At 34.7% G+C, this 144,179-nt stretch overlaps 1 pseudogene; it reads right to left on the bottom strand.

Annotated features, from left to right (window-relative positions):
* Positions 1-22,895: 22,895 nt before the first annotated feature.
* LOC129085576 (ferritin light chain-like) lies at positions 22,896-23,461 on the bottom strand (annotated as a pseudogene).
* Between the last annotated feature and the right edge of the window lie 120,718 nt (positions 23,462-144,179).

Raw genomic sequence — 144,179 nt, forward strand, 5'->3', positions numbered from 1 at the left:
GCAGTTTTAATGCTGCAAGGTAGATGTTTAGTGGGGAAAACACCTGCTGCTAATGTTTTCAATTAATGTGCCTCTACAGTAGATTTTTATGAGTTCAGACATCACACCTTTACATTGCCCTATGCATCCTTAACACCGCAAAACCAAAGATTATCAACATTAATGATGATTTACAAGTTCTCTTATAATGCTTCAAGTAAACATTTTTCAACTTCTCTTTCCTTACTTATCCTATCCCTAGTCTTCCCTTCTCTCTTCTCCTTGTATATTCTCCTTCTTTCCCACTCTCCATCATTTCTCCTTCTTTTCTTTTTCCTTCATCTTCTTTTTAAGTATACCATCCTGGCAAAGTTAAACTTTTTAGATTCAAATATTAATGGTAAAACAATATTTTGTCCCTTACTACCTCATAAAAAGCGAACTCTTGTCTATGTTTTTATATCAAAAAGAGATTGTTTTGCTTTGATAGATTTATATGTTCCTTATATAGCAGTAACATAAAATTGGCCACACAGAGAACAGTTTAAGAAAAGTGGGATCTTAGAATTTAAATTTTTTATTCATTTTGTTTTCTGTCTTTATTTTTTAAAATATTTTACTGATTTATTTTTAGAGACAGAGGAAGGGAGGGAGAGAAAAAAGCATCACTCTGTGGTTGCCTCTTGTGTGTCCCCCACTGGGGACCTAGCTCAGAAACCCAGGCATGTGCCCAAACCAGAGACCCTTTGGTTTGAAAGGCTGGTGCTCAATCCACTGAACCACATCAGCTGGGCTCTCTATTTTTTGTACTCAGAAACTTAGGACAAAAAGAATATCTGCTGGGTAAGAGTTTTAAAGACATGTTTATCTAGATATTTTAATGTACAGTTGGAAATTTTCCTATAAATAAAAAGAGAAAAAACCTGGAAATAGATTTAATACAATATTTCAACAAAGATTTTGGTACTTTCAAGATTCAGCCTCTAAGGTTAGTAGTGTATTGCCAATGGAAAGTAAAGTAACTATCTCCTCAGTTGCGACAGTACCCTAAACTCAATTTTTTTAGTTTGGTTATTTCAGATCAATTTTATTTTGCTTTTTATGGGCTCTAGCAAAGATCCTGTTACAGTCTTTTACAAAATGGAGGCATTCCTCAACATATTGTCTATTTTATTTTTAATATAATGGCACTGAGATTGTGAGGCTGGTGAATTGCTGTTCTTGACTCATGAATTCTGTGGCATAAACTTTACTGGGTTCTTTTGTGGAGTAGAAAGCCTAATCCCATAACCACAGATGCTGTTCATCTCCCTGTCGTTTCCTTCCAAAGAACAAACCACAACTGCAGTATAGCACTACACAGAAAAATGCACACATTTCATTCAGTTTCAGAAGGAATGCTTTAGGAGGATGTGGTTTAATAAAATGTTGAGAGTCTAAAGAAGAGAAAATGAACAGACTTGAGTGATAGCTAAAATTAAAGATAAAAAATCTAAAAAGTCTCATAATTATTCAAAGTCCAAGGCACAGTTTTATACATATTCACTCTCTGGTAATTAAATACTTAAATGCTTATGTATAAATTATCTACTCCAGTTAATATAAAGTGTAGTGAAAGCTATTTATAAAATCAACTAGATTAGAAACTTGGCTCGAATACCTATGAGAACAGAACAGAATAGCTTCATGATATTCCTTTATTTCCCACTTTAAACCACTAAGAACACTTTAAGAAAGTATGGCTTGTCAAATAGTAAATACTGTCAGGTATGAACTAAAAAGGGGAAAAATAAATACTTACTGGGAAAAAAATGTGGTTAACTGTTTCAGTTATCATTTATTATGTGGTATGGACTGTCATAAAAAATAATTCACTGTTCCATCAATAAATAAATGGACAAAGGACATATGCTACATATATACAATGGTATGTTACTCAGCCATCAAAAAGAATAAAATATTGCCATCTATAATAACATGAATAGATGGACCTAGAGGGTATTATGGTAAATGAAATAAATCAAAGAAAGACAAATACCATATTATTTCACTTATATGTGCAACCTAAAAAAACAAAATAAACAAACAAAACCAAATAGAAATAGACACAAAGATACAAGAAACAAACTGGTGGTTACCAAAAAGAAGAGGAGTTTGGGGGTTGGATGAAACCCATAAACGGAGTTAAAAGATACAAGCTTCCAGTGAATATAGTTATTAATATTGTAATAACTATGAGTGGTGACAAATATTAACTGGAATTATGGGGACCACTTGAAATATACATACATATTGAATTATTATGATTACATATGAAACTATAAGATATTGTATGTCAACTATATGTCAATAAAAAAACCACTGTTTTATAATTTTCATAAGAAATTTAAGGATATGTGTCAATTTATATCTGTTTTCACATCGGTGCTATCCATTGAGAAACCATAACTTGAATGTGGCCATTAGTAGTAGTGTCATCTTAATGAATCATTGAGAAGCAATGGACAGTCCATGTAGTTTATGATTATCATATAATCACGGTATAAAAAGAGATCTAGTGCAAGTTCCTTCCATTAAGCTTCGATGCTCTTTTGGTTTTTTTTTTTTTGAAATACAGACCACATGTTATTTTATGTTTTTAAGTTTTAATGAGATATAACGAGTATACCAAAAATTTGGTGAGCTTAGATATATTTATATACTAATGCTACAATTAACACAAATAAGGTAATAAAAATATCCACTATCTCCAAAAGTTTTGTTTTTTTCTTTTTATTTTTTTTGTTTTTCGCTTGGATTTTCATGGAACAAACATTTAATATGAGGTCTATCTTCAACCCATTTTTTAAGTACACCATACCTTATTGTTAACGATAGGCACTATGTTGTACAGCAGATCTCTACAACTCACTTAGCTTGTATAACTGCAACTTTATTCTCATTGAACAACAGCTCCCCATATCTTTCTCCATTCTCTGATAATGACTATTCTATTTTCTGCTTTTATACATTTAACTATTATAGGTGGCTCATATGAGAGGAATAATACAGTATTTTATATCATTGGTTTGAACAACTACTTTAATTAAATTCAGAGAAAAAAAAAACAAAACCAGAGGTATTAGACTTCTTGACTTTAAATTGTACTACAAAAGTACAATAATCAAAATAGTATAGTATTGCAGAAAAACAGACACACAAACCAATGGAACAGAACTGGGATCTCAGAAATCAACCCACATGTGTATGGGCAATTAGTTTCCCACAAAGGAGCCAAAAACCATACAATGGAGAAAAGAAAGCCTCTTACATAAGTAGTGCTGCAAACTTGAAAAGCCACATGCAACAGATTGAAAGTAGACTGCTATTCTGTACCATGCACTCAAAAGGGATCAAAGACCTAAATATAACACCCAAAACAATAAAATACACAGGAGAAAACATAGGTGCTAAACTTATGGATCTTGATCTCATAGAGGATTTCATAAATTTGACCCCAAGGGCAAAAGAAGTAAAAGTAAAAATAAATGAATGAGACTATCAAACTAAAAAGCTTGTGCACAGCAAAAAAAGAAACTCTTAACAAAGCAGAAAGCTAACTGAATGGGAATTATTTGCAAACAATTCCTCAGATAAGATGCTAATATCCAAAATATGTTGTATAAAGAACTTACACAATTCAACATAAAAACAAAAAATCCAATTAAAAAATTAGCAGAGGAAATTGACACTTCTTCCAAGAAGAAAGTACACATGGCCAATATACCAAAAGATACTCAATTTTACTAGCTATAAGGCAAATTCCAATCAAAATCACAATGAAACAGCACCTTACACCTGATAGAATGACTGTTATGAACAAGACAAGAAATAACAAGTGTGGCAGAGATTGTGAGGAGAAAGGAATTCTCATGCAGTGTTGGTGAGAATGTAAATTGGTACAGCCACTTTGGAGAACAATATAGAGGCTCCTTTAAAACTTAAGAGTAGAATGGCCATATGACCCACCAACCCCAGTTCTGGGTATCTGTCCACCTGCAAAATTTAAAAAATTTATTCACAAATATATATGTACACTGACATTCACTGCAGCATTATTCATAATTGTCAATATGTGGAGACAACCGGTGTCCTTAGGTGGATGATTAGATATAAGAGGTGTGGTACATATATACAATGGAATATTACTCAGCCATAAGAAAAGATGAAATACTGTCACCTGTGACAACATGAATAGATGTTGAGAGTATCATGTAAGCAAAATAAATAAGTAGGAAAAGGACAAAAACCATACGATTTAAGTAATATGTGGGATATAGAACAGAAGCAACAAACAAAAAATGAAAAAACCTCAGAGACAGAAAAAACAGTATAGTGGTTACCAGAGAAAAAGGGAGCTTGGGGATAGTTGAAGAAGGTAAATGGGGTCAAATGCAGGGTGATTGAAGGATACTAACTTTGGGTGATGAGAACACAATGCAGCATACAGATGATGTATTAGTATTGGACACTTGTCCAATATACAAATGCCATCCCAGTAAATTTAATGAAATTTTTAAGAATTAAAGAATTCAACATAATAATGTACTCTAATTTCAGAATGCTCTAATTTGTTAGAAATGAATCTATGACTTCAATCTATTATTTCTTTTAATTTTGCCCAACAAGATGGTCTTATTAACCAATGTCATCCCAATACATTTAATTTAAAAAATAAAATAAAAATTTGATCTTAAGAAATAAAATTCTTCATTAGAAAAGATGTTAAATAAATGGATTCATATAGTATGTCAACTTTTAGGACTGGCTTTTTTCACTCCACATATGTAATTGTCTGGGAGCTAGCCAGCTTTTTGAATCAATCGTTTCTAATAGTAATCAATGAACGGTTATGTTTCATAGTTTGTTTTAATCATGCAGTTCTTGAAGGGCATTTGGGCTGCTTCCAGTTTTGGGCTATTATAAGTAAAGCTGCTATCAACATCATGTACATGTTTTGTGTAAACATAATTTTTTTTTAATTTCTCTGGGATACAAGCTTAACAGTACAATTGGTGAGTCATACAGTTATTGCATGGTTAATTTTTAAGAAAATGTCAAACTTTCTGAGAGTGGCCATTCCATTTTACATTCTCACCAGCAATGCATGGGTGAAAAAATTTCTCATCATCTTCACCAATTTTTGATAATTGTCAATATTTTTTATTTTAGCCAATATGACGATTATGTAATTACATATTATTTTGGTTTTGACTTGCATTTATTCTAATGACTAATATATTGAACATATTTTGATGTGATTATTTGAAATCATCATATGTTTTTGGTGAAATATCTCTTCATCTCTTTTGTACATTTTCTAATTGAATTTTTTAAACTATTGAGTTTGAGAATTTGTTTTATATTCTTGATTGTAGTCCTTTATTGTGTAGAGAGGCAGAATTTTATCTATATTCTCAGGGGTTATTTTACATAAGGCAGATTAACAGGAGAAAGGCATACCAATTTATAAAAATTTTATATTATATGGAGCCCTCATAATGAAATAAAACCCCAAAGAAATGGTAAAATCTATAGAATTTCTAAGTTGAATAAAAAAAGGCAATTATGTGGGGAGGCTAATAGATGATAAGAATTATTTTAATGTCTGTTTGTGTAGAATTCTCTCAGTCTCAACTCTTCACCCTTGATAATAAGAATGTTACTTTCTTTTTGGTACAAGGAGGATATTTTTCAGTGAAAGTTCTTTTCTTTTTGTTCTCTTTTTAGGAAAAAAAATGGAATATTAGAATGCTCATCTAGCATCTGCTGTTTTTCAAAGGCCTAAGTGCCTTTAGCTGAAAATAATCCTATGCCACAATAGCATATTTTAGGGCAACATACTCTGCCACTTTTCAATTACATATGTATCTTAAAAATCTTTTCTCCCAGTTGGAGGCTTGTGTGTTTTTTGTCTGTTTGTTTATTTTATTTTCTCTTCTTTTCATGTGAGCTTTCACAGAGCAAAACTTTTTAAATTTGGAGGAGGTCTAATTGATTTTTTTTTTAATGAATTACACTTTTGTAGTGAAGCTTAAGAACTCTGCTTAGGCTTTACTTCCTAATATTTTCTCCTACTTTTTTTAAGAAGTTTTATAGTTTTACATTAATTTCTGTGATCAATTTTGTAATAATTTTGTGTAAAATGTCATGTTTAGGTTGAAGGTTGTTTGTTAGTTTTTCCTGTAGATGTCTAGTTGCTTCAGTACCATTTTCAAGGCTATTCTTTCTCCTTTGTATTTTTGTCAAAATCAACGGTGCATGTTTATGTAGCTTAATGGTTTATCTATTCTGTTCCATTGATTAATATATATTTTCTTCACCAGTATTAACATTGTTTTGACTGTTGCTACATAGTAAACCTTAATTTCAGCGGAGTAAATTTTTGCATTGTATTCTCATTTATCAAGATCATTTTAACCTATTCTTAGGGCTTGTGCATTCCCAGATAAATTTTAGAATAATCTTGCTTATTCTACAAAATGTCACCTTTGATTTAGATTGAAATTGCATCAAAACTATAGATAAATTTGAGGTGAATTGTTATCTTCACCATGTTGAGTTTTCTAGTCTATGAATACAGCAAACTTCTCCATTTATTAGGTCTTTAATTTATTTTATCCACATTGTATAATATTCATCATGATCATGTACATGCTTTGTTAGATTTATACCTACATTCTTTTCTTTAAGCAATTTTAAGTGATATTCCATTTTTTAAATTTAATCTCTATATATCCTTTGTTAGTATATACAGGGTGTGGCAAAAATAGATTTACAGTTGTTCAGGTGAGAAATAATAATTCAAGAATAAACTCTGTATTTTTCCTACTTGCAACTGTAAACCTACTTTTTCTCCATACTGTGGAAATGCAGCTGATTTTTGAGTGTGGATATTGTATCTCTCAATTTTGCTGAGCTCATATTATTTCTAAGAGGTGTGTGTATATGTGGGTGTGTGTTCCTTCGGATCTTCAGTTTAGACTATCATGCACTGCAAATAGGTTTATTTATTCCCTTCCAATATGCATGCTTGCATTTTATTCCTTCTTATTGCAAGTAATTAGAACTTCTATGTTAAAAAAAAAAGTAGAGTGATATCCTTGCCTTATTCTAGATCTTAGGGAAAAATATTCAATTTTCACCATTAAGTATAATTAAGTATGATGTTACTTGTGTAAGATTTTTTTAAATTAGACTTTATCATGTCAAGGCAATTCTCTTCTATTTCTTACTAGTTGAGAGTTTTTTTTTTTCTTTTTTTCATCATGACTTGGTATGGGATTTGTTCAAATGCTTTCTCTATTTCAATTATTAAGATAACATAATTTTTCTTCTTTAGTCTGTCCATTTGATTAATTTAATAGTTAATTTTTAATTATTAACAAAGTTTGTATAATTGGATTGAATGCAATTTGGTCATGGTATTTATATTTTTAATACATTGTTGAGTTCAGTTTGCTAATATTTTGTTGCTGAGTTATTTTCTTTCTTTTTATTATTTATGCTATTACCATTGCTCTACTTTTTCCCCTTTTGCCACCTCCACCCAGCCTGCCCCCCCCCACTTCCGTAGTCAATCCCCACACCATTGTCCATGTCTATGGGTCTTTCACATGTGTCTTTAACTAATCCCTTCACCTTCTTTCAATTCCTTCCTCCCTCTTCACCTCTTACAGCTATCAGTCTATTCCATGCTTTTATCTCTCTTGTTCTATTTTGCTCATTAGTTTATTTTTTTCATTAGGTTCCTCTTATAAGTGAGATCATATGATATTTATCTTTCACTGATTGGCTTATTTCACCCTGCATAGTAGTCTCTGATTCCATCCATGCTGTAGCAAAAGGCAGGAATTCCTTCTTTTTTCTACTGCATAGTATTCCATTGTATAAATGTACCACAGTTACTTCATCCACTCATCTACTGATGGGCACTTATGCTGTTTCCAATTCTTGGCTATTGTAAGTAGCACTGCTATGAACATGGGGATGCATAAATTCTTTTGAGTTGGTGTTTTGAGGTTCTTTGGGTATATACCTAGCAGTGGAATTGCTGGGTCAAAAAGCAGTTCCAGTTTTAGTTTTTTGAGGAAATTCCATACTGTTTTCCACAGTGGCTGCACCAGTCTGCATTTCCACCAACAGTGACCTAAGGTCGTCTTTTCTCCATAACCTCATCAGCACTTATTGTTTGTTGATTTGTTAATGATAACCATTTTGGCAGGTGTGTGGTAATATGTCATTGTGGTTTTAATTTGCATTTTTAATGGCTAGTGATGTTGAGATATTTTTCATATGTTTATGGGCAATCTTATGTGTTCCTTGGAGAAGGGTCTATTCAGGTCTTTGGCCCATTTTCTATTGGATTATTTATCTTCCTGGTGTTGAGTTGTATGAGTGTTTTATATATTTTGGAATTCAAACCTTGTTGAATGTATCATTGGCAAATACATTCTCCCATGCAGTTGGTTGCCTTTTGTATTTTCATGATGGTTTCTTTAGCTTTGCAGAAGCTTTTTTTTAATGTAGTCCCGTTTGTTTATTTTTCCTTTATTTCCTTTGCCTTAGGAGATAAATTGACAAAAATTGCAGAAACATATCTGAAATTTCACTGTTTATGTTTTCCTCTAAGACGTTTATAACATCACAACTTATACTTAAGCCTTTCATCCATTTCGAGTTTATTCCAATGAATGATATAGCATGGTGGTCTAGTTTCTTTTCTTTTCTTTTCTTTTTCTTTCTTTCTTTCTTTCTTTTTTTCTTTTTTTTTTTTTTGCATATACCAGTCCAGTATTCTCAGGACCATTTATTGAAAAGACTATATTCACCGCATTGTATGCTCTTGCTTCCTTTGTCATATATCAATCAACTGTAGAGACATGGATTTATTTCATGGCTCTCTATTCTATTCCATTGATCTATGTGTCTGTTCTTATGCTAGTACCAGATTACAGTGGCCTTGTAGTATAGTTTTATATCAGGTATTATGATCCCTTATACTTTGTTCTTCTTTTTCAAGACTGCTGAAGCTACTTTTGGTATTTTTTGGTTCCATATAAAGTTTTGGAATATTTGTTTTGGGTCTGTGAATTATGCCATTGGTGTCTTAATAGAAATTGCATTAAATCTATTGATCACTTTGGGTAGTATGGACATTTTAATGATGTTAATTTTTCCCATCCATGAACACATTATATGAGGTCTGTCTAGAAAAAGTCCAGTCGTTAATGTAACAAGAACTGTTTGTGTGGCATCATTGTAACCTGGTAGCCAAAGATAGTGGACTGGAATGTGTATATATGAACAATGACAACTTCACTGTATTAGCCAATGGGAATGGTAGACAACCATTTAGTGAGCAAGTGTACTGTGTGGCCTTCGCATTTAAAGTGACTAAGTGAGTAGACAGACATGAATCTACACCAAATTTTACATTAAGGTTGAACCTTCCTCTGCAGAAACTATCTGGATGAATCAGAAGGCCACAGCTATGGGAAACTGGTAACTGGCAGCTTCTTCACAACAATGCACCCATTCATGCATCATGTCTCATGCAGCTTTTTTTTTTTTTTTGATGAAACATCAAATCACCCAGGTGTCTCAGCCCTGCCAAAGCCCAGATTTGGTGCCCTGTGACTTCTGACTTTTCCCCAAACTAAAATCATATTTGAAAAGGAAGAGATTTCGGGCTATTGATGAGGTTCAGGAAAGCATGACAGGGCAGCTGATGGTGATAGGGAGAACTGTGTTATATCCCAAGGAGCCCACTGGAAAGGGACTGAGGTATCATTGTCCTATGTACAATGTTTCTTGTATCTTGTATTTTCTTCAATAAATGTCTCTTATTTTCATATTACAAGGCTAGATACCTTCTAGACAGACTTTGTATGCTTCCAGTTATTTATATTTTCCTTAATTTGTTTCTTTAGTGTCCTATAGTTTTCCAAATACAGGTCTTTTACCATATTGATTAAATTGTTGCTGAGTTCTTGAGATATTATTCTATAGTTTTGTTTGTCCTGTCATTTTCTGGTTTTGTATACAAGTTATAGTGGCCTCCTAAAACGAGTTAAAAGTATATATTTTATTTTCTGGAGTGTATAAAATTGGCATTAATTTTTCTTTAAATGGTTGGTAGGATTCTCCAAGAAAATTGTGTGTGCCTGAAGATTTGTTTTTAGGTGCTTTTAAATTACAAATTCTTTTTAGTTGATGGTTATAAGCCTATTCAGATTGCCTGTTCAATGTTGGCTAAATTTGGTAGTTCATGGTTTTTGAAAAATTGGTCCATTTCTTCCACATAGATTGAGTTTACTTTCTATCTACATATGTCATTGAATTCAATGCAAGATTCTTGTAAGCACATATAGTGGAATAATGTTTGTTTGTTCATTTGTTTGCAAATATGGTAATATTTGTCTTTTGATTAGTGTTTTTGTGTAATTATTGGTATGTTAGTGGTTACATCTGCCATTTATTATGTGTTTCGTCTTGTTTGTGTTAATCTGTTACTCTTTTTTTGGGTACCTGTGAATTATTTTGTAGGATTTCACCTTGATTTATTTGGAATGTTTTTGGGTGTATATGGTTGTGTAGTTTTCATACTGATTGACTGGATATTACAACATATGACTTTTACGAGTATGTTAGTATCAACATTTTACCAAAGTGAAGTGTGAAAAACTTACTTCTATTTAGGTCCCTTTACCTTCTCCTCTTTTAAATATTCTTGTTTTAGATATCAGGTACTGTAATCCCTCCTTGTTCATGGTTGCCTCGGTGGTTGCCTGGCACCACAATTAGTACTGACCCCTATTTTCACTATAATTTTTCTTATACATATTTTCCTATGATAAAGCTTAATTTATAAATTAAGCACAGTAAAAGAATAACAACATAAAACTAATATTAAAATAGAATAATTATAACGATTAGCTATAATAAAAGTTTTATAAATGTGCTCTTTTTGTCTTTAAAAATATTTTATTGTATGCACTTTTATTCCATAATGACATGAGATGATAATATATCTACATGAGATGAAGTAAGGTTTATGGTGTAGGCATTATGATGTAGCATTAGGTTGCTACTAATCTTCTGACAATATAACAGAAGTAGACAATCAGTTTCATGTATTTTTGGATCATTGAGCCATATGAAGTAAATAGTTAAATGTCAAGAGTAGACAATGTGTATATATTTTTTACCTTGAAACCTTTTGAAAGACATTGTAATCCATAGTTGTGTATTTCTTTTAAACTCATTTAAGTGTTGTTGTAGAGGTTGTGATCACTCAGTGAACATATATGTGATTTTAATGCTATGTTCCATCTAAGGATCATATTCCAGAATTCATTTTGTAAAATAATGGTTACTTGAACACAAACACTGTAATACCAAAACAGTCAATCTGACAACCAAGATAGCTAGTAAGTAATTAACAGAAGGGGAGGGTATGTAGTGTGGAGACTCTGGTCAAAGTTATTGGGTGAGATGGAGCAAGATGGCGTGATATGTCATCACACTATTTAGAAAGGTGGGCACTTTAAAACATATTTAATATTTTTAGACTGCAGTTGACAGTGTGTAAGCAAAACTTCAGATAAAAGGGGATTATTGCAGTGTTAAAAATTTATTTCAATTATCGACCCTTCCATCCTTATTCTTTAAGATTCCTATCTTTCCATCTCTCTTTCTGTTTGTTTTTCCAAAGAACTTACATTAGCCTTTAAAGGTAAGTCTGTTAGAGACAAATTCTTTTTGTTTTGGTCTTTCTTCCTCTTTATTCTTTTTAAAAAGATTTTATTTATTTATTTTTAGACAGAGGGAAAAAGAGGAAAAAGAGAGGGAGAGAAACATCAATGAGTGGTTGCCTCTCATGCACCCCCTGCTGGGGTCCTGGCCCACTACCCAGGCATGTGCTCTGACTGGCAATCGAACCAGCAACACTTTTGTTCTCAGGCTAGCACTCAATCCATTGAGCCACACCAGCAACTGTTCTTCCTCTTTATTCCTGAGCAATAGCTTTCCCAGATATAGAATTCATAGTTGACAGTTATTTTTCCTCCAACACTTGAAAAATATTATGCTACTTTCTTCTGGCCTCTATGGATTTAGATGAGAAATATGACAGATTACATAAATATAATTTTATTCTGGCTGCTTTTAAGCATTTTTCTTTATCTTCAGTCATCAAACTTTAATTACAATGTCTTTGTGTATATTTATTTGGGTTTAATATTTGGAGTTTGCTCAGTTTCTTGGATCTGAATGGTATATCTTTTGCCAGATTTGAGAAATTTTGTCATTATTTCTTCAAATACTCATTTGGCCCTACTCTATTTCTTCCCTCCTTCTAGGACTCTGATAATACAAATGTTACATCTTTCATTATTGTCACACAGGCTCCTGAGGCTCTTTCCATGTCTTTTCAGTCTATTTAATTGCTTTCATTTAAACTGATAAATTCCATTGTTTTGTATTCAAATTTACTGATTCTATCCTCTGTCATCTCCATATACTCTTGATAACATCTAGCGAAGGTTTTGGGGTTTTCTTTATAATTTCTATTATTGTATTTTTTAGTTCTATAGTTTCTATTTTTTTTTTATAATTTTTACTTTTTCACTGAGTTTTTGTTTAATTTTTTTGTTTAAAGGCAATTCATAATTGATTTTTTGAAGATTTTATTTATTTTTAGAAAGGGAAAAATTTATTTATTTATTTATTTATTTAAAAAATTTATTTATTTTTAGAAGGGAAAAAGAGAGGGAAGAAAACATCAATTTGTGAGAGAAATATTGATCAATTGCCTCTCTCAATCCTTCAACCAGGGACCCCAACCAGGGAGGAACCCCAACCAGGGACCAGGACCATAACTCATCATATGCCCAGACAGGGAATTGAACCAGTGATCGTTCATTTTGCAGGATGACACTCAACCATTGAAGCTACGCTGGTCAGGGCTGTAATTGATTGTTGAAGCACTTTTATGCCAACTGCTCTAAAATGCGTCTCAGATACTTCCAACATCTGATTGATATTAGTTGAAAGTCTTGTCACATTCAGGTTGTGATTTTCTTGGGTTTGTATGACAACAATCTGGACATTTTACCTATTACCTGGGAGATTCTGGATCCTGCTTAAATATCCTATTTTAGCAAATGATCACCACATTTACATTTAATACATGGATCTTGCCCTAGTTTTGTAAGCTGTTGTTTGAATGGAAGTTTTCATTTCTGTGTCTTTGTGGGTTTATTTTGGACTGCCTGGTTTATCTGGTACTGTTGGAGGCTCCTGCTAATCCTGGAAAGAGTATTACCTAAACAGACATTTGGCTATTTCTCTGCAGAAAAAGAATGTGTAGAATTTCTATACAGTTGTGCTTCCCTGCTACCATGGTTTGATATTTCTTTGTAGAGGAAGGATGGCCTGAGCCTTCAGTGAGAAGGTTTCCTAGATGAAGCTACCTGTTATAGCTGGGTCATTTGTGCTGTCTCTGCCTCTCATTTTGGCTTGTTATCTTGTAATGGATATAGGTTGACAACAAAGATAGTGCCTCCCCTAGATACTTACTTTATGACAGGACTCCCGGTCAATACTTCTTGCTGGTGGTACGATAAGCCTCATTTGATGTCAGAGTAATATCCATTTGAGTTAGGGAGGAATATGTCTAATTGGAATGCTTTGTGTTGCTAGGTTTGGAGGAGGGAAAAGATATATCTATATATTTCTCTTGGTTGATAGACAAGGACACCCCACTATGCTGCTTTCCCAACTCTGGGGTCCCAAACCAGATTGCCTTTCAGTTTTCCTTTGTTGGTAATTTGTGCCAATGTCAGAGTTCACTGTTGTTTTGTGGGGTGAGGAACAAGAGAAAATGGGTCTATAACATCTTGTCCTTGGTATTATTTTTTCATTTTTTAAAAAATGAACTTTTTAAAAGAAGTATTAAGTTTACAGAAAAATTTAGTCTATAGTACAGAGAGACCCCACATACTCTGCCATTCTCCTTCGCTTTCCTTTATTATTGACATCTTACATTGATGTGGTACATTTGTATAATGGTGAGCCAACACTGATGCACTGTTATTAACTAAATTTGAGAGTTAATATTAGAGTTTATTCTGTGTGGTACGTTTCATAGGTTTTTGACAAATATATAATGATATGTATCTAAATCTTGGGGTTTATACAAAATAACAGTTTCACTGCCCTAAAAGTTCCCTGTGCTCTACTCCACCTATTCATCTCTTCTTCCCTCTAAGCTTTTGGCAACCACTGAGACTTTTACTGCCTCCTTATTTTTTCTCTTCATAATTTCATATAGTTAGAATCATATAGTATATAACTTTTTCAGGTTGACTTTTTTCACTTTCCAATATGCATTTAAGTATCCCCCATGTCTTTTCACAGCTCAATGACTCATTCTTTTTATTACTGAATAGTATTTCACTGTATGAATGTACCACAGTTTGTTACTCTGTTTTTCTATTGAAGGACATCTTGGTTGCTTTCAGGTTTTGGCAATTAATAAAGCACTATGAACATTCATGTATAGGTTTTCCGTGGACATAAGTTTTGGATGAGTACTAAGGAACATGAAGCTGGATCACACAGTAAAAATACGTTTAGTTTTATAAGAAACTTCCTAACTGTAATCGGAAGTAACAGTGCTTTTCTAGTCTTTCTGGCTTTCATATATGAGAGATGAACAGAAAAAATTAACAAAAATTTCTAGGAAATAATAATTATTAAAATTGAAATACACTTTTTTTCTAAACTGTCAATACTATTTAGAATGAGACCCCTCCCTGTCCATGACTAGAAAAATAATTGACTATGGAAGAATACTAGAGGAGTCTGGTAATGATAATAATATTATTGTAGAAGTAAAAAATACATTTCCCTCCATCCTTTTGAGTTCCCAGTAATGAAAAAACAGATTAACAAGAGTGAAACTAACAAAAATTAACATAGATACCTCATGCATGCATGGGAGATACCCAGGGAAAAATGAGTAACTATTTAAGGAGGTTTAGAATTTACAGTCAAAAGTCATCTTAACAGTAAAAGGGGTGGGGACATGTAGTTCTCTCTTATAAAGAGTAAGTGCTTTTTAGGAAGGATGAATGAACCCTTAGAAGAGTAAGTGGGATGTATGATAGTGTGTGGCAAAGTTTGTCTGGGTGTGGTATTGACTTCTGGGCTCCTCTCCTCATTACAAATGTCAGTCTTCTTAGGTGGATTAAACTTCCAGGGAGTTTTTCTGTGACAATTCAGTCACTTTTGGAGGTCCTGTCTTTAGGCAGATAAGGGGAATTCACAGAAAACCACTCCCTGTATTTGCTGTTTTTCAAATTATTTCAGCTCCAAATAATTAATATATCAAAGTGACATATTTTGGGGTGGCATGTCTTGTTATCCTTCATCAGCAATATCATCCATCTCTACCTCAACAATAACCATATACTCAGCACACATTCCATAGTAGAAATTACTAATTGTCTACATCTTGCTTAATCCCCAGCATGCACACTATGTATAATAAACACATCTAATATAATCTATATAAAATGAAATCCTCATAACAAAGGAGGTATTTGTTCATTTTAGTGGTGAACATATTAAGGGAAAGCAGAAAAATGTAGTTAATTTGATCAAATATTTTAGTTACATAGTTTTGGAGCAAGGATTATAAACCTGAACCCTTCCTAGTCAGTAAGTCAGCGACCCACTGAATTGCATTAGTGTGGGTAAGAACTCAAGTCCCAGAGGTGAATATGTACAGGAAATAAACCAGAAGTCTTTTTACCTAGGTTTTACCAAATTGCTGGGGCATAGTAGACTATACATTTTGTTGACATATAAGAACCTGGGCTTGCTGCAACAGGTATATTGGGTATACAAGGTCTGTCTGGAAAAAGTCCAGTAATTGTTAATATAATGAGAATGGTTTGTGTGACATCAATGTAACCTGGCAGCCAAGGAGAGCGGACTGGAGTGCACATGTGTGAACAATGACAACTTCACTACACTAGTCACTGGGGGGCGGTAGATGCTGGTTTGGTTGTACTGTGTGGCCCTCACATTCAATATGACTGAGCAAGCTACGAAATCTGTATCAAATTTTGTATTAAGACTGAACATACCAGTAGTTATATTTTAAAATAATAAGTTTTCAGAATTATGGAAAATAAGCTAAGCCAATATTCCAAGGTAGAGGAAAGTGCTTGATTTCAGGGATTTCATTCTTTTCATGTTGATTCATGAAGTCAACTCACATAGGTAAATTATTGTTCATATAAACTAAAGAGAAAATATTGGAAGTGAGATAAAAAAATAACTAAAAAGTGCATTTGGAACTACCTTACTCAAGACTATTTTTGTTTTGAAAATTTATTAAGACTCCACAATTGTATAAATTTCACAGTTCTTTTTATTTTATAAAATATAAAATGATTACAATTTTGTTTAATGTATTGTACAGGTTTAATAGGATTGTACTGTTGCCAAATACTGTAGTAACAAATAAATGCAATAGGAAATTGCTGACACAATAGGAAACTGCTAGTTCAACAGAAATGCTTTTTGTAAATATATCTAGGATAATTTCCTTATACATCTTGACTACTGCTTTCAGCTCTTCTCACAGGAGAGCAGTTACATGGTGCTGGCAGGAATTCACACTTTTGCCTTTTGTGTGCATTTACGGCACAGCAGCTCAGACATGTTGGCTACAAACACGGCAAAACTCACCAAAGGAAACTGAGACACAATGCTGACTCTGGATGTCTTCCCCCCAAAATTTTTTTGGATGTCTTACCCAAAAAATTATTGCCAGAAAGTTACAGGTACATCAAAGAGAAAAAAACACAGTGCCAGAAATGGACAATGGTCCCCGAGTCCACTTTCTATTCCAGTTGTGGTAAAGACAAGTAGTTTTCAACTTAGCACTCTTTGCCTACATTAATACTTCACCTGTATTCAAACAGTGTTATGTATTCCTCAATATCATAAAAAATAAAAAATAAATAAGTGTAATATTTAACAAAAGTGATAACAAATAACATTATCAATAAAATTATTTTAAATATATTTTTAGTCTATTAAATCATTGATATCAACTGATCTAAGGGAAAGTTTGGAAATTAGAAAAAATAATAATATATATATTCTTTTGTATTGAAACATACATACTTTGGGCAGTTACATGGTACATCTTCCCAGCAGTTTTGGAACAATATTCCTCAGTAATTGAATATGAAAAGAGCAGCGCAAGAATTTAGAAATTTTCTCAGGAAATTACTAAATTCAATACTTGGATAATACTTGGATAATACTCAATACTTGAATTCCAATACTTGGAAATCAAGCATAGAACTAAAGATAATAGTATACAATCATTTATGAAATATCAATCATTAAACACATTTACTGAGTGGTCATTATGTGTTCGATATTGTACTGGTTGCTGGCACACAAAAATGAGTATATCTTGTTTCTGATCTGAAGCTTCATTGCATAAAAGAGATGGGTTTAATAAGAGAGGTGGGAAGTAATTAATGAATAATTACAATATAATGGGTTAACCATTACCATACAAGTATATGAAATATATTGTGGGAAATGTCAACTGGTCTACCTGATTTTCTTGGGAAATAAAGAGAGGGCAAGAAAGATATTCCCAGGGAATGAAGCCAAATAAAAGACACATTTTTTTAAATTTTCACCAATAACTTTATTGATTTAGATATTTTGACTACGTCAGCTATATCCTACCATTGGCTTCTAGTGCATAGAGGCCAGGGGTGCTGCTAAACATCTTCCAATGGAAAAGACAGCCCATGACAAAGAACCATTTGGGAAAAATGTCAATAGTACCACAAAACTTCACAAATGACTTTTGACACATTAGATCAGTCACAGCACATTCTCCATACACTGCATTAATCTTATATTTTTCACTTCAGTTGTGTTCTTGAAATAATAAAGCAAAATATACCAAAAATGTTGTATATCTTCTTCCATCTTCAATATTAAAATGACTGCACAAAAATTAGCCAATTTTGATAAATTTTTTTAAATGAATACTGATGTGACAGCTGTCACAATACAATCTAACAAAAGTGTTTTGAATGAAGTTTAAGACAATGAAGCACTACTAGAGCTGTTGTACAGAAAAAATGTAAAGTACTTTTTGGCCAACCCAATATCTTATGGACATATTGATTGGTTAGAGTATTTCATATAAGTTCTACTTTTCTGATTTTACAGACCAAACGAGTAAATTGTTCAAAAATACTATCTGGTTGAGATTTTATTTATAAGACTGTTATGTTAAGATGTAACTGAGTCAAAACTAGAGGTGAGTATTGTTATTTTGTCCATTAATTTATACATTAAACAAATACTTATTCATGTATTTTGCCCGTTTTAATTGGATTGTTTTTCTTCCTGGTGTGAAGTTGTGTGAGTTCTTTATACATGTTGGAGTTCAAACCTTTCTCTGAGGTATCACTGGCAAATATATTTTCCCATACAGTTAGTTCCCTTTTCATTTTGCTAATGTTTTCTTTAATGGTGCAGAATTGTTGGGAACCAACTCCTCTGGTTTCAGGAATTGTAACTCTGCCGACAGGCAAGAGGGCCCCAAGGCTGTAAATAATCAAGGAGGCCTTGGGAACACAGGCCATTGAGGAGACAAAACCTGTCTTCCTGGCAGGGGCATAGCCCCTGCCTCCCTCACATCACCCTGCTTGGCCCTGTGATGGTTGGTTAGTCAAAGACAGGTAAGATCTCTCATTAAGAGAGACAACCTAAGCCAGACATGGCCAGTATAGGCAGCAGATAAGGACTTGGGGGAAATGGAGAAAGGGCAAAAAGGCTCGCTCCCCTCAGCTTGGCTGGACATGGCCTGAGTCCTCATTATCTCTGAAAGGAAGTCTCCTTACCTCTTGGAGGCTCTGTCCCTCCCACCTGGCTCAGGCTTGAAACAATACTAAAGGCAGGTACAGCCTTAAACTGGAAGGGGCAGTTCCCAGGGACAATCAGGCCTAGAAGTTCTTTGAAGCATGCTTTGTTCTTCTCTCAAAAGCTATGATAACCAGCTCATCCTGGGAAGATTTGCATTATTCAAGGACCCTGACCTGAGGCAGATCTCTTGTGTTCCTTCAAAATGGTTATCTATGATCTCTATCTGTTTTCTGTAAACATAGCCTTTTGACATTAATTGATGAGCTTTGCATCCATACCACTGTGCATTTGGTTCTCAATAAAAGCCTTTGGACATGGGGGCTTGGGGCCTTCTCCACTAGAGGGAAAAGCCATGTCCCTCTCCTGGCAAACAAAAAAGTGTTTGTGGTGACTCATGTTTATTCATTTGTCCCGTAACAACCCCGGGACAAGCTCTGCAGGGTTCAGAGCCCCACTCCCTCCTCAGCTGGCTCCCGACAGTAAGCCTCAGATCCAGGAGTCACTCGCTCCACTGTGGTGTTCCCCACAACACAGAAGCTTTTTAATTTGATGTAGTCCCATTTGTTTCTTCTTTCCTTTATGTCCCTTGCTCTAGGGAACATATCAGTGAAAATATTGCTGCATGGAATATCTGAAATTTTCCTGCTTATGTTGTCTTCTAGGACGTTTATGGTGTCATGGCTTATATTTAAGTCTTTTATCCATCCTGAGTTTATTTTTGTGTATGTTGTAAGTTGGTGGTCAAGTTTCTTTTCTTTTTTCTTTCTTTCTTTCTTTTTCTTTTTTTTTTTTTTTTTGCCTGTATCTGTCCAGATCTCGCAATACCATTTGTAGAAGAGGCTATTCTTACTTCATTTTACACTTCTGCCCTCTTTGTTGAATATTCATTGAGCACAGAGATATGGGTTTATTTCTGGGCTCTCTATTCTGTTCCATTGATCTATGTGTCTGTTCTTATACCAACAAGCAGCAAGTGCTGGAGAGGTTGTAGAGAAAAGAGAACTCTAGTACACTGCTGGTGGAAATGCAGACTGGGGCTGACATTGTAGAAAACACTATGGAATTTCCTCAAAAAACTAAAAATGGAACTTCCTTTTGACCCAGCAATTCCACTACTAGGATTATATACCCTAAAAATCCTGAAGCACCAATTCAAAAGAACCTATACACCCTAATGTTCATAGCAGCATTATTTACAATAGCCAAATGCTGGAAACAGCCTAAGTGGCCATCAGTAAATAAGTGGATCAAAAAACTGTGGAACATTTACACAATGGAATACTACACAGCAGAAAGAAAGAAGGAACCCCTATCCTTTGTTATAGCATGGATCAAACTGGAGAGTATTGTGCTAAGTGAAATAAGCCAGATAGTGAAAGACAAATACTATATGATCTCACCAAAAGTGGAACCTAAGCAACAAAAGAAACAAGTGAGCAAAATAGAACCAGAGATAAGGAAATAAAGAACAAACGAACATCAACAAGAGGGCCAATGAGGGGGATAACAGGGGAAAGAATGGGAAGGGTCCAATCAAGGAACATGTTTAAAGGACCTATGAACAAAGACAACAGAGGGGAGGATTGATTGAATGTGGGAGGTGGGGTGGGTTAGGGGGGAGACTAATGGAGGAAAAATGGGGATAACTCTAATTGAACAATAATAAAAAAAACAAATTAATAAAAAATAAAATTTAAAAAAATTAAGAAACACACTTATTAAATTTTGACGTGACAATTGTGTAGGTTACTGATATTAAGGTATAACCTTGTGTTCAAGAAGTTCTCAACCTAAGATCAAGACAAATACACAAAGAATACATGAGAAAACATAAATATTTTTATTTTCTTGAGGAATCATGCAAACATAAATGAGAAACTTATTCAGTCTAACTGAGTTTGGTAGAATTTCCACAAAATATTCACAGAATATTATGAATTTTCTACCAGACTCCAAGGCAAAAGAATTTGTGGGAAAAACAAGTATTTATATAGAACAGAGTGAATGTCCATGCAGATAACATATTGCAGTGAGGAATGATGTGGCAGTCCTGTCTATGGTTATATAGGATGTGTGCGGCATCACTCTGACATCGCCATTCATGTAGGAAGCCCCTCCCTAGAATTGTGCAGTACACACACAACCTGCACAACTGTACGTGACAATTGTGCTCTGACAAGATGATCTCAGAGACAAAGTTTGGTCTCTGATGAAGAAGAGCTGCCATTCTGTTCCTTTGGTACCCACAAAATTGTTACCTTCTGGCACTGTTGATTCTGCCTCCACTTGTTGGCCCATTTTGTGGACTCCACTTTTTTCACTGCTACTTAACTGTTAATGATCTTCAAGGTCCTCTATTTGGTAGACTATTCTGTTTTACTGTCTGCCTTCTTCTAGGATAATACCATCTACTCTCATGTTACCAACCAGCCCGATACCCCAACCAGCTTCATATTCATAATTCTAAGGAAGTGCACATACGTAAGTAGTTACAAAAAAACCATCCTAACACTAGGTTGGCCAAAATTTTGTGGGGTTTTTTTCCCCCATTAGATGGCTGTAGTAGCACTTAGTTGTCTTTAACTTCATTAGGAACAATTTTGTTCTCTGTTATATCAGTGTGCATTTAAAAAAATCAAAATTGGCAAATTTTTGTGCAACCATTTTACTATTGAAGAAGGAAGAAGTACACAACATTTTCAGCATATTGTGCTTTATTATTTAAAAAATGGTAAAAACACAACTGAAAAGCAAAAAAAAAAAAAAGATTTGTGCAGTGTATGGAGAAGGTGCTGTAATTGATTGAACTTTCAAAAGTGATTTATGAAGTTTCATGCTAGAGATTTCTCGCTGGGTGGTGCTCCATGATCAGGTAGACCAGTTGAAATTGATAGCAATCAAATTGAGATATTAATAGAGAACAATCAATTTTATACCATGCAGGAGATAGCTGACATACTCAAAATACCCAAATCAATAAAGTTATTGGTGAAAATGAAAAATGTGTCCTTTATTTTATGGAAAAAACTAAACAGGATTTTTGGCCAATCCAATACTTATTAAATACTAGTAATGTGTCACAAGCTGTGTAAGAATATTATATATACTATTTAATTCTCCTGGAAATCTATTAGAATATTATCATTTCTAATATATAATTAAGAACACTGCAACTATGAAATTAATTATGCCAAATCACACATGTAGAAAGTGAGCAGATTAGGATTCAAATCCATGACTGGCTGACTTCAAGGGCCACTTTTTGGATAGATGGTGTTGCCTCCAAGTGCCTACTTCTCTTCCAAACTGAAACTACTTTCTTGCTATCCATCTTATTCTTTCCCCACCTCAGAAAATAACCACACCATTTACTATGTTATGGTTACTCCGATGTAGCCAAATAATCACTATGGCTAGCAGAATTTACTCTATTTGAGATTTAAAATATTTTTATTGGTAAACATAACTCAAGTACTGAAAACTGCATAAAACAAATGTACAACTTTCCAAGTCATTATAGGGTAAATACCCTTGTAATAATCCCAAGTAATGAGAAAATGATACTGCCAGCCACCCCAGTGCCTGTCATGTACTGCCACCCAATCACAACCTTGTCTCTCCCCATAAAAGTAACAACTTTCTGACTTTTGTTGTTCAATTTCTTATTTTCCTTTGTAATTTTATCACCAGTATGTTTTTAAATACTGCTGTATTTTTCTCCTAATTTCTTCTTTGAAATAGTTTTTTTTTGTTGTTTTTGTGTTTGTTTTTCCTGCAAAAAGCTTTATTATTTCTATTTGGTCCAATGCATGGGAGAGAGTTTCAGGATGGGGTGGGGTGGTTTCAGAGAGAGACTCAGGGAAAAGCCACACACCAAGGAAATGCAGAGGGGCCCCTTAAAGACCTCTGAGCTCCAAAGGCTTCCTAGTTGTGCTTGAAGGTAAGCCTTTGAAGAAATTCTTGCCCACCCTAGGCTGGGAGCCAGATAGCCTGTGGATGTTAGTCAGGTGTTCACCCACCTTCTTGATGAGTTTCACTTCCTCATCCAGGAGTGGTTCTCCAGGAAGTTACAGAGATGAGGGTCTGTGCGGGTAGAACCCAGGACATGCACATCCAAAAGGGCCTGGTTCATGTCCTTGTCCAAGGCCAATACTGCTTCCAGGGTGTCCTGAGTTTTACACCACTCATCTTTGAAAGGTTTTGCCACGTCCTGGAGAAGAATGTGGCCGCCATGCTGGTTTTGCAGCTTTAAGAGATGCTCAGAGCACTCATGCTTCTCCTTGGCCAACTCTGGGGAGCAGGGGCCCACGCTCTGCAGAGCCACACCCTCACGGTCAGAAAAGAAACCCAGAGAGAGGTAGGTGTAGGAGGTCCGCAGATGCAGATGCAGATGCAGATTGCCCAGACAGTTGATGGAAGCCTCCAGCTTGGTGGAATAATTCTAACAAATTTGGGAGCTCATGGTTGTTCAGCAATAAAAATTAAGGTAAAAAAAAAAATGGTGTCAGCTGGTCTTGGAGGCTGAGGATGGTTGAGGCATTTTCCAAGGTGGTGAATATAAAAGAGTTTGGAGGGTAGTTGGAAAGAAGGGGCATCCCTATTTCTATTTCATCCAAACTCTGTTGAAGCAAGAGACAGATCCCAGGACCTCCGAGGGCACTGTTTTTTGTTTGTTTGTTTTTTTAATAATTATTGTTCAGTAGCATGATGCAAAAAAAAAAAAAATAGTACAGAGAAGTCCCATGTAGATAGTTTTTATCCAGTTTCCTCCAATGGTAACATCTTACTTAAGTTCAGTACAATATGAAACTAGAAAATTGACATCGGTCTAATCTACAGAATTTGTTTTATTTTACATACACTGCTTTATTTGTGTGTATTTGTTCATTGGCTGCATACAATTTTATCACATGTGTGGATATTTGTGAGCATCACCACAGTCAAAATACAGACATGTTTTGGCCCCTAAATATTCCACAAATTACGCATATTGCACTCAGATAGACTACTTCTTCCCCCTATCATTAAGTCCTGACACTCATTAACCTGTTCTCTTTAATTTGTAATGCTGAGAATGATGTATAAAGAGTATTTTACAATGTCTAACCTTTTAAGATTGGATTTTTAAAATGCAGCTTATTTCCTTAGAAATCTAGCCAAGTTGTTGCATACATCAATATTTTGCTCCTTTGTATTCCTTAGTAGTATTACATGGTATGGATGTACCAAAGAGCTAAGTCCCATTACAAAACATTTGGGTAGCTTTCATTTTGTGGTTATTATAAACAGAGTTGCTATGAACATTTTTGTAAATGTTTCTTTATGAACATAATGCAACTTTAGTTCTCTAGGATAAATGTCAACAGTGTACTTGATGAATGTATAAGTATATATCTATAATTTACATATATAGTTATATATATAACATACATACACATGTATAGTTATATATGACATTAAATTTTATTCTACCTTTTTAATGTAGTTATTTAAGAAATGATTATTTTTCTTGTAGAATTTTTAAGCCTGTATTTTGCTAGTTACATTCTGACAATGTAGTTTAACATGTTCCTCTTCATTCTACATTTCCTATAAATTAGTTATTATATCCAGAGTTAATCCTATACAATTTAATTGATTGGTGGGAAAGGCAAGGGGATGTTGTCTTCTTCAACAAGAGCTGTGTAATATCTGACTGTCTGTTGCTAGTATTGACATCTATGCCTAGATCTTTAATTCATTAATGGCTGCAAATGATAATATTCTACTTAATATCTAAGAAAGATTAAATATCTGTCCCAATTTGTCACCATTCCCTGTATCCACGCATTACCCTTGCCTTGACATCTCAAAGGCTAATTATATTTCCTGTCTCTTGATCTTGACCTTGTTATTTGCTTTGGCCAAAAGTATGTGATTGGCCTTGACAGTATGCCAATTCCATGCCTAGGTTTTAAGAGCCTCCTGTGTTCCCATTTTCCATCTTGTGCTTCTGTCATGAGAAGAGCTTCCCCTGAAGGCACACCTGTGGAGCAGCTCTGGCCAGCAGCTCTAGACCTGGGCTGCTGAAGATGAGCTGAGCTAAGCCCAACCTAGGTCAGCCATCACTTAGCAGACCCACAGGTTCATGAGAATAAATGACTGTTATTTTATGACTTGGGAGATTTGAGGAGGTGCTTTATTATGCTTTATGTTTATGGTGATATTTAACTGATAACACTTTCTTTGCTGGGGGACTTTTACAATGAGAAATTTGTAGCCATCTTTTATTTGGTTTCCAAGTGGATATACTTGGTAAAGGAAATGCAGAGTAAATTTTTGATCCTATCTCTTTATTTACTCTTTTTGTAATAATAGGTTTTTTAGTATCTTCCAAAGTGACACATTAGTATTTTTGTTCGTTTTGTGTGTGTGTGTGCGTGTATATCCTCATGAATGTGTGTGATTATAAACTCATATATATATATTTAATATATAATGTGTTTATAGCTCCTGCTGTTATTATCCTGATTAGTACTTAATTTGTCTAATATTTGGCCAGTAAGAGCTTTTTCAAGTAGACTCCCACATCCTTTTCATAATCTCTGAAGACTTTCTTGTTAAATGGAATGAAAGCATGCCCCAGGCTCCTTAACTTGCACATTTTCTACTCCAGACTTGCAATTAATCATTTTTTTCAAGAAACCTATGTGAAATGGGCACTGGGGATGAGATGCTGATCACTACTGAATTGGGCAGTCAGTATTACTAGCCCTTTTAAGTGAAGGAAATGCCTTGAAATCTGAATTTAAATTTTTATTTGAAAACATGTGTGTAAATATACACACATATATACACTTTGAATGCTAAATTACAATTTTTTCCTTACTTTTAAGAGAAATATTATGTTTTTATATTCATGTTTCCATTTAGAATTCAGGACGGTAGCACATTTTATAAACTATTCTCTGTAACTGTAGCTCCTTGTTCCCTCACCATATTGATTCTTAATATGCCAGAGATGGCAGAATTATATTATTACATAAAACATTCTCAAAATAAGATGCCAGTGCTACCACCACAATATGATTATTAAAAACACTAAAATAAGTTTGCATATAACACTCCCATTATCCCCATATTGTTTATGATTAAGCTGTATATACATATAGCTCGTAGTTATAATCTCTATCTTATAAATGTTAAAACTTTAGTCTCAATTCTATAAATAAAGATCTACTTAAATTTACAGCTAGTTTTTATGTTCATATCTCTACATTCATTTTGGTTTGCTGAAATTTATTTTCTAATTTGTTCCTGAGGAATAGCTCATGAAAACAATATTGTTTGATGTTTTTCATGTGATGTCAATTTGTCTTATGGTCTGTACATATCTGAACACTAAACCCTTTATTCACATTTTCTATTGTTGGTTATTTTATAATTCATATCATTTTGTCTTTTCTTATAAACTGATGTTAGAAAGTATGATAATAATCTGATTTTCTTTATCTTATTAGTTACTGGACACTTAAGTTATTTTCTTTTTCTTTAATGTCTGATGGTTTTATAAATATAATAATTTTACTAAACTACATGTCAGTTATGGTTATTATCAATTTATTTTTCCAGGAATGGATTATACCTTTTCAATATGTTTTTTTGAATCTTTTATTTTCAAAAAAGCTTTTCTAGATTTATGATTTTTATAATTGTTATATTTCCTGGTTTTTGTATCTTTTTTTAGGGACTTCCATTACCTGTGTGTTGGGATTTTTGATTGCCTAGTTTCTATATGCCACTTCTTCAGTCTTTTTAATCTTTGTTCTTTTTTATTTTATATATTTTTCTTCTTTCATCCTCTATATCTTGAGACATTATCTATTAAGTTTGTTCATTTTGTAAACTCTTTAGTTAGTGTTCATTTCTGAAACAACATTTATTTTATTTTTTATGCTTTCTGGAGATCTGTCACCTCATATCAGAGCTTTTTAAAAATTCTTATTTGTAATATTATTTCATAGTTTCTCTCTCTTAAAGATTTTGTTTTTAGTTCTTTTAAAAATATTTGGTAATAGTTTTTTTTATGTTTTTATGGACATACCTTTCAAGGAGACTTTCATTGTCTATGAGAATTTCATTCTTATTTAGGGTCCCAAATAATTCAATGCAATATTTTAGAAAAAACTTTGGTAAGTATTTAAAAATTCATTCTCTATCTAATATCTTTTTCCCTAAGGCAATATTGTACTGGTTGATCTTAATTATTTATATTGCTTATTTTTAAATAAAATTAATTCTCCTTAACTTTTATAAGAAAAGCTTGTTTTAAGATACTTTTCTTAACTTCTAGGAAACTTATATGTATTCTAGAATTCTCTCTTCTTCTGTTTTTGTGAAATGTTTAAAAATATCACACTTAACTTTTTAAGATCTCCTTAGCCTATTCTTAAACATGTACAATTTTATTTAAATATTTTTTCTTTTATTTCTGTTGTCATTGGCCTGTCATAGTTCAGTTTCATTTCTAGCAGTTTTCCTTCATGTGAAATACATTTCCAGGAAGGAAATTTTGGCTGGTTAATAGTGAGGTTTCCCATTCTCAGAGTCCGTTCAGCCCAATGTGCTCATGCCACTTCAGATCAACCATATTCATTCTCGGTGGAGTGAATGCTCATCCCCATGCTAGCAGCTATTCTCACATTGCTTCACTGAGATTTTTCATGAGTATCTATAGTTTCTTCTTAGTTCCTGAAGACATTCTACTGTTTTCTTCAGCTTCTTTTGCATGGATAATGAAAACACAGACGTTATAACTGTCTGTTGTTTTTTCAGCACATACTTGTATATTAGTGTTAACGAAAAATTGAAATCACAAAATAAAAAGTGACTGAGCCTTCGGTTGATGAAACAGTAATGTCAGAAAAGCATTAACAATGACTCACTGTAAGGACACATTGGACTTGAGACTCCCCCAAATCCACAAAGCCACTTAATTATGTATTTTGTTTGTGTTTTAAAACCAAATTCTTACTTTCAGATGACATTGGGACCAAATTTAGAGTAAATTCCTCAGCAATTTTTCTTAGATTATTACACATTATACAGTTAACAGTTTTACCAAATGATAATTATCTCTTTTTAATGTTTACATTTTCAGGATTGTGTTTATAATAATTCTCAAAGGTCATACCATTCATTGCTTTTTATATCAATATGCATTCTGAAAATCTATTAAATCATTCATGATTATATTCTCAATGCAAATAATTGCCTTTTGTGGTAGAAACATATCTGAAAGTTAGTTTTTTCCCTTTTTTGCATAAATGGCACTGTTTCTCAACTTAATAGCTGGATAATACTGGGGGAAAAGTTCTCTTATAATTAATTTCTACATTTATATTGCTTTACCTTAGTATAAATTGTCATTTTGGTCTTGTTTAAAAGAGTTTAGGAATATTGGAAATCCATGATAAAACCTACTGCATCATACTATTGTTTATGAGTACCTGATAAGGATTACTAAACTGAATTTTAATTTGAGCCTCTTTCAGCTATGTATGTATGAAATTATTTGCAATATTATCTTGAGACCATGGAATATATGAACCTACCTATTTCAGACATCTAGGACTACAATGAAGAAATGACAACTCCCTGCTGTGTCCAAATAGCAGACAGTGCTATTTTTTTCATTGTTTTCTGCTACATCTAGACATAAACTCAAAATCTTTCTTAATGCCATGCTGTAAACACCATGAATTAGAGTTAACCCAGCAATTTCAATCTATTTGTTATTCCTGGGACAGAAGAAAGGAATGACAGTTCAGAGGTATATTCTTATGCTGGCTATGTAGCTGGTGGGCCAGCCGAGCCCAGTGGAAGCTTTTTCAGCAGCAGGCCTATGCTCCCTGGCACCTGCGGGCTTGTTAAACAGCCCAGCCTGATATCTTCACCTATTACTCTGAGAGAGCACTTGAATGACAGGCACCGAGCCAGTGTTTACCCTGTGGGGCTCGTGACACACACAATGTCTGTCAACACTCCCTATCACCGACCTGCTTATGCAGACTTTTTTTTTTGCCTGATGTATTCATCACCAGACTGCAGACACCTAGTTAATCCATTTAGAACCTATCAGCTCTGTTCATCGGCTCATAAACCTATTACCTTGGAGGCTCAGTGCTGAGGGACACAGGTGCCAGACCAGTGCACAAAACCCAATTGAGTTATGTAGCAGGCAGTGAGGGGCTCCTAATCATGATTCTGACTGCATGGGGAATTGCCCGTGTTATGTGGTAGCAGCCACTTTATTAAATATCGATTTAAATCACAGCCTTTAATCAAATCTGATAGAGGACCTTTTTCACCTTCGTCCCTCTTCAGCTCCTCCTCTCCCCCTCCCTTTCCAATCAGCCTGTCTAGTGACATCGGAGCTGAGGAATGAATAGTTAGCGAGTAGTTCACCAGAAAACCCTTTCCAACAGTAATGAGGCATTTGTGATAATCGAGTGATGAAATGTAAATGGGCAGTAATGAGCACAATTACGTCCACTGGGGAACCATCAACGTGGCTTCTTTCCTCACAGATAGATGAGCTCTTGCTCTGTCACTGTGCATTGCTGACTTCACAGGGAGCAGAAAGCCTAGCCCAAGCTGGGGCAAAAGCCTTGGGAAGTCGGACGAGGGGGGAGGGTGCGGGAGAGAGACAGTGGCTGAAAAATAGCAGATATAACGCGAGGCTCTCGGTGGTCAGCTGCAGAGCATGAACCACTTTGGCCTTTAACAACCTAGCCTTGACATTTATCTGTCAGTTTCCCACACCCTCCCCTCCTCTCCTTCCCTTGCATCCTTGGAGGATGCTAGGATTCTATTGGCAGCAATGCTTGAAAGCTGCCTCCCGCTAATGAGCTTGCAAGAACCTCAGCCTGTTTGTTACACTGGAAAACTGGGTGGCGGGACTGAGGCCGAATAGATGTGAGCAGAGACTACAGCCAAGAATGGGACACTTGCCAGAAACACCAGTGCGCACTGTTGTGTCATCTTTGTAGTCAGGGAACTAGCAGGGAGAAAGACGCTGGCACTTTCAGGAAACAGGACAGCTCAGCACATCTGTTCTGGCTCCACTCAGAGTTCACACAACCTGGCACTACTTGGCAGGATGTTTTCACAACAAAACCAGAATGCTCTACCCATTGCAGAACAAATCCTAGAGTAGAGAAAATGGTTTGTGATTTTCAAAATTCAACACTAATTGGAGAAAAAAAATAGCCTACACTTGACATGGGAAATATATTATTGATATGTTCTAAGAACTCATATTACATGAACTACTGGTTCACTAATGTGACTATATAATGTACATATAGTCACATTAAAATTATATACACGTGTAATTTCTTTTAAAATAACTTTACTATGTAAATGACTTAAGAGTAGATGTACAGATGGAAGGGGTCACAATTAAATTATGAAAACTGGTTTCATGAATTTTTATTAATTAAAAGACTGCTAACATTATTATCTATTAGAAGTTTCCAAACGCACAGGGTGTTAATATTTTTAAGGTTGTATTCCTGCCTTTGTAGTAGAGAATTTACATGTTTCTTTGGTTTTGTTCTTTGAAATTTGCATCATTAACAGGTATTTAACCAAACTTGCTAAATTTTAATAAAATATTAGACCAAATTCTGGCAATAGGCTTAACTATTAAGTACACATGCCTATTGATCAATTGATCAGTATGAGAAATAAATATGTGATTTAATAATTTCTATTTGCTCAAAGACAATATGACAACATTAGCCACTTTTTTTCCCAATTTTTCAGATACTTAAGAACTTTTTTTGGAATATTGATTTTAAAGAGTGCACAATTTTTGAAAAGCTAAGGTTGATGGGTGATTCATCTTCTTATTCTTAAGTACATATGGGAAGTTTGGCAAATTGGTTCACTCAGGAAAATTGATAAATTGCCATTTGGTGAGCTGGTCATTTGGTTTACCACTTATTTAGTAAATAATCTAGAGTCAAGCTGACTTTTGTTAAATAGACTTTCAAAATTTTGAATGCACCTAAGGAAGAAGCCAAAGTCATTATTGAAAACTGCCAATCTGCCCTATTTAAAAAGAATGTCATCTACTAACTTACTACAGAAAGGCTATTCTCCGATTATGACCCTGGGACACTCAAGAATCTTAATCTTATGACTAAGATGTGTACCTGAAATTTACTGAGGCAACGATTATGGAAGGAATAAAAAATTTTAAAGCATCAGTATGGAATAAAACATTCTCTGTATGCCTTAAAATAATCCTCTCTTCCTTTCTGGTATAATAAAGTCTGATCTGCCCAGTATAATTGTTTTCCTGAGCATCTGACATAAACATAGGTCTAACTCAGTCAAAGAATGCATTATTTGTGGCAATTTTTCCAAATATAAAAGATGCAAAACATGCAAATATTAACACAAGGAGAATAGCTGACCTACTTAGGAGAGCAAACTGTTTTAAACAATATGGAGCCATGTATTTGAATTTAAAATTGCATGATAATAAATACTTTTACATATATTAATTGAAATAGATCCTCCATTTAGCAAGAAAAAGATGACTACTTTGGTAAGACTTTTTTAAGCTGGTTAAAAAGCCCATAATAGATGTTACTCCAATTCAGACTTCTGTTGCCCACAATTCTTTCTTTTCTAGAGGGATGGAAGGTATTAGTGTTAACTATTTCTTTCTTCATCTTTCAGGGCTTTTACTTTCACACTGACTTGTATTTTGTTTCACTAATGTTTAGCAGGTCTACTACAAGAAAAAAATGAAAACTTAAACCAGTCAATTCTATTAATCTAGGGCTGGGAGGAAAGAAAAAATGCTTAATTTAAAAAAAAAAGGTTGGGAGAATTAGATGGAAATTTTGAAATTATAACTTTCAGTCAACCCATTATTTTGAGCTTGCTGTACTATATATATAATTCTGAAGCATTCTTAATTTTAAGTGGACATATACCATTTTATTCATTTTTATTCACTATTTTGTAAAAAGCTGTTAACAGTCAGCCTAAAGGCCATACTTATACTATCACTCTAAAAAATATAGAGAAGATCATTTGAGTCCTTTAGAAAAAACATTGGTCTATTGTAGATGGCACATATCAACAATTCATTTCACTTTTAACCCATCACATAACCCATCCTGAAGTTATTCATGGATGTGGTTAGGAGAGGTTATTTTCCCCCTGACAAAAATGGGCCATTTTTTCCTGTTTAGCGAAATCTGGAACACTGATCATTATAGTGCTTTTGGCAGCTAATTTGAACATCAGTGACTCAACTTGGAGAAGAGTCTTTTTTCTGCCCTAAAGAATCTCTGAGTTTTCAGACTCCAGTAATTGAAAAATCCCCAAACACTCACTCACAGAGGAGATACACATTACTGCAGGAACAGTCTACAAATTGTAAAGTATTCAATTTACATCCCCAGCACCTCAGGGCAGTTCTGAAGAATTTATATCTTTGGGAACCTTTGAACTAACAAAAGATAACATTTCACAGTAAAGTCTACTTGCATAAAAGTTTTTAACTCCCTTCTTTTCTTTTATAAAGGAACTACTTCTGTTGCCCACAATTCTTTCTTATCTAGAGGGAAGATAAGAAAGCTCTTGTCTGGGAAGAGCTTTTATTCATTAAGATGCAACCCATGAAAAAAGTTGGACCAAAAAATAAAAAGAAATTTAAAAAATTTTAAATGGAAAGAAAAACAGGAGCATCTTATTTTGTCAAGAAATGATGCCTGAATTTGTGTTAATTATTCCTGAGCCATTGTGTCAGTTATTATAACTCTCTGTTAAGATAACAGAACCAAGAGTTTTATTTTTTTTTGGCTGTCTTTCCCTTCAAATTTGAGGAAAAAAATGATAAAGGTGTTGAATTTTTCCCCTTTTGAGATTTTTATCTGGGCACATAGTTTTTGATTAATAAATGTATGTTACTTTTGGTATTTTTAAGGAAATTTAAGAAAAATTCTTTGATAGAAACCTTAAAATCTGGAGTATTCATGAAATCAACCCTTTGTCAAAGTTTCAGATTAACAAATAAAATCACTTCTCCTTGTTAATTATCAAGTGTACTTTCACAGCCAATGAACTTTAAATGATTTATTTAATTTAAAAAATATGGCGAATATTTGGTTCCCCTTGTTTTCCAGCTCTGGTAAATGAAGCACTAAGAAATTTGCAATGGGTTAAATAGAACCTATATTTCCTAGGTAGAAAACGATCTTTCTCTGCCCCTTCCTCTGGCTTTATGATCAAAGATAATTTTTTTGTGGAGTAATTATTAATCTTCTGATGTCTGTGGCTCAGATCAATTTTGCATTTGCATCAAAAATAGAAAAAGCAAAGAAAAACTCCTTTATTAAACCTTTCTTGATTATTTAATTCACATATTCATTACCAATATTATGGTAACAATATGAAACATTTTAAAAACAATAATTTGATAAGTTTTCTCTTAGGTTAAAGATTGATCAGTGTTTCTTTTAACTAATAACCTAGGAATCAACAGTCTCATAAAACTGGTTTGCTCAGCCCAGAAAATTAGGCAATCCATCATGACTGATTTGCTCACATTTCCCCCTGCAAGTAAGTGAGACAGAAACTTTAAAACCAATAAGATAATGCACTTTACGAATTCAACTGAGAGAGATGGGTAAACTAAGATGCCACTGGCATCAGTTACAAAAAATCTGTCATGTTTTCAATTATTTGAGCAGATTTTCGTATCCCAATTTGCTGCCAGCCCGGCTGCATCTAGCCCCCTCCTCCTGTTTTTTTCAAACCCAATCATCAGATCTTAAATCAGAACAAGCTCATCATATCATACTATGAAAGGCCAACAGGGGATAAAGGACACCAGATGTTATATGAGTTTTCTTTTAGGCTTTCATTTCAGTCTTCCTGCATTCCCCATGCTGCTTTTTACTTGTCAGAAATGAAAATGTGCTTTGATAGATAACAACCCTGTTTTCTTCACTGACTGAGTTTAGAGAATACCATTAAGTATTGATATCTAGGGTGTTTAACTAGGGAATGCAATCACAGCAGTCCCAAAATTGGGGTTCTGTTGCACTATTTTACATGCCAAGATTTTTGAAAGACTCCAAATTAATTTTGTTTTCCTTAGGAAAAAATGTCATAGAGCTTAGTTGTGAGAGATGACAGGATGGGGAACCAAGGTTTGTCCTTAGCGGTAGCTCTACTTTCTCTTGCAGATCTCAGCTTATGTTCAAGAGTCTAAAGAGCTCTCGGAAGCTGTGCAAAGGTACATTTTTGAGGTGGCATTTTAGCCCCAGCTTGCCCAAGCAAACTATTGAACTGCTTTGTATTTGAGAGCTTAACATTTGTACAAATGTGGTTTTATTAACAAAGAAGAGAGGATATTCAATAATCTGCAGTCACAGAGACTATCTCATCATTCTTGATGATGATAACAACTCTGACACAGGGCAAACTAGAGCAACTGGATTTACTCACAAAGGGGTTCAAGGTCAGCCTATACTAGCCTATACTAACTAAAATAATATAGCCACATTATTTGATTTGATTCAGGAGATGAGATCACTCTACTCTGGCTTCCAATAAAATGATATTTAAAAAATACTTTCATAGCCATTGCAGTATACATGTTATAAAGGATTATGCACTAATTCTGCTTGTAGTGTCCTGGACTATGTGGCTAGCATATGCTTTGTCTGAGAGATAGATGAATACAAGTTAATTTGAATGAGAAGAGGTATTTACCTATAGAATCCTTAGGTCATGTAGATGGAGGAAAACCCTTGAATCATGTTTTATGAGAAAATACCGCTGTGACTAAATCTAAAGTAGTGTTTTTAACTGGAGACAGTAATACAAGTGACATTTAGCAAAATCTGAGGACATTTTGATTGTCATAAGTCAGGGGTTTGAGAACGTTCTTGGCATCTATTCAGTAAAGGCCAGGGATGCTGCTAAATGTTCTGCAAAGCACAGGACAACCCAACAACAATTATCCAGTCCAAAATTCCAATGCTGGCAAGGTTGGAAAACTCTGGTTAAAAGATGAAAATGGTAAAATGAGGATTCATGTCAAAGGCTGGGACAGTGAAAGTGCGGAGGTGGTACCAGAAGTGGCCAGGGCCATCAGTTCAGTAAAACCTGGGAATTTAACAAATTGGGGCCTTCTCATGTGATTCACTTAAGTGAATTGAACCTAAAGGAACTTTCAGGGCTTTTCTATCCAGCTTGGAAAGTATTCAAATTATCTGGTAATAATAAACTGTGATAAAAGAGAACACAGCTGGTTAGATTAAGTCCCTCATTTTATGTGGTTCCACATAAATGAAACAAATTTAAGAGAAATAAGGTAAAATATACACAATGTTTTTGTGTAAACTGTATAGAACAATTTTCCTGATTAGTAATCATGATAATCCACTGTCAGTCTCAGTTGACCCATATGTATACAGGGTGGGGCAAAAGTAGGTTTACAGTTGTGAGTACATGAAACACCAAGTTAATTCTTTTATTACCATTCATTATTATATTATTTTCTATATGAACAACTGTAAACCTACTTTTGCTATACTATTTATATTCTACTATACAGTTGTAAAATAGGTGCTGGGAGACAATAAGGGCTAGGAGAGATAGCAATCTGGAAAAAGAAGTAGAAATTCTAGTCCAAAGAGTAAAACACCCTGATAAGGGCCTGTTGTATTAAGGTCAATTCCAGGCTGTTACATAGATCTGATAAAGTTTGGATCTTATGGTTGGCTAGAAAATCTGGACATTAATAATATTAACTGTAGCCTCAGGTACAGTATTGAGTTTTGTTTGGAGAATCCCACTTGAGAAGCATATGAATAAGTGCTGGGCTCTAGTTTACAGTGAGAGTCCCTAAGGCAGAAACATGCAGTAAAGTAGAACAGACTTCATAAGAAATATTTAGGAAGGTGTAAAAGGTGAGTTCAAATCATCTCTCCAAGACTCTTTTTCTTGAGCTTCAGTGCCAATTCTCACTTCTTTCTTTCTTCTGAGCTCCCTGACCACTACTTTTCCTTACCTACCATATTCTTTAACCTTAGGATTCCTCAGAAAACAATCCTGACAATCTGTATTTCCTGTTATAGTTTTAATAGGACCAGCTCATGCTACATTCATAATTCTATTTTTAAGTGTATGCTGCATACTGATAACTCTTTCTTAAAATGTTTTCTCAAACCTTATGCTTTTTGTTGGCTCCAGGCATGAGCAGCCAATAATATATCTAATTCTTATAATTCAATATATTTTGCAAGTTAACTCAACATCTCTGTCTCTAAGTCCTTTTCTTGCTACCACAAATCCCTCTTTACTTATACCTTTGGGGCAAAATTAAGTTCACAACCTAAATTTTTTAAGCCTGTTCTTGCTCTTCCACTGCCACCACAATTTTTAATTGTGTGACCATGGACTCGTTATTTAACCTCATTAAATCTTTAAATAATTTCACCTAGAGAAGACTCTTACCGCCATTAAATTAATTCTTTGTGTTTTAGCCAGAGCTATAGCCTAGTTATAACACAAATCTAATCAAAGCATATCTGTACCAAGAATATTTATCAAAGCCCCATTGTCTATATGCTAAAGTTCAGTTATTAGTATTGTGTTCAGCACCATCTCTGATCCCAAAATTGCCTTCCTCTGCTCCCTAATTTTTAGCCACTTCCTATTACTTATAATATCTTATAAATTTCCTTTTCCTGCCCCCATGTGTTGTTTTCTACCTCCAAATCTTTCCTCATACTCTTCTCTTGGCCATTAATAACCTTCTTACTACTACTATTCCGGTCAACTCTTACTCATACTCTACTCCAGACATCATCTTCTCCATGTAGCATACGCCATACCCTGTATTTAGACCAAATGCCTTCTTTTTCTTTTCTTCAGTAGCATCCTGCACCTTCATTAAGTGTATGATATTATGGTGATCCTCAAGTTTGCACTAAACTATTATTTTGTTAAAGTTTCATAGTAAGCAAAATGAGGGAGAGAAGAAAATGAGACTGTGAGTTTAGCTTCACCTCAAATATGGAAACTTTGCTTTCATAGGTTTTAAAATTGACCTCCCAAGTAAGATTTCATTTAATGAAAATTCTCTGCAGCAACATCCGCAATAACAATACCCATTGAAAATCATCACTATGTGATACTGAAATTATCTGCCTGTGACACTTTTGTGAAGTCTTTATTGTCATACTCAAAACATAATGCTTAAAAACAAAGGGTAGTCATTGAACAAAACAGATTTGGCCCATAATAAGCATTAAACAAATGGTAGTTGATGGTAGTAATAATACTTTTTATGCTAAATATTTAAAACTTGGTGTTTTCATATTTGGAAAAATTCAACTAAATAATACATGTGTATGCAAATACATAAATTTTTGTATGCAAAATATATATAAAAGACTTCCTTGACCTTACTTTACTCTGGTTCCTTTGAGTCTGCCACTGGACTGGGCCTGACTTTGGCTTTCTACTCTTTCTTTGCAGAATTCAGTTGAATAAGAATTCTGCTAAGGCAGTTCAGGAAAAATCCTATACCCTTGATATCTGATTACTGTTGATATCATATCACCCTGGCCTGCCTTTAGCAAGAATTCTGCTGAGTAGATAGTAAGAATCTCCCTTACTCCTCATGTCTCCTCTTAGTAATTTTTCATCCACTAACTGCCGCCCTGATCTTTCATTGTAAATCCCTACTTGACTTTATTGGAGTTGGAGTTGGGTCCGATCTCTCTTCCACTACAGATGCTACTATAGCGGTCCTACATCCAACAAGATACCAGCCTCATGCAATAAAATCTGCTTTGCTGTTCTTTAACAAATGTAACAGAAAAAAATGTTTTCTTTACCAGTTAGAACAGTATATTTTCTTTAACATGAGCATACATACTTTTAATTCATTTTTTAAAAGATTTTACTTATTTATTTTTAGAGAGAGGGAGAAAGAGATGGAGAGAAACATCAATGTGTGGTTCCCTCTTGCACACCACCTACTGGGAACTTGGCCCACAACTCAGGCATGGGCCCGGCAACCCTTTGGTTCACAGGCCAGCACTCAATCCACTGAGCCACACCAGCCAGGGCTAACATGAGCATACATATTTATACTGATAAGTATACTTATAATCTGCCTATAAAAAAAGGCATCTTTACCTAAAGTTGCATAAAGTAATATGTTTTCCTTATTTATTTGCTTTTGGTATAGGAATTTTGTCACGTGTTTACAAAGCCATGTTCATAAAAGGGCTAAGTGTTGTAGCACTTGGAAATTCAACATAATTATCTATTATCATCAGAATAGATATGAAAAATTATAGACGTTCTTTCTGTCTTTAATCCAATGTAGATCATACCACATGGATATCAATCTACAAATCAGGCACAAAGAGGGGAAAAGGAGATTTATTGATTATACAACCAGAGATGCTCTACATATGCAAGTGTCACCTCTGGAAACAGACTGACTTGGAGGCAACCTGACATCATCATTCAAACAAGTTCTGTGAGTTTTCATAAAGGGAATCTGAGATGACAGCTGATTAATACATAATTAAGTAAGCTGTGGCTCAAATTATGAAAGACTGACAAGTAATTTATAAGTCAAAGTGTAAATATGCAAAGTCCAGGAACTTGTGATTTAAGAGACAAAAATTTGTGACTGTCTAAGCAGAAGATACTGGACAAGAATTTCTGTGATATTGAAACTCATCATCCTAAAATAGAACTCAGGGAAAAATTAAATGGATTTTTAAAAATCAGTTAACATAATGTATTACTTATTAAATTCTTTCATAGAGCAAATAGAAGACTAATTTCTCTGGAGCCATTCATGCCCCCAAAAGTTATAATTAAAGACACAAATTGAATGAATTTAATAATGATGAACGTTCACCTTTTTAGTGCTTAGGTATGGTAATATGAGAGTCACAAAAGGACTCCATCTTTCATTTTCATTTAACTTTCTCTCTTGGGATTTATAAGGGCACTTTTCCTCATTTATTTATTTATGGACATTAAAATAATATCAGGAGTTGAGTGGCTGTTTTTTTTAAAGATAGAATTAGTGTCAACCATGCAAAAAAAAAAAAAAAGAAAGAAAGAAAGAAAGAAAGAAAGCGTAGTGGGGCTCTGCAACTGCAGAAGGATTTCTGAATTTCCCAGTGTGCACTCAATGCCTGTTTACCTCTACATGTCTTTCCAGTTGTCTGGGGGCCTGCCAGGAACAAGGATTTGCACGTATGTTGGCGCACTGCCTCTGTTGTTTTCCTTTTCCCAGAACACAATTAGTGATTATTGACACATTTACAGAAAGCATTCATAATGTAAAAATGAAATAAAACATATTCTTTAAAGATGGTGGCAAATGCAATGTTAATATTTGTTAAATAAATAAGCAACCTCTATAGTCAGGTTGGTCAGAATATTTACATTTTTGTATAATTTAGGAAAATCCTATTATGGTGTAGCCACAGACAGATCCCTAGTGTTCAAGATAGAGACAGTTCATAAAACACACAGAATTTTCAGCCAGAAATAGGACAACCTATTGCTTTCTATAGATGGCTGTTATACTCTCGTTCCCATCAATTGAACATAATCTCATTGCAGCAGGCAATATTTGGTATCAATGAAACATGAGTATTTTATAAATATGTGCTGACTGCTCCTACCTAAAGGACAAAAAAAGATTCTGTGCTTTGCAATGACTAGTGTCTTCAGGACACATTTAAACAACAAGATAATAAAACAGGTACAGTAGTTAAACACTGGAACTCAGATAACTCTATCTCCCTTTTTCCTTTTCTGTTCAATCTTTCTTCCTCTTTCTCTTGCATAAACTGTCAATTCTCCAAATACCATTACAAAATGATTTGAGTATGGTTTCAGATATATAATTAATCCTCCCATCAGTGGGTGCCAATTTAGATGTCTGCTTCTATAATGCCCTCTCCCTGCTAGAGTGGGGAAACGTATGTGCATTCGACCGTTGATCAGGATAATTCCCCAAAAGAGTGCGACAGATGTCAAAACCCCTAAGCCTGTGTGTCTAATATTAGAAAGGCCACACACTCGATTTGGCCCATCTCCACCCCTACAAAATAAAATAAATTTTGCTGTGCTGTTATCACAATGATTAAATATAATAAGCTAATGAGATTACAATAGCTGATTGTGAACAAGACCAATTGTGTTAATTGGAAGCTCCTGAATGGCAATTTTAGCTGCTGCTGAGTTTTGAAATATAATCAGTTTTGCTAATTTTATCTGATTTCTTAATGAAGCTTGCCCTGAGCAATTGTTCTATGTGTTCTTTAGCAAACAGTGTGTGTCATAACTGCTGACATTAATCTCGATTACTTTAGTTAAAATAAATAGTTATACTTGGGTGGCTTTCAGAATATACATAACAGTCGATGTAATGCTGAAAAGCAAGGAGAACTCAATGTTTTGCTTTGTTTGACTACATTTTATATGATGCATTCCAACCATGAAGATAATCTCTTTAGTGTTACCAGATCTTTCCTAGGTCTAAGTGCATAAATCAAGAAGAGCTACCATTTGTTGTTTTGTCATAGTTCTCTTTTATCAGTTGAAGAATGAAGATAAGATTGCAGTGAGGAGAAGGTAACTGATATCAAATGTATCCTATGCACAAGACTAGGAGAAAAAAATAGTTGTTGAAATGTTCCTTTCTGTTTAGGGAGAATTTCCTTCCACAAGTCTTTGCGTTGGCAGCACGCAGATCATACCATCAATACCAACCACCAACGTTAATGGCTGAGACTGCAGGAGAGCAAGCACTCACGTTATTTGTTTTCACAGTAGATTAATATACATTGAATGGCTCCTCTGAGCTTTTTAAGTGCATTGGATGACTGCCATGCCATACAGCCCGTTATAAAAGACTGGAAATTTGAAGGGAAAATAAAGTTTGGGGCAACCAAAAATGCCATTTACACAAACTAAAGAAACATCTTTCATCCTTTTGATTTTTTCATTCACAGTCTTTCAACATCTGCAATTAAGATTGTATATTTAGACTATTTAATGCCTGTGAGCAAAGGTTAAATGGGTTTTTACAGGAACACATGAGGAAATGGGATAAAATATTTTTAAATCCCATGAAACAACTAAAATGAGAAAATGTATATTAAAAAATCATAAAATTAAGTGGTTACACTAGCAAAGGTGTTATACTGCTCACTTCATCCACAGTAACACTGAAAAACTTTTTTATTGAATTACAGTGGTGCATGCAGGTAGATGCATAAATTGCATGAATCTTAAGGATGAAACTGGATGCAATTATATACAGAGCCATGTAATTACCACCCAATGAGGAGATCAAAAGCTAGAACACTTTTAACACCCCACATTCACTTTATAATTATTTTATCGTCATTGTTGTTTAATTTTATCTATGTTTAAAAAGTAAATTAGTGACTGCATTTTTTTGTACTGTCCTTCGCTAGATTTGATACTGAGGATACCTAGGTTCTTGTGTTAAAGATTTCCAAGTTTTTCTGTTCCTATGCTCTGGAAAAGTGTGTCTAAGTTATAGATTATCTGTTTCTTGAATTTGATAAAACCATGCTGGAAAACCATCTGTTCCCACTATTTTATTGCTCTGTATTTCTGTGGTCATTTTTAGTTATTTACTTTTTACTAGAAAATTGGCAGTTTCATCTAATTTTCATATGTATTGTTCTATATTTACTACTCAAAAGATTTTCACATTTATTTACTTTTATAAAACTTTCTGGGTTTATTTTTTGAAAAATTCAATTAAACGTGTCTAAAACTTGAATTTTAGAGTCTGCACGTTTGTTGTTAGTAAAGGTGATAAGATTCGTTTACACATGTAATAAGATATGGATATGGAAAATAAGCCTTTAATCAAATGGTATATTTACCCATAGATAAAAGTAAGAAATGTATTTGATGTTAGGACTGAAGAAAATGAAAACCTCTCAATTCAAATTCTTGAAAAAGAACACTAGTTTAAAAAACAAAAAGAAAATGACTTTGTTACTACTTGCAGGAAAAAAAATGCAACCTGCATTATACAGACAGTTCAAGTAATTGTATATTATTTACATAACCTGTTTTGGTATAATTTCAAACTTAGAGAAAATTTTCAAGATTCTGTAACAGAACTTTCATGCACACTTTACCATTCACTATTACTATTCACTATTGGTTTACATTTTGCCCCATTTGCTTTATCATTCTCTCTCACTCTTCTAATGTCTTTGGATATAAGATAGATGAGATATTAAATATATAGACAAACAGACAGATATATGGATATTTACTTTTCTGAACCAAGTGTGTAAATTGAAAAAATCAAGTCTCTTTTCCTGTAAATTTTTCAGTCTGCATTTCTTACGATGAGCTAGGGTACGTTCAGGGTAGTATGGCCATAGACTACATTTCTTAACAACAAAGAACATTCTACGATATAACCGTGTACAAATATCAGTATCAGGAAATTTAACAATGATGTATAGGGATGGGCAAAAGTGGGTTAAACTACCAGCCACCATTACCTAAAAAATAAAAGTAAAGATATAAATTAATAACAGTAATAATAAGACAAATAATACAAATACAACAATAATAAATGATAATACAAGAATAAACTCTGTTTTGTGAATCCACAACTGTAAATCTACTTTTGCCTACCCTGTTTTACTTTTGTCTAATTTATAGTATATATTCAAATGTTATCAATCATTTATAGCTACTTTTTTTTACCAGTTCAAGGTCAAAGTCATGATTACGCATTTCATTTAGTTTAATAACATCTTTTTAATCACTTTTAATCTGGAGTATTTTCTCTTTGTGTTTCTTATTTTGTAATGTGTACTATGCTTTGGGTTTTCCTAATGTTTCCTCATAATTCAACTCAGATTATTCATTTTTGGGAAAGTTGCAAAGATGCTATTTCCTTCTCAGTTTACTGGAAGGTGCATGCTCTCAGTTTGTCCAAATATTAGCAAAATACTGTTTAAAGACTTGATTAATATAGTGTTCACTAGCTTTCTACATTATAAAGTTGATATTCCCTCCATAATTAATAAATTATTGGGAGACACTATGAGTCTATATAAGCATCTTTTTCCTCATCAAATTTTTTACCACTAATTTTATTATTTATTAACATTTTTAATCACGTATTTGTTATAAATGTATTAGTTAGCATTCTACTTAGGGAATTGATTTTCCTTCTCTTTATTGACTTACTTAGTCATTTACTTAATTTTATTTATGTGAGATAAAGGGTTTAATTTTCTTTAATGATTTATAATCCATTTTTATCATTTATTTTGATGTTAACGTTATCTAGATTTTATTTTTCAGGGCTCTTCAAATTGGTTCTTGTGTCCTTTTAACACAACTTTTAGCATGATTCTTGGAGCTCTGTATTAATTTCTATGGAAACAATAAATTCTAGCCTCCTCTCACATTTTTTACTCCTAATATAGTCTTTAAGATATAAATAATCATTTGAGGTATTCATATAGACTAGTCCTTATGATTGCATTCTTTGATTTTGAGAATAATAAAAATATATATTAATCTCTGAATTTTTTCTTTCCCCATGGACTGAAATTTCATCCTCAGAGCTTCATCTTCATAGTACCCCTAAATGACCATGATCTTCAAAAGCACAGGAACTGTGTCTGGTCTAATTACTAGTATATATGTTCATCTATCACAACAAAGAAATATTTAGTAAATTAATAAATGCATGGAAGAAAAAATGAATAAGAAACCATAGAAGAAGAAAAAACGAGGGAACAGCCAACTCTAATGTTGCCCCTAATTTGTTCTCATTATATCTCTTTGTTAAACATTATTCATTTATTTCAGTGATCTTATGATTAATAAATTTTCTCTCCTGAATCCCGTGTGTTCTAAGGTTTATCTAACAAAATAATGGCATTTCTCAATGATCTGGGGAAGTTTGCCAGCTATCACAAGTCTGTGGCTACAAATGGACCCCTGATATCACTAACCATTCAAATGTCAATGATCCCACATTGCTGATTTTTTTTAGATTTATTTATTTTTGGGGGGGGGTGGGCAAGTATGCTTTATTTTTTTATTTTTATTGTTCAAATACATTTGTCTCCACCACTATCCCCTGCCCCTCCCACCCCCACCTGCCTACCTCAATCCCTCCCCACATTTGGCTCCATTTGTTTATTCTCTCCTTTATGTCCCTTGTTGTATGTGACATATCGGGGAAAATGTTGCTGTGTGGGATATCTGAGAGTTTCCTGCCTATGTTCTCCTTTAGGACTTATATGGTGTTGTGAATTACATTTAAGTATTTTGTCCATCTTGAATTTATGTTTGTGTATGGTGTAAGTTAGTGGTCAAATTTCAATTTTTTGGATGTAGCTGTCTAGCTCTCCCAAAACCATTTGTTGAAGAGGTTAATTTCACTCCATTTTATGCTTCTGCACTCTTTGTTGAAGATTAATTAGCCACACAGACATGGGTTTATTTCTGGGCTCTCTATTCTGTTCCATTGATCCATGTGTCTGTTCTTATGCCAGTACCATACTGTTTTGATTACAGTGGCTTTGTAATATAGTATGATGTCACTTATTGTGATCGTTCCTACTTTGTTCTTCTTTCTCAAAATTGCTGCAGCTACTTAGGGTCATTTATGGTTCCATATAAATAGTTTAAATGTATGTTCTATGTCTGTGAAACATATCATTGGTATTTTAATAGGGATTGAGTTGAATCTATAAATTGCTTTGGGTAGTACGGACATTTAAATATTAATTCCTACAATCCATGAACATGTTAAGTGTTTCCATTTATTTGTGTCTTCCTTAATTTCTTTTTCAGTTCTATAGTTTTCTGTGTACAGGTGTTTTACCTCCTTGTTTTAATTTATTCCTATGTATTTTATTTTTCTTGTTGCTATAACAAATGGGATCTTTTTTCCTGATTTTTGCTTCTGATAATTCATTGCTTATGTACAAAAATGCCTTTGATTTCTGAATATTGACTTTGTATCTTGCCATTTTGCCAAATTCAATTATTAGGTTGTATAGTTTTTTGTTGGAGTCTATGGGGGTTTTTTTTGTACCCTATCATGTCATCTGCAAACAATGACACATTTAATTTCTCCTTTCCAATTTGGATGCCTTTTATGTCTTTTTCTTGTCTGCCCGCTGTGGCTAGGACTTCCAATACTATGTTGAATAGAAGTGGTGAAAGCAGACATCTTTGTCTTGTTCCTGAACTGAGTAGGAAAGCTTTTAGTTTTTACCCATTGAATATGATCTTGACTTATTTTTTCTTATATGTCCTTTATTATATTGAGGTATGCTCCCTTTATTTCCACTTTGCTGAGTGTTCTTATCATAAATGGGTGCTGTACATTATAAAATGCTTTTTCTACACCAATTGATATGATCATGTGGTTTTTGTCTTTCCTTTGGTTTATGTGATGTATTAGGTTTATTGATTTGCGAATATTGAACCATCCTTGCATCCCTGGAATGTATCCCACTTTGATCATGGTGGATGATATTTTTAATGTATTGCTGGATGTGGTTTGCCTATATTTTGTTGAGGATTTTAGTGTCTATGTTCACCAGAGATATTGGCTTGCAGTTTTCTCTCTTTGTTGTGTCTTTATCTGGCTTCTGGATTAGGATGTCGGCCTCATAAAAAAAGAGTTTGGGAGTGTTCCCTCTTCTGGATTTTTTGGACTAGTCTGAGAAGGACAGGGATTATCTCTCCCTTAAATGTTTTGTGAAATCCTACTGTGAAACTTTCCAGTCCAGGGCATTTCTGTGCTGGCAGTTTTTTTATTATTGCTTCACTATCACCAGCTTTTATCGGTCTGTTCAAGCTTTCTGCTTCTTCCTTCATTGTTGAAAGTTTATATTTTTCTAGAAATTTGTAAATTTTATTCAGGTTTTCAAATGTCTTGGTATATAAGTGTTCATAGTAGTTTCTTACCATCCTTTGTATTTCTGTGGTATCAGTTTTAATTTCTCCTCCTTCATTTCTGATATTATTTATTTGCGTTCTCTACCTTTTTTTCTTCATGAGTCTGCTGAAAGGCTGTTGATTTTTTTTATCTTTTCAAAGAACCAGCTCCTGGATTTGTTGATCCTTTGAAGTGTTCTTTTACTCTCTGTGTCATTTAATTCTGCTCTATCTTGATTATTTCCTTCCTTCTACTTGCTCTGGGCTTTGTTTCTTGTTGTTTCTCCAGTTCTTGAAGCTGTAGGGTTAGGTCATTTATTTGAAATGTGTCTGTCTTTTTTAGGTAGGCCTGTATTGCTATGAACTTCCCTCTCAGGACTGTCTTCACTGTGTCCCATAAGTTTTGGAATGTTGTGTGTTCATTTTCATTTGTTTCCAGAAAATTTTTGATTTCTTCTTTCATATCATTATTGAACCATTCATTGTTTAATAGCATGCTATTCAGTCTCCATGAGTTTGAATGTTTTTGAGTTTTTTCCTTGAGGTTGGTTTCTAATTTCAGGCCCTTGTGGTCTGAGAAAATTCTTGTTATGATTTCGATTTTCCTGAGTTCATTGAGGCTTTTTTTTGTGTCCCATCATGCATTCTATATTTGAAAATGTACCTAGTACCTTTGAGAAGAATGTGTACTTTTCTTCTTTGAGATGAAAGGTTCTCTTTATATCAGTTAAGTCCATTTGATCTAATGTGTCATTCAGTTCCACAATATCCTTGTTGATGTTTTGTTTGGAAGATCTATCCTTTTTTGACAACAGGGTGTTAAAATCCCCTACTGTCAATATGTTGTTGTTTATATCTTTCTTGAAGTCCTCCAAGATTTTCCTTATATATTTGGGTTCCCCTATGTTGAGTGCATATAGGTTTAAAATGTTTATGCTTTCCTGATGGATTTTTCCTTTGAGTATTATAAAGTGTCCTTCTGGGTCTTTTTTTATGGACTTTGTTTTGAAATCTATTTTGTGTGATGTAAGTATTGCTACCCCTGCTTTTTTTTCCTGTCCATTTGCTTGGAATATTTTTCTTCATCCATTTACTTACAGTCTGTGTATGTCCTTTGTTCTGAGGTGGGTCTCTTGCAGGCAGCATATGTGTGGCTCATGTTTACTTATCCACTCATCTATCCTATGTCTTTTGACTGGGACATTTAATCCATTTACACTTAAAGTTATTATTGACAGGTACGTATTTATTTTTTCCCTTTGTACCTGTGGTCCTCTCTTTCTCACTCTATTTCTTCATCTTCTTAAAGCAGTCCCTTTAGCATATCTTGTAGTGCTGGTTTGGTGGAGGTGTATTCTTTTATCGTCTTTTGTCTGGGAAACTCTTTGTTTTGACTTCCATTTTCATTGAGAGCCTTGCTGGGTAGAGTATTCTTGGTTGCCAGCCTTTGCTTTTTATGACTTGGAATATTTCTTGCCATTCCCTTCTGGCTTGTAGTGTTTCTCTTGAGAAGTCAGCTTCTAGCCATGCTGGGGCTCCCTTATATGTTACTACCTCTTTCTCCCTTGCTGGCTTTAGGATTCTCTGTTTGTCTTTGATATTTGCCATTTTAATGATGATGTGTCTTGGAGTAGGTCTCATTGGGTTCCTATTGAATGGGATCCTCTGTGCTTCCTGGACTTGTGAGAGTTTTTCTCTCCTCCAATTATGGAAGTTTACCATCATTACTTTTTCAAACAGATTCTCTATCCCTTGCTCCCCTTCTTCTCCTTCTGGTGTCCCTATTATATAGATATTATTATGTTTCAGGTTGTCCTGCATTTCCCTAAACACTTCTTCATTCTTTTTGAGTCTTTTTTAATTTTCTTGCTCTTTCTGGGAGCTTTTTTCTACCTTGTCTTCTAGCTCACTGATTCGATCCTTGCTTCATCGAGTCTGCTTTTGATTCCTTCTACTGTGTTCTTCAATTCAGAAATTGTATTCTTCATTTCCTCTTGCCTTTTATTTATAATTTCTATGTCCTTTTTTATGCTGATACAGTTTTCAGTAAGTTCTTCCTGGTTTCCCTGTAATTTTTGGTAATTAACTTTGAGCTCCCTGAGCTTCCTTAGAACTGCTGTTTTGAACTCAGTACTGGATAGTTTATTTGCCTCTATTTCATTTAGTTCTCCTTGAGGAGATTCCTCCTTTTCCTTCGATTTGGGGGTGTTTCTTTGTCTTCCAATTATTTGTGAGACTCTTCCTTTTTACTTCTGCTTATTAAATTGATGTCTCGATTTCCTGACTTTGTGGTGTAAACTTCTATGGTAGGAGACTGCTTTCTTTCTTTTCTTCTTTATGGATCTTCCTCAGATGATGTCAGCTATTGACCCTGTATCATCTTAGACAGTCTTTAAGAAACTTCCAGGAATCTACTTTTTGTGTCTGCCTCCTCCAGTTGTTAATCTAATCACTCTACCTTATGTGTCAGGCTTAGGCACCACAGGGAGGGGCAGAGTCCCTCTTGTTGGTGGGGTTATTGTTTCTTTTCATGCTGCTGCCACTTAGGGGAGTGGTCAGCCTGAACAAGATGGCTGCTGCCAAATGAGGGAGGAGCCAGCACCAGGATCTCCCCAGCTACTCCCTCAGTTCTCTCCCCAACGCTTCCATCTCCAGGCTCTCCTCAAGAGTCTCTATACCACTCAGCATCCCCTTTAGCTAGGGATTTGCTACCTGTGACTGCCACTCTGTACTCAGCACCCAGGCCTGCGGAACAGGGCAGGGGCAGAGCCTCCTCAGGGCGGGGCTATCTTGCCCTTTCACGCTGCTGCCACTCACAGGAGTGGTGTGCCTGAGCAACATGGAAGCTGTGGAATGGGTGGTGAGTCAGCACAGGGACCCTGTTGGCCATTTTCTCAGTTCTTTCCCCACAGCCTCCTTCCCCAGTCTCTCCTCAGGTGGCTCCAGTCCACTATGTCCCCGCCTTTGCCAGATGCCAGAGTAAGCATTTGCCACTACAAATTTTTGCATTTAAATGACTCTTTGCATCTCCAGCCAGCTGTCTCTGGCAGAGAGCACCCCTATGCTTTTTGCAGCTGGCTGTTGTGTGCGTGCATTTTTGGGGGGCTCTGGTACTGTAGGCTGGAAATCCCTGCTTATGATTTCAACCCAGCTTTTCTCATGGGGATCCAACTGGCTCTTTTAATATCCCTCTGGTGCTGCCACCCATGGACACCCAGCCCACCTTCTCCAGCCTCTACCACAGTCCTTACCAGTTAGGTTGTTCCAAACCCTATTCCTCTGTTTGTCTGAGGTTCCAAGGTTCCTCTCTCGCTATTGTTCCATTGTTTTCCAGGTGATTTCTCCATAATTTATTTGCAGTTCCAGTTGGGTCCTGGGAGGAGCTCCCAGTCCCAATGTGACTTCTACTCATTCCTCCACCATTTTGAAGTCTCCACATTGCTAATTTTTCTTATTGAATCTCAACATCCTTCCAAGTCTCAGATGTGGAATGCATATTAAAGACAGGACACAGAAATTTCCTAGAAGCTTCACTCGAAATTTTCTGTGTGTTGATTAGGATATCTTTTTTTTTTTAAATTTAGGACATCTTTTTAAAATTTAATACCATGCATTATATATTTATACTCTTGTTCAGTTATCTGAATCTGTCATAGAACAAGCATTTAATAGAATTTGTAAGCATCTGTCAAAATCTCCTTTCAGTCAAGAGCTAAACTGTTGGTAATAGACTTATGTACTATATGCAACATATTGAATTGTGTCTTATCTGAAATATTAAAATTTGTATCAATTTGGAGAAAAATATTTTCAAAAAGTTGTCATTTGTTACCTTTTTCAAGTTTAAAATAGTTGTCAAAATTTATTGTATGAAGAACAGATTTATTGAAGGCTCACACTTTTCAGCAGCTTGACTCTTTCAATTTGCCTTTTTTTCTTTTTTGTTTTCAATTAAAGCTTACATTCAATATTAGTTTGCATTAGTTTCAGGCGTATAGCATAAGGGTTAGGCAATCATATACTTTATGAAGTGTTCCCCTTGATAATCTAGTACCTACCTGGCACCATATATAAATATTAAATATTATTGACTATATTTCCTATGCACTTTATATCTCTGTGAGTATTCTGTGATTACTGATTTGTATTTCCTAATCCCTTCACTTTTTTCACCCAGGCCCCCAACTTCCTCCCTCAATTTCTCTTAAAAAAGTATGTCTCGCTTTTTTCCCACACCTGGAGAAAATTAATGGCCTCCAGGATACAGAAATCAACTGAGACCACAGCTGTCCTTATCAACTTTAGTATCCAGTAATGCCAAAGGATTACACCTAGAACTCTCTTTTCCCTGTATGCAGAAATATTCCAGTGTATGAGTGATCTAGGACAGTAAAATAAGCAAGACTCCAAGCACCTGAGTCTCTGCCTGCCTAATCTGGTAGGCATTCCTGCTATGGTCTGAATGTTTGCGTGCCCCCCAAATTCATATATTGAAATCTAATGTGTGATGTGATGGCAATAGAGGGTGAAAGCTTTCCGAAGTCCTAGGTCAGGAGGGTTGCACCCTCATGTGTAAGATTAGTGCCCTTATAAAAAAAGACTCCAGAGTGATCTTTGTCCCCTTTTGCCATATGCAGATACAAAGAGAAGACCCAGGGAAGAGCTGTCATAGCTCACTTACAAAGAATAGACAACAGTAGTACAGAGACCCCCATTTGCTTCCCATGATAAAACAAAATTATTATTGTTGGTGTCAGAGATAGTTTATAAAGGGGTTTTTCCAAAGTCTCCTTTCTTGGACAATGTTTTGCTGCTTCAGTTGACTTCTCTGTATGCTATAGAAATAATAGTGAATTTGTAAATCAGCATGCAGATTAAATGAGATTAAGATTATAATGGATTTAACCTTTCCAGATTGTATACTTAGTACATAATTGAATACACCCACACACATTCATAAGGCTAACATTTCTTCAAGGTTCATCTGTGTGTGTTGTTTTAAGTATATTTTCCAAAATTTGTCTGTCAGTGATTTTCAATCTGTGTCTATGTCATAGATTTTTCTCTTATATCACTCTAGGCAATGAATGCCATGTAATCAATGATCATTTTAAACCTTACCAATTATTTAATAAATACTGCCACACACAGGTAATAAATGATCGATGAGCAGTCATTGTAGGCAATTATATCAGTGCTTTTAAAGTTGTATTTGAAGTTCTAGAATGTGAGTTATTAAACATAGGACATCTTTTTAAATTTAATCCAATACATTATATATTTATATTTGTTCAGTTACCTGAATCTGTCATAGAACAAGCATTTGATAGAATTTGTAAGCGTCTGTCTAAATCCCCTTTCAGTCACAATTGACTCTATATCGCCTGTTAAAAATTCAGTAATTATGCTTATTATGTTTTATTATTGACAATGAATTTGTGATTTTTCCAAATAAATAAAGTTAATAAAATATAGGAGGAACACAAGATCTGCTACAGCATCATCTTTATATTACAAAGAAAACACACAGTTATATTCCACTCAACAAATTTGAATTATTTTTAAAGTTTATAGTAGCATATTACATAGATAGAGTTAAACTTATTTTTCTGAGTTTACCAGGTATGACTTACAGTGTAAATGTTTACTTTGAAAGGTCATTGTCTATTGAAGTTGCACTATCCTCAATATATAATCCAATTATATTTTAAGCTTAGGCCTCCAATGCTGGAATTCTTGGTTTATGTTCTTTTCCAACCATATGTCACCCAGATTGCAAATTATTCAGTATATTTTTGTTAAATGAATAAATTATATTGCATAAATAAATTGAAGCAAGAAGAGATAAAGAATCTGTCAGAATTTCATTTTAAAATAATATTAAATGGAAATGACAGGAAAGTAATAGGAACACGTGGATGTTGTGTGTTCAGCAGTGTCTCAGTGCATGTGATTCCCCTCCCCTTTGACTTAGAAACTTATAGGCATAATTTGAAGTATGAGATGTTATAGATAGGTTTGTTATCTTTAAAATGTATTGACCCTAGATCAGCATACATTATTGCCTTCCTTGCCATTGGTCTTCTCTCAACTGTATTCCTTCTCTGGTAGAATTATCCACAGTTAATGGTGGCACTTAGAATTTATTTCAAAAAAAATATGGAAGGTAAAAAGAAAACTGTATATAGAAACATTTTATAAATGCTTAACATTAAAATCAAACATTTGCCATTCTTTCTGAAGTGCTCTATTCTTCTTTTTCATACTGCTCCTTCTCCTAGTTATCCACTATCCTAAACACCCTCAAGTTACTCAGGAAAGGTCAGCCCTTACCCTCAAAACACCTGCCACTAATAATACAGGGTCAGAACCTAAATGGGTTAAACTCAACCAACCAGCCCTTTTCTCTTTCACCTACTTTCATGTTTTAAAATCAACAACTTTATATTTAGGTTGTTCCAAAACTGTAGCTAAATAGCTAAATGATCTGAACTCTGTTTTTCTCCAAAGCATGTATTAAATTATAAAATATAATTTTGAAGATGTTTTCTTTCTCACAAAATGCCAAAAGGAGTTTAATGAGATCCCACCGATTTCCTTAGCATTTCCCAAGTAGAAATAATGCAATATTGTATCTCTGATTTCAGTCAGTGGGAGAACAGTATTAGTAGCTCTTTTCAACAAGAGAGAGTCACATTTCACACACTAAAATATATTTTCATATTCAGCTCTCAGTTTAGGGGTTGTTAAAGGGAAGTAACAAAGGAAGGAAAAGGAAGTATGTCAAGACCTTTATGTAAAGAGAATTGTACTAAAAATTGAGTTGTGTGATTTGAGGCAAGTCTTTAAGCTTTGTGAAACTCAAGTTTCTCACTACAAAATCGAGTGATATCATCTATGTCTCTCCTTTAAAAATCCATCTTTAACACAAAATCATGTTCTTATCTACCACCAGAATTTCACTACTGAATGTTTAAAGAATCCCCTACTTACATATATGTTAATAGGTTCTGAATATTTCAGCCTTGAAAAATGCCACTCCTTATCATTGTGCTGAGCATATGGACACACTCAGTGGCTCAGGTTGCAGGATTGACTGTACACTGAAGCTGGTCCAGCATTGGAGGGGATGGGCTGCGAGGCACAATGCCTGATGCTTCAGGGATGGCTGGGGACAAAGGCTGTTTTATGGGTACAATGAATAAAAAGAGATCTGGAATAAAATTGATTCTTTTGTTTTGAACCTTGTATGATCTGTTTTTCAGATGTTTTAAATCTGTTTCTCTTTTGCAATAACATTTTAATGCTAAAAATAATAGATGCTCATTTAAAAAAAAAGAAATCCAAAATAGTAAAGAATAAAATATGACAATAATTGGCTCATCTTCCCCAAGTCCCACCACCCAGAGTAGCCATTGTTAAGAAGTTGATGGAGGCTTCCTTCTTCCTATGAAACACATACAGAAAGGACAGAAACAGTTTAATTTTAATGTGATTTATCAAATCACACAATATTTTGCAACTTGCTAATTTTACTTAACAATATATTACCATTTTTCAATGACAGTGCATTTAGACCTCATTCATTTAAAAAAATGTATATTTGTAATATTCTGTTGAATGGATAAATCAATATTTATTAAACCATCACTGTGTTGATGGTCATCTGCTTTGTTTCTAATATAATGTGTTAGCCAACAACACTGGCCTGCGTATTCACTTTTTACAAACTTAAGTACCTATCAGTAGCAGGGTACAGAGTCCTAGAGCAGGACTTACTTGGTTAACATGTAGTCACTTTAAATATCATTATTGCATCTATTTATATTTTGCCCCCTTCAAAGCTGAATGTTAAAGATATAGATATTAAAAAAATTTATTGAGAAGAATATTAGGTTACACTGTTCTCTTATTTTTAGATGTACCTGCATGGATTTTGTAAATTTCTTATTTATTTTACTCCTAAACACTTTGTGCTGATATTATAAAATAAGCCATCTTAGTATTTATTATTAGGATAATTGAATTTTTAAATAAATTATACTATTTTTATATATTTTCCCAAAGCAACAAAATTTTAATATTTTAATGTTATTAATATGTTGAATTTTTAAAAAAATATTAAACAAGTGGGTACATTGAGTGCAATGACACAGGTGGAAAGGTGCTACAATAAATCTAATTGCTGTTAGGATGCCTGGTAAGTTCAGGAGAAAAATAGTAGTATCTGTAACTGTTAAATAATTACTATAATTAAACATATCTTTCTTCCTGTTACAAAACAGCAAAATAGACCACTCTATTATATCAGCCTAGGTTCTGGAAATATGCAGACTTTCTCATGTAGGTGATGCACTTTATTCAAACTGTCCATGAATTTATTCACCAATTCCAAATATTTGGAGTACCTAAATCTAATTGCTATTCTTGCTTTGGTAGATTAGGAAAACAGTAGAACACAATCGCCAATAACAAAAAAATCATAGTTTTTTACATAGCATGCTTACATCAGTCTAAAATAATATAAATGCAAGATTATTTTAAAATAAGTGCCAAAAGATTTCACTTATATGTGGAATCTAAAAATATACAATAAATGAACAAACAAAACAGAAACAAACTCATATATACAGAAAACAGGCTGATGGTTGTCAGATGGGAGGGAGAATGGGTGAAAAAATAAAATTATTAAGAAGTACGAATTGCCAGTTATAAAAATAGTCATGGGATGTAAAGTACACAGCATAGAAAATATACTCAATAATACTGTGATAACTATATATAGGGCTGGAGAGTTTCTAGACATCTAGTGATCATTTTGTAAGGTATATAAATGTCAAATCACAATGTTTTATGCCTCAAAGTAATATAATATTGCATGTGAACTATAGTTGAAATATAAATTTAATTTTTTTAACTTTTAATGAATGAATGAATGTTTAAATTTAATTCTTTTTCTGTGTTAGTAAAATCCACTTTAAAGAATACGATTGTAAAGAAAACATTTTAAAGAATACATGAATTTATTTCCTTAAAAAAAGCCTGAAACCCAGTCCCTCATTCCTATTACGTCCACTTTCCTAAGAGATGTCACTGTTCAAGCTAATACTAAATATTCCTGGAGTGCAGGTAGTTTCTTTCTTCCTGGTGGGATGTCTTTTTGGCTTCCTTCACAAATTTGGTATTGAGAATGATAACCAAGAACACAAGCAATAATGCCCAACCACTACACAGAGCTATGCGGGCTGGTGACAAAGACCTGTTGAGTTGTGGTGATGATAGATCAGATCAGAGGACCAAAGTACACAATTGCCATGAACCGGAATTGAAAACAATTACAGTTCAATGCAGTTCCCACTCAAGTATATGTTCCCTCTATAAATAGGAAATGAGATATAAAATTTAATTTCTCTCTTTTAAGGGAAATACTATTAACAGGGAATTTATCTATGGAAAAAATAAGTTGTCTATTATCTGCTGAAGCAAACAGTTTTTGTACATCAGAGCCTGGCTGATTATTAAGTAAAATTATTTCCCAAGAATGATGCATTGTTCAATTTCATTCTATGAAATCTCTTCATAATACTTGAGTGCCAACTATTCTTATTTATATAGTAAATGCCTCCAGTTTAAAAACTAAAAGGAAATTATATAAATTAAATTTTTCTGCACTTGGTTATGAAGTTTGTATTACCTGTTGATCATAATAAAGAGGTTGCTAAAGCTACCTCTTCATATTCTTCATTCTTTGTAAAAAGTTTCTGAGCTCAGCTTTCTGGAGTATGCTGTATTTGTTTTTGTGTTTATATGTGTTCATGTACATTTGTAATACTAAAATATGTAGATTTTTTTGTATTTATATATAGAAATTGTCCTGAGTGAGACCAGAAGACACAATTAAACTTCATTGCCAGGGTTCTTTCCTTTGTATCACTGATCAATTCTTCCTCACCTCCCATCCATGGCTGTATTGGTAGTGCTGGTGTTGGGAGTGCCTCCTGATGACCATCTGATAGAAGAGGAAAGAGTCTGAACTTGGTTCAAGAATGGGTTGGATTGCTATGTGAGGGAGAGTAAAAAAGTGTATATATTGCTACTGCTTTATTGTTCCATTCAATGGTGGCTATGAAAGACAGAGATGAGGCAAATGCCCCCAGTAGGTAGATCTTCACACAGCATATCTAGGCATCTCCCTTACATGGGAAGAGGACTTACTTGTGGAAAAGATATGTATGAACTCATGGGACTTTGCAAAATATCTGACTGACTGGTTCGGATTTTGGGAGTATTAATATTTGAAGATTTAGGACAAGGAGATCTTAGCTAGAATCATGTGGATAAATATTGGAAATGAAGGCTCAAAGTGAAATAATCTTTGTATGTATCACATGTTAGCTTTCACCAATGGGCAAGGACCATGAAGAGGCACTAAACAGCTACTAGACAGAATATCTCAGCCAGTACAGGTCAGTCATTCTCTGCCACTGGCTATCCCAGTGCATGGGCTTCCATTCAACAAATTTGACCTTGTTTCTGATGCTTCTGAATGACCAAGCTGCCTACTGAACCCCTTAAGTTGCATGGCACCTCCAGGAGACTAATTAGCAACATAGCTGCAAGTTGATTAGTTTGACCCTAGTCTGAAAAGAGCAGAGAGTTATCTTGACTGAAAATGACAGAGATTTCAATTATCAGTTTTTCTTTCTTTCCTGCAGGTATTCAACCACTCCCATTATGTTAGGGCTTACAAGGTATTTGGTCTATTGGAATCCCATGTGAGATGCACAAAAGGACCTTCTTTCTGTAAAAGGAGGTATAACAGTGGGTACATGATCATGGAATCTAGTTTTCTACCCTATACTACCCCATTAAGAATATGCTAGTCTGATAGAAGTGATGAGTTTTAAAAGTATTCTTTTAAGTAAACTTTTAGAAGACAGATGAAAAACCTTTTAGAAATACACCTAAGGTTCAGTTTTGAGATGACACCTAGAAAAGATAAGATGTGATCCTCCAGATGCAGTATGCACCCAAATCAATAATCACTATGTGATACTGTGCCCCAAATTTGGTAGGATACAAAAAAGTCTGAAGGTATGGGCTCTATTTACTTTCACTTCCAAACATCCACTTAAGCAGGTTATGTTTCTTTTCCTTGCAATTTTGGGCTCTATGAGGCTAAGGGTCCTGTTTTCCAGAGAGGAAATTCTCTCACTATGGAAAGGAGCCAAAGTCTCAGAAACTTTACACTATGACTCTCACCCATTTATTTCAGAATCCCCATGCCAAGAGATCATTAGTCAAGTAAAGGAATCTCAATCCCAGCAAAGGTTATTTATTCTCACTGAGAAGTAGTTTTGCTGTTTCACAAGAATGACAAAGAAGAACATGTTGGCCCTCAAATAATCAACTGGCTTGATTCTTGATAGTCTCTTTTTGACAGAGAATAGGCATGTGCAGCACCCTCATGCTAAGATCATGGTGACCAGTGTCTCAGACCCCTTAAAGATCAAGATTCAGGTAATCCTACTAGGTAACTCACCTACTTCAAACAGTTGCTGTCCAAAGGTGATGGGAATCTAAATTGGGTAATAGAAACGAGAGAAGATGAGTATTGATTGTAATCTGTAGACTAACTGCAGCATCAGATCTGAAATTTCTCCCAATAAATTTAGCCATATTATTTTCCTCAGGTAAAAGACCAATCAGAAATTCTAAAAGAGCTGTTGCCACATAGGATGATCTTATCATACAAAACAAGTAGATCCTCTCCATATGCAGTGTAATTCACGGATTGCTTTTTCTCCACCATTCTGCATTCTGAAAATGCATCCATTGTGTTGAACGGTTGCCCCCCACCAAAAATATACCCATTTCTTAACATAAGAACCTGTAAACATTATTGTTTTTATCAATATTTTTTGTCTACTTAGAGAGTGTTTTTGGATGAGATTTATACTTGAAACAGGGGACCTGAGTAAAGCAGATTGTCCTCCCTATGGTGATGAACCTTATCGAATCAGCTGGGGGCCTGAATAAAATATGAAAGATTGACACCTCCAGAATAAAAGAATTCTCCAGAAGACCTCCCTGGTCTTGTGCATCATTAACTACTCCTGGTTCTATAACAGACTGCTAGGTCTCCAGCCTATGGGTTCACCATGCAGATTTTGGACTTACCAGGCCCATAATCATGATCTCTGGAGAATCCTGACTGAGTAATACAATTATGTTTTACAGTGAAATAAGAATGATCACCCTATATGGTAAATGGTATAAGTCAACAATTTTGAGTGGAAGATTTATCCTGGATTCTCTGATGGGTCTATATATTGAATGCCAAGTGTCCTAATAAAAGTGAGACAGAGGAATATTTAACAACAGGAGGAGAAGGAGGCAATTTCAATACAAAGACAGAGATTGGAGTGATGCATCCACAAGTCAAGGAATGCTTACAGCCACCAGAAACCAGAAGAGGCAAAAGAATGTGAAAAAATAACTTTCTGTTGCTTTAAGCTACCCTACGCTAACAATCCACTGAAACATTTCTTTATTGTGTGGTATTATGTACTCTTAATTTTCTTTAAAAATCAAATTCAGCACCTCACTTCCAGAGACCACACAAGCACTGCATCACTGGTTTGGGATAAATTCTAATAAGGGACCTAAAACCACCATGTCTTTATGAAACTCAAGCTCACTTTTCTATACTTCTTAACCCACTACCATGACACAGTGAGCTCTTAACAACCGAAAATATTTCTTCTTATGTTGGTATAATTGAAAGCAGAAACAACAAGCAAGAAACACCATAGAGAAATGGTAAATAAAATAAGCAACTGCAATAGTACCATGTACAACACACTTTACAGATTTGGCTATATTTAAGTTTTAAAGTAGATATAGGGATAACAGTTTCACTGAGTTTGTTCCTATACAACTCCTTTTCAGCACACTTTTTTTCTAAACTTTAATTCCAAATCCAGAAAAAAAACACAATTACTTTTATATGGAAAATAATTGTATGTCAGTGTAGTCACTTGCACTTAGTCTAGCTTCAGATCCCAGACCAACCACCAGCTAAACTACTAATTTCAGTGAAGCTACTTACCAAGACCCAGTTCCTAGAAATAATAAAATGGTGTTAATTATATCCACTTTATTAGGATGTTATAAATCTGTAATAAAAGTATGAATACAAAGCATAAGAAACAATCTATAGCATATAATAAGCATGCAGCTAATAATAGGTGTTATTTATTCTGAACATTAAAACAGCTCCTTTCTTTTTCTTTCTCCATGATCGCTATTTTCTATTAACAATGAAAATATCTCTTATTTAATTCATTATTATGGTTAGATAAGGAGATTGTAGATACATAAGGTTTCTGGGGAGACTTGGCAGATATTTTGGTGTGTTAGGTTCAAATCCAATATTGGAAGGTATCTCTAAGACAATGATTTTTCATCTGAGTAATTCTGTGCCATTGGATCAGAACTGCATAAAGTGCTTCTGTTAGAGCTGGAAACTTTATGGATAATTTAGTTAATTTACTTTTGCTATGGGTCCCATATTTGTCTTTATGTCTGTCATTGTTGTTGTAGTGTGATTGCTAAAATTTTCCTGGTTATACGTGCATTCATTCGGATCCCTTGTTGTATGTTGGGTCCATGCAACCATGTATGATTAAGTATTTACTAAGATGATCAATGTTAGAATGTGAATATGCTAGGAAAAAAGCAAAACAAATGAACAGAATAAAATAAAAATATAATCTATGATAAAGACATAAAGAAAGAACTGGAAAAGATATAAAAATATAAGTGTATTAAAATATTTAGAAATATTAAGAAATACAGGGAATGAAAACTAGCTCTTCCTCATCCATAACACAGTAGAAAAAAGAGAATTTACAGTGTAGCATTAAAAACTGTAGGTGGAATTCCCTGGATAATTGGTTTATTGAAACATTGTAGTGAATAAAATTATAAGGAAAATGATACAGTTAAGTGGGAGAGTTAAGATTTGAACTCAGTTCTACTACACAGTAAAACCCTTGAGTCCATTCATGTCATGCAGTATCATTTTAGAGGAGAGATGAGATATTTTTTCACTTGGAGATCTTTGAAAAATAGAATAAACTAATCTATCTGAGGTCTTACCATTGTGTGAAAAATGAAGGCGCACTGTGTAAAGGAATTTTTATTGAATATTTTGTTGTTCTCTTACAGTTGGCCCAGTTTTCCTCCCTTTGCCCTCATCCACTCACCCCATTCCCCACTCCCATAGTCAATCCTCATGCTGTTGTCCATGTCCATGTGTCATTCATACATGTTCCTTAATTAGCTTCTCCCTTTTCTTTCTACCCTTTCTCCCTCCCTCCCTCCACCCCTCTATTTGCTGTCAGAGTGTTCCTTGTTTCCCTGCCTCTGGTTATATTTTGCTTGTTTGTTTGTTTGTTTTGTTCATTAGGTTCCTCTTATAGGTAAAAACATATGGTATTTGTTTTTCACCACCTGGCTTATTTCATTTAGCATAATGTTCTCCAGTTCCATCCATGCTGTCAAAAAAAGGCAGGAATTCCTTCTTTATTTCTTCTGCATAGTATTCCATTGTATAAATGTACCACAGTTTTCTGATCCACTCAATTTACTGATGGACACTTAGGCTGTTTCTACCACTCAGTTAATGTAAATAATGCTGCCATGAACATAGGGGTACATAAGTTCTTTTGAATAGATGTTTCAGTATTCTTAAGGTATAATCCCAGCAGTGGAATTGCGGAGTCAAAAGGCAGTTCTATTTTTAGATTTTTGAGGAAATTCTGAACTGTTTTCCACAGTGGCTACATCAGTCTGCATTCCCACCAACAGTGCACTAGGGTTCCCTTTTCTCAACGTCCTCGCCAGCATTTGTTGTTTGTTGTTTTGTTAATAATGATGGCCATTCTGACTGGTAGTATCTCATTGTGGTTTTAATTTGCATTTCTCCGATGGCTAGTGATGTTGAGCAACTATCCATATATCTATGGGCCCTCTGAATATCTCCAGTGGAGAAGTGTCTGTTCAGATTCTTTGCCCATTTTTAATTAATTTGACTGGTTGTGTTGAATCATATGAGTTTTTTATATATTTTGGATATCAAACCCTAGTCCCAGGTATCATTGGCAAATATGTTTTCCAATATAGTTGGACCTCTTTTCATTTTGATGATGTTTTCTTTATTCATTTAGAAGCTTTTAATTTGATGTTGTCTTATTTGTTTATTTTTCCTTTATTTCCCATGCCCTAAGAGATATATCAGGAAAAATATTGCTGCATGGGACATCTGAAATTTTACTATTTTCTTCTAGGACTTGTATGGTGTCACAACTTATATTTAAGTTGTTTATCCATATTGGGTTTATTCTGGTGTATGGTGTAAGTTAGTGGCCTAGTTTTATTTTTTTGCATGTATCTGTCCAGATCTCCCCAAGCCATTTATTGGAGAAGTTATTTTTACTCCCTTTTATGCTCCTGCCCCTTTTTTCAAATACTGTTTTACCATGGAGACATAGGTTTATTTCTGGGTTCTCTATTCTGTTCCACTGTTTTATGTGTTTGTTCTTATATCAGTACCAGACTGTTTTGATTATAGTGGCCTTGTACTATAGTTTGATACCAGGTATTTTGATCCTTCTTACTTTGTTCTTTTTCAAGATTATTGAGGCTATTCGGGGTCATTTTGGTTCCACATACAGTTTTGAAATATTTGTTCTAGATCTGTGAAATATGCCACTGGCATTTTATAAGGATTGTGATGAATCTATAGATTGCTTTGGGTAGTACAGATATTGTAATGATATTAATTCTTCTAATCTATGAACAAAGTATATGCTTCTATTTATTTGTGTCCTCCTTAACTTCTTTCTTCAGCATTGTGTAGTTTTCTGAGTACAGGTCTTCTGCTCCCTTAGTTAAATTTTTTCCTAAGTGCTTTATTTTCCTTGTTATTATAGTAAATGGGGTTTTTTCCCCCTAATTTCTATTTCTGATATTTCATCCTTGGTGTACAAAAATGCCTTAGATTTCTGAATATTGACTTTTATCCCACTATTTTGCCAAATTTTTAGGTTGAGTAGTTTTTTGGTGGAGTCTATAGAGTTTTCTATGTACATTATCATGTCATCAGCAAATAATGACAGTTTTACTTCCTCCTTTCCAATTTAGATGTATGTTATTTCTTTTCCTTGTCTGATTGCTTGGGCTAGAACTTCCAGTATTATTTTGAATAAAAATGATGAAAGCAGAACTCTTGTCCCTGATCTTATCGGGAAAGATTTTAGTTTGTCCCCGTTGAGTATGACATTGGCTGTAGGTTTCGCATATACGGCATTTATTATGTTGCGGTATGCTCCCCCTGCTCCTACATTGCTGAGTGTTATATTATAAATGGTTGCTGTAGTTTATCACATGCTTTTTTAGTATCTATTGATATGATCATGTGATTTTTGTCTTTCATTCTGTTTATGTGATGTATTACGTTTTTTGATTTGTGAATCTTATACCATCCTTGCATTCCTGGGATGAATCCCACTTGATCTGGTATATGATCTTTTAATATATTGCTGGATCTAGATTGCCAGTGTTTTGTTGAGGGTTTTACATCTATGTTCTTCAGAGATACTGGCCTGTAGTTTTCTTTCTTTATTGTATCTTTACCTGGTTTAGGATAATACTGGCCTTGTGAAAAGAGTTTGGGAGTCTTCCATCTTTTTGAATTTTGGGGAATATTTTGAGAAGGATAGGAGTTAGGTCTACTTTAAATATTTGGTAAACGTTTCCTGTGAAGTTATCCATTCCAGAGCTCTTGTTTGCCAAGAGTTTTTTGATTACTGCTTCAATTTTTCTAGTGGTTATTGATATATTCAGGCTTTTTGCTTCTTCTTGATTCGGTTTGGAAAATTTTATGTTTCTACAAATTTGTCCATTTTACTCAGGTTGTACAATTTCTTGACATATAGTTCTTCATGGTACTTTCTGACAATCCTTTATATTTCTGTGGTATTGGTTGTAACTTCTCCTATTTCATTTCTGATTTTATTTATTTGAGTCTGCTCTCTCTTTTTCTTTATGAGTCTGCTTAAAAGCTTGTTGATTTGGTTTAGCTTTTAAAAGAATCAGCTTCTGGATATATTTGATCCTTTGAATTATTTTTTTAGTCTCTACATCATTTAATTCTGCTTTGATCTTGATTATTTCCTTCCTTCTACTTGCTCTGGGCTTTGTTTGTTATTGTTCCTCTAGTTCTTGCATATGTAGTATTAGGTTGTTTAACTGAGATTTTTCTATCTTTTGGGAGTAGACCTGTATTTCTAGGAACTTCCCCTTAAGGACTGCCTTTGCCATGTCCCATGGGTTTTGGGCTATTGTGTGTTCATTTCCATTGATTCCAGAAACTTTGTGATTTCTTTGTTGATCTTTCTGTTAACACATTCCTTGTTTACAGCATGTTATTCAGTCTCCATGTATTAGAATGTATTTGAGTTTTATCATTGAGATTGGTTTCTAGTTTCAATCTCTTGTGATCTGAGAAGATGCTTGATATGACAGCAAATTTCTTGAATTTGTTATTGCTTATATTGTGTCCTACCATGTGGTCTATCTTTTAAAAAGTTCCATGTGTAAAACAGATCAATAAACAACAGGTGCTTGCGAGGCTGTGGAGAAAAAAGAACACTAGTACACTGTTGGTGGGAATGCAGACTAGTGCAGCCATTGTGGAAAACAGTGTGGAATTTCCTCAAAAGGCTGAAAATGGAACTGCCTTTTGATCCAGTGATTCCCCTGCTGGAACTATACCCTAAGAATCCCAAATGCCCATTCAAAAAAACCTATGCACCCCAATGTTCATAGCAGCACAATTTACAATAGCCAAGTGTTGGAAGCAACCTAAATGCCCATCAGTAGATGATTGGATCAAAAAATTATGGTACATTTACACAATGGAATACTACACAGCAGAAAGAAAAAAAGAACTACTACACTTCGCAACAGCATGGATGGAACTTGGGAGTATTATGTTAAGCGAAATAAGCCAGGGGGCGAAAGATAAATACCATATGATCTCACCTATAAGTAGAACTTAAACAACAAAACAAAGATGCAAGGAAAATAAGACCAGCAACACTGAAAGAAAAAAGAAACCCACAGAGAGAAGAGGGAAAGAGGGAGGGGTGGGTGGGGGAAAAGGAAGGGAAGGGGCAAGTCAAGGAACATATAGCAAGGACTCATGGACAAAGCCAAAGTGGGAAAGGATTGAGGGAGGGAGAGGGTGGAGGGGGGCAGCGGAAAGTGGTGAGGGGAAGACAGAGACAAATGTATTTGAAAAAATAAATTAATTAATTAAAAAAATTGTTTAACCAACGAATGTGGAGTTTCTGAAGTAGAGCTTTGGCAGTGGGCATGGAAGAGAGTAATTTGACAGAAGCTACTAGTGAGTAACTAGTGTATGAGTTGAAGATGACTCCAGTGTTTCCAGATTGAGTGATTTTAAATAAGAAGCAAGATTTCTGTCTAGTAAACAGTTTTTTTTCTGTTTGTGTGCAGCCCTCTTATGCAATTACAAAAGTAGTTACAGAGAGTAGAGATCTCATTGATCCATTTTAATTGATTATTGATATTTTTCAACATGTTATTTACATTCAGTAGTCTAAGGTTGTGTAACTCAAAAATTCCATGGGTGCCCATAGCTTAAATTCTCCAAGTGGAATGGAATAATAGAAAGAAAGAAAATGACTTTATAGAGTGTTTTAGAAATAGCCTTTTTTGAAAGGTGGACAGAGTGAGGATAAAATCAACTTGGTATTATCTGTGTATCAAAAATTAATGACTATTGTAAGAGAAAAGAGTGATTTTTTTAATGGGAGATTTCAGCTCAACTTGCCTTTAAAATCTCTTTATTGACTTCAGTAACCATAAACGAAAAAAAAAAGTTCCATGTGCATTTTAAAAGAATGTCTTTTTGCTTCTTTGGGGTGAATTATTTTAAATATATATCAATTGAGTTCATTTGTCTAAACTGCTGTTCAATTCCAGAATATCCTTGTTGATTCTTTGCTTGGAAGATCTATCCATTGTTGACAATAACGTACTAAGATCGTACTAAAAGGATGACTATGCTGCTATAGATATTTTTCTTGAAGTCTTCCAAGATTTTTATACTATATTTAGGCACTCCTATGTTATTTGCATATATGTTTACAGTGTTATATCTTCTCAATGGGTTAGTCACTTAACTATTAAGTAGCAACCATCTTTGTCCCTATTTATGGGCTTTGTTTTGAAATCTATTTGGTCTAATACAAGTATTGCTACCCCAGCTTTTTTTTTTTTCCTGTCTGTTTGCTTGGAATATTTTTTTCCATCCCTTCATTTTCACTTGTGTAGATATTTTGTTCTGAGGTGGGTCTCCTATAGACAGCATATATGCAGTTCATGTTTTTTCATCCATTCAGTTACCCTGTGCCTTTTGACTTGAGCATTTAATCCATTTACAGTTAAGGCTTTTATTGATGGGTACTTATTCATTACCATTTTTCCCTTTGTGCCTGTGTTCCTCTCTCTCTCTCTTCCATCTTCTTCTCTCTTTCTCTCATTTTCCTACAGCATTCCCTTTAACATCCTTTGCAGTGATGATTTGGTGGAGATGTATTCTTTTAGCCTATTTTTTGTCTGGGAAACTCTTTATTTCACCTTCCATTTTAAATGAGAGCCTTGCTCGGTAGATTAGTCTTGGCTGTAGGTCTTGATTTTCATTACCTGGAATTCTTGCCATTTCCTTTTGGCCTATGGTATTTCTGTTTAGAAATCAGCTGATAGCTTTATTGGAGCTCCCTTGAATGCTACTAGCTGTTTCTCCCTTGTTCCCTTTAAGATTCTCTCTTTGTCTTTAAATTTTGCCATTTTAATTATGTGTCTTGAGGAGGGGTTCTTTGGGTTCATCTTGGTTGAGATCTTCTGTGCTTCCTGGACTGGTGTGACTTTTCCCTCATCAAGTTAGGGCACTTTCCTATCATTACTTTTCAAACAGGTTTTCTATCCCTTGTTTCTCGTATTCTCCTTCTGGTAGTCCTATGTTATGAATATATCATGTTTCATGTTGTCTTGAAGCCCCCTTAAAGCCTCTTCACTCTTTTTTAGTATTTTTTTCATTTTGTTGTTCTGACTGGAAGTGGTTTTCTACCTTGTCCTCCAGCTCACTATTTCAATCCTCTGCTTCATCTAGCTTGCTTTTAATTCATTCTAATGTATTCTCATTTTAGATATTATATTCTTCATTTTCTCTGGCTCTTTTTGATAGCTTCTCTGTCTTTTTCACACTGGTGTATTTCCCAGTAAGCTCCTTGTAGCTTCCAAGGAGTCCCTAGTAGATCTCACAAAGTTCCTTGAACATCCTTATAACCATTATTTTGAATTCAATGTCTGACAGTTTGCTTGCCTCAGTTTTTATGCATTCCTCCTTTCCTTTCGATTGAAGGTTGTTTCTTTGTCTCTCCATTTTAGGTGACTCTTCTTGTTTTTCTTCTGTATATTAGATACTCTGCTTTGACTCCCTGTATTCATGGTATGAACTTCTTTGTTAGGGAACCTATGGGACTCAGTAGCATAGTTTCCTTGATCTCCTGAGCTGGATGCTCTTAGGATGCCCTTTATACCATTTATGTGGGCTCTCTAGTTGTAATTGGGTTTGCTTGTTGTTGGGTCATTCTTTGGTGGGTACTTCCCTCCAGATGGCTGGTGGAGCATCACACCACCCACTTCATCTTGCATGCTGGTGGACACGTGCTACAAGAACAAAACCAAACAACCCATGAAACAAACCCACACCCTCAAAAATAACCTCCACCCACAACCACATTATCAATAGCAAATAAGCAAATATTAGTAAAGGTGTAAACAGATTATTTTAAGAAAGGAAAAATGAATATAAGATTACTAATTGAAACAAAATTATTTTGAGAATGTAGAAGGAGGAGAAATAATAAGAGTAGGGAATAGAAACAAGGCAAAGAAAGAAAGAACAAAATTTACATCATTAATAAAAAAGAAAGTGAAGAAGAAAGGAGTAAGAAAGGGAGGAGTATAGTATTAAATTTAAACATAGTTTTTAAATATAGTGGAAAAATGGGAACCAAATTGGAGAAAAATCTCTGCTATATTAATCTTTTTCATTTGTTCATATCAACAACAAACAAAGATTAATATAGTGAAATGGGAATAAGAAGGAAAAAAGAAAGAAAGAAATGTTTATGAGGTGTCTAGAAGAAAGAAAAGTGATTTTGGGGAAGATAGAGGGAGAAGAAAGTTAAAAGTGAAGAAGAAAACCAGGATAAAACAAGGAATAAGAAAAATTTTAAATAAAAAAAGAGGAGGAGGAAGGCAAAATGGAGTAGGAGAGGGTAATGGTAAAATTTGATATTTGAAATACAAAAATAGTGAAGATCTAGAAATAAAATTGAAGAAATACAACAAGCGACCACCATATCCACAAATAAGGAGCAAATAAAGATAAAGGCAGAAAGAGAATAAGGGAATTTAGAGAATGGGAAAAAGAATGCGAGAAGGCTAATGACATGAAAAATGGTTTTGAGAGGCTGGAGGGGAGAAATAGTAAAAGTAGAGAATAGAAACAACGCATAGCAAACAAAAATAAATAAATAAAACTTAAAACGCTAATAAGAAGAGGAAGGAAGAAGGTAAAATGGAATAAGAGTAAGGAGGAGCAAAATATGAGATTTGAAATAAACTAAAATATAAAATCCAGGCAAATATTAGGCACAAACTTGAAGGAAAAAAAAAACTGAATGTTAAAAAACTATACAGGAGAGAAAATAACGCAAATAATTAAGAAGACCATGGTGGAATTCATCTTAGTAGAATCCAGGGTTTACCTTTCCGGATCTTTTAGGATCTACCCATGGTAATGTTAGATGGTGTCCCGGTCTGTCCCTAGGCAGCCTGTTTGAGACTACAAGAGATCAACAGCCTGTGGCTGTCTCCTTCAGATTTGGCTGGCTCCCTGTGTTCTGCCCTGAGAGCTTTCCATCAGCCCACAGCTCAGTCGTGGTTCATTTAGTGCCCTGAGAGGACCACCAGTACCTTCTCCACTTGCTTCCAGGGCAGGGGTTGAGGGGCAGCTCTTGCGCAATTAGGAGGGTGGGAACCCTGAGTCACCTCAAGGGGACACTGTTCAGTTTTCATCAGAGATGGTCAAAGTGTTTCCCAGCACCCTGACCACACATCTTGGTCTGTCCCAGATTCCTTCCAACAATGTATGGTTTAGGGTGAATTAGTTATCCTTTTCCTGTGATGGCCCAATCTATGTAAAAGGGACAGCTCTTTCCTGCTTGGTGCAGATGGGCAGCCCTGTCAATATGTGTTAGGGCTGGGCAGGGCCCTGAACACCCCTTGTTGCACCTGTCTCTAATCTCTCTGCTCTGCTGGTTTCAGTGGATCAAGACCCCAGGGACAATGTAGCTTTTAGTGTCTGGTAGAAAAGGTCCTTTCAGAGCTTTACCTTCTTTCTCCTGTAGATATACACCCAGCAGGAGGCTCCTTCCTGATCCTGGCCTCACTGATCTGCAAAGCCTGTAATCCCACAGGTTGGGCATGCCTGGCTGCTGCAAATCTCAGGCCTTTGGTTCCTGGCTGTCTAGTCCCAAGCTTGCTGCTCTGTCACAAGAGCCTCTGGCCTGAACTTTCCACTCTGTACAGTCCCTGCTCACCAGCTGTGCTGGGCTGGGTCCCACAGTCCCGTCAGTGTGACTCTATCCCTCTGAGTTCTTTGTTGGGAGAGTTGCTATGCATGCCCACATGCTCATGCGAGCACTGGGTCCCTGTCAAGTCTCGAGTCAAGCCTCAGTTCTTCTTTTAAAAGAGTTTCTGTGTGGTTCCCATGCTGCAGCACTCAGCCCTGGGCAGCCTGTTTTCCATGCACTTCCCCTCCCCCAAATCACAAAATTTCTATTGTCAGGGCTGGCCACCGCCTGCGAGGGCCTTTGACAGTTTTAGGTAAAGTTTCTCTTTGGATCTCTTCCGGATAGCACTGGGAAGAGTGCCACAGTGATACCATAACACTGGGCGGTGGTACAGTGCTCTCCTTATTCCCTCCAGTGATTCTCAGCATCAGGTAGGCCTGCTCCCACCACAGTCAGCACCTCCCTAGCCTCCCTTTCCTCTCCTGAAGCTCTTGGCTCCTGAGCCAATTGGCAGCCACCCTGAATCTGTGCAGCCAGAAGTGCCAGGATGGGCAGCGGCAGCAGCAGTAGCTCCACGAGGAGAGCCTGGGCGGCCGGCTCCCGAGTTCCCTGCAGGCAGGCAAGCTTTTGCCCACTCATGAACACTCCCAATACTCCCATCTGCATACGCACTCACACATGCTCTTACTCAGTCTCCACTGGATTTTTAAGTTGATTGCTCTGTGGTTTAGCTGCATGGCCAGTCCAGGTCTGGGAGCAAGTTGCTGGAGCTTCTAACTACTCTGCAGCCCTGTTGGATCTCTGTGTGGAAAATTTTGCTTATGTTAATTAAAATTACATATTGTGGATAATAAAATATGCGAACTTTATTTAAACCATCTTATTAGCTTCATATGAGTCTAGTTTGAACACTTTTTGCCAAGATCTAAGACAGCTTATGTACAATCTTTTTGAAAAAGAGGTAACTCAGTATTTCCTGCTCAAGTACCTTGACTCGTTCCTCATGTACTGCACAATGAACAGAAGTGTCTAAGTATATTCATTTAATATTCTAGACCTTTCACAACCTTGCCATCATTCTTTCAATAAATATTTATTAAATGCCTACTGTGTACCAAGCTCTAGTGTAATATTAGGAATAGATAGTGATTTAAAACAACAGTGCCTTCCAAGAAATTACTTTCTAGTCACCGTCTTTACTGTATAGATTGCCAGAACTTTGAGGACAGTAACTTAATTGAATGTTCTTTGTGTTTATCTACAGCTTTTATTGTCATGTTCCATATGGAGTGAAGTTCAATAGACTTTTGAATAAATAGAAATCCATAGAAACATCTGATCTTGGGACTACACAAAGCTTCAGAGCCTTTGACCCACGATGTCATTTTACTAGAACTTTGCTATAAAATAACTTTGGAAATATAGCATAAAATTCCTTTTCTCTGGGAGATACAAAATGTACATTAATATATTAAAGATCCTTTGAATTCACACTATCAATAAATTCCTAACATTTCCTAAACAATTTATGTAACAGAACTATTTTTGGGCATAACACATTAATATCCTTTAATTCTTTGATACTTATTTTCTTGATTACTGGTATATTGTAAAAGTATCTTTTACATTTAGTTATAAGACAAACACTTCTTAATAAATAACCAGTAAAGCTTGAAAACTAACACCTTTTCAAATTACTTGGTGAATTTTAAATTTGTATAAGAACATTAATATGTTACTTTATGACTTTATAGATAAGAGATGGACTAGATAGCATTCCTTTCTTGCTCACATTACTTATTGGTATTCTATGTGACTTGAAACCATGCAAGGAGATAGTGATGGTAATCTCACCCCTCCAAATTACTTTTATTTGTTTCTTTGCTCAACAGTTTGATCAGCTCCCTCCTGATTATTCTCTTTTATATAAGAAGAACTCCATCTTCTCTTTATGAACCCATATTATGTGGCATTTCATCACCTCTTCAATGCAACCTTTAACTTTTGATGGATCAAGTGCTTGTAAAGCAAAGCAGATTTAACACTTCTCAGATTACAAATGCAGGACTATAAATGTAAAACAACCTGGTATGTAGAAAGTTTATGTCATAATTAGGAATGGAAAGCAAAGCCTTTTAAAACCTATTCTCAATTATCTACAATTCCTTCAAAGTAGAAACCTGGAGTCAGGCTTGGCAGAGCATTTTTTTAGCCAAATGATTATCAATATACACCTGCACTGTTAAAAGATGGTGTCCCTAAATAGCCCATTTTCTTCTCCCTCTCCATTTGGTACACCAGATGTTTGGCTTTTTATTTGTTGAAGAATGCATTGAGTTCCCATATGTCTTTAAAAAAAATCATAGCTTTTAAAAATACAGCTCTCTTTCTAAATGGCAGTGGGCCATAGATAAAAACCAACATGTGTTGTAACTCAGAATGTCTGTTGCTGTGGCTACACTTTTGTGATTTATTTGTAAAGTACTTGATATACATATACTTTATGTCTCTTTAAAGGAAAGGTGGGTTTAGACTGTTCCTTTAATTTTGTAAGAAATGGGGTACATGTGGAAATTGAATCAACTGGTCAGTGGTAAAGCTGAGATGAGATCTCCAAAAATCTCTTGTCTTTACAACATCCGTTTTAATTCACTTTAAGTAATGCAGGTCTCCACATATTATATCTCCCATTTCCAACCATCATCAGTTTGTTATATTCGACTGTGTGATGACTTTAAGCATACTCATTTTACTCAATGAACTACATTTTTTTAACTGAAGAATTTATTGTATGAGATGTTGTTGTTCTTATTTCAAAAGACCTTTTCCTTTAAAGTTGCAGTTTCTTTCTCTAGGAGTAACATAGTTCTTTAGGGAAAGCGGTTTACTCTATGCCTCACCTATCAGGCCTATCTCAAAAAACAAGAAAAATCTCAAATAAATAATCTAACTTTACACTGAAAAAAATTGGGAAAAAACTATAGAAATGTCCAAAGTGAGCATAAGGAAGAAAATAATAAAGATCAGAACAAAATCAAATGAAATAGAGTCTAAAAAAATACAAAAGATCAATGAAACCAAAATCTAGTTCTTTGAAAAGATTGACAAATTGTTAACCAGACTCATCAAGAAAAAGATAGGACCCAAATAAAAACATTCAGAAATGAAAAAGGAGTAACATCTGACACCAAAGAAATACAATTATAAGAAAATATTACCAAAAAATCTATATGCCAAAAAATCAGACAATCTGGATGAAATAGATAAATTCCTAGAAACATAAATTTTTTCAAAACAGTAAAAATCAGAAAATCTGAATAGGTAGATTACAACCAACAAAATAAAAGCAGTAAAAAAAAAACAAAACCTCTCCCCCCCCCAAATTTTGGATCATATGCATTCACAGGTGAACTTTACAAAGCATTCAAAGAACTAAAACCAACACTTTTCAAAGTATTCCAAAAAATTCAAGATAAGAGTACACTCCTGAACTCATTTTTCAAGGCCATCATTATCCAAATTCCAAAACCAGAAAAAGTCACTACCAAGAAAAAGAATTATAGGTCAATGACCCTAATGAACATAGATGCTAAAACCCTCAACAGGTTATTAGCAAACCAAATCCAGCAATACATTAAAAAAGATCATATACCATAATCAAGTAAAATTTATTCTGAGAATGTAAGGTTGGTGCAATATTTACAAATCAATAAAAATAGTCAAAATGAAGATTAAAAATCACATTATTATATTAATAGATGCATAAAAAGCATTTGATAAAATCCAGCACTCGTTTATGATAAAAACTATCAGCAAAGTGGGAATAGAGGGAATATATCTCAGTGTATTAAAGGGCATATATGACAAATGCACAACAAATATCATACTCAATAGTCAAAAATTACAAATGTTCCCTTTAAGATAGAGAATAAGAAAGAGATGTTGGCTTTCACCACTCTTATGGAACATACTACTGGAAGTTCTAACACAGCAATCAAATAAGAAGAAATAAAAGGCATCTAAATTGAAAAGGTAGAAGTAAAATTGTCATTATTTTCAGATAATATGATACTTTGGAGAGAGAACCCAAAAGATTCCACCAAAATATGAGAGACAAGCAGGATACAAAATAGATATTCTGAAACTGATTGCATTTTTATACCTCAATAATAAACTATCAGAAAGGGGAAACTAAGATTCTTTTAAGTTCTGGCTTAGATGGAGGTGTAAGTAGAAACACTTCACTTCCTCATACAAGCAAAATAAGGATAACAACCAATTTAAAAACAAAAAACAACCAGAACTATCAGAAAATCAAACTGCATGAAAGTCAGACAATCAAGGAGTTAAAGGAGAAACATTCATCCAGACTGGTAGGAGGGGCAGAGAAGAGCAGCCAGGGTGAAAATGACAAAAAACAAGACCCAAGGCTGCAGACTGGGCAGGCAAGGAGGTGGCTGGTGGATGGGATTTCCCACGTTTGCATGCAGATAAGCAGGGAGGAACTACTGGGGAGAGAGACAGATCATGCAATGCAGCGTTTCAGTGCGGGAAAAGAAAGCTTCAAAACCTCTGGCTATAAAAACCTGTGGGGATTGCAGTGATGGGAGAAACTCCCAGTCTCACAAGAGAGTCCATTGGAGAGGTCCATGGAATGAATCCTAGAACATACACAAGCCAGCCCCCAACCTGGGAATCAGCACCTCAGAGAGCACAATCTGCCTTGGGAAATGAGAGTGAGGTGAGAGCCAAGCAAGTGGCATTATACCCCATGTGACCCCTCCCTCTCAAACAGTGCCACAACACAGTGACATGAGTTGCCCCACCCCAAGGAATACCTAAGTCTCTGCCCCTTACAATGAAACAGGTGCACTGAAACAAAGAAATATGGCACAAATGAAAGAACAGATCAAAACTCCAGAAAAAGAACTAAGTGATGAAGAGATAGCCAAAATGTTAGATGCAAAGTTCAAAACACTAGTAATCAGGATGCTCACAGAAATTGTTGAATATGGTTGCAAAATAGAGGAAAAAGTGAATGCTATACAAAGTGAAATAAAGAAAAATATACAGGGCACCAACAGTGAAGGGAAGGAAACTGGGACTCAAATCAACCATTTAGAACAAAAGGAAGAAATAAACATCCCACCAGAAGAATGAAGAAATAAGAATTCAAAAAAAAAATAATAAAGAGGAGAGGCTGAAGAACCTCTAGGACAACTTTATGTGCTCCAACATTTATCATAGGGGTGCCAAACTATAGTGCAATTCCATCGCAATCAAAACAGCATGGTACAGGCATAAAAACAGACACATAAATCAATGGAACAAAATAAAGAGCCCAAAAATAAACCCACACCTTAATAGTCAATTAATATATGACAAATGAGGAAAAAACATACAATGGGATAAAAATAATCTATTCAAATAATGGTGTTGGGAAAATTGGACCGATATATGCAAAAAAAAAAAAAAAAGAAAAGAAATTAAACCAACTTCTTACACTATACATAAGAGTAAACTCAAAATAGATTAAACACTTAAGTGTTATACTCTAAGCCATAAAAATCTTGGAAGAATTCATGGGCTATGAAATCTTGGGCAATCTTGTAGCAATACTTTTTTTTTTTTCTGATATATATCCTCTGGCAAAAGGAACAAAACAAAAAATAAACTAATGGAGCTATATCCATCTAAAATTTTTTGCACAGCAAAGGGAACCTTCAACAAAATGAAAACTCAGTCTACTGAATGGGAGAACATATTTGCCAATGATACTTTTGATAAGGGGTTAACATGCAAAATTTATAAATAACTTAAAAAATCTACACCAAAATAACAAAACAAATAACCAAGCAATTCAATTAAAATGGGCATGCACAGAGGACCCATATAGACACTTCTCTAGAGAACACACAGATGGCCAATAGACATATGAAAAGATGCTCAGTATCACAATCATCAGAGGAATGAAAATTAAAACCACAATAAGATGTCACCTCTTGCCTGTGAGAATAGCTATCATCAATAAACAAACAAAAGTGCTGGCAAGGAAATGGAGAAAAGGGCACCGTCCTGCACTGTTGGTGGGAATGCAGATTGGTACAGCCATTGTGGAAAGCCATATGTAGTTACCTTGAAAAATTAGAAGTGGAACTGCCATATGACCCAATGATTCCACTTTTGAGTATATATCCAAAAAAACCTGCAACACTAATTGGAAAGCATATATGCACACCTATGTTAATTGCAGTGTTATCTACAATAGCCACAACTTGGAAGCAGTTGAAATGTCTATAATTGGCTGAATGGATAAAATAGGTGTGGTAAATTTACAGGATGCAATACTACTTGGCCTTTAAGAAGAAAGAAACCTTAACTTTTGCAACAGTATGGATGAAACTGGAGAACATTGTGCTAAGTGAAATAAGCCAATCAAATAAAGACAACTATCATATGACTTCACCCATATGTGGAATCTAAAGCGGAACAAACTAACAAAGAGAAACAGACTCACAGACACAGAGAAGAGACTGACACCTGTTGGGTGGGAGTTGGGGGGTTGGGTGAAAAGAGTAAAGGGAGTACTCAAAAACAAATAAACAAATAAGGAAAACCTCATACATACAAACAGTGTGGTGATTACCAGAGGGAAAGGTGGAGTGGGATGAGGTGAAGAGGGCAAAGTGGGAAATAAATGATGTTGGAAGGAGACTTGACTTGGGGTGGTGAACACACAATACAATATACAGATTATGTATTATATAATTGTACAATTGAAACCTACATAATTGTATTAAGTAATTTTCCCCAATAAATTCAATAAAATTTTTAAAAATATTAAATAAAATTAAAAAAAAAAACAAAAACAAACTAAGCAAACAACTAGAACAGGAACAGAATCACAGAAATGAAGACCGGGGTTGGGGGAGAGAATGGGGGAAAAAGTACAGGGAATAAGAAGCATAAATAGTAGGTACAAAATAGACAGGGGGAGGTTAAGAATAATATAGGAAATGGAGAAGCCAATGAACGTGCATGTATGACCCATGGACATGAACTAAGCCAGCGGGGAATGCTGGTGGGATGGGGGGTGCAGGGTGGAGGAGAATAAAGGCAAGGAAAAAAATGGGACAACTGTAATAGCATAATCAATAAAATGTGTGTATGTATATAAATAAGATAATACACAATAAAAATGTCAATAACTCTCATATACAAAACTCAACAGAAATATAATTGATAAAGCGAATCATATATATAGATATATACAAACAGAAGTGGGCAAAATAGATTCACAGTTGTGAGGATGCAAAGCACAGAGTTTATTCTTTTATTATTACATATTTATTAATTATATTATTTATTATTAATTTCCTTTTGCCTATATATAATAAACAGCTATATAGAAAATAGAAAATAACTCTGCTATTTGAAACAACATGGATGAATCTGGAGGGCATTGTGCTAAGTTAAAGAAGTTGGACAGAAAAAACAGAAAAAGGTAAATAATCTATATGCATATTTATATTTGGGATCTAAAAAAAAAGTTGAACTCATAGAAATAGATAGTAGAATGGTCGCTGCCACGGACTGGAGGGTGGGGGAAATTGAAAGATGTAGGTCAAATAGTAAAAATTGCAATTATAATATAAGTTCTGGGGATCTCTAATGTACAATATGGTGAGTATAGTTAACAATACTATACTGTATACTTTAAACGTACTAAGAGAGTAAATATAAAGCATTTGCACCACATAAAAATTGTGATTTTGTGAGTTAATGAATGTATTAGCAAACTTGATTTTAGTTATCATTTCCCAACCTATTTGTATATCAATTATCATGTTGTATACTTTATATTTATACAATTTTATTTGTTAGTTATACCTCAATAAAATTGGAAAAAATATAATGGACAGAAAGATTCAACTTATAATAATGGCAAAACTATGCAGTGCCTTGTATAAATTCAACAAAAAAGTGTAATTTTTATATAAACATTTATAATTTTACTGAAAACATTTAAAAATTGAATAAATAAAACTATCCTATGAGGTAAGCCTAAATTATAACACAAATTATTCCCTGTAATTAATCTGTACAAGTAATAAAAGTCAATAAAAATTATTTTATAACTACTTCAGCTAGTCAAAAATAAATATTAAAAAATGAACAAATAAAATTTCCAATAAATAAAATATAATAATGTAAATATTTAATATAAACTAAATCAGTGGTAAATAATGGTTTTCAATAATGGACCCCAACAAATACAGTGGTTTATTATAAAGATGTTATTCATATCACTGGGGTAAAGTGTATGGAGTTACATGTACATAATGTCCACCTTAAAAAATACAGCTCTCTTTCTCATTACTCAAAATTTTAAGCACATCAATTATTTAAACATAACAAAAGCATATCTTTATATTTTTGTAATACCAAAAATGTGGAAACTTTTATAAATGATACAAAATCCAGAAACTATATTTGACTGTTTTAAAAGCTAAATACTTGAAAATTTTATGAAAAGCTACAGTGAGAAAAATATACAGAAGAAAGGGTATGTTTTGCTAAATACAGATTTTGATATCCAATTATACCTTTGGAGAAATTCTCTTATAAATAATAAAGACACCAGTAGATAAGTTATGCGTTCTAAAGTTTATGCTTAATTGATGCAAAGTCAATATAAACATAGATAGATACAGAATTTTTAAATTATTTGGAACCTTTTTTTGTCTTAGAATAAATGTTCACTATTCTGACACTCAACATTCTTTCACTCAGTAATTATGTATCAATATCAGTGTGCATATAAGAGATCCATCCAGAAGAAGCCCAGCCTTTTTTAATATAACGAGAACAGCTTGCATGACATCGATATAACCTGGCAGCCAAGGACAGTGGAATGCGCAAACATGGACAATGAAGATTTCACTGTATTAGTCAGTGGGGGCAGCAGACGCCATTGAGGGAGCATGTGTACTGTGGTTGTCCCATTCAAAATGACCGAGTGAGTAGAGCAATGAATCTGCATTGAATTTGTGCTAAGCTTGAATGTTCTTTCCTGGAAACTATTCAGATGATTCAGAAGGCCACGGCTATGGGTAACTGTTGATTGAAAACTTCATCACAATAACATGTCCACTCATGCATCACATCTCATGCAGAGATTTTGGTGAAATATTAAATCATGCAGGTGACTTAGCCCCCTTACAGCCCAGATTTGGCACCCTGACCTTCTGGCTTTTCCCAAAACTAAAATTTCCTTTGAAAGAAAAGAGATTTCAGACCATTGACGAAATTAAAGAAAATACGATGGGGCAGCTAATGGTGACTGGGAGAACTGTGTGAGGATCCAGGGTACTCACACTGAAGTGGACTGAGGTGTCATTGTCCTATGTACAATACTTCTTGTGTCTTGTATCTTCTTCAGTAAATGTCTCTTTCTCATAGTACATTGCTGTATACCTCCTGGACAGACCTCATATCTGTGCACATGAATGCAAGGGGAGGAAAGATTAAATATTATGTTTAATCCTAGCTATTTATATTTTCTGTATTTATTTTCTTACTAAAAAATTCACTGATTTTTGTTATCATAAATTATTTCACTTATTCAAACTTAAAAACAATGGCCCTCCTGCCTTTGCAGTTTTTTCTGTTATGTCATGTGATGGTATACCCTATAGTTTTGTGCTGTAAGAAACCAAACACAGGACTTGGCTGCTGAATTATTTTCCTTGTTCAATTAGTTTGAAATTTTGTAACAGAAGAGTAGCTAATTAATATTTTCAGGCACTTATTCTAATCATAAGTCCACTCTGGGAATCAAGATAGCATCTATTGATTATTATGATTTCTATAATTATCACTGGCTTTTAAAATAATTAAAATTCATGTCAACTGGAAAATCTTTCCAATAAAAATTAAAAAAAAACAAGAACTTTCCATTTATTTAAGTAATTCAAACAGTAGCATTCAATTTGAATCCATTTTAGTCATATTTTTGTGATAAGAAAATCTGTTTATTTTGCCTATTGATAAAGACAATTTTAAGCTTGTATAAACAATTAGCACACCATATTAATTACTTTGAATATCATTTAGCAATTCTTTGAAAACTTCCTTAAATATTATATTTCCCTGCTCATGCTTGACCCTTGTAGGGTTAGAAGTGCTTCAGTAAATATTCTTCTGAATTAGATTGAACAATGATGAGGCATATTTTTCACCTAATGAATTCATTATGTTGAAAGCCTGCCATTAGTTGAATACTGCACCTTAGGTACTGATGTTAAAGTACTATATCATACTACGATGTGGTGTGGGCATCTCACAAACGGCGTTTCTCATTTTCTAATTCAAAATGTAGTGTTCTGCTTTACTTATCTTTCTTTTTTAAGCACCTCTGTGAGTAAGTACTGTGCTAGGTGCATGACGTATTTTATTGTTGCAATCCTCCCAACAGACCTATGGGAACATTTATCCCATTTTACTGATGAATAAACTGAGGCCCAGAGAAACGTACCTCCTCCTCCAAAGTCACCTAGGTGATAAAGATTAGAGCAATGATTTAAACCTACATCTGTCTCATGCTAAAATCATGTTTGTTTGTTCCAATATATTAATTGCTAAGAACTGCAATCTCTATTGAATTGCATTTCCACAAATATGTTATATGAAGTATTGTCTTCTTTCTAGAATGGATTAATATTTAGACTTCTTGCAAGCTTATATCTTTGATTCATGCAAAGCAAGTTGACCTTGACACTCCTAACCACCACAAGATCTAAGAGAGCAAGTGACTCAACAACAAGAAAAAAAAAACCCTTTATTTCTCCAGATTTCTCATTGTGACTCATCTTCTATCCGCTGACCTCCTCAGTTCATTATCAGACTCTAGTACCCGCTCTAAGTGGAGGGACTAAGGTAGCTTCGCGGTTGCTGTCCTTTGAAATTTTAGGTCATTCTGCACTGCACACTTTCTGACTAACACTTCTGGCATACTGTATATTAATAGAATTTTGATATAGCAAAACACTGTTGTGGGATTCATCATTTGGTAAATCCTCCACCGTCTGCAGTTTTACAGAGCCATTTAATTAGCAATTTTACAACCTCCTCTCATTAAATTAATTAATAATTAAGTTCAAATATAGGCATCTTTAATGTCATAATTATATTTCAGTTTTATGGTCACTGGAGTTTAGCTCATTAAGAGAGGCACTCATAAACCACAGCTCTGTTTAGTGGCTGAAGCGCTTCTATGTCACCATGCTGATTCCAGTTAGTATTTCCATCTCTGTTTCTTTAGTAGCACTACTATTTTGCAGGGAGCAATTTCAGTCTTTGTCTTCCACAAGCATAAAATAGCAATTCTAGTAACAATATCAACAAATGCATGACAAAAGGTGTATGATTGTCATTCTAAGAGTCTGCTTGACTTTTTTGATGTCTCCCTGGAATACTATTGTAACATTAGCCCTCCCTAGGCTTTCTGATTGGATCAAGTCCTCCCACCTTTACATTTGGCATTAAGCACAAAGTAACCATGTCAAAGACCCATGAGTGATGTCCTCTCATTGACTTTATGATTTACTAAGTCAGTTATGACATTTCACACAATATGGTGGGCTGTACATTACTTTGGATAGAGTGGATTTATTTCAGTCATTATCACTGATTAAACTGGCTTAGTTGAAGGGGCAAAACAAAACTTGCCTTTGAAATTGCTCTTATTTAATTTTGTTCGCCTTCACATAACCCAGGACAGTGCTAATTATGCCTTGATGGAGCTCATATTTCTAATGTAATTCATATGTAAATTCTAATTTGATTCATATGGGAATGTTTGTGTTCCTTGCTTCATTTCAGGCAAGAACACAAATACAGAATTAGAACTGTTTGGAAATAAAAACTTGATGTTGCCTTCTTTTGACCTGGCTTTGATTTGCTTTGCTTTGTTGTTCCTATAACAGAGCTTAATCACTTTGAAGGTTAAGGTTTTAAACTGTAGTTTAGGGGATAAAAAACATGTTTACACCTTTAAAGAATTTAAGGACATTTAAAGGTGCAAATTGCATTCTCTCATGCTAACAGAAGTTGTACCATTTAAACTTTTACTTAAGTTTTCTGTGAAAGAAGATTTTCTTAAGGATCTTAAGAGCTTTAAAATTATCATCTTCATAAATTGTATTAAAGGAAAATATGGTAATTATTCTACTATATTGCTGACAACAGTCTGTCATGAAGATAAAATAAGAATGGAGCAAATCCTAAATTAAAAATTTTTATTTTTTAATTAGTAATGGGTTTTTGTAAGTTTGGATAGTCTGTAGTATTATAACTGACAGCAGCTTTGAAGAATTGTAACCTAAGTAAGACAGGGTATGCTTTAAAAAATGTACTGTGCTGAACCAGTTATGTATGTCAATATATTAAATTGCCACAACCTCAAGAGCAAAGAAAAACTATGGGATGTTCTATCTAAAATACTCAGTAAACTATCAGTGTAAGATAACATTCAGAGAAGACATGCAGATGACAGGCACATTCTAAAGAACTAAGTGAGAAACTGAGAGTTGAGAAGATTGGAAATGGCAGTGTGGTTGAGAGAGTGGCTGGGGAGGAGCTGACACAGACCCTTCACCTGTCCTCAGGGGATGTCCAAGGCCAGAGACTGACAGAGGCTCTCAGCCTCACAGATGTGTGTGAGTGCACCATGTGAACACATGCATGTGCTCTCACTCTACAGTAAGAATGAATGCCAAATAAACATTTATGCATTGTATTTTAGATAAAATGTTCAAATGTAAGGATGTCTCCAATATAATTAAAGAAAAATTGGAAAAAATTTAAGATGAACAACCTAAGCTTAAAACAAAAACTTTTAATCACAACTATATCAACCTATCCTCCTCTTCAATACCCTTTTAAATTAAAAAAAGTTGATTTCAGTTTTTTTGTGTGATCTCTCTTAACATACATTCACTAGGTATTGCTTTGTAATGTATTTCACATAAGCCCAAGTATTCTATGATGTCTTCATCAAGTAAAAATTGAAAACTATAAAATGAATATGGACAAATAATGATTTATTTGCATTTTGGTATCTGATCATATCTGTACTATAGTCTGAAAGGGACTTTTCAGTCAAAATATCCTCACAAAGACTGACTTTGTAATATTTAGGACATAATTACACTCACATTCAATATGCACACACATACACACATCATGCCAACATTAGAGCTGTCCGAAACTATTTTCAATAATTGATTTGCCATTTAATTGAACAGCATAACTGACTAACGTAGCTCATTACTTTACTCATTAGTTAATTATCGAAGAAAGTAGGACAAGTCAATAAAATGGAAGGCAGTAAATTCCAATACTAATTAGCACCACCATTTCCTTAGAGACATATTTAAGGGCAGATTGGCTACCTGAATGTCCTAGGACTTTGCAGGTGAGGAAGAAGGGTAGATGCCCCATAAATCTAGATTACTGGGAATATGAGTAGACAATAAGGAGACACATGCACTTGTATTTAGCTACTGCTACCTCCACCATTTGAATGGAAATACTAAAACATGTAACTGCATAGGAAAGCATTACTAGGAGAGAGGAGGAGACTTCATTTAGAATACTTTGAACACGATTTGTAAAACAAACTTCCATCATTTTTTTCTTTTAAAATAATGTTTCCCAATTTGGTTTCCACATCCAGTTTATAGACATTTTCAGGATGAATGACATTTATGTGTGGATTTCTTATGAATGGATTCTATTTTCAACATAATTCAGTTAGAGGAAGAAGGGTTTTTTAAAACAAATCATTTTTTACTTACCAGCAAAATGTAGCCATGTACTTGTTAAAGCTCCATTAACCTTATGTAATCAAGAGATGCTATAGTGCATTCATCTTTTAATAAGTTACACACAAATTCATATGTGTGCACATACAAACATGTGTCTAGTTACATTTTATTGTTTTCATTACATAGAACCGAATTCAAAGCTCCTTATGTCAACATTATGTCAACACTAGTTATATGCCTTTGGAAAAATGGTTCATTCATGTATTAAGTCTCAATATCTTCTCATCTTTGTAGTGGGAACACTGAAACGTACATTTCTGAGTTGTTGAGAAACTGAAAGGAAGTAAGGTTTTGTTCTAACAGGGTCTGTCACAGCACCTTGAATTGTACTTCTGTCTCTGTCATTGGAAAAAATTCCTAATTAGCCTGTATGAGGTTACAAATGGCCCAGAAAAATGGCTGACTTAGTTACAATAGAAAATTGTAAAGCAAGGTAGCCTGGCCATGGAAATATTTTTTAAATGGTTGTAATTTATGAATTTATGGTTACATCTGATTTGTCCTGATGATATGATGGGGATTGTATACCAGGGGAGATCTATTAGTGAGACAGCACGATTCTCAGCCTGGCTGCTGTGGACATGGTCTTTGGCAGAACATTTCCAGTAAGAGATATTTAATTTACCTTGTGTTAACCGTGACCACTTCCACCTTCAGCCTCTCAAGGGTAGCTCATTTTTTTTCATGTTGTAGAGATACCATACCTAATAGGTTGCACACTGTCACACTGATTTTATACTTAGTTAAACTGAGTAATAAAGAAAGGAACTTCAGCATTCATATAGCCTGTGAAATAAAACCCTAGTTGTGTTCAAAGAGAGATGCTCAGAGTAGTTGCAGCTACTATTAACTTCTATTATAAATAATAAAATTGTATGAAGATTTTCAAGGATATGGAATTAATTAAAGGCAAAGCAATGATTGAAAATTTTCTTTCCCAATTTCCAATGTTCTTTTCATATCACAGATCTTATAGTCATTGAATATTATATTTAGAGGGACTTTCAAAAATGTCAAGTCAACTCTATCAGTTCAGAAAAGAAAATACCATCTCGGACAGTTTAAGCAAATTTTGCAAACTGTATGACTAGATGTTTTTATAGTTTGGTCTAGATTCTGGATTTCTTTACCTCATTTTCCAATGTCCCTTTATTAAACCATTTACTACTCCCTTAGAGATTTATTTTATTTTCAATCTATTCTTTCTTGACCACTATTCTCTGCTTCATTGCCTTGCATAGCTCTACAGAGGCTTGAGGTCAGTTCTGGGAAAAACAAGGTTGGCTCTAAGAGGAGAAGAGAGAAAATGTTTTGTCTGTTAAGGAAAGAGCTGCACATTCCTAAAATTTGCCTCTATAGATTTTTAACAGCTGACTTTGGGTAAATGTGTGTTTACAAGGCTTTCTAGTTGCAAAGATATATAATGAGAGAGAAGAGCTGAAAGAAAATTCTCAGCATGATCTGTATTGATAAACGTAGGCATGCTCTTCTTGAACTACACTCACACTACATGTCCAGCCTTATATCCCACTCTTGTCCCTATAGCTTCCTGGGTTCTTACCATGTCAAATCCCTCCTATTCACAAAATATTCCATGTGTATACAAGACTCAGGGCCTTGTTTATTCCAGGCACTCTACCCAACGTGTTGTTTTCTTTCCATTGCTACTGGACAAAACGTTATTCAGCCTAACAGGGCACATCATCAACATCAATATCATGAAGAAACTACCCATGACTCTAGGAGAAATCAATTATGTGATCTCATAAAGCATTTTGTTAAGACCAAAGTCCACATCCCAGAGCATTTAGTTCACCTGCTCCTCAATTAGATCACGAGGGCACTCGAGGCAGCTTGTTTTTGTCACAAGTACCTAGCACTGCACCTAGGACAAAGCTTGGCGCTTGACTAATATTAGTTGGATGATTAAGTTAAAAAATTAAAAATGAGTGAAATAATTTTAAAAGTATTTTGAAACTTTTTAAAATAATTTTTAAAGAGCTATAATATATTTAATAATAAAATAGATACAGGTTTTATCATACTTAGAAAAAGTATTTTTTTAAGGTTACATCTTTACATCTTAAAATATAATTTCTTAGTAAGTACATTAAAAGATTTTGGTTACAATTACCTCAGATTTATTATTAAAAAAAAATAAAGACTCTAAATGAAATTTGTAATTAATAAACCCAAAGTTAACATAAAGGGAAATCACAACTTATTTTTCTTTGACATATTATAGTTATAGTTGGCATTACTTTCAAACCACAAGCAATAATTTCCTGATTTTAAGCATGTTTTATAAGTACTGTATTAAGTTAAGCTCTTCTAAAGATTATGTGGAGAGTTTTTATCAGCATTCTTAAGAATCAGGCCTCAGGCGCTTATAAATGAAGGCTGAGATTTAAGGATGAAAATGTGCGGGATAGTTTAATGAAAAGCTCCTGGTTAAAATGTAAAAAAAAAAAGGTCTAATTGTTTTAGCAAAAACATTTAAAAATACACACCCTTTATGAACATTTGGAAATTAGGAACCTTTCAGAAGAAAATGGTCAAATGACAATATCAAATAAAATCAACTGGGGAGAAGCTGAAATAAACTACCTTTCTACTGTTGCACACTTCTTTTTTCTATATTTTTTAAAAATCTTTTTTACTTTTATTTATTTTTAGAGAAGGGAAAGGAGAAAGAGAGGGAGAGAAACATCACTGTGTGGTTGCATCTCATGCGCCCCCTCCTGGGGACCTGGCCTGCAACCGAGGCATGTGCCTTATATTGGGAATGGAACTAGAGACCCTTTGATTCACAGGCCAGCACTCAATCCACTGAGCCACACCAGCTAGGGCTGAATCCTTTTAATTCATAAATACCATCACGAGATACCTGAGTACTTGAAAAAAAACAATTGAAGAGGAAAGATGTTCTAACATTTACATTTTCGACCAACATGAGATTGCACAGTAAAATTAGTCAAGAATCCCCGAAAGGAAAATAAGAACTAAAGAGACAAAATGTTCTCTTCAGTATCTATTCATCAGATATCTCTTTCCATGGAAGACCTTATAAAAAGGTGCAGTACACAGGAAACCGGAATCACAAGTGATCACCAGAATAATATAAGTGTTGACTGAAATATAAATCTAAAATTCAAAGCTTTTACAAAAATGATTTCCTAAGCTTCATAAAGTAAAAAATAAGTTAATCACTATGTGTCATGAAATTATGATTACTCTCATTGGATTAACTAAATGTAAGCTCTTATTAAATAAGATATAGATTTAATAAGATAAATATATCACCCCAAATAAGAATATTTATACAAAGTAACATTTAAAGGCATATAATAAATAGGATCCATTATTTGAGTATATTGGTATTTGCTTTACCTAAGAATATTTATATAGTGGAAAAATCAGAAATTTACTGGAAGTTGAATATGAAATCGGAAGTTTTAGAATATTTGTCCTTTTGCATCTAGCTTATTTCGCTTAGGTTAATGTTTTCAAAGTTCACCTATGTTGTAACATATAACAGAATTGTATTCCTTTCTAAGGCTGAATAATACTACATTGTATATGCTGGCTTTTGTTTACCTGTTCATCTTGTGATGGGTGTAAGTTTTATTTCATCTTTTAGTTCTTGTGAATAATGTTGCAATGAACACATACAAGTAACTATTTGAGTTCCTTTTTCATTTCTTTTGACTACCTAAGAGTGGAATTTCTGGGTTATACAATAATTGTACTAGAGAATTTGGAGGAAACACCAAACTTTTCCCACAGTGTTTGCACCATTTTACATTCCCACAAGCAATAGATAAGCGTTCTGAATTGTCTTCATCCTCAGCAATATATTTAATTTTTAAAAATTATAACCATCACAGAATATGTGGAGTGTTATATTGCTGGAGTTTTGATTTGCATTTTCTGAACTGCTAATGATATCGAGCATCTTTTCATTGACATTTATATATCTTCTTTGGAGAAATGTCTCTTCAAGTCCTTTACCGTTTCTTTTGTCTTGTTGCTGATGAGTGGTTGACATCCTTTATATATTCTGGATATAAGACTTATCAGATATAGATTTGTAAATATTTTCTATCATTCTCTAGATTGTCTTATCATTTTCTTGATTATATCGTTGACTATAGTGAAATAGCTTGTCAGTTTCATCAACTTATTTTAATATCCTCATTTTGAAAAGTAGTGTTTGTTATAATTACCTGCCTTTTAAAGAATTCCTCAACAGGTAGTTATTAGATATATTTGTTCCAAGATGTGAAAATACAAAGATTGAAAATAGCATAGAAACCATAGCTTCTGTCTTACAGTGACTTAGAATCTTCAAATGGCATAGGGTACATAAATGTTTATTTGACATATGTATTAACAAGCCAAGTGGTTTCTGTAGTGTAGCTAATGCTTGCAGAAAGTGGTCTAAATTTATAATTATGAAATATAAGCACAAAATTTACATAAAGCGCAAGGATGGAATGTTGAAATAATTAATTATCAGCTTTGCCATGCAGTAGCACTTAAACTTACCTAAATTTGAGGTACTCATCTGTAAAATTAAGGTACTAATTCCTCTTCGGGTGCAATTATTATGTAAGATCAAATGAGGTAACAGATGTGAACACATTTTGGGTATTTAAAGGTGCTATGCAAGTGTAAGGTCTATTATTGGTATGTATTATTGTGTACCAATTAGTTAGCATCATAATAGTTCATCATAATCATTAAGAAGCATCATTAAAAATGTAGGCATGTCTGTAAGTCTTTATCTGCAGTTTTTTTGTTGTGTACAAAGCACACCTGTAAACTTGGGTTGTGCATTAGTATGTGCATTTATTTTGTTTTCCAATCTAACTAAGCATTTCTCTTCTAGTAAATGCTATTAAACAGTTGTCTTTCAGTCTGGATAGCTCTTGATGCTAGTGCAAGATACAGACATTCCCACTGTAGCCCAAATAAAACGTGCAGACTAGAATTGTTCAGCCAAGTTTTAGTGGTCTTCTAAAAACTGGGCCCTCAGGCCTCAGCAGCCTTTAATCAGCTGTAACTGGAGTGAAGCTGTCAGCCCCTGCTTGTTCTCTGTCAGCTTTAGTACCATTTAGAGCATCCCTGATAAATGTATAGTACAAATTTAACAGTCAACCTGTGAGAAAGAAAAACCAAACATCTCAGAAACACTGAAAGAAACTTTCTTCAGATTTGTCATAAAAAATCTATGGGCTAGGAATTCTAGAGCTAAGAAAACAGAAGTTGACAAACTGTGAATAGGTAAGATGAAACAATACAGTAATCTTGGTACATCTAGGGGGTTTAGAAAGTGTGCAAAAACAGAGGAAAAGAAAAGAAAAAGGAAAAAAAGTTGGTAGGGGCAAAGTTAATGAAGAGTAAAGTTTAAATGCCAAGAGAAATTTTCTGATTTTCTACTTGAGTTGAAAAAAGAAAATGCAGGGTATATTCTCTAGCCACTCTTGGCAGTAACAAGTATGTGGTTTGGGGAAAGACAATTAATATAATAATTTAGAAGTACTAGAATTTAAAGAAATGCACTTGAGTTATCACTACCTTATTTACACCTGTATAGTTTGTTCATCTATACAATGGGAGTAAAATAATTCTAATTTAGCAGAGGTTTGTGAAGATAAAATGAAATAACATGTGGCTTCATAAATTCTAAAGCATTCTACAAAATTTAGTTAAGTTAATGTCATACCAAGTTATTTGCTGGTGTACTAAGAGGCTAAGTATAAATCTACTCAAAGGAAAATTACATTTTTCTAAGAACTTTGATAGTAAACATGAACTTTAACTGAGTTGCTTAAATAGTGTTTCATTCACATTTAAAAGACTAGTCAAGTTCAATTATGCATGCCTTTAAATTCACAGTCAGACTTGATGTATAACCAATGATCAGTTTATTGCATTTTGGTATGCAAGAAGTGAACATGTTCAAACCTTGAAAGCAGCTTCTCCAAAATATCTCCCAGAGAATACTAGTGATATGAAATAAAAGTTTCCATGGTCAAATAAATAAATTTTATAAACATAATGCATTTTCTCCCTAATGGAAATTTACAACACATTTTTTTTTGCATATCAAAGTTCCTAAGTATTTGAGCAGTAGATAAATCTGCTTAACTTAAAAAAAAAAAACCCACCTCATAGACTGTATGAGAAAAAGATGGAGAGAAACATTGATGCAAGAGAGAAACATCTGTTGGTTGCCTCCAGTACACACCCAGCTGGGGACTGAACCTGCAACCCAGACATGTGCCCTGACTGGGAATCAAACCAGCAACCCTTTGGTTCCCAGGCCAGCATTCAAACCACTGAAGCACACCAGCCAGGGCTCAAGCTTTTTTTCATTCTGTTAGAATATTTAACACACTTGAATGAAAATTACCATTTGTATAATGTGAATAAAAAAGCCAATGTGTTTTTTCACTTCTAGTATATGACTTGAAAATTAAAAAAAAAATTTTGTTGCTATAATAATTAAAAGAAAAATAAGGAAAATACTACCTGTTGTTTCTGTTACTCTTTCCACCAACTATTGATGAAAAGCATGTGAATATTAAATTAGAAAGTTGGGGTCCTGGATAAAAAGGACTCCTAAGCTTGAGAGAGGAGATGGGGAGTTCGAAGGACTTCAAAATATAAAGATAACAAACCATTGAGTCTATGGTCAGCAACAAGGAACCTTGAAGGTCACCCCCCACCATTTGAGTGCATTTATGGTGGCTATATGATATGAGGAAGTCACGTCATTTACAACCATATGCATATATTTTATTGATGTCAGATAGACATTTCCTTATGTTCCAGCTCTTCCTTGGGATCTATACAGATACATTTTATAATGGCCCAGGACATCTGGAAGCTTTTCTACCCACTTCCACCCATTCCCCTTCAAAAGAAAATGTAAAGAAAACATCTTTTCAGAGAGTTAGATGTGGTATGGAATAGGAAGCTCCAGATCTATAAATTGAGTAAGGCTGGAAAGTGGTGCAATAAATTAGTGTTGCCAGGAGTGATGAACTGGGAATGGTACAGAATCTCTGAGTTTATGGAACAAAAGTACTGTGCTCACGCAGTACTGACTGCACTGAATTCATAAAGGGGAGTGGTGGCATATATATTATTAACTGTAAATGCTGCTCTGGTTGAGAAAAGTTTCTGAAATAGCATTTTGGGAGCTTTTGAGAACCATTTAGAATGTAGAAATTACATGTTATTTATCTTAAGGACTAAACAAAAGATAGACCTGTTGTGAAAGAGGTCATTGAATGGTTTACCTTTGCTTTTTTATTAAAAAGATAACTGTCTCTGAGATCATTGCATGGAAATACAAGAAGAGTGTTTTATGCCTTAGAACGTGAAGTCTGGGAGTGCTTCAACATTTACCAAAATCACACAAGGAGGAATAGCAGAGAAGAGATTCAGTCTTGCACACTCACACAGCATTTGCTAAACCAGAGTATAAAAGCTTTTTTAAATTTTCTTACTTTTGGCAGTAATGAAATGTTTAAGTTTTATTTTTGTAACTACTGAATTAAATATTTAAATTAAGTATCTTTTCCAGCTGTGAAAATATCTCCAACAAAATACTTTTCTCCATTTCTGATATTTGTACATTAAGCTTAGAAAGAAAATTAAGCTTTGTTCTTTTATTTTTTGTTTTTAATAAAGAACATATTCATTAGTATTTCCATGCTTTTATGCTTTTAAAATAAAATACCAAAATTTTGAAAAATTTTTTGCCAATTTAAATTTTAAGTAATTAAAAAAAAGACATAATTTGCGATGAGGTACATTGGTACTTTCATACTGAAAGAGAAAAAAAAACTTTAATATTATCTAATACATGTTTTAAAGTTCTTGTTTTCTATTTTGAATTATGGGTTAGGTTTCTTGAAAATCACATAAAGCACTGTTTAATAAATCATAATTTTATATATGGTTTATAGGTAATAAATTTTTGAAAATTTGAGAAAAAATTAATTTTGATAATCCAAATAGGGTGATATATTAAACATAGAAAGATGAGTACTAGGAGTACTTGTCTTTTAAAATATAAGGAAAATACACTAAGTAATCTTTTCTAAATTATCTGGTTATTTTGAAATTAACACATACTTGTTTAGGGGAGACAATCCTTAATAATTATACATATACAACTTTTAATTTATGATGTTTAACCACATAATTATGACATAACTAACATGAAAGGAGAATTCAACATTTTTTTAAGACCTATGGCTTGCTCCATGTCACAGTAAGAATCTATTAACAGAGAAATATCAGTGGTATCAAAACTTATGACCATAATAGCTACAACAATGAACATGAGAATCTGATTTTGGGAAAGGGAAGAGAAAGGAAGTGGTAAATAGAACAATATTTTTATTTTAAATTAATATTTCACTAAAATAAAATATATTGTTGGAGAAAAATTTATCTAATATCCCATCCCCCCAAAAGAGAAAGTCTATCCTAAGTGTAAAAATACTGAAAAAGTGTCCTAGTAAATAATGGCACTGATTACATGAGTAGCACTTTAAAATGCACAGACCTTAAGGTGATAGAAGAGAAAGGCATTGTTTCATGAGCAGTGAAGGGGAAATATTAAGATGGAGAAATTTAGAAATCTGTAAGTCGTAAGACAGCTGATAATCAGTGACACCTACCCCTCCCTCAGCAACATCATCTCAGAGAAAACTATTAATGAAATTTCTTTTTGTACTGATAAGTGAGAAAGTTCTTGAAATAAAAATTATATACCTTTCTAATAACTGCACTAAGTACATAGAGTTAAAGCTACTATAAGAGTATAAGAAGATAGCCCTGGCCAGGCAGCGCAGTTGGTTAAAACATCATTCTGATACACCAAAGTTACAGGATTGAACCTGAGTCAGGATACACAAGAATCAACCAAAGAATACACAAACAAGTGGAGCAGCAAATTGATGTTTCTTCTCTCTCTCTTTCTTTCTCTCTCATCCTAAAATCATTAAATAAAAAATATATAAGAAGAATGCAGGAAACCAAGATCAAAATATTTCAAAAACAAATATCAAAAAGACAACCATGTGACAGAATAAACTGTATCACAAACTAGTACTTGGAGATATAAAAGATATTAAAATGAAAATTAAAAACAAAAAGAATAAGGGAGAAAAGAAACAAGATGTAACTCAAGAAATGAAACAAAAGGATAAAATTATGTCAAAAATTGCAGAATTCCAAAGGATGAATAAATTGAAATAAAATCCAATAAGGTGAATCAAAGAAAAAAGAAAGGACAACAAAAGAAAGCAAACAACATAAAGAAAGAAGTAGAGAGAATCAGAAAAATATTAGTTGAAATAGAAGTCAGGCAAAGAAGATATATCAAATGTATAACTGGAGTTCCTGAAGAATGGTTGAAAAGCAAACAGAAAAATTATATTGCAAAAAATATATAAAAATTAAATAAATCTATTGATTGGAATCATCTTCTAAGATTTTTCCATATATAAATTTAACCCATTTTACTTTAAAGATTAAAAAATAATTTAGGGACTCAAGCCAAAATAGTCAAATACTTTATAAGTATGAGATTTGTACTGTCATCAGACATTTTTAAATTTTTTTAAAAAATTATTTATTTAAGATAGAGGGGAAGAGAAAAGCAAGAGAGAGAGATAAACATCAATGTGAGAGAGAAACATCAATAGCTTGCCTCTTGTACGCACCCTAACCAAGGGACTGAACCCACAACCTGGTCATGTGCTATGACCAGGAATCGATGGATGACCTTTCACTTTGTAGGAAAATGTCCAACTAACTGAGCCACACTGCTCAGGGATTTTGTCAAACCTTTTTTTAAGACAGTTTTTTAATTGTATTTTTTTCCATTACCATTTACCTCCCTTATACCCTCTTCCACCTTTACCCACCCACCCATCCCTACAATCACCACACTGTTATCTGTGTCCATTAGTACCAGTTATTTTTTTCTTGATCCCTGTACCCACAACACCCCCCGCCCCAAAGAGCTGTAAGCCTGTTATTTATCTGTGAGTCTGTGTCTTTTTTACTTGTTAGTTCATTCATTAGATTCCACATATGAATTAAATCATGTATTTGTCTTTCTTTGGCTGGCTTATTTCACTTAGCATAATGTTGTCTAGACCAATCCATGCTTGTCATCAAACTTTTTAAAAATAATATATGAAGGATTCTGGGAAGATGGTGGATTAAGAAGCACCAGGAGTCTGTCTTTTCATCTAGACAAATATTGTGCCTGCAGAATCTAGCTCATGTAAATATTTTGGAACTCTGAAGACTATTAAAGTCTTAAAATTTCCAGAGGAAGCCTTTGATAGTGTAAACAGGTTACTTTTGGTCAGTTTTTGCTTTTAGGTGGGCATTGTCTACTTGTCCCTAACCCTCCAGCCCCTGGCAAGCAGCAGGCATGTGTTGCCATGGCAGCTTGCACATAGCTTGTGCGAAGCACAAGGCAAATAGGACCTTGTTCTCCATATATCAAAAATCTGTAATTAGATCATTATTATTACTTCTAATCTCAAAGATATAGGCAAAGTTGTCATTATTTTTTAACCTTCCATATTTTTGCAAGCCACCCCCCCTCCCGGCTAAAGAGACATCTGCAGGGGATTTAAATATCTGTCATCCTTTTATCCTCTTTTTATATTTTCATTTTGTCCTTTTGGGAGCCACACATTAATGGATAAGACATCAAAAACAATAGTATATGAGGGGGAAATTATAGTTACTGAAAAGATTGAGGAAAAGGAACAGGCTCAGAAAAGACCTGAGAAGACCTTAAGCTTAAACCTCAGACCGATCCTCGATACATGGACACTCAATAAAAATTAAAACAAAACAAAAATAACATACCTGGAAAACCCTGGCGGAAGGGGAGATTCAGATTTCCAGAATTACCATGTTATTAGATTCAAATGTCAAGATTTTAATAAAATATGATGAGGCGTAGAAAAAAAATTTCCAATAAAAGAAAAATAAACAAACAAACAAACAAACAAACAGAAACTGTCACAGAGGAAGACCTGATGGTGGATCTATTGGACAAAGACCTTATAACTGGTTTGAAACATGCTTAGAAATTTTTTTTAAATGTAGAAAAAATGAAGACTAAGGTGCATAAAGAAAATTGAAATACCAATGAAGAAATAAAAAACTTAAAAAAGAAAGAATAAATTATGGAGCTGAAAAGTACAATAACTGTAATAAAAATTTACTAGAAAGATTCAAAAACAGTTCAGCAGGCAGAAGGGAAACAGTATATTTCAGTAGAGGACAATGGAAATAATCAACTCTGAAGAAGCAAAGAAAAAAAGTGATTGAAGAAAAATGAACAGAACTTAAGAAACCTGTGTGACATAGGACCAACACAGGCACTATGAGACTCAAAAAGAGAACAGGGGGCAAAAATTATTTGTAGAAATAATAGCTGAAAACTTTTCAAATTTGATGAAATGCATAAATATAAACATTCGCAAAGTTTAATGATCTCCATGAATGATAAACTCAAAGAGAAGGACAGTAAGACACATTACAATCAGATTTTCAAAAAGAAAAGACAAAGAGATACTTTTGAAAGGAGCAAGTGGGAAGTGACTCATTATATAAAAGAAATCCGCAATAAGACTATCAGATTTACAATCAGAAATTTTTGAAGTCAGAAGGCAGTGGTCCAATACATTCTAAAATTCTAAAAGTAAAAAAGTATCAACCAAAATTGGAAAAAATTTTTACATCTGGAAAAACTACCCTTCAAAAATGGATATATTAAAACATTCCCAGATAAACAAAAACCAAGGAAATTTACCATTAGACATGAGCTGTAAGAAATGCTACAATGAGTTTTTTAAGTTGAACTGAAATTATGTTAGAGGTTTACTTAAAGCTGTTTTGATATACAGACACCTGAGCAGATTACTGAAGAGGATGAAGAAGGGGCCATTACCTGAGTAATGGTAAAAAACTTAGGATTGGAATGTCTGAGAAGCTGAATGAACACCTCCAAAGCACATGGAATTATGGACCAGAAGATATAAAATAAAGGAAGGCAGAGACTTCTCTCTGGCTCTCTTCCTGAAGGATGCCTGGATGATTATGCTGCATCTGCCCGTGTTTCCCAAAAGACAGTAGAAGAAACTCTGGGATCAGGCTGGCCTGGCAGAGGGTGGCAGAGTTATTCTTCCTCAGGTGTTCTAGAAGGGAAGAGCTCTGAGGCAGGAGCCTACCATTCTTTCAAAACTATGTAGCTTTTGTATCTTATGTTGTTTAAATTTGTAAACTAATCTTATAGAAATAAGATAATTAAAAACTAATCTTATAGAAATAAGATAATTAAAGAGGGTGAATGAGAGTGGAACTCAAGAGTTAAGGATTTTAGCTTTTATTGATAGGCTTACATGAGTAATGAATGTGGAAAGCTGTCATTCCAGAATTGTGTTGCTTCTGAATAAAGACTCCTCTCCTTTATCTCCAATGTTTGTCTCCACAGTTTTGCCCAGAGGGTGGTGGTGGGCAGCAGGATCCCACTTACTGTTCTGTAACAGTTTGAGAAAACAAAAATTTTAGCAAAGGCGAATACACGGGCAATGAAGAAAATTAGTGTTATTGTAATCATAGTTTTTTTAGTCCACTATTTTATTTCCTCCATGATTTGGACATGATACATTTAAAAAAGAGGTTAATGATTTTCAAAGAATTATTAGCTTATGTTTTGGGACACACAATGTATAGAGATGTAACTGTGACATCACAACTGAAAGAGGTGGTGATTAAACTGTAAAGAAGCACAGTTGTGAAATGCTGAAGTTAAACAGTCATAAATTTGAACTAGAGTGTTATAGCTTTAGGGTGTTCAACATAATCTTGATAGTGGTAGCCATAAAAAACACCTAAAGAATATATACAAAGATAAATGAGAAACAAATTTAAATGTTTTACTTCAAGAAATCAACACTAAAGAAGATAGTAATGTGGGAAATGAGAGACACATAGCAATAAGATATATGGACAACTAATAGAAAAAAGTCTTTCCTTATCAGTAATTATTTATATAAATGGATTAAACTCTCCAATCAAAAAGCAGAGATTGGCAGAATGAATAAAACTACATGATGCAATCATATACTGTCTACAGGAAACTCAATTCAGAACCAAAAGTGATAAGATGGAAAAAGATATTTCATGCAAATAGTAACCAAAAGAGAGCAGGGGTGGCTATAGTAAGATAGACAAAACATACTTTAAATCAAAATGTTACAGGAGACAAAAAATGATGTTATATATTAATTAAATATTCAATAACAGCAAGAAGACATAACAATTATAAACTTTTATACACATAACAGATCATCAATCATTTAAAGAAATGAACAAAATCAAAGGAATAAATAGAGAGATCAAACAATAATTTGAGAATTCAATTCCCTACTCTCAAAAGATAGGACATTCAGACAAAAGATGATTAAGGAAACAGAAAATTTAAATAATGCAATAAACCATCTTGATATAACAGACATATATACAAACACTCTATCCAGTAACAGAATATACATTTTTCTCAAATGCACATGGGACATTTTCCATAGTAGATCATATATTAGACCACAAATTGTCTTAGTACATTTAAAAGATAGATATCATACAAAACATCTTTTCTGACCACAGTAGGGTAAAGTTAGAAGACAACAACAGATGTAATACTGGAAAAGTCACAAACTAGTAAACATTAAACAACATACTTTTTAAAACCCCAGCTATTTAAAGAATAAGTCACAATGGAAATAAAAAACACTTAGAAACAAATTAAAGTAAAACCAAAACATAGTGAAATTTATATGCACAAAGAAAGCAATTCTAAGGGGAAAATTTATAGCTATAAATGCTTACATTAAAACAAGAAAGATTTCAATACCAAAAACCTAACTTTACAAAGTAAGAAAGTAGAAAAAGAACAAATACAAAGCTAGCAGAAAGAAGAAAATAGTAAGGGTTACAGCAGAGATAAGGGGATTAGAGAATTAAAAAAAAACAGAAAGATCAATGGATCAAAAGTTTTTCTTTGAGAAGATTTGGACAATTGACAAATATTTAACTAGTTGAATTAAAAAAATAGACCATTCAAATTACTAAAATCAGAGAAAAAAGAGGATATTTCTATTAACTATACAGATATAAAAAGAATTAGAAGAAAATAGTATGAATAATTGAACATGAAAATTGGATAACCTAAAGAAAATGGGTAAATTGTTAGAAACACAAAAAGTAGAGAAGTTGAATGATGAAGATATATAAAATCTAAACAGATTATAGCTAGTAAGGAGATAAAATTGATAATCGACCCCCCCCCCCCAGCAAAGTAAATCTCTAGACATGATTGTTACACTGGCGAGTTACACCAAACATTTAAAGAAATAACACCAATCTCTTAAACTCTTTCAAAAAAAAAAAATCAAAGAGAAGGAAATACTTTCTGACTCATCTTTTGAGGGCAATATTGTAGGAACACCAAAGACAAGGACACTACAAGAAAAAACATAAACCGATACCCTTTGTGAACATTTATGCAAAAATCTTTATCAAAGTATGAATATGAACAATTTTAATTCACCAACATATTAAAATAATTATGCACTATGACCAAGTGGGATTTACTACTGGAATGCAAGGATGGTTCAATATATAACAATTGAACCATGTAATATACTACATTAACAGAGTGAAGGAAAAATCCACATGATCATCTCAATAGATGCAGAAACTGCATTAGACAAAATGTAACAACATTATGATAAAAACAAAATATACTTGGAATAGAAGGAAACTATGTAAACATAATAAAAGACATATGCGTAAAAACTACAGTAAGCATTATACTCAATGGTGAAATACCGAAAGTTTTTCCTTTAAAATCAGTAATCAGACAAGAATGTCATTTTTGCCACTTTACCCAACATAAAAATAGAAGTTCTAGCCAGCACAGCTGGGGAAGAAAAATAAATAAAATACATGCAAACATGGAAAGGAAATGGCAAAATTATTTGTTTGTAGATGATATGATCCCAATGTAGAAAACATAAATATTTCACAAAAAATATTCAAACTAATAAGTGAATTTGGGAAAGGAACAAAATATAAAGTTTTTAAAAACAAAATTAGGAAAACAACTGCATTTACTATAATATGGAAAAAATAAAATACTCTGGAATTAATTTAACCAAGAATATAAAAGACTTGTTCAATGAATACTACAAACCACTGCTAAAAGAAATTAAAGACATCATAAATTAGTGGAAATACATCCCATCTCCATGAACTGGAAGATTTAATATTGTTAAAATGTATATACTACCCAAAGTAATCAATAGAATCTTTGACATCTCCATTAAAATCCCAATGACATTTTCAAAGATATAGAAAAATTCATCTTAAATTTCATTCACAACCTCAAAGGAATTTCAATAGTCAAAACAATCTTGATATTTTTTTTTAAAAAACTAGTGGACTCACACTTTCTGATTTAAAAACTTCTTATACAACTATAGCACTCAAAGCATTATGGTAATAACTTAAAGACATATAAACCAATGGAATAGAAGAAATAGAATAGAAAACCCCAAAACAAACCCTCACATGTGTGGCCAAATGGTTTTAATAAGTGTGCTAAAACTATTTAATAAGGAAAGAACAGTTCTTTCAATAAATGGTTCTGGGGAAAATGGATACCCACGAGCAACAGAATAAAGTAGTGTCTTTACTAACACAAAAATTAATTCAAAATAGAGCAAAAACTAAAGTATAAGACATAAAACTATAAAGCTCTTAGGAAAAAAACAAAAAGCAAAAGCTTCACAACAATGGATTGAGCAATGATTTACTGAATATAACACCAAAAGTTATAGGGAATAAAAAGAACTAATAGAAAAAATAATGAACTTCATTATATTAAAAAAAGGCTTTGCATATCAAAAATACTGTTAACAGAATAAAACCCAACTCACAGAGAAAAGTATTTACAAATCATATATCAAATTAGGGATTAATATCCAGAATACAAATTCTGTCCAGAAAGTATTCAGCCATGTAACATGAAAAAATAAAGGCATTTATTGAAGAAGACACAAGATACAAGGTACATTATATAGGACAATGACGCCTCAGTCTCTTTCAAAGTAGGCACCTTGGGACCTCACATAGTTTTCCCAGTCACCATTAACTGCCCTCATATTGTTTTCCTGAATCTCATTGACAGTCTGAAATCTCTTCCCTTTCAAAAGTGATTTTAGCTTTGGAAATAGCCAGAAGTCGAAGGGCACAAAATCTGGGCTATAGTGGGGCTGAGTCACCTGGGTGATTTGATGTTTTGCCAAAAAACTGCACAAGACATGAAGCATGAGAGGGCACGTTGTTGTGATGAAGTTGCAAATTAACAGTTGCCCATATATGCAACCTTTTGAATCAACCAAATAGTTTCCTTGGAGGAATGTTCAAGCTTAACACAAATTTGACGCAGATTCATATCAGTACTTGCTCAGTCATTATGAATGCAATGAACACACAGTACTCATGCTCATTCAGTGGTGCCTACTGCCCTCACTAAGTAGTACAGCAAAGTCGTAATTGTTTACACATGCACATTCCAGTCCACTCTCTTTGGCTGCCAGGTTATATCGATATCATGCAAACCATTCTTGTTGTAGTAACAATGGCTGAATTTTTTTCAGATAGATCTCATATTTTACATTTAAAAATTTTTTTAAATAAAAAATTAAATCAACAAGAATGGGGGAAATCCCTGATGTGAAACACAAACATAAGTAAATGAACACATATTTTAAATGAATAGCAGCACAATCACCCTGGAGAGACAGGGTAAAACTAATCTAAGTAGCTTTTGAACACAATATTTTATTTAAATATTGTAGAAGAAATACTAAATATGTTTTTAACTCTAGTTAGTATATTTGCTTTTGTGCTGGTGTGGACTAACAATTATGATAGTACTTTCACTATGTTCTAGGATTGAGCAAGTGAGTAAACATATTGAGAAAAATGATAGTTACACAAAGGAAAAATAGCAAGCAGACTGAATTCTGGGATAATGGAATGGAATTAGAGGTATAACTATAAACTCAAGATGTTTATCTCTGTAGGTAGATTACATAGAAAGATAGATGATAGATTGCTATTGCTAAATAACACTATAAAAATAACAAAACAAACAAAATCTTCACTTTGGATGGCTTGTTTGTTTGTTTATGTTTATCTGCTTTTGCCTACCTTTTAAACATATTACTTTGTACAATTTAAACTTTCAGGGAAATGTAAATCTTTGCTCTATATCCTTTCTCTTAAGGACTTTGGCCCTTTATGTCTGAATTCTCTTGGGTGCCCCAAATTCATGCTATCACTCTTGAGCATCTCCAGTCAGCTGTCACCTAAGAGTCACCCTCTGGCTGACTTCTCAGCTATCCTCTTCCTAAACTCCATGCCAACAACTGGAAAATATTCTAAAGAGGTAAGTGTGATGCACAATATTGGTCTACCTTTCCTTTTACCTGGGGTCTTGTTCTCCAAAATCCTAACTGCAATGAGGCTGTTTAATATCTTCTATCAGATCATTTTTGTATGTCTCCTGGCTTCTATAGTTATTCTTGTAGTAAGCATTGGTCTGCACAAACTTTTCCACTTTAAAGCAGAATCTAGAAAACAAAACTTTGAATTTCACCACTGATTTTGATTTAGTTATTACATTACCAGTGTATGGTAGTTTTTAATTATATGTGGCCATGACTTACCTATATCTGAGTCCAAATCCTAGTTCCATCACTTACCATGCAACTTGGTAAATGTTTCAGATATTTATGAGATTTGTTTTTAACCTGTGGAATAAAGATAGTAATAATGACTGTCTCATTGAATTATTGTTGTGCATAAATGTAAAAATGTTCATAGTATTAAATATAAACTACTTCTGGTGGTCTTACAGTAGAAGTACTAAACTATACTTGAGATTAGTACAGCTATCATTGCTCAGCCTTTGCCATATGTTAACCTGATATCAATACTCAAAAGAGAACTTGTATTTCTTACACCCTGAGATAAATGAATCCGATCTATGAGTATACAAAAGAGATGTATATTCTTAAAATATCCATTAATAAAAAAACTTACATGGTTTGATTTGAATTTAATGCTATTTCACTTTAGAAACCTTGTGTTGAATAATTTCATTTAAAATAATATTTTTATATGGCAATACTTTAAGAATTATAGAATTATGGATATTTTATATGATTTTATATGATATAATTACAGTATAGGTCATTAAAAGATTGTTTACACTTTGAGTACTTCAGGAATAAGGCAACATTAAAAAATATGTTCTGCCCTCGCTGGGTGGGGTGGCTCATTTGGTTGGAACATCGTCCCATGCACCAAAATGTTGAGGGTTTGATTCCTGGTCAGGGCACATGCAGGAGGCAACCACTCATTGTTTCTCTCACATTGATGCTTCTCTCTCCTCTTCCCACCCCGCCTTTCTCTTTCTCTTTCTCTTTCTCTAAAATCAATAAACATATCCACAGGCGAGGATTAAAGACATTTTTTTAATTAAAAATTTTTTTTGTTTTGGAGGACTTTGTCCCAAGCTTTGTGTTATTTCATAATTTTATTTGAATAAGATACCAAGAATATTCTGAACAAATAAATTCAAAATGTCCTTGAAGTAACCAAAGGTAATAAGTAGACCAATGTAGCAATTTCTTTCTTAGCAACTTTCTTTAGTGTTAGAATTTACAGGAAGTTAGAGAGAGTATTAAAAATTACTAAAGAGTCTGTAAATGAACACAAGTTTCCAATGTGACACATAAAATTAGTATTTAATGAAAAGTTTATTATGTGAAACTTAGGGGTTTTTTTTTATTGTACCTGGAGAAGAAATAAGATTCTTCTAAACACTTTCCAATCCTTTACCTGAGAATTATTGGAATATTGAAATTAACATATTGGAAATAACCTTAATGCGTAACTATAGGATGGAAACCAGGTGAATATGTATTAGAATATTAGATAAAACATAAAGCATTAATTAAAAGTGCATGAAACTACACATAAAATACTTATGTGAACAGAAACAGGAAATAATATTGTATCAATTTAATAATTAAAATATATAAAATTGTGTGTACAACTTGACAGGGACTGGAAGGAGTTTAAAATAAAAGCATAATAATTGTTGTTAATATGGCTCTGATTGGTGTGATTCAATGGGTTGGGTATTGTCCCACAAACTGAAAGACTTTGGTTTGATTCCCAGTCAGGGCACATGCCCGGAATGCAGGCCACATCCCTCCCCTCCAATACCCTCCCCCTCCCCCAGCCCTGGTTAGGGTTGCATGCAAGAGGCTATGATCAATGTTTCTCATACATCGTTTCTCTCCTTTTCTTTCTCCCTCCCTTCCCCTCTCTCTAAAGATAAATGAATAAAATCTTCTTAAAAATAGTTGTCAGTATGGAATCTGGGTATTTTTAAATTTGTTTTGATTTCTGTTATTGCTATGTTATTATTGTGGCTCAATAGCTTGAAATATGATAATCCTAGGAATAAATCATAGTGGTGGGTAAAGGATGGGATAAAATCTTACTCTAGTAAAAATATCCTTTGGTTGTAACGCATTATATTGATACCAGCAGGTTCCCCCATATCAAGGTCTTCCAAAGGAAAAAAAATACTTTATGAAAGTAATTTTTATACTTAATTTAAATATTAATATCTAATCAAGAAAGTAAGTCCAGATTTTACATTAATTTAAACTTAACATATCTCATAAGAATTGGCTTTTAAGCTACTAGAACTAGGTGTAAGCCCTTATAATTTCCTATTAAACTTTCTATTGTCCTGCCTGGATATTTTACCTAACATAGAATTGGAAAAATATCCACTACTTTTAAATACTTCTAGAAACAAATGAACTATTATTTTTAAGTAATTTATTCTATTAAGAATTTGATTATTATCAATTTCAAACCAGGTCCCAGTATAAATAGTGATGCACTCTTCATTTTTCATAATGATATGTAAAGTCTATGGAATACCATTATTTCTTATCCTCAAACGCATGTTCAAATAGTATTCTCCTACATTAATCATTTGAAAAAAGAGGCCTAAATACAAAGCACAAAATTACCATGGTTTCACACTCCTGAGAAAATTTATTTCATCAGGTTGCTTTGAATAACCTTGCAGAACTGAGGAAAAATAATCCAAAAACATAAAATGATTATGCTAAACTTCAGATTTTTAACATAATTATCTTAATGAAAATTTATTTTTATTTACAAGGAAGAAATTTTAAAAATCAAATGCATAATTCCTTACATGATAAGTGATTTGAATCCTAGCTATAAATAAATAAAACAAGCATTTAGAATCTTAGAGAATGAAAGTTTCCATAAGGACTGACAAATGTTTTAATAACACATGAATTTTTATGCCATTGGTGATATAACAGGAAATCACGAAGTATGTTAAATATAAACAACATAGAGAAACATCATAGTTTATCACTTTAGTTTTTTTATTTCTCCATATCCAAACATATGAAATTTGAGATTGAAAACATCTCATCCATTATTCAAACCTTATTTAACACAACTCCGCACAAACCATGAAAGAGAAATTTTCACCTCTTTCTCATACAGTGATAGAGAAATAATGACTGGACTCGTTTATCATTTGCGTTGATTTCCAGGAACAATAAATAAAATTCAAGGCAAGAGCTGAGGTAATAAGTATATCAAATTTTAAGACACCCACTGAAAACAGAGAGCTATATGATATTCGGTTTACCCCTCATTCTGAAATAATATTTTTGAAGATATATTTATCTATTTATTTTTAGAGATAAAGGAAAGGATGTTAGAATAAGAAGGAGAGAAACACTGATGTGAGAGAGAAGCAGCAGTAAATTGTCTCCTGTACATGCCTTGACCAGGGACCGAACTCAAAACACAGTCATGTGCCCTGGCTGGGAATCTAACCAGCGACCTTTCACTTTGTGGGACTATGCCCAAGCAACTCAGCCACACTGGTGAGGGCTGAAATAATTTTTTTTCTGGAAATCTGCATTTCAGAATTCCTCAAATTTCAGGTTGTCTTAAAGCCTGACTTGACAAAAGAAACAAAGACGATTGAGTAGCTTCAGACATGGAGAAAAGAGGCAAGAATCATAAAAACACTAATCATAGAATTGGTTCACTAGCTAAAAAGAGATTCATACACCATCCATAAATTACTCATCAACATAAAAAAGTGTTAAAAGATTAAATATAAACAACCAAAGGCAAAACAGGTGAGAAAGAAAAACACAAAAGACAATGGCAGCAAAAAGAGATCTATGGATCTCTGCAGTGAGTATTTCAGAAAGGATGAGACAACAATCTAGAGTTTATGACTATGATCATGGCTAGTTAAGATGCCTGCCTTCAAGTAAATAATCACACTATTTTAAAGGAATTTTCACTGGTATAGTTGGGGGGTGAGAGTAAATTCGTGGGGAACAAGGAAAATCAAAATCCTTCCAATATGGGATCACAACATCCACCTGAGTCAGGCACTGCCTTATCCAGAAAACAGCTATCATGGTTGACATTCAGAATGTTTTTGAAACAAAAATAATTTAAATTGTTTTATATTGACAAAAGATAAATATTTAAATGTTGAAAACTCCATTAAAAATAGTAAAATAATGTATTTTTTATGAAAAGAAGTTAAATCCTAAACAGTCCATGAAAATATCTAACGCTTATCAAATGTGGTCTCTATCCTTTGAGATACCTGCTTCTCAAAATGGACTCTGTATTTCGTGAATATTGGGGAGCTCCTATTCCTTGCATTGTGCCTTGCATGTAGAAAATGCTGGAGGAGAGGGAACTAACATACAAATAAATAAAAACTTATTTAATCAAAAAATTGTTCAATTAACAACATAAGCTTTATTATTTGATTAAGTTGATGAATTACTTTTGTATATCACTCATTTGACATTTGCCTGAATTGTTAAAATAGAAATTATTTCTCAAAGTGGAGTTTTGCTCTCATCATTTGGGACAACTCTTTACATCATAACTTTATGATTCAGGAAAAAATGCATAATAGAAGATAAAAGGGATTATATCTTATACTTGGGATCAATATAGATAAAGTTTATTATATATTTTTTGAAAACCCCAAAGATCTTCAAATTATTACTGTATTTTACATTACTCTCAAACTGAGCTGGGGAATCATTTTTGGTTTTTATATCATATGGACTTACATCTTGCATAGTTGTTTTACACTTTTTTAGAGAGGGGGTCAATCCCAATTAACAAATTTGATAGAAAAGTCATTATTTTCAAATCATTAATGATAAAGCAACTCTGAGGCAGACAAATTATATAAAAAATTAATTAATGATTACTTCTCATAATACTTTCTTGAAAAGGTTTTGCCAATGGCTTCATGCTTTCTATTTATTTAAAACATGTTTTAACTTAAAATTACTAATGTTTGCCAAAATAGTCTTGTTTGGTAATTTGTACATTATTTTATTTGTTTACCAAAATCTCTATTTTGTAGTAATATACCTACATGTTTTAAAAACACTGAAACTCTCTTTCTTAACAGAAATTCAGACTTTGGCCTTAATAACTAAACTGTAGAAATATTTATCACTTAAATATTTCACTTATTACAGTGCAATAAGCTAAAAAATATTCCACAAAACATTTTATACATCACATATTTGACTTTCCAAGTCCAAACTCAGATAATACATGCTCTGTCTTTGGTGCCTAAGTGTTATCCATTTCCATGCATTTTCTGAAATCACAAGCTGCTATGAGAATTGTAACTTTGGTGTAACTTCCATAAACCAATTAACTATGGGAGTTTATCTGTTCCAAGAAAGAGAAGGGGGTGTGGTCGGAAGTAGAAGGAAGAGATACCCACACACAGAGGAGAAGGGAAGCTGGATTAACAGGCTAGCAGATTTGTAGACACAGAATAATCAGGTCTCACCCCTAATAAGCAGAATCAGGCAACCCTAATTCATGTTATTTTTTTTGTCCTCCTGACCACAAAAGGGAATATAAGACACTCTTTAGGAGAAGGCTAGATTAATCCTACATGGTCAAAGGGAACAATACTGATATGTTAGTTGATCAGAAAGATGTTTTCACACTGTTTCTCATAGAAGGTCCCTGGGGACAACTTCTTTCTCTCTCTGTCTCTTCTCTTCTCTCTCTCTCTCTCTCTCTCTCTCTCTCTCTCTCTGCCCCCCTCTCTCTCTCTCAATTACCAAGCATGACATTCATGGTTATTTCTTCTTTTCGCCCAGTTGACTACAAAGAGTCCTACTCTTGGGCCCCTTGTTGGCCAGGCCTGGGGGAGGAAGTGACAGAAGGCTCCCCTTATTTACTTTAGTAGCTTCCCGGTGTAATCTGGTTAATCATGTGGCTAATGGGAGGACACCATGGGTCCCCACACACTGTGCTCCACAATGAAGACTCATTCATATTTAATACAATAGAGTGTTTAAGTCATTCCATGCTTTGTGGTGAAGATTGGCTTTCTTTGTGTGTTGTCTCCTAAGAGGCCTTCACCCCCTCCTCCTCTTTCAGACAGGCATATGTTCCCGCTCCTGCCTGCTGCAGCTGGACAAGGAAAGAGCAGGCTTCTTTCTTTCTCTCTTTTTTTAAACCAATGAATTGATTACTGTGGTGTGAAATGCGGGCTGAAATGGCCCCCGCTGCCCCGTGGATGCATATATTAGCCTTTTGCTATTCTAATATTTCACAGCAAGACATCTTAAGAGGAAGCAGCGCTCATGTTCTTCAAGTTTACCATTGTGTGGACAACAATCTGTTGAACACAAAAGAAAAATAAATAAATAAAAACTGGTGAGATGTTGGCTTTTGTTCCTTTAATATTATACATGTATTCTTTAAGTGGAGCTCTGGAGAAAAGAATAAAGGGGGTGCTTGGAGGGTGAGAAATATTCTTACTCCATACAACATTTTAAAATAACTAAATTGAAAAGAGGATCTCATCAAGACACTACCACTTGCCCCGTGGATTTGATTTTAGAGAAAAAAAAATGAGGTCTCATTATTCCTAATGGGACTGACAATAGATACACAGATTCTGTCACACCCCACTGGATAAACTGACATTTTTGAGAATAATGGAAATTAATGACTTTTGATTTCTGAGGCACAGATTCTAATGTTCTTAATTCTTATATTTTTCAAATTTGGTTTAAATTATAAAACACCTGAAATATTATAGCTGTCATTGTCCAGCCAGTCAGTGAGAAACTGAGTCAAACAAATAAGAGATCTCTCTTTTGTACATAGTAGGACAGTTTAATATCTATTTGGATAATAAGAGTGGACTTTCAAAAGAAAAACATTAATTTTTACATCTTAACTCCCAAATAGTGTGAGATTACCAAAATCTTAGGGTTCTATTACCTGTTATGCATTTCAAGTCCCCTGGCTGCAAGATCATGTGTAGTAACTTTTTATAAAAAGGGTCATGATAAATATGAGTGTTTCTGTTTAGAATAACAAACCCCCCCCCCAAAAATCTGAGTTAATGAGCTTACATTTGCAGCTGCAGTGGTTTTGATTCAACCAAACGAATAATGTGTTCTGCTGAAATGACTATATATAAAGTAAGAGCTGTATACATATAAATAAGCCCCAGTCTCAGATTAATGAAAAATGGAGAATTATTGACTATTGGACTCTATAACCAAAGGAATTGATAACATTTGTTTTTAAAACAATACAGTTTCCCTGGCCTAAGGCTGGGTTAATGAAATGAAGCCCAAAACAAAGGATAGGATTGGCTGATTGATCCTATTTCTTGTAGCCTGATTCAGTGGTAATGCACCCTGTCCTGACAACAGAGAATGGTGGCTAGAAGCCATCCAAACAACTTTACATGTACCTGGGCAGTGGATACTTAGCTCCATCATGTAATTCATTTTTTACTTGCCAATGCTGAGAAACAATTGTTGAAAACATTAAAAAGTGCGTTTATATTAAACACACTATTAAAAGGGTAAATTTTACATATTAGCCAAAGCTACAAAAGAATTTAATAGTTGTTTTGACTTATTCTATAAACCATATATGAAGATTACTTGTGTTTTCTTTTATTTATGTAAGGCTCTGTTGCCTCTTATAGTCAGTAAACGATGTGACGTAAGATGGACACAGAATACAACTGCTTTTTTATTGTTTAATGTTCAAACACGTAACTAGTGTAAGTGGTGGGAAAAAAAAGCCTTGATTCCATATTTCCTTATATTTTATATAAGTGACTGGGAGAAAACAAATATTTAAAAAGCAAATGACAGAAGTTAAAATGAAAATGTACTTCTAAATGTAATTTATCAAAAACAAACAAGTTCAGGGTAGGGATTAACCAAAAAGATTTTTTTATGAATGTCAGAAAAAGCTAAGTAGAATAAACTCTGTAGGAAGAAAAGGCTTATAATTCTTAAATAACTTTATTTATTTAAATATAAGAAATCAAAATTAAGCAAAGACTTAACTGAAGTTTACTCTTGCAAGTCTCTATCCAGCCCCTACTACTTCAGACCTCCCAGCTGAGAGGCTTCCTCTCACTACTCTTCACTTCATTAGATCCTTAGCAATCCATTATCTGTTTCTTAATCCTCCACTGCTCCAAGGAGTGGGGTTATTAGACTACCTGAAAGGTTGCTGTCATTGTGATGGAGGTGTGAATTGATCAATAAGATGACAACTGGTGACAAGTGCAGTTTATTAGACTGCTATTTTGCCTCTAATTACAGCTGATTAGCCTGCCTGTTAGATCTAGGAAACAGAAGAATTAAATGCTTTTGTTCCTCTTATCTACTACATTACCTTATTGTTCCCATATCCTTTTCAATGTGACTCTTTATTTTCTTTATCCAAAGACCTAGAAATGTCCCAATGGCTGCAAGGAGGAAAGAGAGAGAGAATGATAGATAGATGATAGGTAGAAGACAAATAGATTTCCTTATCTATTTTAATCTATCTATTATGTCTGTATCAATCTATCCATTTATCTGCAGATAATATAGTATGATAGATAAATATATATACATAGACATTTAGATACCTTTTACTATTATAAAAAACTCTAGGAATAGGGCCTAAGGAATTTTATTTAAAAGACAACTCATTGATGGGAAAATATATTTGCCAATGATACATTAGATAAGAGGTTAATATCCAAAATTTATAAAGAACTTATAAAACTCAACACCAAAAATCAAACAATTTAATTAAAGAAAAAAAAGGCAGAGGACCTAAATAGACACCTCTCTAAAGAGGACACACGGATGGACAATAGATATATGACAAAATTCTCAAAGTCACTAATCATCAGAGAAATGCACGTTAAAACCACAATGAGATATCATCTCGCACCTGTCAGAATAGCTATTAACAAATAGCAAATGTTGGTGAGGATGTAGAGAAAAAGGAACCTTTGTGCACCATTGGTGGGAGTGCAGATTGAACATCCACTGTGGAAAATCGTATGGAGTTTCCTCTAAAAATTAAAAACAGGAACTGCCTTTTGATCTAGTGATCCCACCTCTGGGAATATATTCAAAGAAATTTGAAACACCAGTTTGAAAGAATATATGCACCCTCTGTTAACTGCAGCATAATTTACCGTAGCCAAGATCTGGAAATAGCCCAAGTGCCCATCACTAGATGAGTGGACAAAAAAGCTGCAGTGCATCTGCAACATGAAATAATACTCAGCCATAACAAAGAAAGAAATCTTACCTTTTGTGACAGCATGAGTGGACTTGGAGATTATTATACTAAAGGAAATCAGCCAGTCAGAGAAAGAAAAATACTATATGACCTAATTTATATGTGGAATATAATGAAAAAAATAAACTAATGAACAACACAGAAACAAATGGATGAATGCATGGAAGAGACTAACAGCTGTCAGAGGGCAGGGGCGTTGGGAGCCTGGATGAAAAGTTGAAGGAATTAAGCAAAAAGACCACACACACACACACACACACACACACACACACACACCAGTGTGGCGATAGAGGAAAAAGGGATTGAGGGATAAGTGAAGGTGGGCAAAAGGGGGAAATGGGTATAGAAAGTGACTTTGCTTGAGATAATGGGTGTACAATACAGTGTGCAGATGATGTTTTGTTGAATTGTACACTTGAAACCTGTATGATTTTGTGAACCAAAAGCACCCAGTACCTTAAATAAAAAAAGACTACATGCACCCTTATGTTCATTGCAGAGTTATTTGTAATAGCCAAGTTTTGGAAGCAACCCAAGTACCCATCAGTACAAGTACCCATCAGGGGATAAAAAACTGTGGTACATTTACAATGGAATACTATTCAGTCATAGAAAGAAAAAAAATCTTGTATTTTGCAACAGCATGGATGGAATAAGTGAAATAAGCCAGTCAGAGAAAGATAAGTACTATTTGATTTCATTTATATGAGGAATCCAATGAAACAAACTAAGAAACAAACAAAATAGGAAAAAGATGGCAGAGGCGTGAATGGGAGTCACGCTGACCTCCTCCCCCCAAGACCAAACTGGAATTGTGGAGTAATCACCTGGAAAACAATGGAACGATAGTGGGAGAGGAGTCTTGGAGCCACGGACAGACAGTGGATTCGACTCTCACAAATCCCAACGGGTGAGAAGTGCGGTGGAGGCTCGAGAGGGTGGGCTGGGTACCCACGGGAACTAGCACCAGAGGGACATTGAAACGGCCAGTTAGCTCCCCCCGAGAAGAACAGGGTCTGAATCATAAACAGGGACCCCTAGATTACAGCAGCTAGAACCAAGAAAATACAGAAAAAACACAACCCCGAAAAGCTTAGGGGTGCTCTCTGCCAGAGACAGGTGGCCGGGGATGCAAAAAGACATTTAAAGGGCCAACGCAAAAATTGCAGTGGCAGCCACCCTCTTTGATCTCTGGGTAGAGGCAGCAACAGGGTGGGCTGGTGCCTGGGAAAAGACTGGTAGGAAAACTTTGTGAAGAGAACTGAGACAGCGGCCGGTGGAGCCCGGGTGATAACGCACCTCCCACTGGGCAGCTACCATCTCACTCAGGCATAAAGGAATCCATTAACCTGCCTTTTGTGTGCTCCACACACAGCTTGTTAGCATGTGAGCTGGGGGGGCTAAGTGCAGACTGGCTGGGAGAGCCTTGAGGAGAGACTGGAGACGGAGGCGTTGGGGAAAGAACAGGAGGAGGAACCGGGGAGTCCCAACTCCTTTTCCTTGCCATAGTCTCCATTGTGTGAGAAGAGGCCACACCCCCAAAGAGCCAAAAGCCGAAAAGCACACATAGACACCCCAAAACCACCCAGTGCAGGCGCGCACACTTGCGCCAAGTGGCCAGTGAGGGTTGGCAAGCATGTGTGTGGACATGCACGGGCTGGCGAGGCCTCCCACAGATTGGCATCTATACGGCCTGCAAGGGAGTGCGCAGAGCAGCGAGGGCAGGCGTAAATTGACTCACGCGGCCACGACGGCAGAGTGGCTCACAGAATTAGTGGAGCCCGGCCAAAGGGGTCACAGAGCTGCCCACAGTCCCTGGAGGAGAGATCGGAGACAGAATTAACCAGAGAATCCTGGAGCTGACTTCTTCCCATTTCCATAGTCTCCATTTGGCGAGGGCAAACAATGCACCCAAAGAGCCAAAAGTGGGGAAAACACACAATAGAAGATCCTAAACTGACCAGTGCTGGGGTGCCCGGCAGCCAGGGGTGCCAGATGAGTACCCGAGGTTGCGAATAAGCCCCCTGGTCAGGGGAAAGCATGCGCGAGCCCAGGCGGGTGGAGCATTCTGCTGCGCCAGGGAGCTCGCTCAAGGAGCCGGCATGAGAGTGTAGAGAGAGCCAAAGAAATACTCATCCCTGACCAGAGGGGTCACAGAGCTGCCCCAAGCAGGAGTCAGACACAGACAGTAGATTCCGGGAAGGCTCAAACACCCAAGGTCATATAGGGTCAACAACTGACATCATCAGAGGCTGGCCCAAAAAGAAAAGTAAATGGGAAGATAAATAAATAAATAAATAAATAATAAGACCCACCTACTACCATAGAAGTTTAATTCGCAAAGTCAGGAAATCTAGATGGCCCAATTGAAACGGAAGCAAAAATAAGTAAATAAATAAGTAAATTACTTAACAGACTCTCACAAATATGGGAAGAAAAAGAAGTTCCCCCCAAATGAGTGGAAAAGAGGACTCCCCACAGAGAGAGCTAAATGAAATAGACACAAGGGAATTATCAGATATTGAATTCAAAACAATGGTTCTAAGGAAGCTCAATGAGCTCAGCCAGCTCAAAGAGAACTATGAGAACCTGCAGAGAAACTATCAGGCTCTTAGAGCAAACTATATCAACCTGGAAAAGGACATAGAAACTATCAAGAAGACACAAGAGGATATGAAGAATACCATTTCTGAATTGAAGAAAACAGTAGAAGGAATCCAAAGCAGGCTGGATGAAGCCGAGGATGGAATCAGTGAGATGGAGGATAAGGTAGAAAAAAGCTCCCAGAAAGAACAAGAAATGGAAAAAAGACTCAAAAAGAATGAAGAGGCATTTAGGGATTGCGGGACCACCTGAACGCAATAATATCCGTATCATAGGGATACCAGAAGGAGAAGAAGAGGAGCAAGGGATAGAGAACCTCCTCGAAAAAGTAAAGATGGAAAATTTCCCCAATTTGAGGAGAGAAAGGCTCTCATGGATCCAGGAGGCACAGAGGACCCCACTCAAGAGGGACCCAAGGAGGTCCACTCCAAGACACATCATCATTAAAATGGCAACTGTCAAAGACAAGGAGAGAATCCTCAAGGCAGCAAGGAAGAAGGAGAAAATAATATACAAGGGGGCCCCAATATGCCTAAGAGTTGACTTCTCAACAGAAACACTACAAGCCAGAAGGGAATGGCAACAAATATTCCAAGTCATGAAAAGCAAGGGCCTACAGCCAAGGCTGCTCTACCCAGCTAGGCTCTCCATTAAAATAGAAGGGGGAATACGGAGTTTCCCAGACCAGAGAAGGCTAAAAGAATACATCTCTACCAAACCAGCACTCCAAGATATGCTAAGGGGACTGGTTTAAGCAGATGAAGGAAAAGAATGAGAGAAAGAGGAACACAGATACAAAGAGAAAAGACGAGTAAGTTTCTATCAGTAATATCTCTCAACGTGAATGGATTAAATACCCCATGAAAAGACACAGGGTAGCTGAATGGATAAGAAAACATGACCCACACATATGTTGCCTACCAGAGACCCACCCCAGAGCAAGAGACCTACACAGATTGAAAGAAAAAGGATGGAAAAAAATATTCCAAGCAAATGGGCATGAGAAAAAGGCCGGGGTTGCCATACTTGTATCAGACAAAGTAGATTTCAAAACAAAGGCCATAAAGAGAGACCCAGAGGGGCACTTTATAATACTTAAAGGAAGAATCTATCAAGAAGACTTAAACATTGTAAACTTATAAGCTCCCAAAATAGAAGCCCCCAGGTATATAAGGAAATTGTTGGATGACTTCAAAAAAGATATAGACAGCAACACACTGATAGTAGGGGATTTCAACACCCCACTGTCAAAAATGGACAGATCTTCCAAACAACACATTCATAAACATATTGTGGCACTGAATGACACACTGAATCAAAGAGACTTAACTGACATATATAGAACCTTACATCCCAAAGAAAAATACAAATTCTTTTCAAATGCTCATGGAAGTTTTTCAAAGATAGACCACATGATAAGACACAAAGCAAACCTCAGCAAATTCAGGAAAAGTGAAATAATACCAAACTTTTTCTCAGACTACAAAGGCTTGAAAGCGGAAATCAACCTCAAAGAAAAGCTTCAAAATCTTGCAAACTCATGGAGACTGAACAGTAGACTATTAAACAATGAATGGGTCAATAATGAGATAAGAGAAGAAATCAAAACATTTCTGGAAACAAATGAAAATGAACAGACAACAGTCCAAAACCTATGGTACACAGCAAAGGTGGTCCTGAGAGGGAAGTTCATAGCAATACAGGCTTACCTAAAAAAGATAGAAACATTTCAAATAAAAGACCTAACACTACAACTTCAAGAACTGGAGAAACAACAACAAATAAATCCCAGAGCAAGTAGAAGGAAGGAAATAGTCAAGATTAGAGCAGAACTGAATGACATAGAGATGAAAAGAACAATTCAGAGGATCAACCAATCCAGAAGCTGGTTCTTTGAAAATATAAATAAAATTGACAAGTCTTTAAGCAGACTCATCAAGAAAAAAAGGGAGAGGACCCAAAATAATAATATCAGAAACAAAAAAGGAGAAATAACAACTGATACCACAGAAATACAAAGGATTGTCAGAAACTACTATGAACAATTATATGCCAAGAAATTTGAAAACCTTGATGAAATGGACAAATTTTTAGAAAAGTATAATCTTCCAACACTGAAGGAGGAAGAAAGAGAAAGCTTGAACAGACTGATAACAGCTGGGGAAATTGAAGCAGTAATCAAGAAACTCCCGGCACACAAAAGCCCAGGACCGGACAGTTTCACAGGAGAATTTTACAAAACATTTAAGGAAGAGCTAACCCTGTCCTTCTCAGACTATTTCAAAAAATCCAGGAGGAGGGACGACTCCCAGACTCTTTTTATGAAGCCAGCATCACCCTAATCCCAAAACCAGATAAAGACCCTGCAAAGAAAGAACACTACAGGCCAATTTCGCTGATGAACATAGATGCTAAAATCCTCCACAAGATATTGGCAAACCGCATCCAGCAATACATTCGAAAGATTATCCATGATGATCAAGTGGGATTCATCCCATGGATGCAGGGATGGTTCCATATACGCAAGTCAATAAACATGATACATCACATAAATAAAAGAAAAAACAAAAACCACATGATCATCTCGATAGACGCAGATAAAGCATTCGATAAGGTACAGCACCCATTTATGATCAAAACACTCAGAAAAATGGGAATAAATGGGGCATTCCTCAACGTAATAAAGGCCATATATGAGAAACCTACAGCCAACTTCATACTCAACTGGCAAAAACTGAAAGCTTTCCCACTAAGATAGGGAACATGACAAGGATGTCTGCTTTCACCACTTCTTTTCAACATCGTATTGGAAGTCTTAGACACAGCAGTCAGATAAGAAAAAGAAATAAAAGGCATCCAAATAGGAAAGGAGGAAGTAAAGTTATCATTGTTTGCAGATGACATGATAGTGTACATAGAAAACCCTGTAGACTCTACCAAAAAACTCCTCAACCTAATAAATGCATTTGGCAAAACAGCAGGATACAAAGTCAACATTCAGAAATCAAAGGTATTTTTGTACACCAGCAATGAAGTAGAAGAAGAAGAAATCAGAAAAAAAATTACCATTCGATATAGCAAGAAGAAAAATAAAGTACCTAGGAATAAATTTAACCAAAGAGGTAAAAGACCTGTACGCAGAAACTATACAACATTGAAAAAAGAAATTAAGGAAGACACAAATAAATGGAAGCATATACCATGCTCATGGATTGGAAGAATTAATATCATCACAATGTCCATACTACCCAAAGTAATTATAGATTCAATGCAATCTCTATTAAGATACCAATGACGTATTTCACAGAAATAGAACAGACATTTCAAAAATTTATATGGAACCATAGACGCCCCCGAATAGCTGCAGCAATTTTGAGAAAGAAAAATAAAGTAGGAGGGATGACAACACCAGATATCAACCTATACTACAAAGCCACTATGCTCAAAACAATCTGGTACTGGCACAAGAACATACCCATAGACCAATGGAACAGAATAGAAAGCCCAGAAATAAGCCCAGGCCTCTATGGGCATCTAATATTTGACAAAGGGGGCAGAAGCATAAAATGGAGCAATAATAGCCTCTTCAAGAAATGTTGGGAGAGCTGGACGGCTACATGCAAAAAATTGAAATTGGATCATCAGCTGACACCATACACAAAAATAAACTCAAGGTGGATAAAATACTTCAGTATAAGTTGCAACACCATCAAAGTCCTAGAGGAGAACATTGGCAGGAAACTCTCAGATATCCCACGCAGCAATTTTTTCACGGATATGTCTCCTAAAGCAAGGGACATAAAGGAAAGAATAAACAAGAGGGACCTCATCAAAATAAGAAGCTTCTGCATGGCTAAAGAAAACATCAGCAAAATGAAAAGGGAGCCAACTGTATGGGAAAATATATTCGCTAATGATACATCAGATAGAGGTTTGATCTCCAAGATATATAAAGAACTCACTTGACTCCACTCCAAGAAGACAAATGATCCAACCAAAAAATGGGCAAAGGACCTGGGCAGACGCTTTTCCAAGGAGGAGATACAGAGGGCCCAGAGATTTTTGAAAGGATGCTTGACATCACTAGCCATCAGAGAAATGCGGATCAAAACCGCCATGAGGTACTACCTCACACCGGTCAGAATGGCCATCATAAACAGATCAACAAACAACAGGTGCTGGCGAGGCTGTGGAGAAAAAGGAACCCTACTCCAGTGTTGGTGGGAATGCAGACTGTTGCAGCCACTGTGGAAAGCAGTGTGGAATTTCCTCAAGAACCTAAAAATGGAACTGCCTTTTGATCCAGGGATTCTCCTGCTGGGACTATACCCTAAGAACACCAAAACGCCAATACAAAAGAACCTATGCACCCCAATGTTCATCGCAGAACAATTTTCAATAGCCAAGTGTTGGAAGCAACCTAAAAATGCCCATCAGTAGATGATTGGATCAGAAAGTTATTGTACATATACACATTGGAATACTACGCAGCAGAAAGAAAAAAAGAACTACTAAACTTCGCGACAGCATGGATGGAACTGGAGAGCATTATGCTAAGCAAAATAAGCCAGGGAGCGAAAGACAAATACCATATGATCTCACCTATAATTGGAACCTAACCAACAATACAAAGATGCAAGGAAAATAAGCCCAGTGACACTGAAAGGAAAAGAAACCAACAGAGACAAGAGTGAAGGAGGGCGTGGTGGGGGCAGGGAAAAGGAAGGGAATGGGAAAGTCAAGGAACATATAGCAAGGACTCATGGACAAAACCAAAGGGGAAGAGCTGAGGGAGGGAAGGAAGGAGGGGGCAAGGGAAAGTGGTGGGGGTTGGCAGAGACAAATGTATTTGAAAAAATAAATTAAGAAAAAGAAACAAATAAAATAGAAACAACTAATAGATACAGAGAATAGACTGATAGGTGTCAGAAAAGGTTCACTTAGGGGCTGGGTGAAATAGGTAAGGGCATTAAACAAACAAACAAAAAAGAACAACTCAGATGCAAACAAAAGTATGGTGGTTACTAGAGGGAAAGGGGGTAGAGGGAGATAAAGAAGGTAAAAGGAGGATAAATGGTAACAAAAGCAGACTAGACTTTGAGTGACGAACATATAATATGATATACCAATGGTATATTATGGAATTGTACCCCTAAAACCTATATAATTTTATAAACCAATGTCACCCCAATAAATTCAATAAAAATAAATAATAAAGTTCTTCGATTACTTCTTATGTGTGGCCACTTCTGAGCTCCCTGTACTTGATGATTTCTTCAATCCCTTCAGTTCTTATATTTTCTTTTTTCTTTTATTGGTTTTATCCAAGAACTTGTAAAGAATTTGGCCTCTCATTGACTTCTTTTCTTTTTGTCAACTGTTCTCCCCAGTATCCCACTACCAGTTTGAGATTAAAAAAACATTAAGTGAACATCACATTCCAAATTTCACTTTTTCCTTTTTCGCTCATGTAGTGGTCTTTATCTTAGCTTTTGTCCCATTTTAAATTTCAGGGATGACCCTTCATATTTTCTTCCTTCTTGCACAATTAACGGACTGCAGCTGTACAAAATGCCGACATCAGGAAGCTACTGTAGTATCATATAGAACACACATCACTCCACTTCTGGTTTATTAAACTGCTTGCCAATCAGATTACAATTTTTCTTCAAAGTCTTTCAGCTTGCCAAGCTCTAATAAATCTATTTTCTCTTATGTGCCAGCACCTGTAACAGTTCAGGTGTCTGGACAGCCAATGATGCTGATTTTTATTGCAAAGACTTATAGACCAAGTCTATATTCTTAATTGTATATGGTCACCAACAGGGGGTTGCATAACAGTGAGAATTCCAAGGTAATCTCAAAGCCTCCTATTAATCAAGAATTGCAAACTACCTGCCTACCAAACCAGCATGGCTAATTTGCATATTATCCTTATAGTCACTTTATTAACTTCTGTCTGCCCTCTGGTGTGGTGGAGGTGTTAATGAACAGTGAAATGAACTAGGCATAGGAAGTACAAGGCATCAAGAGAAACATGATAATTAGAGCTAAATAATGGAAATTACGAAGGGGTTTACTTCTATACTCCTTTATTTTATTGTCCAAATACATTTGTCTCCATTTTCCTGCCACTACTTTCCCCTCTTCCATACTCTTTTCTTATTGCCCCTGTTTACTTCTAATTGAAGACAGCAAAGATACTCAACTGCATCAACAAATATTCTTTCAGTACTTATTATTGGTCAGGATTGTGCTCAATGCTGACCAGTTAGAGAAGTAAAACCTTTGCCCATCTGTACCCTAAGGAGCTAGTCATTGTAGTAAGAAGAATAAGATTCATAAACTAATGGTTATAATGTAAGATGAAATATGGGAATTTCTCAGTTCCTTACTGCTCCAATTTCTTTTCTCTAGAATTTAAGTGCTTGAAGAGTGATACAGCCATAGAGGGTATGAAAGTTCTGCATCTGTTCCATACATAGCTTGCTTATGAATCTCTTCCATTTTACTTTTCCTGTTTTGGATTCTTTACAATAAACCTGTAAAGATTATTAAAGTGTTTTCCTGTGTTCTATGAGCTGCTGTAGCAAATTATCCAAGTGAGTGTCATGAGAACCCTGATTAATAGGTGGTTGGTCAGCAGAAGGGGTGGCCTGAACGTTTGAAGTAGGGGCAGTCTTGTGGGACCGAGCCCTTATCTTCTGGGGTTTACACTAATTCTGGGTAGTGTTAAAACTGAACTGAATTGTAGGACACTCATTTGGTATCCAGAGAGATGGAAAATTCATGGTGTGTGGGAAAAATCCCCACATATCTGGGGTCAGAAGTATTCTGTGGGCAGAAACAAATATTAGTCTCCTCTTTTTTTTTAATTTTTAAAATATTTTATTTTTTATGCTGTTCCAGTTGTCCCACTTTCCCCCTTCACCTCCCTCCACCCAACCCACCTCCCACTTCCGTAATCAGTCTCCTCACCATTGTCCAGTTGTCCTTGTCCGTTGGTCCTGCATATATGTTCCTTGACTAATCCCTTCACCTTTCAATTGGTCCTACCTTCCCCCTCCCCTCTTACAGCTATAAGTCTGTTCCATGATTCTAGGCCTCTAGTTCTATTTTTCTCATTAGTTTATTTTGTTCATTAGATTCTTCTTACAAGTAAAATGATATGGCATCTTTCTTTCACCAACTGCCTTATTTCAGTTAACACAATAGTCTCCAGTTCCATTCATGCTGTTGCAAAAAGAATTCCTTCCTTCTTTCTGCTGCATAATATTCCATTGTGTAGATAAATGTACCATAGTTTTTTGATCCACTCTTCTACTGATAGGCACTTAGGCTGTTTCCAAATCTTGGATATTTGCTGCTATGAACATAGGGGTTCATTAATTGTTTTGAATTGGTGTTTCAGGGTTCTTAGGGTATTTTCCCATCAGTGGAATCACTGAGTCAAAAGGCAGTTCCATTTTTAATTTTTTGAGGAAATCCCATACTGCTTTCCACAGTGGTTGTACCACTCTACATTCCCACCATCAATGCACTAGGGTTCCATTTTCTCCACATTCTTGCCTGCACTTGTTTGTTGATTTATTAATGACAGCCATTCTGACAGGCATGAGGTGACATCTCATTGCATCTCTCTGGTGGCTAGTGATATTGAACATATTTTCTTATGTCTATAAGTCATCTGTATGTCCTCCTTGGAGAAGTGCCTATTCAGGCCCTTGCCCATTTTAATTGGATTATTTGTCTTCCTGGTATTGAGTCATGTAAATTCATGATATATTTTGGAGATTAAACCCTTGTCTTGGCATATATATTCTCCCATATAGTTAGTTCCCTTTTTATTTTGATGATAGTTTCTTTAGCCCTGCAGAAGCTTTTTAACTTGATGTAGTCCCATTTGTCTATTTTTTTCTTCTATTTCCCTTGCCCTAGGCGATATATCGGCAAAAATATTGCTACATGAGGTAACCAGAATTTTACTGCCTGTGTTTCCTCTAGGATGTTTATAATTTCATGACTTATATTTAAGTCTTTTATCCATTTTGAGTTTATTCTAGTGTATGGTGCATTTCCCTTATGATCAGGAGCAAGATGGGGTGTCCACTATTACCACTCTTATTCAACATGGTACTGGAAGTCTTAGCCATAGAGATCTCTCAAGAAGACATAAAAGGCATCCAAATTGGAAAAGAGGAAGTAAAGCTGTCATTATTTGCAGATGACATGATATTATACATAGAAAGCCCTATAGCCTCCTCTTTTAGAAATGCTTTGACAATGCTTCAGTCTCACTAGTTACCATTTATTTATATAACTATTTCTCCAGGTTAGCATAACCTTCATCAAAAATTATTTCTTTCTCCAAGTTCTAGAAAAAGACCAAATATTTCCTCTTGGGCAGACTTGAAGATGTCATCATTGACAACTATTACTTAATTAAATAAACATGTGTTGAGTGTCTGATCTATGTGAAGTAATATCTTCCATGATTAGGTTGCCATGACAACCAGAGCAAACAGTTCTCTGGTCTCACAAAGCTTAGATTTTAATGAGTGAAGTTATCTATGCAGTGTCAAAGCATGTCCAATTTTAGTCCTGAGTCTTGGATGACTGTGAATTCCTACTGGTCTCTGGGTAATCTGTTCTCCTTGCACCCTCTCTAAAGCATGGTCATCCTCTCCCCTGACACGATCTAGTTCCATTTGGTGCATTCTCCTACCAGCATCAGTGAAAAATAACTCTTTGAGTTCTCCTCCCCTAGTACCGCACCAACTCATTAGAGCTAAGATCCACATTGTGTATCAACAGGAAAATAAGGAACTAAAAAGGGGACACTCTTGTCACATGCCTACTTTATACACTCCGAAATACCCATTAAAGGCAAAATTTCACTTTTGATGAGTACTCTAAATATCTAGAAAAAATCATATTTCAGAATATTAGTTTATTTATTTTTGAAAATACTCAACTGAAACAGTTTTGTTAACGCCTCCTTTGAACTGCACGAATGAGGAGACAATCATTACTCTGTAAATAATTTCTTCATACATTGTAACTGAAGATTAAAGCTACCTTTTCAAATTATATAATTAAAAAAAATGGTTTTTCCATACACTCATGATCATGGAAATTTTTGGGTTTACTGTGAATATGTATGCTAAGGAAAAGTTTGTCATATAGACATCTGAAACAAGTTATCCTTGAAAGAACCTCTTCCCCAGGAAGGACATCCCTGTTCCCAGGGACCTGTGTTCCAATGGCACCTATCCATTGAATCCTAAACCTTTAGTCACTTTTCTTGCTTCTCTGTAGTCACCTAATACATCTCTCAGCTGGCCATGACAGAGTAGAGCTGCATATTTTCTCTGGGACTGAATGATTTCATGTGCAGGTAAGAATTACCTCATGTATCTCAATGAATCCAAAGGGATACTCTAGTTTCTGAACACCATAAAATGCTTCCAATGTTAACTTGAATTGGAAAACACATAACAAAATATATTTGGATGTGTTGGTGCATTATTCATATCTTTCTTTGTTTTCATTGTTATATGTCCTTGCTTGTATGTTCATTCAGATCTCTCATAAGCTTTTTTTTCTCATCCCTGTCTGTTGGAAGTGGGGAGTTTTGCTTCATTGTACATCTCCATGTGGGCTAGAGTCCTAAATGCCCTTTGGAGTCCACAGTGAACCCCATGTGGACATTTAAACTGTGAAAAGTAAACCTTGATCACTTTACATTGACAAGTATAAACAGCCTTAGCAAGGAAACATAGTTCTATATCTAGGAAACAATGTGTAGGAAAATAAATAAAAAAGACAAGAGAAAAGGCCCTGAAAAACAGATTATCTTTCCGTTCCAGAAGGAAATGCTCTTCATTTAGTTTAGTCACTCTCATGGAAAAATTGACTAGTTGCTAACCCCATTCTTGAGTGGTTATATGTACACAAGTTGTTGAATATATCCTGTTCTTGATGCATACGTTTCTCAGCATCATGGAATTTGAATATTGGGTAATCCCAGAAGTCAGGATTTATCTCTTTAAAAACAGCAGTTTTGATGTGTAAAGCTTAGAAAGTTCTGGTGAGATTGATGATTCAGCTCAGAACTCTGACATTTGGATTAAAACAGTACAGAAATGAATCTTGTATTTGACATTTAAAAGGGAGGCTTTTCGACTGCATGTAGTTTCCTAAATCACACCAAAAGGAACTGCCATGGCAGAACGGCTAGAGAAATCACTTTTTATTTGTTTCTGTAGTTTCCCACATTATGGCCGTATGGCCGATGAATTGAGACTCAGAGTCATTACGTATTTGGTGTTACAGCAACATACAAACTACTGAAGCAATTCACAAATACTAATGATTCCCCCCCCCCGTTTTACAGACATAATAGCAAAATTTGATTTGCTAACCACATCCACTGGGATTTTTAAGAAAGCATAACATTTGAAATGGCTTTCTTCATTCTTACTGAATTTGTGTACTTCTTTGGTTCTTTCTGAGAAATGAAGCAAGTTGTAGATAGGCATGAACTGCTACAATTTGAATGTGGAAAGAGAATTTCAATGAGTCTAATGGAATGTTTCATGTAAATAAAACATTTAGTGTCTTTACTCTAAAATGAAGCAATATATCAGCTTGACAGTTATATTTATAAATTCCTACAAGTTCAAGATCAATTAAACTTAAATTTAAAATGTTTATTAAATTTAATGAAATGGTTTTCAAAATTTTAGAATGGAAAATTTTGAAAGTATTTTCTATAAAAAGTTACAAGTACCTGAAAGGAAAAAATATGCTTTTCAAATACCATGGATTTAAGTTTTCAGTAATGATAAATAGATTAGAAAATATATATAAAGTACAATCATTTATCTCTGACAAGGTTATTCAAAAAGAGCCGCATTGTACTTATTTCTTTTTAAATACTTTATTGTTGTTCTATTATAGCTGTTCCAATATTTCCCTCTCTGTTCTCCTCCATCCAGGCCACAACGTACTCCCACAGTCAGTCCCCACACCTTTGTCCGTGTCCACAGGTCATTCATATATGTTCATTGACTAGTCCCTTCCCCTTCTTTCCACCATTATCCTCCTCTCTCCTCCCTTTTCGTCACTGTCAGACTGTTCCATGTTTCCATGCCTCTTGTTCTATTTGTTTTTGTTCATTAGTTCCTCTTATAGGTGAGATCATATGGTATTTATCTTTCACCACCTGACTTGTTTCACTTAGCATGATACTATCCAGTTCCATCCATGCTGTCACGAAAGGTAGGAGTTCCTTCTTTCTTTCTGCTGCATAGTGTTCCATTGTATAAATGTACCACAGTTTTTTGATCCACTCTCTACTGATGGTCACTTGGGCTGTTCCCAAATCTTGGTTACTGTAAGTAATCCTGCTATGAACACAGGGGTGCATAAATTGTTCTGAATTGGTGCTTCAAGATTCTTAGGATATAATCCCAGCAGTGGGATGACTGGGTCAAAAGACAGTTCCATTTTTAGATTTTTGAGGAAATTCCATACTTTTTTTCCACAGTGGCTGCACCAGTCTGCATTCCCACCAACAGTGCAGAAGGGTTTCTCCACATTCTCGCCAGCACTTGTTATTTGATGATTTATTAATGATGGCCATTCTGACTAGTATGAGGTGATATCTCACTGTGGTTTTAATTTACGTCTCTCCAATGGCTAGAGATGTTGAGCATCCTGTCATATATCTATGGGTGATCTGTATCTCCTTGGAGAAGTATAGATTCAGGTCCTTTGCCCATTTATTAATTAGATTATTTGTTTTCCTGGTGTTGAGTCATATGAGTTCTTTATATATTTTGAAGATCAAACCCTATGTTTTTCCATATGGTCAGTTCCCTTTTCATTTTGATGATCTTTCCTTAGCCATGCAGAAGCTTTTTAATTTGACGTAGCACCATTTGTTTATTTTTTTTCCTTTATTTCCCTTGTCCTAGGAGATGCATCAGCAAAAATATTGCTATGTGGGATATCTGAAATTTTAGTGCTTATGTTATTCTCTAGGACTTTTATGGTGCATTTTGTCTTGTATAATGCACACCCATGCTTTTTGCCCAAACTTTCAGGAAAAACATCTTTGGTTTTAATTTTTTAATTCATTTTTTTAAAATTTATATTTAGATACAAATTGGTTCAACAAAATTGATTATCACATTCCAGGGTATTATTGTGCATACAGATATCATTATTGTTTTCTAAAATTACACTTTTAATGCATAAACATAAATTAAAGAAGTAAAAACATTTTTATAGATATGGAGGTAGTACTACCCATGTATAATGTGCATCCTTATTTTTCCTCAAAAATTTGAGTAAAAAAGTGCACATTATACATGGGCAAAATACAGTATATCTAAGTCTTTTATCCATCTTGAGTTCATTCTGGCATATGATGTAAGTTGGTGGTCTCTTTTCTTTTTTTTTTTCTTTTTTTTTTTTTGCTTGTATCAATCCAGTTCTCCAAACACCATTTATCGAAGAGACTATTTTTATTCTATTTTATGCCCATGCCCTCTTTATCAAATATTAATTGACCACAGAGACATTGATTTATTTCTGGTCTCTCTATTCTATTCCATTGATCTGTGTGTCTGTTCTTATGCTAGTACCAGACTGTTTTGATTATAGTGGGTTTGTAGTATAGTTTGATAACATGTCTTGTGATCACTCTTACTTTATTTTTCTTTCTCAAGATTGCTGAGGCTATTTGGGGTCCTTTTTGGTTCCATATACATTTTTGAAATATTTGTTCTGGATCTGTGAAATATGAAATAAATTATCATATTTTTGAAATCAATGATATTGAAAGTATTCTGTGTATTTGATAAAGTAAGTTTTGTTTGTTTGACATGAGATTATTTATTTAATTATTTTAACTTGTATTTCTAATTGCTTATTCATATTACATCTACGAGTAAATTAATGCTACTTTAATACACACAGCTACTGTCCATGGCTTGTGAGAGACAGAGTACTTTAACCTGTTTCTTGTCTCTCTCATTTTGTCAGCTGAGACTTTTTTTTTTTTGGCTGTTCTTCTATTTCTAGCCAATAATACAGTGGCTTTTATGATCACCTTAAAAATATGTTTCACAGATTCTATAGTCAGCTTTCTCATCTTTTAACTACACATTTTTCCCTTGAAGACCTTATTTATTTCCCATAGTGTAAAATAGTGCCTCTCAATGCTAAGCCTCTAGCTTTTTCTCCTGAACCCACAAACCCATAAATTCAACCTACTGTGAAGGTCTTAGATAGCTGAAATTCAACATGGAGGAGCTAACCTGATTTCCACCCTCCCTGCCCTGCTCTGCTACCAAATTCATTCCATCCACCTCATTGAATGGCATAAACATCCACTAAGATATCCAAGAAAGATAGTATTTATTCTTTATTTTTTATTATTTTTTAATTGTATTTTTAAAAGAGATGCAAGTTAAAATCACAATGAGACACCACTTCATATCAGTCATCATAAACAAATCAACAAACAGTAAATGCTGACAAGAGTGTGGAGAAAAGAGAACCCTAGTACACTGTTGATAGCAATGTGGACTGGTGCAGCCACTGTGGAAAACAGTATGGCATTTCCTAAAAAAGCTAAATATGGAACTGCCTTTTGACCCAGAAGTTCCACTGCTGAGGTTATACCCTAAAATCCTGAAACACTAATTCAAAAGAACCTATGCATCCCAATGTTCATAGCAGCACAATTTATAATAACCAAGTGCTAGAAGCAACATAAGTGCCCATCAGTTAATGAATGAATCAAAAGACTGTGGTGCATTTACACAATGGAATACTACACAGCAGAAAGAAAGCAGGAGCTCCTACCCTTAGCAACAGCATGGATGGAACTGGAGAGGATTATCCTAAGTGAACTAGGCCAGGCAGTGAAAGACAAAACCACATGATCTCATCTATAAGTGGAACCTAATCAAAAAAAGAAACAAGTGAGCAAAATAGAACCAGAGACAAGGAAATAAAGAACAAACTGACAGTGACCAGAAAGGAGGGAGGATTGGGATAACGGGAGAAAGAAGGGGAAAAGTAATCAAGGAACATGTATAAAGGACCCATGGACAATGCCAAAGGGACCTTAGGATTGAGAGTTAGTGGTTGAGGGTGGATTGGGTGGGGAAAAGTGGTGGCGAGAAATTGGAGACAACTGTACTTGAATAACAACAAAAATAAATAAATAAATAAATACATAAATACATACATAAATAAATAAATATAAGAAAGAGAATTCTCTGAGAAATACATACTCTGTTCTTTCCTCCCTGGAGCAGCTTGAGTACATTATCAAGCTGAAAAGTGATAGCTTTATTTGTAAACAAACATCAGTTTTTAACTTACAGCTAAAAATGAGATAGTAGGCCCTCAAGATACTTGACTAATGGGGTGAATGTATGTCAGTCAGAAAAGAAGTAAAAGACACTAAGGAAGCAGAAGTGAAAAAAAAAAAAAAAAAGAACAAAACAGGGTGTGGTAGTAAAGATCTGAAGAAAGAATTTATGCATTCTAGGCCACATCACAGACCTGGAAAGGGGTGTGCCTGCACATCATCCATTAAGAAGATAATCTGAGGGTGTGGATTGGTAGACATTCAGAGGAAAAGGTTTACACTGATGCAGAGACCTTGCTATGAAATTCCTTGGATGTAGAGTCTGATGTCATCTCACCAAATGTGTGCTCAAGAACTGAATTTGTATAAAGTTGAATTTGTATAAACCTTTTAAATAAGTTCCTGAAATGTAAGAATGCCTTACTCAATGCCTGTGTATCTCTCCTTGAGATAAATGATAATAAATTTATTAACTCAGAGCTTAAGGTAAATCCCACTGATATTTCTGACCTACTGAGGAGAAATGACTGCTGTTTGAATGTAATGTTCAGAAACAAACCAAGAAATGTATGAGATTTCCTCTCTTGACTACTGGTTCCTGCTTTGACACAGTGTATATTACATACCTTCTAGTTGGAGCATCCCCCAGCTTAAATAAATCACCTTCTGCTTATTAAAAAAATGTATTTATTTGTCCTTAAATTCAAAATTAAATCTGTAATAATTTTATGCGGGATCTGTTATTCTAGTATCTCTCAAATAAGTCCTCTTATACTTCCGTGGCCTCTGGAATACAAAACAGTCTCCTAACAGTTTTTCCTCAATTTAGTGCCTGTCTTCTTCCAATCTTTTTTTCCACACTGCCAGGATGTTAGGTATAAAATGATTTTTCTTTTTAATTTTTCTACTTAAGACTTTTAAGTGACTGCTCTCTTCCTTTCTTTTCTTTAGGAATCCCATAAACCTTAGGTTGGCACGTAAGATCTTTTATGATCCAAGCCCTGCTTCAATTCCTGTTGCTCTCTCTCTCTCTGTCTTCTCCTAGAAGGGATTCAGATTCACCCTTAGTTCTGAGGGCATACCAGAGGGTACCAGAGTTCTGAAACTTTGTTTTGGCTCTTCTTTTTGTGTGAAAAATCTCTTCCCATATCCACTATCCCCAGACACCCCAAGTCTTACTCGTCCTTCAAACTCAGTTCATATTTGATCTCTTCCAGGGATCTTCCACTAATCTCCAGGAAGAGTGGGTCAAGAAGTCACTGAGGAAAAAAATAAAAATTAATTGTGAATTTCTTTTTCTTACCACCTTCATTTTTATAGAGTATATATTTTTTTGTTTGATTTATAAAGCTCTTTAATTATTATGTTACTCATTACTTGTCTTAATATCGTATACTATAAAAATTCCAAATTATGTTGCAAGTTCTTATCTAACATGAGCACTTTATTTTTTCTGTGCTATATAGAACTCAGGGGTTCCTTGATCATAAAACCAGCTGAATCCTGAACAGTAAGGCCATGGACCAAGGAGAAACCAAGATAGCATGGGGCTAGAGAAACCATTAACCTGTAGGACCTGGCACCCAGGAAGGAATATTCAATTCAACATACTATGCCCAGAGGACATGATAAAGATTATTGAACAACATAGAGAAACCCACAGGGACTACAGATATAAATGGTGCCCTTCCCCAGAGTTGTACAGAGCACAAACAGTACTACTCTATGCAGTAACCCTGCAACTCTGGACCAGTGTCAGTACCTCAGGAGTTCCAATGAAAAGGCTGGGCATAATAACAAAAGTGTAAATGCTTGAAAATCTCAGTAGGCAGCATTGCTAGAGAATAGGACCATAACCACTGGTGGGATACAACTCTCAGAGGATATTGGAGTTTTTTTTTAAAAAAAAAAAAGAACATACAGTTTTTTAGGGCTTTACACAAAATGGCTAGACTTTCTGCCAAATTCATGTAATTAAAGACCAAGTGCACCAATGGTAAGAACAAGGAAAATCTATAGTTTTGATTGGCCAGGTATCATTAGTTATCATTGTACATACAGCATGTTTACAGAAATTTTAATAAGGATTATTTTAAAAATATATTTAATAATTAGTATGACATGGTTATAAACCAATCAGAATAAACACTGGTTATAGCTAAGAAAACAAATCTTGGAGAATCTTGCTATGCCAAGAGTTAACTTCTTAATAGAGTTGTAATGAGGTTTTAGGGCACTGGTTCCCAAACATAGCTGTCTATTGGAATCAACTGTGCCATTTTTTTTTTGAATGCTGATAGTTATCGGGTCCTCTTATTAGAGATTCTGATTAATTTGTCTGGAGTATAGCTGGCGTAAAGGGTTTTAAAAGCATCCTAGGTAATTCTACTATGCAGTAAGGTATGAGAGTCACTGACCTAGCATCATACAATGAGACCAAGAATCAAAGAATAAGCTCACACACGTGTGTGAAACATTTGTTATCAATAACTTAAAAATAGTTTACTTCAGTTTCTAATAGATCATTACTATGATTTAATATTTATTTATTACCATTTTTACTCTTATTATCCACTCATCACTGCCTCAAAAATTCTCTCACCACCCTTCATCTTCCAAGTTCTGATCAATGTCAAATATTTGTCACTTGTCTTTGTTTTGTAATACAGGTTAAATTTGTTTCCTTACAGTTGACCTTTTATTTCACTAAGCAGTGTGAAGAGTTTATATTGCCATAAAGTATTACCACCACTTATGAAGTCATTTTTCTTTCTTACTTAAGATTTCTAGTCAACAGAAACTCCTTTCAGCCAGTTTCTCCTCTCGTAGAAGAAACTGTGCTTGGAAATTCTTTTTTTTTTACAAGCTTTAATCGACCCATCAAATCAGTATCTGAAATGTGCTCTATGCTAGAGAAGATTGTGCTTCAAGTTTTCTCTTGGCTAGATTCAGAAATTAAAGGTATGGGTCAATTTTTGAATAAGCATGAAATTCTTTTCTTATGTACATTATGAGAACATGCCTTTGAAACATCTTGCCAAAGGTTTTTTTCGTCTTCTGGTAGCTATACAAAAACATGGTTATCCCAAAGGAGTAAAAGAAACTGAACTGTGTTCCACCTTAATCAGATTCACAATCATGTCCTAATATAATTTGTCCTAATACATTTCAGAAGAAGACAACCAGTTATGATTCCCAGAGACATGTGGGAATAAATGCGGCTATATGGAAATCCCCTGGGTGTTCTATATACTATATTTACCAGTTCATAAAAAAGCTAATTACATTTCTGAAAAGAAGCTTTATGAATGCAGTATATATTCTAATGCAAAATCCAGCCCAGGCACCCCACAGTCAAATGGTCCTATTTGCAGGCTGTACACAGATTGTATTTTGGATTGCAGTAATTTATATCAGAATAAGGAGTGCACACATTACTATATTAGCCTGATCACATATGTCAATGTTTGAGAAACAGTCTTAATTTTAGTTTTTTTACTAGGAAAAAAATAGACAACACTTAGCACACTAATAAATTATCTTGTAGTAAAGTAGGAGCTGATTGGTCCCAGATTTTTTTTCTTGTTGCCTTGAAAGATAAATACATTAAGTGGCTTGTTAAAAGAAAAACTTAAAAAAATTTAAAAACACCCACTATATTCTTTTGTCTCAGAACGATGAAACCATAGTAGAGAATACTGCCAAGGGTAATAAATCTACAAGTTTATTTTGCATTGAAATTCTTTTTCTCAGATTTTATATTTCATTACAAACATGTTTTTACAAAAGCAATGTTTTCTCTAAACAAAACTGGTAATAGATGACACATTACTAAAGCAAATCAGAAATGTAAATAATCAAAAGATTTTTATTTATTTTTTGCAATAATGAAATCATACTGACCTAACCTCTTATTATTTATTTATTTTTCATCTGATGCATTTTTTGTTTGTTTTTCTGGTAGATTTTTATATTTATTTGTTACTAGTTAACTCCACTTTGCCTTCTTTGGTCAGAGGTGCTATACCTTTCATTTATTTAATATCACGTAGTTTCTTAGGCAAAGCAGCAAATCTTATGGATGTGGTAAGAGTAGTAGGGCTAGCTGTTCACTGTTGTCAGGGAGCATGATCTTTGAGGAGGCCTGGAAATCAGATCATCCTTCAAAGTATGATAAATCACAAATTAACTGATTGACAAATATTTTGATTGAACTAAAACAAAGTACTATCTAAATTTAAATAGCATGGAATCTTTGTGAATTTGGCAAAGCTTCTCTATGCCATGAGTAGAGGTGTATGTATGAAGTTATTTAATTTCTTAAAGTTTGACCATACCATTGGTCAATATTAGGGCTTAGGTTTCAGGCCCCTGACCTTCTAAACACTTGGCAAATAACCATTCTTTATCTTTCCTCCCTGCCCTTACTTATAACACCAAAGAAATACCTTAATTTTCCATCTAATAATCTTCTCTCTACCTTCCTCCTTTCTCTCAAGAGTCCCCAGTGATTTCTTGGAAGATAATTATGCCTGTAGCTCAGGGACCCAAAGTAATCACCAAGCTTGGCATGAGGATGCTGGAATGCAAACTGAAGTGCCAAGCAACAAAGATTCAGTACAGATATTTTGAAAAGGGAGTGCATTATAGCAATTACTCAGTTGGCCTGATTTCTGCCAGCCTACAGGATACAACAAAGAGACCAAAGCATAAACACCACCTAGTATTACTCATAATGACTCATTGAAATTTGTTGTTCAGGACCTAGTGGAAGTCTTTGCACAAAGATCTGTGCTGTGATAACAAAGCTTCCAGAAAAGAAAAACAAATCTTGCAGAATTTTTGGCTCTTATTCAGTCCATGATAAACTAACTTCTCTCTGTGTCTCCCTTTCAAGTTTGAGGTTACTATAAGGAGCTCTGTTTAGAGAAGCTGAATCATAAAGTATCATGTAAAGTCATGAAGTGCTGTTAGAATGAACAGTTTGCTCAGTTGATTAGAGTCTAATGCAGCTGAGAATGAGATTGCGAGTGTGATTGCTAAATGAGATGCTGGCATTCACACTGTCACAGTCTATAACCCAAATCCCCACCAGCCACCTATTAATGTTTGCTTTTTATCACAGGGGCCAAATGAAATAGCACAGACTCATCAACATAACTCTAGAAACAATTCTGAGGGCTGTAATAGAGGAAAGCTGTCACATCAGAAATGCAGCATGCATCATCAATAAGATATGACAAAGGGGGAAAGACACAAACTATAAATTCTCTGGGAATAAGTTTCAGATTTCACAAGACTGTCCCCATTCACCTAGGAAAGAAATAGATAATGCATTTTTTCCTGGGGTAAGTATTAATTTCATTCTAAAATTTACATAGTTTAGACAAAGAATGATATAGTCATTCTTGCTTTAGTCCATTGGACATTTCTCAAAAGTTATCAGAAAGTAAATCCATTTTGAAAAAAAAAATCATTGTCCCACATGTGCTACTTACAGAATCTATGTAAATTAAATTACTTAAACAAAGAAATACAACATGTTCTATTGAGTGCTGCTGATGCACAACAATGGATAGGCTTCACTGCATACAGGATCATTAATAAGAAAAAATCATGTAATTTAATCTGAATTTTTAGTATGGCTCTAGACATATTTCATAACCTATACAAAATTCCTGGGGAAGGAGTCTTAAAAGTGAAAGTTGTGTAATTTTTTCAAAATCCTAAACTCTAAATGGGCCAAATTTTTCTACTTGCTCCAGTGGCTAACATTCACACAGCTGACTGATGATAACCAAAATTATCACATGAACTTCCCATGTCCCATTTGGCAACTTGAATAATGGAATCCATTCAATGCTAAAAACACCAATTATCTATTTAATTTAGGACATTCATGGCCTATTATAATTGTTCTGATATGGGCAACTTCAACTCAGGAACAAAGTTGTAGTATTAGTAAAAGTTATGAATTAAAAGGCAATTGTTTCTGGTTTTCTTTTCAATAATATGGTTTTTGTGCGTGCAAGATATAAATATGCATTTTGCTTGAGATGGTTCCCTCAGACAAGGAATGTAAAGGAAGAATTATTCATGGTTGCAAAATGTGACCATAATACGCCATCTTCTCACTTATTACTAATTGTGAAACAATCTGCATTGACTGTTTAATTAGATAAAATATTCATCTTAAATGAAGTTAGAAACACATTTTTAGGAAAGCTTTTAGGGAATAGGAACTGAAGCCCTAAATAATTATTGTAATCAACATTGCTGTTGCTCATAACATTGGCTAATAACCTATTTGAAGCACATGTAAATAGTTTTTCTTTACTTTCTATCTAGCAATTCAGATATAGGGGTCCACATGTTTACATTACTAGTTTCCTCAGTTTAATTAATTAATTAATCTTTAAGAAACTAAATGTTTTTGTACTATGTCTTCCCTATGTTAAGGTCATTTATTATTAAATAGCATTTAGGATGATCTGGGGCCATAAACCACCCATTTTAATTGCATGTGTTGTTTTGCAACATGCAATAGTATTGATAACCTGTTACAAAGTTTTGCTTTCACTTTAGACATAACATCACTGGAGAAAAACTGAAGCAACTTGCTTTGATTTTATTTAAGGCTTTAGATACTAATCCATTAGAGAAGTGATGAATATTTAATTTTATTTCAATTATTTTGATTTTGAAACTTAAAAGAAGCTGTCACAAGGATTTTAAAACTGTTTTCTTAAAACCATGTGTAATCTTTGATATAATTGGGCCAATGAGAAGCATTGTAATATATGTACAGGACTGGAAAATTAGGTCAGTTGAATTGTCCAATAGTGACAGTACAATGTCATGCAGAATATTTTCAGCTCCTTAATGTAATAATTTTTACATAAATGAATCCCATGAAATAAACCTGAGAGTTGCCTGAGTACTAATTTATTTCACTTGCTAAATATGGATAAAGACTAAGACAGCTTTACTGTGCACTTTTGAAGAAAGAGGAGCCAGATTGTATTCTAAAACAGTTTTGATACCAATTACACCAATGAAGTCAATTGGGCATTCAATTCAGCAAGAAATATCATTCAAATTAAGAAATAAACTAGCCGATGAGACCAAGTAAAATAATTGACCTCATCGTCCCACAGACATTCAATTCAAAGCTAAATTAATATGAAGTTTCCTCACATCACTTAATAACTTGGCTATATATCCAAATACATATATTAATTTTGATGATTTAGGCCTAAAACTTCAGTTTTTTTACGTACTAATGTTCTTTTCCTTGTATACAGTAATCACACTATCCTCTATTTTACATTGTGTAGGCCGAGCATACTTTTTAGCAACAAAACAAGATAACTATTAATTCCCATATTTTATCATTTATATGTTATTTATTTATGTATAAATCAAGTGTTTATCAAGTATCTACTACAATACATGCTATCCTCAGTCTAGGGACAGAGAATAAAATGATGGAAAGGATAAACAAAGCTCCTGCACACTGAATTTCTAATCAGGTCAGGACAATGGGCAGTTAAGAAAATAGTAACAATATATTTTTTAAAAAATTAATAATGGATATCAAGGTTATATTGGAAGCACAAAGGAGCATCTCACCTAGTCTCAGGTGGGGAAGCTGGTAGGAGGAGGCTTCCTGGAGGAAATGACATTAAAGAGAGACTCGAAGTTTGTCAGGCAATGAGAAAGGAACAGAGCGGTACCACCTAGACACAGCTCTACAGTCGTTCATGTTAGATGGGAGCTTCCTCATCCCTGAGTTTTCTACATGCCAGTGATAACCTAAGAAAGTAGCCAAACCTGGTATTCTCACACGAGGTCCATCCTTGGTATAGGTGTGTTAGCTTACAGGGTTGTTGTTTATAAGTACAATAATTACAATATTTAAAAGTTAGGACATTTCACATAGAAAACCACTATTTTGATTTCTCTTGAAAAATCGGAAGATCTGGCATTCGTAGGCTTGCCTTCCTAGGTAGCAGTTAATCTCTTTAGACCAAACTGGAGCTACCCAGTACACCATAGTCCTGCCAGTCTTCTGTAATCCTCAGTATTGAGACTGTCAACTGATATTTCATTTTTCACTTCATCAGCTTCACTCATTTAGATTATTTTTTTAGTCTCTATAGGCATTTTAATTAGTGAAATAGGCTTAAAGTTACTCCAGGTTTTGAGTCAAAGAAACACCTGTTATTTCATTATTTTTTGGTTATTTGGTTTAGCTGGTCCTTCTTGATTGCTGGGAGTATATGTGTGAAGGTCGTCCATAATATTTAATTTGTGTTACTAATATATAGGAAACATCACCCTGGATATTTGTGCAATTATTTTTCTTGTTCATTCCTTGCACACATATGTATTTACATGCAATTCTGTTATTGTTCTCAATTGAACTGCACATAATTTGCTTAAACATGACACACACTCAAATACACAGTGTCATTTTTATATAAAGAGATATGCATGAACAATAATGAAAGTAATACTTTTAAAAGAATTTAAAACTACCCTTCGCAACAGCGAACTGTTGGATGGAACTGGAGAGCATTATGCTAAGTGAAATAAGCCAGGGGGCAAAAGACAAACACCATATGATCTCACCTATAAGTGGAACCTAACCAACAATACAAGGATGCAAGGAAAATAAGACCAGCATCATTGAAAGAAAAAAGAAACAAACAGAATCAAGAGGGAAGGGGAGGGCGGGGAAAGGGAAGGGAAGTGTATAAGGTCAAGGACCATGTATAAAAGACCCATGGAGAAAGCCAAAGTGGGAAAGGATTGAGGGAAGGAGGTGGGGGAGGGGGGACAGGGGAAAGTGGTGGCGGGAAGGTAGAGACAAATGTATTTGAACAATAAAAAAATTAAAAAATTTAGTAAAAATTAAAAAGAAATAAAACATACTTAAGCTTTACATATTTGTAGTTCGCCAATGATTCTCTCAAGCTTATCTAGGTGAGCAAGTTCACTGAAGAATTTTTTTGAGGCAGATTGCAGAAACTATCACACATGGATATGTGGATATGCAAATGACCAATATGAAGGGCATTACAAAGAAAAACAATTTGGTAAAAGACATCTGTACAACACCTGGGGGTACACTCATATACAACTGAGAAAATAATAATAAGGCAGTCTTAATGAACCCATTCAGCATGAAAGACACTAGTGTCTTTTTGTGAGACTTTACACTGTATAGTAGACATTTGGAATTAAATTGAGAATCATTGTGTAAGAGAAGGGGGACATTTCAAGCTTGTGATTTTTCTTGACTGTTTAAGATAAAGCAATAAGTAAGTCCTAGCCAAGTGAGAAAACTACTTTCTTACTGGCAAAGAACTCTGAATTTTTGCTACAAACATCATCCCTCCTAAATATCATGGAGGATATTTGACTTGACTGGAGTATGAAGCAGTAAATGGAGCAAGGTTCACTATTACCCATGCTTACAAGCATACACTGGGAGTCTTGAAACATGTCCCCTGCAGATAAGGGGACAGTACTGTAAAACTGATTTATAATAGTGAGGCTCCAGATCCCTTATCTAGAAGTATACCTTAACTCTAGAGAAGTGAGTGATATATGGCCTGACAATAGTAAGAGTAGCTCCAGAATTAGAGCAGTACTGAGATTACTGTTAGACAAAACAATTTAGGGGTTTGTTCCTAAACATGTACATTCTGTCCCAGTACAGTGATGAGTATAAAGAGACATCACGTAAGTTTGATATTTTAGAAATTATGAGAGTAGAGTAGGCAAAGCGAGATATAAGGGGTTACTAACAGGAGGGGCTGTGGGGAGTAGGAAGAGGAAAAGATAATATGGGGGAAATGACTGTAACTATTATTGAATCTTTCAAATTTATAACCAGAAGTCAACTGAAAGATTGCAAAATCGAGTGATCTTACTCTCCACAATGAGAGAATGTCCTCCAACCCATGTATAAAGGGCGGTGCTAAATATTTTGAAAGGATGAGTGTCTAAATTATCACCTTCAGCAGAACACTACTACCTAAAATCTTTATTTAAATATGTCTCTTGTTACTTTCAATTTTAATAATTTCTTATTTTGGAAGACATACCAAAAAAGTTTTCAAGCACTGGGTAAGGGCAGATAAATATTCAAACTGAGGTAGGAAAAAATCTGGATAGAAAAAGTAATCTCTAGACATTGTCCCTATTAGCTGAGTATGTTTGGACAATTAATTAAATGTTTATGGCCTCTGAAATTCCTGATAAGAGAGCCGCGTTACATTATCTCTAAGATCAAGTAAATATTAATTTTAAATTTTTTCTTTCAAATTTCTTTTTAAAAATGATTTGTTTATGCTATTAAAATTGTCCCAGTTTCACCTTCTTCTCCCTCCACTCAGCCTGCCCCCCACTTCCATAGTCAATCCCCACACCATTGTTCATGTCCATGGGTCCTTCATATATGTTATTTGATTAATCCCTTCACCTTCTTTCAATCGGTTTCCATCTTCCTCCTTCCTTCTCAACACTGTCAGAATGTCCCATGATTCTAGGCCTCTGGTTCTATTTTGCTCCTTAGTTTATTTTGTTCATAAGATTCCCCTTATAAGTGAGATCATATGGTATTTGTCTTTCACCAGCTGGCTTTTTCACTCAGCATAATATTCTTCAGTTCCATCCATGCTGTTGCAAGAGGTAGGAATTCCTTCTTTTTTTCTGCTGTGTACTATTCCCTTATATAATTGTACCATCTTTTTTTTGACCCACTCATCTATCGATGGGCACTTAGGTTGCTTCCAGCACTTGGCTATTATAAATCGCACTACTATGAACATTGGGGTGCATAGGTTCTTTTGAATTGGTGTTTTCGGATTCTTAGGGTATAATCCCAGCAGTTGAATCACTGGGTCAAAGGGCAGTTCTATTTTTAATTTTTTGAGGAAATCCCATACTGTTTTCTACAGTGGTTACATTGGTCTTCATTTCCACCAATGGTGCAATAGGGTTCCCTTTTTTCCACATCATTGTTTCCAAATCAGAACTTATTGTTGATTTATTAATGACGGTCATTGCATCTCTTTGATGTCTAGTAATGTTGAGCATCTTTTCATATGACTATGGGCCATCTGTATGTTCTCTTTGGAGAAGTGTCTATTCAGGTCCTTTGCCCATTTTTTAATTGGATTGTTTGTCTTCCTGATGTTGAGTTCTTTATATATTTTGGAGAATAAACCCTTGTCCTATGCATCATTAGCAAATAAGTTCTCCCATATAGTCAGATCCCTTTTACTTTTGATGATGGCTTCTTTAGCTGTGCAAAAGATTTTTCGTTTGATATAGTCTAATTTGTTTATTTGTTCCTTTATTTCCCTTGCCCTAGGAGATATACCAGCAAAAATATTCCTACATGGGGTATCCAAAATTTTACTGCCTGCGTTTCCTCTAGGATGTTTATGATATCATGACTTATAATTAAGTATTTTATTCATTTTGAATGCATTCTGCTGTATGGTGTAGTTCATGGTCAGGTTTTATTTTTTGTATGTATTAGTTCAAATTTCTATTTAAGTGAGCAAATTATTAAATGATAATACTCATTTCTCTCAATAATGTTAAGAAACATATATTGTGGTTAGTAATATAAATTTGTTCAAATTTTCTGAAAATAAATTACAATACATTCTAGGAGCTTTAAAAATGTATAATTTGAACAAGTAATGTTGTATTGTGAAATTTATTCTAAGAACATTATATGACAAAAGTATTCATCACAACATTTTTTAGTATTAGAAATAATACAACTTAAATATTAAAAATAGAATATTTAGGTTACTATAATAAATTAAAGAGTGTTATTCAAATACTAAAGTTATATGCAAATTATATCACAGTGCACAAAATTGCTTATAATGTGGTATTTCATAAAAAGCAAATGTAAAATTAAATACATACTATAACAACATAAAAATGGCCAAAAGAAAATTTTCTGTGGAAGAAAAATCCATAACCTTCTCATGTCCCTTGGACTTAGGGACCCGAGTTCCAAAGCAGTGACAATGGCTTCCAGAGGAGGACCCCATCTGGATATAGTAAAGTTTTGCTCCCCACAATTGTTTATCCTTCATTACTTAATGAAGAAATTGTCCATGGGGCCCTCCCTGTGAACCTAGCAGCCTCGTGAGTTTGCTTTCTGTAGTGTATCTAATCTACCATGTCCCCCTCTCTAAGTTTTCCTCTCCCTTTCTACAACTACCAGGTACTTTCAGCTTTTCCACCTCATTTCAGTTGGACGATGCCATGTCCAAACCTCTTGGCAGTCATCACATCAATGAACTAAGACATATTCATTAAGATATTCATGGCAGGATGTTAAATACTATGTCACAAAAAGTACCCAATAATAATAATAATCACCTTATCCAATATTATGTTCTGCACCTCCTGTGTGAATACTTTCTTTCATATTTTTTCATGTCCTCCCTGTTCCTGCTGGTACATATTACCAAGGACCTACAAATTTGGTGAATACTCCATGTAGGAACATACTTCTCTACTTAACTAATGTTGAGAACTGACTCTAGTTATTGGTCTTGAAATAAAGATGATGGAGGTAGATCATAAAGAAAATGTGCAGTATTTTTTGAGGCATCTGTTTTTAGTGAGCTCTTTGTATTACTTACAAGCAGTATCATTTCTATGATTCAGGTGATTCTGGGTATACAAGATTCTCAAAATCATTACCCAGATGCCTACTTAGGTCTCAAGACCCCTTTCCTTTCCCATTAGATTTGAATTTACTATGGAGAACTTGCTGGGACAGTAAATTGAGTATCCTTGTTAACATCACCAACATAATATTCAAATCTGAGTCCTGATTTCACTGTAGTCTGTTCTCTAGATGCAGTGTGAAGACCCCTTTAAACCTTGCCATGAAATCTTATAACGTTCACAGTGTAATTCTGAGGTAAGAGTTGGTCAAGCCTATTATTATTTTTATTAAGATTATTATTGCAATTAACAAAAGTCAACTTCATGTTCCTTTTAATGACCATTTGTCACTATGTTCTCCAAGTGCTGATATATCCCTCTTTCCTGCACAGCCTTGTATTTCAGCATAGATAAGATAGTTAGTAATTGTAACAGAGTTATCACCACTCTTATTACCACCAAGATAAGTCACTTGCTGCAACCATGTCACTGAGTGATTCAACTCCAGATTTTTTATCATAAGGATTTGCTTTCTAGGGCACTAATATAAATTCTATCCTGCCTAGATTTCCTCAACAATAGAGGTTAAAACAAGATTTTGTTCCCTGCAGTTTATTTAGGAAGTGCCATAAGACGCATGGTGATGATGTGACAAAGAAGCCAGGAAAAGAATGGTATGAGAAATAGGGGTTTACAGCTATGGGATATTAGGAAGTCTCATGAGAGACCCTTTAAGAGACTAAGTAATTGGGTAGGGGGAATGGGAACAACTGTAATTGAACAACAAAAAAATTTAAAAAATAAATTAAGTTGAACATAGATTCACCTCATGGAAGTCAAGGGAGCGGACATGTTTATCTTGCAACTCTCATCTCTCATTGGGGGACATTATGTCTCTAAAACTTCTAGTTGCTTCGATAGTCAGAGAATACTCTGGGATTGAAAAATGTAGAAAGTCATTGGCTTTTAATGGAATTAGCTAAAGAGAAATAGGTGAAGTATTAATAATGTCTACCAGAGCCACGAAGCTAATCATCAATGAAGAAAATTTACAAGCAATTTGCATTTACAGCACTCTGGGGTGTTTCATAATATTTGACAATGTAAAGTTGCTTAGCTGATGGACTAAAGATATTTGACATAACCTAGGAATCCCTGCAATGTCTTCCTGCAGAATATGAACAGCCTAACATATAAGAGTAAATGAACAATAGTAAAAAGGCCTTCTAGTTGGAGCTTTGAATCATAGGATGTGAGGATGGGCTCTTGCTTAAAGATTATGGAATCACTGAAAATGGATGAGCTTAAAAAAGAAAAAAAACTTAGGTAAATTCTGGTAGTGACAAAGAATGAATGAAAGTAGAGAAAATGAAGGATTTTAATATACTCTTTAAATTCCTATTCTTTCTGTTTAATACACGTCTATATTGTTTTCATGTGTATTTATGTGTGTAAGTCAAATATAAAACCATATATGCATTCATAATGCTCATCTCTGTTATAAATCAGTGATATATTTGCATTTTTATAAAATAATTTTGTGTACTTATGAAATCCAAAATATCTTACTTAAGACTCAGCTCAAACATGATGACCTCAACTTACTTTCTTTCTGATTTATGATCTAAAGGAAGTTGGATGGGTGGATGGATGGATGGATAGATGGATGGATGGATGGATGGATGGATGGCTAGAAAGGTAGGTAGACAGATATAAAGAATGGAAGTTTCATAGTTATATATCATTAAAATATAAAAAGGTCTTATGGCATTTCAAAAGATGGTGCAATTCCATGCATTTTACCTGAACATTAAATCAACAATTAGAATTGGGTATGCAGAGACTGGAAAAATTGGGGAAGAGATACAGAGTAGATACTACATGTGGAGAAAATAGCTTAAGCAATGAGTTCAAAGAATATAACAACTAAAATATAATAACAACAACAAGCAGCTTTGCATTTCAAAATTGCCTAAGAATTATTATACAAAGTTATAACTAAAATATATCCCATGGTCCAATGCTTACCTCTGATTTTTTTGAGACTCAGATTAGATAGCAGATACTGTATATAATTGTACATAATTACAGCAAATGCTAGTAATGGTAAAATGGCCACAAGGGGTATTAAAATAACAAAGGGCTAAGTACTGTTTCCTTGCTCCTTCTGCCTGATATACCTAGTTAGCTTTGGGGGTTTGGGGGATTAAAAAAATATGAGAAGTAAAGTGTTGTCCATTGCTGGTTGTTGTCCCCTTCTGGCTGATTTCCCTTTTGACCTTTTGGGGCTCAGACTGTTCCTAGGCTTTATTTGCACACCCTTTTCTGCTCTCTCTCTGACTTAGCACTCAGTGTTTCCACAGCAGATTAATGACAGCTAATAATATCTGATATATCTGGACATTGCCACATAATGAGTTGCAGTCCCACTGGGTCCCAGAAGTGTCACCACTAACAAATTCACCAGACCTGCACATAATTAGCATGTAAAGGGAGTGATCGCACAGTAAATCTGTAGGGGAAGATGGATAGCCCGGGAGAGAAAATATAAAGAGAAAAAAACCCTCTTTATCATGCCTTACTAAATATATGTTTCTTGGCAAGAATATTTTCTTGGTAACAAACTGTGGACAGGTTACCTTTACAGTAACATTATTCCTTCCATGGCTGATAGGCAGAATTTCATTATGTCACTGCTAATGTTTCAATATTTCTGCAAAATGTCACCATATGTAAATTAGGAGAGGTTAGGGTTTCCCTTGCAGTTTTCTTTAAAGATCCATGGGCCCCTTTTCATGCGGCCTTGGAGCTCACTTGCGTACTCTTTGACAGGCTGGAATTTAGTGATGAAACACATGGAAACTTTTCCTTCACCTTTACCAAGACAAAACAAAATGGCATATATATGCACAGCCACTGCCCTAAAAGCTACAAATGTAATGTGTACTATTAAGGGGAAATAGGAGGAATCCAGAAATCCACAGTGTACCGATTATAATTACCAACTTTCTCACATGATAATGAGCATTTAAATCCACATGGTAATTTTAGGATTTGTCTCATACAATCAGAACAAAACTGGAAATGTTTCTGATTACCTTTGACATAGTTAGAGGGCTTTGCCCTGATCCTTCGACTCCAACACACAAGCCCGCACTAGAGTAACTCATGCTACTTGATAACAAAAATATTGCTATGGAATCAAACCTGACAAAGGAGACACTTCTGAATTCTGGGTCACCGTTTTCTTACAAAAATATTGTTATGACACCAAGTCAGAAAACCAAGATAATGGTACCTTGATTTTTTTTTTTTAAAGCTACACAAATAAAATTCCTGCACAATGCCCCAGAGTGAACTGCCCATGGAGGCTCTTCCTTTATTTCCACCTTTGGTTTGGGGTGTGTGGTGGTGTCAGCTCCTGCATGTTATACTTCACAACGCTTCCAACAGCCACTGGAATGGGGGAAGGAAAACATTTCTCAAACTGTCATTCTGGGAAGACAGTCCCAAGTACTCAAGACAACATAGTAGGCAATCAGCACTTGTAATCTGATAATTACCCTACAAGGTGATCAATAAGGACCCTGAAGGCAGAAAAGCCTTTTTTGATCTTCATCTATATCTTCAACAGGCAATGTCTATTGCATACATGATTATCTTTATACCTGCTAATTCCCAAATGCATGCTTTCAATTTATACCTTTCTCCTGTACTCAAGACCCATTTAACCAATGGTCTATTGAACATCTACTCCTGAATGGCTCAAAGGCTTATCAACCTTAACAAAGTTAAACACGTATCAGCCAGCACAGTCCCAAGCCCTGCCCTGCTCCTTGTATAATGTTTCTTCTTCAATAGATATCTTTTTTCACCGTGCATGGCTGGATACTTCCTGAACAGACCTCATATGTCCCCTTGAATGCCCACGTGCCTTCCCCACATGAGTTCTGTCTAAAAAATTATCTGTGTGAAGATTCAAATTAATAGTCACTCTCTATGTGAAATCTTTCTAACTTTTTGAGGAGCTTGAAGAGTTCTCTTCTTTATACCCTTCTATATTTATAATGTTCATAAATATATGTATTATAACCTTCATATGACTGCCTTCTTTATTAGATGGTGAGCATCTTGTGGGAAGGAACTTGGCATGCTTATTATAAGAATTAATATTTTGCAGGTGCTAAAAATGTCAGTGAACAGAAATAAGTGAGTTATGTTAGCCTGAACCACAGCACCCTGGGTCAGTAAGTCCTAGTAGTAACAAGTGATATAGTTGATGGTTAGGTTTCAGAATATCATAGGGTCCCCTTAAGTATTGGCAGGAATGAAGAAGGACTATTTTTGTGTTTTCTAGAAAGTTTCTTGCCTAAGATCACCAAGTAATAATCACTAATTATTAATCACTTCCATCTCTTGTTCCCTTTCCCCTCTCACAATGCATAAACACTAGGAGAAGTGGCCTTTAAAGAAAAAATAATGCCTTATGTATCATGATGTCTAGCTCTCTTATTTTCCAAACAAAATGCTTTCCTCAGTTGTCTCGGCGTATTTCAGTCTTAGATATCTTTTAGAACACAAAGCGATGTCTAACTTACTTAATAGAGCCCCCTTACTGCCCAAAATGATTTCTTCTTTCTCTTGATTCTTTAGAGTAATAATTGCTGAATAGTTTGATATTTACATGGAAATTTACAGTATATAATCAGTAATACAGGAGAGTAAATCATTCTATAGCAAGAAGATTATAAGCAATTGTGATCAGGAGATATTTATTAGTCTTTTATCAAACCATGCCAACACCACCTGCAATGCCCTGCACACAGCAATTTTGAGGCAATATAAAAACAGTAGTTCTTTGAAAATGTGTTCCTCTTTTAGTGTCATATTAAAAAAATATGA

This window comes from Pteronotus mesoamericanus, unplaced genomic scaffold, assembly GCF_021234165.1.
Source record: "Pteronotus mesoamericanus isolate MK-2021 breed Mesoamerican mustached bat unplaced genomic scaffold, CSHL_Meso_final scaffold_31, whole genome shotgun sequence".
Taxonomy (NCBI): domain Eukaryota; kingdom Metazoa; phylum Chordata; class Mammalia; order Chiroptera; family Mormoopidae; genus Pteronotus; species Pteronotus mesoamericanus.